Raw genomic sequence first — 143,441 nt, forward strand, 5'->3', positions numbered from 1 at the left:
GGAGAGATGCCGGAAGAGACGGGAGAGTGTGGGAGACAGAGTTAGAGTGAGGCCACGCATGGCGGAGGTCGAGGAGTGGCGAGATCGCCACACACACGGGGGAGTAAGACTTGGCACCGTCGGCCAGCGGTGACCAAGCGCGGAGGAACGACGGGCAGCAGTGGAGCTGCAGTGAGGGCAGCGGTGGAGCTGCAGTGAGAGCAGCCGGAGGACTGCACAGGGGATCTGCAGCGGAGCTGCAGAGGTGTGGAGGCTACGGGAGCGAGAGCAGCTATGGAGCTGCCAAGGGGAGAGCTCTGAGCGAGGGCCGTGTGGGAAAAGTGAAAGAACCCGAATAAAGGACAACGGAGACAGACCCAGGATCGAGTCCTTTATTACAATTGTATTGTTGGTTGTTGCTGTTATGGGGGTGATTTGGGTTGTTATGATGGCTGCTGATATTTTCACTCTTTCAGAGAAGATGCAAACTTGTTGAATTCAAAGTAAACGCCATTATTTTGCAGTGTACTGGCCGTGATCCTTGTTATACTCCGCACACGGTCATTGGGGGTGTTGCGTGAAACAGGGGCCCCACCATAAACTAAACCACAGAGGTGCAAGTACTGAGAGCTAGGATTTCAGTTTTAGATCACCTCCAAATGTCATGTCACAAAAGGGCGCACCGTCACACAATGTAATCAAACAAAGCTCAACATAAAATAACATAAACACGATGTCTGCATGTATGTTGAACTTCTTTTGCACCGTACTAACAATGCTAATCGGAGGTGCGGGGGAAGGGCAAAAAAATATACCTGAAAAGTAGTTTTCAAGAAATTTGCTTTCAATCTAGATTTTAAAGTGCTTAGCTCCAGCATCTTCTTTGAGTCCATATTAGTTTTACATTTTATTCTAGGAGTAGCGATCACCTATGTAAAATCAAGGGTGGCGTAGTGTCAGGAGTCCGTCATGACTCCTCTGTCCCTTCTCCCCGGCCCCCAATCCCATGGCTATTCATGATGGGTGAAGGAAAAACGGAGAACATGTGGCCTCATATTCCCTCCTTCCTTTTCAACCTATGGCTGAGATGTTTCATACCGGCCAGGGAGATGAGTACTATGCCTCTATTCCCAAAGGCAGAGGGGAGGAGGTTCGTGGTTTTTCCAGTTAGCCAAAATAGTTTTCACATCCACTTTTACGACGGTTTGTAGTAGCGTGCTGGCACCTTGTTAATCCCATAGTATTGGGTCAAATAAAAGCCTAACTCCCATGCCCTAAATATGGTTAAAGTAGTCTGACATATCCGAGTAAAATCCTAACATATCAGGACATATCCAAAAGGCGTGCTAGTATGTCTGTCCTTATTGCACCCGGAGGACACCTAGGACAGTCCAGAGAGGAGTTTGTAAATTTAGCTCTCATGTCGTTAGTCAAGCAGGTCCCGTGGATAAACTTCAACTGGATGCGTTTCAATAACAGTGACCTGTCCTAGCCACCTGCCCCTAGCTGCATGGGCCTGCAACCCATCAGTGAGCCTCTAATATAGGCCTTAAGTGCATCCCAGATAACCAGGGGGGAAGTTGGGGGATTGGATGTGGAGTTCATCTCAATGAATTCCCCGATCTCTTTATGGACCACCTCCATCGTCGGCTCATCGAGAAGATGCTTATCAAAGGACCAAAAGTAATGCTTCACCTCTTCTGGGTTCAGAATTAATTGGATCAAAATGGGTGAATGATCGTATGTTCATTAGCTTGGCCTTAGTACGCTGGGGGAGAAGGGGGTTGGAGATCAGGACATAGTATATTCTGAAAAGGGTTCTATGTAACTTGGAAATGTGTTTAATCTATTTTAGTAGGGTTAACGATTCTCCAGGGGCCAATTAACTATTGAAGGGACATGATTTGTGCAAGGAGGTGTCTTTGTGATGCATATTAATCTGACCTGGTGGCAAGGGATTTATTGAGATTGGGGTTAAGGTCTAAGTACCAGTCCCCACCTACGATAATTTGTCTGGACCTTTTCCATATAAAAACTGCGATTGTGGAGAAAAATTAATGGGGGTGTGTGTTATATAGTTTTACAAAGTTTATATTTTGTTCTACAATTTTCCCACAAGAAACAGGAACATGTATTTACCCTCGGGGTCTAAAATATGTTGCGTAGGGGAAAAATTTACATTTTCGTCAATAAGGATTGCCATGCCTCTGCTGCCTGTGAGGTAGGCTGAATTGTATTCCTGACCTACCCAATCTCTCTTCAGTTTGATAGCTCCAAGTTGCGAAGTTGTGTGAGATACGTTTATTGAAGGAGGACAATGTCATTTTTCTGTCTGTTTAAAAATGTCAGAACTGGGCCGTCCAACGGCACTGAAGGCGGCCGGGGGAAGGGATCAGAACCCACGTGCTCAAATGCCATTTTTACAAGGGGGTGAATTTGAAAAGTAGTTATACGTTGCAGCTCCTGACATGGGCCAGACATTTTGCGTGGGGATGAACAAGGGAGTGGACGTCGGCCCCCACCCGGATTCTGCTGGACATGGGGGTGGTAGCCTCACTCGTGAGCGCAACAACACTGCAGTGTAGTCGGGGTTGATGTGGACCGCTGCCTACAGGCCCCAGATTGCGCGCTGCACATTGCAAGTGGAACTGGGATGGGACTGCTGGGGAGGGTCACCCTTGAGGTCCGCCTCGGACACCAGGTGTGTAACCAGGCATTCTATGTGTCGAGCGTGTTATGACCGACCTCCTGGAAAAGTTGGGGCTCAACGTGCAGCCCTGCCAGCGATGCGCCACCGTGGAGGGCAGCGGGGAGCAGATTCCGTTCTTGTGACAGGAGCCGGATTGCCCCCACTTAAAGCCCGCGGCTGCTATCCTGGCGTTGGCTGTCACCGTCGGCCCCTCTCACCGACTATCGGGTGAGGTAATGTTGACTCCTCACCTGAAATTTCAGCATGATACGGGGTTGTAGGGTCGGAAATGTTGGTAAACGCTGACGGGTGCCGGCTGTTTCTGCAAGTTTTTAACCCCCACAGTACCCCAGCAACGCTGCGATGGTGCACCACAGTGGCTAACGTGTACCCCCTGCACGCGCCACTCTAGCAGCTCGGTGTTTGCTCTCTGGGCTGCGGACCCCTGCCACCCCGAGGACAACCAAGACCTGGCGTGGCGGGTCGGCCCGACCCCCCGAGCTGAGGTTGTCCCACTACTTGACGCGCTACGGGTACCCTGGGCAGATGTAACCGAGGTGGAGGCCGATCAGCTGCGGGGGTTACTACGGGAGTACGAAGACGTGTTTAGTGAGCACGGTTCGGATGTTGGCCGGACACACCTCGTCAAGCACCAAATTGACACAGGTGCAGCCCGACCCATTCAACTCCCTGGATACCAAGAGGGCGCACCCGAACGGGCCCAGATTAAAAAAGCGGTCACGTATATGCTCCACAATAACATAATCCAGCCCTCAGCGAGTCCCTGGTCTGCACCGGTTGTGCTGGTGATAAAGAAGGATGGGTCGACACGGTTCTATGTTGATTATCGGAACCTGAATGCGGTTACCCTCGGTGACGCTTTCCCCATCTCCCGCATCGATGACACCTTTGACCGCCTCGTGGGGGCATGGTATTTATCCACCCTAGATCTAGCATCTGGGTACTGGTAGGTGGAGATGGTGGAGGAGGATCGGCCGAAGACCGCATTTACCACCCCTATGGGACTGTTTGAGTTTTGCGTGCTTCTGTTCGGACTCACTAATGCACCTGCGATATTCCAGTGGTTGATGGAGTTGGTAATGCGGGGCTTTCAGTGGGAACAGTGCCTGATTTATCTGGATAACGTGATAGTGTTCAGTAGGTCCCTGTTTGAACACTGGTCCGGGATGCTCCAACCAACCCGGTCGGATCCAACAGGACGTCGGCTGTGCGTTCCCTGGCCTAGACGATGAACAGCTGCGACAAGCCCAGCAGCGTCCCGGACTTGGCGGTGGGAAAGGCGGCCCTGCGGGAGGAAAGGTTCGCCGTACAAGGACCCTGGAGTTGGTTGTACTCCCAGTTGTGTGTAAAGGATGGGGTGGTGTGGGAACTAACTGAAGCCAGGCAGCCGGGTGCATCTGTGTTCCCACCCAGGTGTGGCCCCAGCTGCTACGGCTGGTGCACGACCACCCACTTGGGGGCCATGATGGGGAAGGACGCACCCGGGAGACCCTGCGTCGCCAGTATCTCTGGCCAAACTGATGCAAGACGTGGCCGCCTGGCTACCCTGTTCGCCTACACCACCACAGTACACACATCTATGGGACAGACCCCATTCCTAATGATGTTTGGTCATGAGTCTCTTCTACCGGCAGATCTGTTGTTTAGCGTTCCCCCACCACAACCGGAGGAAGGGAGTTAGCCCATGGAGCACCTAATGGGGACCCTGTGAGGGGCCCGTGGCCGGGCCTATCAAAAAGGGGGAGGCCGCCCATTAGTGGCAAGAGCAGGGCGCCCACCCCCGTGTGGAGACCCCTTCTACTCGGCGGAGTCTAAGGTATGGCTGCATACCCGGCGCGTATGGGCCGGACAGGTGGCGTAGCTGACCACCTACTGGCGAGGACCCTGGATAGGGTGTGGCAGATCTCCCCTGGATGGTGCTGATCCAAGGCAGGCAGAGGGGTCCAGAGATGGTGGTTAACGTCCGCCGATTAAACCCTGCAGGGCGGCCCCTGTGGGGGAGGCGCCTGCCACTCGGGTGCCCCGAAACCCCAGAATCCCCCATGCCCCCCATACCCGAAGGATTCACGCTATACATGGGCCCCATTCAATTTTAATTCCTAGCAGACCCTGGCCCAGCAAGGAGGCGACGGGCGCGGCGGCACTTAAACCCCTCTGCCCCTGAGTTTGTTCCCCAGCCAGGTGACACCCGAGGGCAGGAGGAGCCTCTGGAATGGAGATGGAGACCGCCGCAGGGGCCTCGCAAAGCTGAGCCACCACCCATGAAACCAGCAATGAGATGAAGGCGGGTCCCATGGATTCCGCGGTGCTACTTGGTTGGAGCAACGCAGACGAGGTGCTCCAGTCAGCCCGGGACGTGAACGGGCACCTTGGGGGGCTATGTGGTGCCACGGCCACGGAGCAACTCTGCCAGCGCCGTGACTCCCCCCTGGCCCCACGGTGAGCACACACACTGAGCACCCACATGCAGCGCACACACATGTCCTGGCAGGGAATCACCTGGAGCTACGGGGTTTCATCCGAAGGGTCCCTAGGAGGAAAGTTCCACGGTTTTTCGGTGCCATGAGATTGGCTGACAGATCACATTGCGGTGCCCCTGAGTTGGCTTAAAATTTTTTGGGTGCAAAAAGGTTCACTGGGCCAGCCGCAATGAGTCATTCATGATATTGAGAGAGGCTGAGGGTGGAATATCAGGCAAGAAGAAGTTAATGAATATGAATGGGCCATGGGCAGCAACGGCAACCGCCACGGCACTCCATGTAAAAGGTGTAAAAAAATATCCCGGGACCATTTTCGCTCTCTTGTCCCTCTGGGCCGCCAAGACCCACTCCCTGCCATCCTGCCTCCTCGAGCCACTCGCAGCATCAATGTGATGCCAGCGAGTGCTGCTACGAGGCAGTGATAGGTAAAGTTTTCTCTCATCCCTCCGACTCTCACAGCGTCCATGGGACGCCGTGAGTACAACTTCGAGGTACGTGGTAGGAAGTTTGAGTGACTGGGCACTTAGGCAGCATTAGGCTCTTCTCACAAAATATTCCCCCAGGGAGTGTGTATTTGCACTGCGAATAAAAGGTAGCATAGAACATCGGTGTGGTGTCTGTGATTTACGTCTGGAGTGACTGCGTGGGAAAACGTGCTGCGAGAGTGGACGCGGAGCCATGGCACGGGCGCGTGGTGAGGTAATCGCTCGCAGGTGTGGGCGTACCGCTGTGCGCCGCGTTAACGTTGGCTGTGATGTGCGTGCGTGTGAAACAATAATCGCCCACAGGTGCCGGCATGCTGCTGTGTGTTGTGTTAGCGATAGCTGCGGTATGCATGGACGCTCGTTGAGGTAATCGCTCGCAGGTATGGGTGCTAGCGTGCCGCTGTCCATTGTGTTTTCCTAATGTGCAAGGTTTAATGCCGATCAAACAGTGGCGGTCCATATCAGAAGGAAGGAAATGGCCAAGCCCAAGCCCGTGGGACCGACTACCTCTCACTGGTAGTAAGTTATAAGCTAATTTGCAGTTAGCCGGCGGCTGAGGGAGTAGGGGAAGGGTGGAATTGGAGGATCTTGGTGACGTAATTGGTTTTGGTGAATCCCATTAGACCCCTCCCCATTTGGTAGCAAATCAGTTAGCTAGGGCCCATAGTGGGTAGAAACCAGAAAGGGGTAGGAAGAGGGGTTGGATGAGTGAGTTTGGTGGAGGGTGAGTTGGAAAGTGGACATGTGTTTAAGAACTGAAGGCGTTGGGTTCCCCTGGAACACACAATACAATTTGAGTGGTACCACGTGGGGCTCACCAGGTCGTGGCACCACCGAAAGCTCCTCTAAGCCCAGCCAAACCCGAAGTGAGAGAATAAATGTCACATAGTCTGTGCCGTCTTTTTCTTTATAGTGTTGGTTTTGCATTGTGTGTGTGAGAGTGTTGGTGTTGTGGGGAGCAGTAGTGTAGCAGTTAGCACGCTGCGTTATGAACTTGGCGACCCGGGTTCGATTCCCGCTCATGGCCAACACCAGTTACGATTATCTGAACTGGTCCTGGGCCTCCCCTGGGTCGACTCAGCCTCAAATGAGTACCTGGTGTGGTGTATAAACATCGCCACTGGGGATAGAAAGACGGTCGGGCGTGGTGCTGGCCACCCACCTCCTAGTGTACCGTTCCAGCCTTCATAGGTGCTTATTCTTTGTTTTTTTTTGTAAAGTCACGTAGGTGAAAAAAAAACTAAATTAAATCACGACGTTTTCGAAGCAACACAAGCATCCGTCATCAGGTGTGACTGCTCCAGCAAAATTACTGTAGCATATGAAGATAACTATTTAGAGGCACATGTTTACATAGGGAACTAGGGGGGGGAGGAGCCAAAGGGTCGGGAGGGGGCATGCGGCAGGCCGTGTGGCGTCACGGGCGGTTGGGCAGGGGATTAGCATGAGTTAAGCCGATAGATAACCGTATTTTTTCTTTGTGATGCCAGGGGAGGTGTATGACGAATGTGGCGGTGGGGGAAACGGGAGGGGGAAGAGTAGGATGGGGGGGATAATTTTTTGCGCTATTGAAACACTGTTGTACGTAAACATTTCTTAGTGTAGGTGGTGTTTCAGGCTGGGAGTAAAAGACTGGAAATATGGATATGGCTGTACAATTATAGGGCAGAGTTAAGCCGATAGATAACCATCTTTTTTCTTCTTTCTTTGTGAATTCAGGGGAGGGTGAGGGTGAGTGTGAGTACGGTGCCTGTATGACGAATGTAGTGGGGGGGAACGGGGAGGAAGGGGGGGGGGCGGAGGAGAGTGGGATGGGGGGCAATTAACGAAAGGGAAGGGATTTGGAATGAGTGCGGGTCGCTGGCCCGTCCTTCACGAGAGGTGGCGCCCTCAAAGGTCGCAGTCCCGACAGGGTTTTAGGAGTGGCGGAACCGGAACCATCCGCCGCTGGTGGAGGCCTATCCGTCCCAGCACCCCGTTCCCCAGAGAGGTCCGTAGTCAGGGCCCCCTGCAACTGCAACCACGGCGGGGTTGGAGGGGCAGCGGGGCCAAGTGTCCCCGTCGCCGTGGTAGGCCCACCCGGTGCAGGAATCCCTGTGTCCGGCAGGATCACAGCCGGCCCGTCTACAGGAGGCACGACAGGCGCGCTTGCAGGTTGAACAGGCAAAGTCAGTGGCGCGTCGGACGCGACAGACACCGGCAAGGCAACATTAGGAGATGATGCATCCACTCGCGGGGCCACGTAGGGTTTCAATTGGGACGTGTGAACGTACCAACGCCGCAATCCGACCCGAACGCACGCGGACTGCTGGCTAGGGACCTCAATAAGCACAACCGGCCCCTGCCAGGGTTTGTGCAACTTAGGGGAGGTCGCCACTGGTACCTGTGGGCAGTGGAGCCAGGCCATGTCCCCCACTCGCCAGGGGGACCCACAATGAGAGCGCCGGGCACAACGTTCGTTCCGGGCCTGGGTCCTGGCCATAGCCAATCGGGCCGCCTCCCGCGCCTCCGCCACGTGTCGAGCGGCGTCACGAATATACTCGGGGAGGGGCTTAACAGGACCCCTCACCCGCGTGCCCAGTTGCACTTCCACCGGCAACACATTCTCACGGCTGTACATTAAAAATAATGGTGAGTACCCTGTTGACGCATGCGGCGTCATCCGGTAAGCAGAGAGCACCCCAGGGATATGCAAATCCCAATCGGCCTGCTTCTCGCTAACCGTATGACAGAGCATGGCCGACAGGGTCCGGTTCAACCGTTCAACCATCCCATCAGTTTGTGGATGGTAGGGAGACGTCCGAACCTTCTTAGTCCCCAGTGTGTCGCACACATCCCGCAATAGATTGGAAGAAAAATTTCGCCCTTGGTCTGTAAGCAACCTTTCCAGCGCCCCCTTGTCCATCACATATCCGAACAGAAATGCCTCCATAATAGACGCCGCCGACTGGTCGGGCAAGGGCCAGGCCATCGGCCAATGGGAAATATATTCAACCCCGACAAACAAAAATTTGTTCCCCCGAGCGGACGGGGGAAAGGGCCCCAGAATATCTAATGCCACCAACTCGTTAACCCGCGACACTTGTATCGACTGCACTGGGGGAACATACGGTTGCTTTGGCGGCTTCCGCCGGGCACAGTCAGAGCACGCCCAAACATGCCCGACGACATCAGTCGTCATGCCGTGCCAAAAATAATCCTGCTGTAACGTCAACAAGGTTTTCTGCACCCCGAGATGTAACAACTTCTCAGCGTGCAGAATCCGAATCAACTCATATCGCAACGACAACGGCACAACAAGACGCCAGCGATTGTGCAAGCCTTCCCTCCACATCAACAAGCCGTCACGGAGAGTCGCTCCCGGCGTCCCATCAGACGACGGATATCCCCTCTCCTTTGCAGCCCGACTCCATAAGGCCCCCAGCGAATCATCGAGCAATTGCTCTTGAATCCACACCGAACGCGGAAAATTCAAAACCCCGTCGGCCGGTTCCGGACAAGTGGAATCCTCGGGGATTCCACTTGTCCGCGTGCACCTATTCGTGCCAGAGGCACAGGCGCAGGGGGATCCCTGCGGCAATCGGGAGAGTGCGTCCACGTTTGCGTGACGCGACCCCTTACGATATTGAATCTCAATCGAAAATTCCTGCAAAGTTTCCAACCATCGCCAATTGGCCAGACGGTTGGTCAACGTTCAGGGAATATTGTAGAGCCGCGTGGTCCGTGCGCACAATAAATTTGCAGCCATACAAATACGGCCGGTATTGACGGACAAAATGCACTATAGCCAACAGTTCCCGGCAGGTAACGCAGTAGCGGGTCTCCGCCGGAGATAAAACGCGGCTCCCGTAAACACCACGCGCTCAACGCCACCCTTAGACTGCAATAGGACGGCCCTAATCCCCGTGTCACTAGCGTCAGTATCCAGAATAAAAGGCAGAGTGAAATCAGGGTAGTCCAGCGTTGGCGCTGACGCCAAGCGATCGCGTAGGCCATGAAACGCCGCCTCCTCCGCCGGCCCCCAGCTGAACCTCCGGTTCTTTGCCATAAGGAGGTGCAACGGCCTAGCGATTGTAGCAAATTTTGGAACGAACCTGCGATAATAGGAAGCAAACCCGACAAAACGATGCACGTCACCCACCATGGCCGGAATCGGCCAGTCCCGGGCGCACGCCGTTTTCTCCGGGTCCATGGCCACACCGTCAGAGCTGACTATGTGGCCCAAATAGCGCATGGATCGTTGCAAAAGGTTACACTTCTTGGGCTTAAATTTCAAATTGGCAGAACGCACCCTAGCAAAAACAGCATCCAATCTCTGAAGATGCTCCTCAAACGTACGGCTGAACACAATAACATAATTCAAATATATCAAGCATGTGTCCCACTGCAGACCGGTCAACACGAGTTCCATCAACCTCTGGAACGTAGCAGGGGCGGCGTTCAACCCCATGGGAAAACTGAAACAGGCCCTGCGGCGTACGGAAAGCCATCTTTTCCCTCGAGGACTCGTCCAGGGGGAGCTTCCAGAACCCCGAAGAGAGGTCAAGAGTGGAAAAAAATTTCGCCCCAGACAAGGCATCGAGGGAATCATCCATACGCGGTAGGGGATAAGCGTCCGCAACCGACACCTTGTTTAACTTCCGAAAATCGACACAAAACCGTAATTTACCATAATTTTTCTTTACCAGGACCACCGGAGCGCCCCACGGGCTGTTGGACGGAGAGATAATGTCAGCGGCTAGCATATCATCTACCGCACCGCATACATGATCCCTCTCCGCCGGGCTCAACCGATGTGGATTCATCCGAATGGGAGCAGCATCCCCGGTATCAATATGGTGGGAGAGCAACGAGGTGCGTCCCAGATCGAAATTGTCTTTACTAAAGACAGAATATTTCTCCAACAGCGCGCGAAGCGCGGACCGCTGGTCCGTAGTCAAGGACACGTTTTCTTGGCACAACCCGGCGATCCATCGATTGTCCTGCGCCGTCGAGGCTGAAACCCCCCCTACGAGGCCCCGGTGGGCTGGATCGTCATGGGCCGTGAAGGCGGTCGTAGCATGTGCCAAAACCGTTCTGGCCAGCACGACGACATTGTCTGCGCCTCCATTCAACACTTGCAAAAACGGAGGCTGACCTGGCCGAACAATCGTTCGTGCCGCGACCAGCGCCAGGCCATCCGAAACCGCATTGGACGGCGACAACAACACTCCCGCTGCCCCCTCGACCCCAGGCACGGGCTTCCGACCGAAACATCGGATAGCGCCTGCACCTGACGGTCTGAAGCAGACTGTCCCCACGGCGACGGCAAAAAGAAAATCTTTTGGCCCGCCGGTAACTCAATACAATTCTGATCAACCCTCATCTGAATGGGCATCTTTGCCAGGAAATCGGTCCCCAACAAACACGGCACAGCGAGGGACCTGGAGATTAACACCATCCCCGAAGCTGACACACCCCCAACCAATATACGCGCCTCCACCTGACCAACAATGCCCCTACTCCCTCCATTCGCCGCAACACATGAATCGTAAACCGGTCATACCCGCAACGGCGGAATGGACAGGAGATGGAATATCACGTCCGAGATGATAGTTGCGGACGCGCCCGAATCCACCAAAATCCGCACGTCGACCCCCTGTATCGAACCCGGCACGGTCGACGACCCAGTAGCGGCTGCGACCACCCTCCGTGCCAATTTCCGCCACTGTGTCAGCGAGCGACGCGGATCCCTTAAAGTCCCCCCGTTAGAATAGGCCCGGAACGCATACTGATGGTGATGCATGAGATGACAGGCCTTGTCGGGTGTCTGATGCGTTCCGACTTGCCTGACACAGTTGACTCTCCGGCGTTGACGTCGCGTCCTTGGCCGGGGACTCTGGCTGAAGAGGCAGGCGAGGGTGACTCCGACAGTCCCGCGCAAAGTGTCCAAGATGCCCGCAGCGGTAACACGACGAGTCGGCCCGCCGCCCGACTCCCCCCCCGTCTCGACGATCCCTCAGCGGCGGGCCGGAGCGCGACTCCGCTCCCCCTCAAGGAACCCACCGGGCCACCGCAGCAGAGAGATCGCCAGGCCCCCTCTCGTCCCACACAAAGACGGCCTTCGACGGAGTCCACCCGGCGGCGCCTCCCTCCACGGTCGGGCTCCCCATCCAGGCAGTAACCTGTGCCCAACGGCGCAAGTTGAACTGCGCGTCGAGGCACTTGGCTACCATCCGGGAGGTCAGCTGCTCATGGCCGCATATCGGCATCGGAATGCCCAAGTCCTTGGACAGCTCCAACATCTTACCCAGTATCAAGGGCTACAACAAGTCGGGCTCCGTCTCTGGATATGCAGCCAGGGCCAGCTCAAGCACAGCGCCCCGGATAGCCACAGGCGATTCCTCGGGTGCCCGTTGCCTCTGGACGAATCTGCGGTGTGCGTCGTCCGGAGGCTCGTACGCTTCCGCCATCTCTTCAAACGCCCCTTTCAGCGTTGCTTTTTTGTGGCCTTGATGGAGCGGAAGAATTTCATAGACTTGTCGTCCAGGAGCGTCGGCAGAACTTCAAAGGCCTCTGCATCCGTCCACTTGGCGGATCAGACGGCCGACTCAAAACGCCACGTAAATGCGCTCCAATCTCCTCCAATTGAGAATTCTTTAATCGTCGTCAGGCGATGGCTGCGAGTCCCCGAGCTGCTGTCTTCCAATGCAGGCGTCTCCTGCTGCGGCGACAAGATGGCGTCTTCCCGCCATGGCAGCGACAAGATGGCGGCTTCCCGCCGTGGCGGCGACAAGATGGCGGCTTCCCGCCGTTCGTCCGCGACCACACCCAAAATGGCGGCGTCCTGCCGCATGTCGGAGAGGGCAGGAAACATCGCAGAGGCCCCAATGGCAGACGGCTCGGCCCTTCCCGAAGGCTCCCCGCTTGAAGGCCCGCCGCGTGGCCGATCTGGCATCGTCGCTGGCGTGACCAGGGTGACTAAATCCAGCAGAACGGCCCGCAGCGAATCAAGCTGGACTGCCACGTGTCGCCAGCCGTCCTCGGCGCCCATTGACACAGACGGCCTGGCCGCCCCGACGACATCTTGTACTCCTGTCGTGTCTCTCGCCACCACTTTTCCCACGCCTTCCATTGTCGGGACCGCTACCGCCGAAGGAAGGTCCTCTTCGTCTTCTGAAGATGGTGCAGGTATATTCTTTTTCTTGAGATGTTTTGACATCTCGTTCCACTTCTGACCCCAGTGTAATAAAAGACTCCGTCAGGCGATGCTGGTCTCCGTTTGTCTTTTATTTAGGTTCTTCTCCACACCCCCCACTGGCCTCCTCTCGGACCAGTGTCGTCTCGCGCGCGCCCCGCGCACGCTCCCTCTCGCGTGCCACGCACGCTCTCTCTCTCTCTCTCGCGTGCCACGCACGCTCTCTCTCGCGTGCCCCGCACGCTCCTCCGTTAGCTCCTCTATTCCCACACTCCGCACACCGCTGGCCGACGGCGTGCAGAGGTCCTTCGGCCACGAGGCCTATGGCGTGGATCTTTCCTCACCACACAACGTGGCTCAGCCTCTTAACTTCCCCGACTGCCCTGATCTCTTCCGGGCTCCCACTTATATGTGACTCTGACTCCTCCCCTTCCGGATCCTCAGATCTGGCCTTCCCATACTACCCCGCTGGCTCCGCCCCCATTCACCTCGCCTCCCATTGGAGCCGAGGTGAACGGTGGCCCCTCCCACACGCGCCGCAGACCAGGCTCCGCCCCCCAATACCCTGGGCCGTGTGATTGGACCCGAGCCCAGCAACAACCCCATTTATGCTCGCATTACAAAGGTACCATTCCAGGTGAAGTACGTGTTGGTGAGGCAGTGCCTAACCAGTGCAGGGACATCAGAGTTCAGTCAATGTTGGACTAAGTCTTCAATTATTGTTATGGTGTCTGGCACTGGAACCTTGGTGAATAGAGAGATCACATCAAAACTGACGAGGACATCATCATGGGACAGTTAAATGTCCTTGGCTAGAGAGACCAAGTGAGTTGAATTCAGTACTGCTGAATTGTTTTTGCCAGTAAAGAGAAGCAGGGTATCCGATAGAAAACGGGCTAGTTTGTAGGTAGATGAGTTGATTGTGGACACGATGGGCCGTAGTGGGGTACCTTCTTTATGGATCTTGGGAAGACCATAGAATCTGGGTGGTCTGGCAGCAAAGGGTTATAGGGAAAGCCGTTTGACTGGTTCGATTAGGGAAGTCGAACTGGTTGGTTTTAGTAGTTAGGCTATTAGTCGGATCTCTATTGATTTTGGAGTAGCTGCCATCATTGAGTTGGTCCTGGATGTTGTTGTTGTATGTGGTTTTAACCATGATAGCAGTGGCATTGCCGTTGTCGGCCGAGAGGATGACTATGTCATCCCTCTTTTCAAATTTGCGAGTTCATAGCGCTCGTTTTTGCTGTTGTTGCTCATGGGTGTCTTAGCATTTTTGAGAATTGTGGCAATTTCAGCTTTAGCAACGTCTGTTTGGATGTGTCCTAAGCCTTTGAGGGCTACATCGACCTGGGAGATTATATCCTCCACTGGGATATTCTGAGGGGTAACTGCGAAATTCAATCCTTTAGCTAGTACCGATTTTAGATTGTCAGACATTAGGATGTTACTCTGATTAATAACAATCTTGTTGACATCTAATTTTGTAATGTGTGGTTCCGGCTTCTTCTTTGATAGGAGGTTGAATTTAGCGATAAAGTTAGCTTTGCATTTGGTTGACAATGAATTACAGACCTATCTCACTTTTTTATTCAGATTGTATAAGGGGTTTCCGATTATTGGAGAAGCCCAGATCGGATTTATTAAGAACAGGGAATTGGCTTAAAATGTTAAGACCCTGGTTAAGGCAGTGAAAATAGCCTCGAGGGACGGCCTGGCTGCTTATGTCTTTACTATGGACGGGTAAAAGGCATTTGGTAGGGTTGAATGGACCTTCCTATTCTGGGTGGATACATTTGGCTTCCCTCCCCCGTATATGGAAATACTGGAAAAATGTCACTAAGTTGCAGCGTGTACATATTTATCTGGCACGTGTGGTGATGGGCATCACAAAATCTATACAGTGCTCGCCGAGCTGCATTGGGTTCTGGTTGTTGAACTAATACATTGTAAGGTCACATCTATCAGTTTATCTGGATTTATTGCTTTGTCTCCTCCTCTGTCCCCTTTTCTACCTCTCCCTTTGTATTTTATACCATCCTCCATTATATCTCACCCACTTCCCTCACCCTATTTCTTTCTTTCTTTCATCCTTGCTCTCTGCATTACCACATCTCCCTTTCCAATCTCATTCTCCCTTGCCTCTCGCTAATCCAGAGGTGGGACAAAGTCATTGTTATGCAAGTCCAAGTCGAGTCGCAAGTCATCAAATTCATGACTCGAGTCTGACTCGAGTCCAAGTCACATGACTCGAGTCCACATCTCATAGGTGGGACAAAGTCATTGTTATGCAAGTCCAAGTCGAGTCGCAAGTCATCAAATTCATGACTCGAGTCTGACTCGAGTCCAAGTCACATGACTCGAGTCCACACCTCTGCGCTAATCCTTCTTAATGTTTGTCACTTTCCCTTGCTCTCATTTTCCCGTTTGGCTCTCTATTGCCTCTCCGTTTCAAGACCTTTCGCTCTCCTTCACCTCCCGTTTTCTCCCACATTGCGTGAACTACACATCCGGGGTGGCTGGTGGGTGGGTGGGGGAGGGAGATATAACATCAGCATGCAAAAACACAGCTCAAGGCTGTGGGGTGCTATTGACATCATTACTCGGGTGTCTACAGTGCCGTCATCGCCATGAACGAGCACTTGGCCGCACGCGCCAGCCAGGCAAGAATCCACTTGCAAAACAGTTTTACAGAGGTAAAATTTAACTAACTAAATACAAAGATTCAACTTCACGTCAATCAACTTATGAAAAGTTAATGTCTTTATCATGTGGAATAGGTCCTTTTATTTTAGTGTGAAAATGTAAGGACTACTTAGCCTAGAGAGTATGCTGTCGGCTAATAGTAGTATGAAGTCAACGGGGTGATAGCACATTTCTGAGCGAATACATATTTTGCCTTTTATTATAGATTTCGCCTTTTTATGAATATTTCCTTTGCATCGGCAGGTGCCCTGGTGGACCAGTGGTGGCCTTGCCAATTTAAAGGATGGAATTCTCTATGCAGATGTGCCACCATCGAAAAAGATTGCGAGCTTCAGTGGAGACCTGCCCAGTATCGGCATGATGAAACTACGTCTTCGAAGGTGGGTACCCCTGCTTGACCATCGACTGCTGCTGAGGTGTGAATGGTGGTGTGGGAAGCTGCCAGCACTCAACTATCGGGAGTGTGGAGGCTGGTGAGGGAGTGCCTTGGCTTGGTCGTCGGCCTTGACTGAGTGGAGGCAAGTTGTGAAGGAGGCTCCAGTCCAGTGGCCGGTAACTGTGGGGGATGTCTGGAGCAGCTGCCAGGGAGGGTGACTGCATATGCGCAGAGGGAAGCGGCTTTGGCCGGGCTCGACGGGAGTGCCACGGGAATGGAGGACTCTGCCGGTTAGTGGATGCAGAATGATGAGGACAAAGCTGCAGCAGAAACTGAGGTGAATGGAGAACCTGTACAGGCAGAGCTGCACAAAGAAGGTGCAGGGCGTAGGTGTAGTGGGCCAGGAGCAAACCTCACACCAGATCGTTCCATATGTAATGCGGGCGTAAACGGCCTCGCGGATATGACGTAACGGGGGGAGGAGTTGGGTCACGTGGGGAGAAGGGAGAGCTCTTAAGGGCGGGAACCGGAAGAGACGGGAGGAGAGTGTAAGAATAAAGACGGAAGGAGGCCACGCAGGGCAGGAGGTGGAAAGTGGCGTGATCGCCACAGGACGGGACTCGGCACCGTTGGCCAGCGGTGTCTGGGCACGGGGGAGATGGAGAGCAGCGGTGGGGCTGCAGAGAGAGCAGCCGAGAGACTGCAGATCGGGCGGAGAGGCTGAGAGGAAAGCCAGCAGCGGAGCTGCAGCGGGAGCCAGGAAAAAGGCTACGTGAGCGACGGCAGCAGAAGGGCTGCCGAGCGGGAGGTGGAGAAGGCTCTGAGCGAGGCGCCATGCGGGGCGAAGTTGTACAAACCCATATAAAGGACAACGGAGACAGACACAGTGAAAGAGTCCTTTATTACACATATGCAACAACTTTGTCTGGGTTTCCTTTTTAAAAAGCACGTGTCAAAAGAGGTGACCATGGAGTGCTCAAATTTTGTGGACTGTGGTTGGTAGGGCTGCTGAAATTTTAGCCCATGGACCTCCTTTTTGTTTGATAGGCTCTGCTGCCCAGCAAAGCTTTGGTGAGCTTCAAGACCAGCAACTTAATTCTAGATTTGAATCTTTCGTGACTGCAAGGATTCATACCCTTAGTTTTTTTCGGAAAAGTCACGTAGGTAAAAAAATAAAATAAAAAATTACTAAAAGTAATAGTAGAAATAAAATAAAATAATAAATCACGACGTTTCACTTGATACAGCAAATCTAGCTGTGACGGTCCCACCTGATGACGGAGACTTGTGTTGCCTCCGAAACGTCGTGATGTATTATTTAATTTTATTTCTATTATTACTTTTAGTAATTTTTAATTTTATTTTTACCTACGTGACTTTTACCGAGTACCAGCAACTTACTACAGCGCTTTCTAACATGCTTTTGAGAAAAGAGCAGTTGGGAGGCCCCTGACTCTGCTCTTTGTAAGAACTGGACATGTAAAGATCAGGACACTGACGGTGGGAGCAGAGAGCTGGCTGAACCTTTCCTGGAGCACACCACGTAATTTGGCTACTGGCTATGCTGATGGAGTGACATTCTTCCAGGAAACACCATTACCAGAGCAGCAGAAGAGAAGAGGTGGAATCGCTTTATGTGGAAGTGGGAGCATCTACGAGTCGGCAGGACAACAGCTTAGTGATGTAATTCGTGACAATATTGCTTATTAAATTGTCTTTTAAACAAGAGTGTTTAATCCAGTATCACTGTCTTGGTGAAACTATTATTTACATTAATTCAATTAAACTTGCCTGACAGGGGAGGCACTGATAATTTTAGGTGGTCCTCCCAGGATGAGGCTTATCCATAACACTGCAGGGTGGGTTGACCACTGCAATTTCCCCAAATGCGGGAAACTCGACTGTATCATTTGTAGGATTGGGTGACTGTTTTCATGCTAGCCCCCCCCCCCCCCCCCAATTTAACACGGTTCTTTGTTCTAGCAAATGTTGGGAGATGCAATTATTGCAGCCATCGAAGAATGCTCATGTAATGTAGACAATGGAAACGTGTGGACTGATTTGCTGTTGCATAACGAAGTTACTTTCATCTAAGCACCCACTTTTCCGATGTTGATGACAAATATTTGCTAAAGCATTTGATAATAGGATTTGTTAAACGATAACTAGCAAGCATTTTCAGAATTACAAGCAACTTGCTTGTTCTGTCCCTGCCCTGTATTTCTCAACCATTTTCTTCCCTTCTCTGTTCTGTATATCCCAACTTCTCTGGATTTCTTGCTTTGTCTCAATTTCTCTAAGCCTCTCACCTCTTCTACCTTTATCTCTGTATTACACTCTACCCTCCATTGTATCTCACCCAATTCACTAACCCTTGCAATCCGCATTACCACCTCTCCCTTTCCAATCTTTCTTCCTTGCCTCTTCCTAATGTTTGTTACTTTCCGTTGCTCTCCTATTCCCGTTTAGCTCTATTTCCTCTCTGTGTCACGAACTTCCACTCTCTCCATTGCACTCCATCACCTCCCTCTTTCTCCCATATTGTGCGAACTACACATCCGGAGTGGAAGGTGTGTGTGGGGGAGGAAGATGTGACATGAGCATGCACAAACACGGTTCAACTATATGGGGTGCTATTGACGGCGTCCCACTGGTGTCCATGGTACCATCATTACAGTGCACGAGCACTTGGCCATACGCGACAAACAGGAATCCAGCCAGGAATCCACTTAGAAAACAGTTTTACATATATAATGTGAGTTTTTGAAAAAAACTAACAATACAAGAATTCAACTCCATGTCCAACAACTTATGCAACAATATTCCCCTCGTAATATCTTGGAATAAGTTATTTTATTTCCATGTATGTGAGAAAATGGAAGGACCCAATAGCCTTAAGAAGGTTGTTGTCGGCTAGTAGGGTACAGTCAAAGGGGTGAGAGTGATCTCTGGTTATTCTTCAAAGCGAATAAAAAATTTGCCTTTTACGAAAGATGTATGTGGAGAGGAGCAATGTAATGTGTGTAAACTATTTTGTTTCCCTCCAATTGAAGGGCTTCCGATTCTAATAAAAACAATCTATTTTCAAGTGTCGTTTTGATTTAAGTTTTCACATTGATAATTCTAACGTATCTACTTCGTTCATGAACTACAGTATTGGACAATCTCCATGAAATGTCAGCACTGTGTAAAGTTTAATTGTATTCCCAGTGTAACTTATGAACATCTTTAATAAAGGACTCCTTCACAAGTTGTCGCTCTCCGTTGGTCCTTTATTGGGTTATTTCATCGCACCCGCTGGTCCTCGCTTCGACCCTCGCCGTGCACCCCGCGCACGCTCCGTGTGGCTCTCTCTCTCTCTCCGTCGCCGTACGCCCCGCGCACGCTCTGTGTGGCTCTCGTCACGCCGTCTCTTCCGGCCCCTCCGTCTGCTCTTCCTCACCCACTCGGGCCACACTGCCCTCGGGTCCCCCACACCCGCTCCGGCTCTCTCTCTCTCCGTGCGCTCCCGCACGCTCCGCTGCCCGCGCACACTGCACCCCAGTGCGCCTATCGGCCCCGACCACGTGGCAATGGCGCCACTTCTCCCTTCACCGCCAGCGTGGCTCCCCTCTGTGGTTCACTCTCTTCTCCCCTTGCTCCTCCTCCGTCTCTCCATTATATCCCCTCTCTCACGTGACCCAAACTCCACCTTCTCATCCTGCCCCTGTCTCCGCCCCCACTCACCCCGACGACCAGGCTCCGCCTCTCCAATACACCGGCCCGTGTGAGTGGTGCGGAGGCAGCGCCGACCCTGTCCTTGCTCGCATTACATCTTTATTGCTGGTTGCAATTACTAGCGTAACGTTGTCCTTGAATTGTAAATGTGGATTTACTCTCCAACACACCGGTAATGCTGAACTCGTGACGAATTGGCATGTATTCACGTGACACCTTACGAATTAGCTGTGTGGGGTGGTGGCAGATTTAACGAGGCATGTACGTGATATAACACAAAAACCCCTTTAGTCTGCTTGTGTCACTTCAGCTACCACTTTTTTTTCCTAATTGCCTTCAATAACTTTGGCCAAAATCTTGTAATCTGTATTCAACTGCGTGATTGGGGGCCAGTTCCCGATGTCACTACGGGCCACCATTCCACTTATAAGGGATATAACACTCCCCTCATGGACTCTGGCACTGGTCCATCAGCCAAGATTTCCCTGTATAATTGCAACAAGTCCTGTTGAATAGTCTCCCAGAACTTGACGTCAAATTTGGCTGGTATCCCGTCACTCCCAGGAGTCTTTGCAGCCGCAAACCTCTCACAGCCTCATTCCTCCATTTGTATTTGCTCATCTTATCCCGGAGCTTAGACCTGCTGATAAACTTCCCCAAGAAAAAAAAAATCCCTTTTTTGTTGCCCTTCAGTGGAAGGGCTCTCCATTTTAATAAAAACAGAATCTGTAATTTGCAAGTGTCCTGTTGACAATTTCATATTCCTCAAGTGATCGTATCTTCTTCTTTAATGAACTACAGTATTGGACAATCTCCATGGAGTGTCAGCACTATGTAAACATCATGGGACCTCCTTTGCCAGTACCAAAATATGATAGGTTTTTCCCTTTCTATGTAAATATGTTTGAGTTTATCCTCAGTGTGAATTATGACCATCTTTCTATTACCATTTTAATCTATTCGTTATTTTATATATTGGAATAAATGACAACCATTTTGGAGCCCCAGCGATGCTCTGTTCTCACACCAGGGCTAGAGTGTATGACACTGATGGTGGAAGATCCTGTGTTAGATTTTAAAACGAAACCTGTAATATGAAAACTTTTTCTCCCGGTGTCCCAAGCTTATATTACCCAGAAAACCTTAGTTTTACACGTATTATATCAACACTTCAGCTCAGTGTTGTTGTAACACGTGACAACTTTGCTTATCAAATTGTCTTTTGAAACGAGAGTGTTAATCCAGTATCACTGTCTTGGTGAAAATGTGATTCACATCAATTCGATTATGAGCAAAGAGAACAGAGCTCTTGAGACCCCATAGAGTAGAGGAATAGGGATCGGGTAACTATCCGGATAGAGGGGGCACCTCAACTCATACTTACCTGACAGGGGAGGCACCATGATCATTTAGGTGGTCCTCCCAGGGCGAGGCTTATCCATTGCCCTGCGGGTGGGTTGACCCCTGCGATTTCCCCAAATGCGGGAAACTTGACTGTATAATTTGTGGTACTGGGGGACTGCGTTCGCGCTATCCCCCAATTTTAAAGAAAGAAGAGGGTGCTTTGTTCAAGCAACTGAAACAGCCGGACCAAGTTCCTGTGATGAATATAATTTCAGGATTGTTGAAAGATAACTGGTAAGCATTTTCATAATTAAGAACAATCTGCACGTTCTCTCCCTGCCAGCCAGCAAAACTTTGAATCGTATATATAGTGCCCTGTCTTTCTCAACCATGTTCTTCCTTTCTCTGTTCTGTATATCCCAATTTCTCTCAATTTCTTGCTTTCTCTCTGTGTCTCTATTTCGCTGTTCCATCTTCTACCTTTATCTCTATTACACTCCGCCCTCCATTGGATCTCACCCACTTCCCTATCTCTCTCCCTGTTTATCTCTCACCCATGTTCTCCACATTTCCACCTCTCCCATTCCCATCTCATTCTCCCTTGCCTCTCTGTAATCCCCCTTCCTAATGTTTGCAACTTTTCATTGCCTCTCCTATTCCCATTTGGCTCTCTTTTTCCTCTGTTTCACAAACTTCCGCTCTCTCGCGCAGGCGAAGATGGCGGTGTACAGAACGAGAAAAAATATACTGGAGGGTAACACTGATGGCTGCTCTGTGCTTCCAGTGTTCAGAGGCCTGCTTAAGGTTGCTATGGCGACAGCGCCGCAGCTGGCTGCAGTTCCGGATCGCTCTCAGTTTATCAACCGTAACCACACCTCGTACTTTACCCTCGTCCTTCTTCAATCACCACCGCTCTTCTTACTTTCATCTTCCATTACATTTTTCATAAAATTTATTTTGTTTTATTATTTTCATTATTACTTTGGCATCGCCCGAGTTTTGGGTGGCGGCAGATCAACTGCACCCAACCCCGCCCGCCTCCGTGTTCACTGCACACGCCTCGCGGCGCTACAACAGCTGACAAATGCCGTTTACTGCAGTGTCACACAACCCGCCTTAACTGCCGCATCGCACAGCTGTTGGGCATTGCGAGTAAACGAGGCCTGCTGCTTCGACTCACGAAGCTGGAGGACGCTGGCTGTATTGTTCATGCAGCGCGGCTTAACAGCCGCCCCGGGTACGGTTCCTGCCAGCAACGTCCTCACAAGGCACCTCTTCCTCCTCTATCAGCGAGTGTGAGCTTGGCGTGCCCCAGCATCGCCAGCAAGTGGAGCTCGACGTGCTCCGTCCAATGTTCACCACCATCAGCGAGTGGGAACGCAAAGCAGACTGTCATCTCCTCAACACAAGAGAGTTGGCTTACCTGCTGCCCAGCACCACCAGTGAACGGGAGCTCTGCGAGATTCGTCCATCCTGCTGCATCAACTGCGAGCTGGAGCACAGCGCGTGGTCAGCTAATCCACTGGACCTCGTGTTCTTCTGGCTGCTCCATTGTACGCCCCGCCTGCGTGGTTCTCTACGCCCGTGTGCACGCACAACGAGTGTTTACACGGGCGTGTTTGCATCCGCTATGTACGGGTAAGTGCTTGCTGACAGCGTGGAGCTTGGACAACGCCACCTCGACTTGCTGCTCAGGGCAGCAGAGCCGCTGATTGGAGTCCACCCGAATCCGGGCCCCTTCATCAGCACCATCGATGCAGCACGGGCTGATATAATAGGGCTACGACATGCACCATCTCTTCATCATCTGCACCTGGAACCCGCGCTCCTGAGGACGCTCTCTGTCCTTGGGCTTCTCCGAGGTCAACGTCGGAGACTGCATCGGCACCGTGGTTGCAGAGGTGGTAGGGGCCGCCGTTCACAGGTCGACCTCGAACCAGCCATCTCCTCTATTCCCTCGACGCCTCACCTGCATGGATCTTCACATCTACCTTCACACATCCGCCTCGGCCTACTCAAGGCACGCTCCATCACCAATAAATCAGCCCTGATTCACGACACCATCTCGGACCACCACATCGACCTTTTGCTTATCACTGAGACCTGGTGCAGGCAAGACTCCCCGCCAGCCATCTCTCTGGAAGTTGCGCCCCCAGGATACAAGGTTCTTCATAAACCTCGCGCAACTAATCAGCGGGGTGGTGGCTTAGCGGTCGTTTACAATGCTCACTTGAAAATTAAAGAGCTCTATCTACCAATGGCTCCCGCCACCTTCGAGGTCAAGTCCATATCCCTTACTACTAACGAGTGCTTTTCCATTATTTCCATCTATCGCCCTCCAGATGGCAGCATCAACACCTTCTTAAATGAGCTTTCAGAATTCCTATATCTGATTCCTAACCCATCTCACAGGCTCGTGCTTACTGGTGACTTTAATTGCCCCGGCAATACCCCAGCCTCCATCGATAGTCACCTTGAGTCAACTTTGGCCTGCCATAACCTGGTCATCACAAACTCAGGCCCAACCAGAGCTTCGTCAACAAACGTTGAGAGCATGCTCGACCTGGTTCTGGAACCTGACCAGCACCGACGCATGACTGCACTGGGAGTTTTCCAAACTGGTTACTCCGACCACCGCCTGATACTTTCTTCCCTCCAATTTCCCAAGCCAATCACCATCAAATTCACCCGCAACTTGCGTAATTTTAAGGGTATTGAGTTTTCTGCTTTTCGTCACCTCCTTGCAAATTCGCTTTCAATGTTATCCCCATCATCGGATCCAACCGTCTGCGCTCTCCAACTAGAAGCTGACATGAGGGCGGCGCTGGACAAACTAGCTCCATTAAAATCACGAACCCCTAGGCAGTCTTCCCACAACACTCACTGGCTCTCAAGAGATGCCATCATTGCTAAGCGAACCAGGAGGCGCCTTGAAAGTATCGCATCCCGCAGTGGTCTACCTGCTGATCGACTTGCTTACAGAGTCGCCTGCAGGAAAACTAACAAACTGATCCTAGTCTCACGTTCCTCCTACATTGAGGAACGCATCAAAAAAGCAACCGGAAAACCGCGCTTTCTATGGAAAACCCTCAAAGACCTTCTACATCCTGGTAGCACCATGGTCCCTCACCTTAGCGATCCCCTTGCCTCACTGAAACTTGCCACCTCTTTTAATACTTACTTCACCAACAAGCTAATCACCGTCGCAAACTCGTGCACGTCTACTGACACATCGCACCATTGTACCCCGCTCATGGTACCTAAAATTGTAAGCACTAACCCAGACACTCTTCTAATTACGCTAAAGCCGGTGTCTACAAAAGACGTTTTCTCTTTAATTGAATCACTTCATTTGAAGTCATCTCCACTCGACGTGCTCCCAGGTTCCTTGTTCAAGCAATGTGCTCTGGAACTCGCCATCATGATCAGGAACATCGCAAATGCCTACTTCTCTTCGGGGTGTTATCCGTCCAACCTCAAACCTGGCCTGATTTCTCCCTTGTTAAAGAAACCAAGTCTAGACCCGGATGACCCATCTAGTTATCGTCCCATCACTAACCTCTCGAACCTCTCTAACCTCCTTGAACGACTAGCCCTCTCCCAGCTAAAACCACACGTCACCTCCTCCGCAAACTACTGCTGCTTCCAGTCAGCTTACCGTCAAAACTATTCCACAGAAACAGCACTCACTAGAGTGCTCGATGACATTTTAACGATCATTGATTCCGGCTCAACTGTTGCACTTGTAAGTCTGGACATTTCGTCAGCCTTCGACACCATCAACCATTCACTCCTTACTTCCCTCCTGAAATCCGACTTCGGTATATGCGGCTCAGCACTCAAGTGCATAGTTTCGTACCTTTCTGACTGGCAATATTCAGTCAGGGTGGGCATGTCCACATCGCCTGAAACAATAGCATTATGTGGGGTTCCCCAGGGCTCTGTACTAGGTCCCCTGCTCTTCACAGCCTACACTTCCCCGATCGGCCGGCTCATCGCAAGCTTCGGTGTTAAGCATCACTCATACACGGATGACACGATTCTATTCACCACCATCGATTCTAGCAATGCATCTGGATTCGAGAGGCTCTCGGAATGTACCACCGTCGTGCAACAATGGTTCACTGCACACAACCTAGCCCTTAATCCGAAAAAGTCAGTGGCCATCATGTTAGGTACCAAGCAACGTCTCAACTCATTAGCACTCCCAACACACATACACATCTTCGGTCACAGCATCAAGTTCACCGACCACTTCAGCTACCTCGGTGTCATCCTAGATTAAACTTTATCTTTCGACCGTCAAACCAACCAAATCATCAGCTCATGTAACTTTCACCTGAAGGCTCTCAGACACATACGTCCACTCATCACTACTGAAATTGCCAACACATTGGCATGTTGCATAGTTGGGTCTCGCCTTGACTATTGCAACTCCGTCCTAGTCCAGACCTCCGCTGGCAACCTAAAGAAACTTCAAAGACTACAAAATAACCTAGCACGCGTCGTCATTGCCCACACTCATCCCTGTCTCAACTCACTAGCTTGTCTCCGTGCTCTCAACTGGCTACCCATCGCCAGTAGGGTCACATACAAGACCGCCTGCCTCTGCCACGATGCATTCATATCTGCCTGCCCGCCGTGCCTTTCTTCATTATTGACAATTTGCAGTTCAGCACACGGCAGATGCCTGCGCAGCGCGACTCACGACCTCCTTTTGTTACCAAGATCCAGGATGGTCATGTCTATGCGCCGCTTCTTGGTGGCAGGCCCAACAGTCTGGAACGATATCTCTCTGCACATTCGCAGGATCACCTCAATCGCCTCCTTCAAGAGAGACTTAAAAACTCACCTCTACAATCATGCTTTCGAGCGACTCTGAGCTTGGCTCCGCGCCTCTGAGTTGCGGCCACTACGTCTGCAAATTTGCGCGCGTTACAAATTGAACTATTATTATTAAGGCGCAGCTTCGGCTGGAGCATGCATACCACACACATGTTGGTGATGTACACGTCTTCTTTGAACGCTGGGGATCCAGAAAAGCCCTCTGTACCGGCGTGGACGGCAACCTCATGTTCACCTTCTGAAGCGCTCGCTCGTTACCAGGGCGTGCACGATGACACCACAACCACCTGACTTTTCTTTGGTATTGTGAGCGGTGCTTTTAGCGCCACAGCGCGTCGATTTGTAGCGTTTATTTTCATTTGTTTGCTGGTGACTGTATTTCATATTGAAATCGCTTCCAGTGCTTTTGCTGCTGGCGGCAATAAAAGTCGTTTAAAGTCTCCATCGCCTTGCATGACCTCCGGCTTTCTCACACATTGTGCGGGCTACACATCCTGGGTGCAGGGTAGCTGGGGGAGGGAGATGTGACATCAGCCCGCACAAACACGGTTCAAGCGCCAGCCAGTCAGACAGGAATCCAGCCAGGAATCCACTTAGAATACAGTTTTAGATATATAATGTTAGTATGATTTAAATTACTAACTAAATACACAAATTCAACTAAATGTCCACCAACTTATGAATACATATTTTCATACATTAATTTATTTTCATTTGTGTGAGAAAATGGAAGGACCCCAGAGCCTAGAGAGAGGTTTCTGTCGGCTAATAGGTTGAGCAGTCAAAGGGGTGAGAGTAATCTCTGGTTTCTCTTCAAAGCGAATAAATATTTCGCCTTTTACTAAAGATTTCCGTGGAGAGGAGCAACGTAATGAGTGTAAACTTTTTTTGTTGTCCTTCACTGCAACGGTTCCCCATTTTAATAAAAACAAAATCTGTAATGTGCAAGTGCCCTGTTGACAATTTCACATTACTCAATTGATCGTATCTTCGTTAATGAACTACAGCATTGGACAATCTCCATGAAGTGTCAGCACTATATAAAGATCATGGGACCTCCTTTGCCAGTACCAACATATTATAGGTTTTCCCCTTTCTATGTAAACATGTTTGATTTTATCCCCAGTGTGAATTATGAAGATCTTTTTATTAGCATTTCAATCTATTTGTTATTTTATTTATTGGAAAAAATAACAACCATACTCTTTGGTTCTTTCGGTAAAGTCACGTAGGTATAAAATAAAATAAATCACGACGTTTCGATGGCAACACAAGCGGTCGTCCTCAGGTGGAAAAAATATAATCCAGCAGTGGACCTGCTGAAATAACGAGAGAGCAGCGACAACAAGGCTAGATATGTGGCAATGGGCAAACAAGCAGGGTCTGAGCTGGAAAGGAATTCCACCCCCGGATGCAAGCACCTCAGTTGTGTAAATGGGGGATTCAGGAGAGAGAGAGATTAGGGAGAGAGGGATTAGGGAGGGTGATTAGCATGAATGAGCTTCCATTGCCGCATAAGAGTATCATGCCCGCATATGCGCACAACAGCAGTGTTCATGAGAGATTAGCCCCATGAGAATGCAATCCAAATAGAGAGACACAGAGAGTCGGAATAACAACCATGTTTGGAGCTCCAGCGATGCTCTGTTCTCACACCGGGGTTAGAGTGTATGCCACTGATGGTGGAAGATCCTGCACAAAAGCAAGTGTTAGATTTTAAAACGAAACCTGCAATCGGGCAACTTTTTCACCAGGTGTCCCGAGCTTCTATTACCCAGAAAACCTTAGTTTTACACGTATTACATCAACACTTCAGCTCAGTGTTGTTGTTACACGTGACAACTTTGCTTATCAAATTGTATTTTGAAACGAGAGTGCCTAATCCAGTATCACTGTCTTGGTGAAAATATGATTCACATCAATCCGATTATGAGCAAAGAGAACAGAGCTCTTGAGACCCCATAGAGTAGAGGAATAGGGATCGGGCAACTATCCAGATAGAGGGGGCACCTCAATTCATACTTACCTGACAGGGGAGGAACCATGATCACTTAGGTGGTCTGTCCCGTCCGTTCTGACCTGAAGCTGCCTTCGACACGTCGATCTCTCGCGAGGCTTAAACACCAGCTCTGAGGTCGGCGTGGGCCCTTGGCCGTGGGGCCGGGGGTGGCCTCGTTACCAAGAGGCTGGGACTACCAGGGTGTCTAAATGGAGGTCGCAGCGGACGAGGAGGGGACATGGCGAGTGCCGAGGGCCACGGGTGCCACCCGAGTTGCCAAGGGAGACCGGAGCGACCGGGTTGGCCAGATGGCGGTTGCAGGATACGGGACGGAGACGTGGCGAGTGCCGAGGGCCACCGACACCACCCGCGGGGCCGAGAGGGACTGGAGTGTCCAGGTTGACCTGCCGGCGGCGGGGGAAGGTGAGGGGTTGAGAGGAGGGTGGCGGAAGCACGGCGAGTAGCAGAAGTGGAGGGGAGAGTGGGAGCTGATGGGGTGGACGAGGGGGACCGAGGAGGAAGAGGTATGGTGCCGGGGGGGCGGGGGGGTGAGCAAACCCGAACAGAGGGTGGGGGACGAGGCCAGGGAGGTGCCAGCGGGACGGGGGTTGCGGGAGGCCCAGGGGGTGAAGACGGCAGTGGACGCTGGACCGGTGGGTGCTGGGAGGCCACCGGAACGAGCAGGGAGGTGGCGCGGTGGGGCAGGGGCGAGCCTAACACCAACTCACGTCAGACGGCATAATTCTGTCAGGGTGGCGTTGAAGGACGATGTGGCGGAGGAGGTGACAATCGACCAGGCGACCTTTGTACGGTCGGTAGTGATGGGGCTGTTAGAAATAGAGCCAACGGACCTGTACTGCTTGATAGCTTTGCGGGGAGGGAGGGCCTTTGATGTTAGTTTCAACTCAAGCCTCCTGCTGCAGAGCTTCTTGACCCGCTTCGAGGAGAAGGCGGAGGAGAAGCCTCTGGCATCGATGAAGTTGCAGCTGCTATCGGAGCTGGATACAAAGGTGGTAACCATCTTCCTATATAATGAGGCTTTACACGACCATGACGTGGAGGTCTGGTTGAGGCAGCATTGCTTGATATTGTCGGGCTGTAAAAAGGTACAGGATTCGGTAGGGATATGGACAGGGGCTAGGCAATGGAGGGTGCGTCTGAAGACAGAGGGGGGGGGGGGGGGGTCCTGAGACACATCCCGACCGCCCTGAATATTGGGGGTAGCCGGGGATACGTAGTATATGCTGGACAACCCAAGCTGTGTAGGAGGCGTGGGGTACGCGGACACCTGGCGGCAGCATGCGAGGCGAGGGTTTGCTATAGGTGTAAGGCACTGGACCACGTGGTGGAGGAGTGCAGTGTTCCGGCCCAATGTAACCTCTGCGGTAGCAGAGAGCATTTATACAGAAGCTGTCCGGAATCATATGCCAACAGGGTTAGGGCTTATAGGGGTGGAGAGGCGAGGGATGAGGAGGGGGGTATGACCAGACAGGGGCCGGACAAGGAATTCGTGAGGGAGGAGTGAGGTGAGGTGACCGAGCAGCGGCCACCGGCGACTGGCGGAGCGGGAGAGGGGTCCGCGGAAAGAAAGGAATCAACATCGAGCAAGCAGGAGGGAGGGCAGGCAGGAGAGGGGAGTGACGGCATGGGCAGCGTCTCCGAGACGACCGTGGCAGACTGGGCGGAGGCGGTGGAGGAGGAGGAGGAGGGAAAAGGGGAACGACAGGAGGAGGAAGGCGGCGGCGAGGCATGGGAGGGACCAACCAGAAGGAAGAGGAAGTTACAGAGAGCCCCAAAGAGAGTCGCCCCTTCATGCGGCACTGAACCCTCGGACTCTTCGCTAGACACGGAGGCCTCGAGGGAGGGGATGGAGGAAGTGGTGGGGAGCCGGCGCAGGGGGAAACCCTTGAGGACAAGGGGCAGGATGAAGCTGCGGGAACTGGCGGACGAAAGCTGCTACAGAGTGCGAGTGGGGAGGTCGGAGTCGGACTGAGACACATTCTGGCATGGACCTTACTGTAGCGTCCGTGAATGTGAGAAGTTTGAAGGGCAAGGGGAGGAGAGGAGCGATAATGCAGCTTTTGCAGGCCACCAAGAGGGATGTGGTCTTCCTCCAGGAATGTCACTTGCCGTACACCCTGGGTCGGGAGAAACTGTTTGAGGACTGGGACGGCTGCTACTTTTGGTCGGGGAGCAATGAAAACCGATGCACGGGGGTGGTTACCCTCCTGGGTTGGAGGGGTATACAGATAGTGGGGTCCCAAGAGGTGATCCCGGGCCGTCTCTATTATGTGGACGTGTCTTATGGGGATGCAGAACTGAGACTGATAAATGTGTACGCCCCCACGACGTGCGCAGAAAGGGTGGACCTGTGGAATAACGTGGTGACCCTGCTGGTGACGAGGCAGCAGGTCATAATGGGGGGTGATTTTAATTGCCCGTTGTGCCTTGTAGACCTGCTATCGGTGGCTGGGAGGAGGAAGCTTGACCCTTCCTCTCGGAAATTGAAGGAGCTGATGGAGGACTTTGAAATGACTGATGCCTTCAGAAAGGTGCACCCGATGAGACCAGGATATACGTGGTCGGATAAGGGCGGTGGAACGCAATCGCGAATAGACTTCCTTTTTGTGTCTGCCAATGTGAGGGTGGATAGGGTAGATTTGGAACCTTTCCCCTTTTCAGACCACAATTTGGTAAAGACAAAGCTCGGTATTCCAGGTGGCCTGAAAATAGGGAAGGGGACCTGGAAGATGAATGTGAGCCTGTTGGCAGACGGAAAGGTGGTGGAGGACTTCGTAAGGTGGTACGAAGACTAGACGACCCTGCAGGAATGCTTCGCCACGAGGGTGGAGTGGTGGAATATGGTGAAGGGACGGATAAAGGCTCTCTTCCAGACATATAGCAGGGAGAGGAGCGTGAAGAGGAAGCTGCAGCTGTGGAATGCCAGGATCGAGAAGAGGTACAGGTTACTTGAGCTGGGATTCCCGGTGGGCGAGGACATAGAGAGGTTGAAGGGGAGGTTATCCTCGGTATTGGAGAGGAGAGCCAAGCAGCTGGTATACAGGGCAAGGGTCAGAGCAACAGAACAGGGGGAGAAGTGTACGAGATTCATATTTAAGAAATGCAGGGCAGGAGATAACACAGTTAGGGAATTGGTGAGTCCGACTAGAGGCAGGCAGGCAGGCAACGACTGAGGGCATGATAGAGATAGCGAGGGATTACTATGGGGAGTTGTATGGGAGGAAGGGAACGGATAAGGGGATGCGGGATGCACTGCTGGGGGAGCTGAGACATGAGGTTAGGAACCCAGAGGTACTGGGAGAGAGGATCCAGTTGGGGGAAGTGGAGGAGGCGGTGAGGAGGCAAAACAGGAATAGGACGCCGGGACTGGATGGAATTCAGGCGGAATTCTACATCACATTCTGGGATTTGTTGAAGGGGGATATGCTGCAGATGTGCAGGGAGACACTGGAGGGCGGCCTGGTGCCAGAAGCAATGTGTGAGGGGCTCGTCACACTGATGTATAAGGGGAAGGGGGACCGGAGAGATTTGGGAAACTGGCGTCCAGTTATGCTCCTGAACTCGGACTACGAGATTATGGCGAAGATAGTCGCGACGCATTTGGGGAAGGTGGTGGAGGGGGTGGTCGAGCCCGACCAGACGTGCGCGGTGCCAGCAAGGAGGATTTCGGACTCCCTGATTTTATTAAGGGAGGCGATAGAGGTGGAAGGAGAGAGGGGGTGACCCCTGGGACTCCTTAGCCTGGACCTTGAGAAGGCTTTTGACCACCTCTCGCACGAGTATATGTTCGCGGTGCTGGAAAGAATGGGAGTGAGTGGGCCCTTGGTCCACTGGGTGAGGCGTCTTTACCAAGGGCTCAGGACCAGACTACTGCTAAATGGGGAGCTCTCAGGGACAATCCCAGTAGAGTCAGGGGTGAGGCAGGGGTGCCCGATGTCCGCGGTTCTATTTGTAATGTGTATGGAACCCCTTGCACAGGCAATGAGAAACAGCCAGGGGATTAGGGGAGTGACCATCCCTGGGAATAAGGAACAGGGGAAGGTGGCGTTGTATATGGATGACGTAGTCATGCTCTGTAGGGACGTGGCATCAGTGTGGGGGGCCATGAAGGAGACAAACCGCTTCGGCCTGGCCTCCGGCTTGAAGGTAAACGCGAGGAAGAGCGGACTGATGGTCTTCGGGGACCCGAGATTGTTCGAGGGCCGGCCGCCTGAGTTGGGGATACAGACGGAGGAGGTCAGGGTCTTAGGGGTTGCTTTTTGCCGAGAGAGGTCGGCGGAACAAAACTGGGACGGGAGGATAGGGCAGGTGAGGGGACAGTTAGGTAGGTGGGCCGGGAGACGGCTTACGATGGAAGGGAGGATTCTGGTGGTGAGGGTGGAGGTTTTACCAACACTTATCTACCTCGCATATGTGTACCCGCCAGGTAGGAGGGAGGTAAGGATCTTGGAATCGGTGTTGTTTAGGTTCATTTGGGGGGAGGGATGGATAGAGTGAAGAGGGAGGTGATGTGTAAACGCGTCGAGAACGGGGGGAGGGGTGCCCCAAATGTTGCGCGTGCTCTGTCTTCAATTTTTGTGTGCAACACTCTGAGGTTGTTTTTTTTCCGAAGGGCCCCGGGGGAAGGCCGCTTGTTATTTGAGGTATCGCCTGACATGGCTCTTGAGGGGGCTTGGGATGACCCAATTGGCCTGGCCACAGGGTTGGCTGAACGCGGTGGTGGGTGACTATATCAAAGAGTACGGTTTGAGTCGGAGAGGGGGACCGTGGAACCCCAGGGAGGTGTTGGCCGAAGTAAACGAAGGGGAGGCCTGCGAGGGGGTGATGGGCGCGAAGAGGGCTGTGCACCGTCAAGTGTGGAGGAACACTTCATCAACGGCGCTCACAAAGAAACAGAGGGATCTGTCCTGGTTGGCGGTGTTTTCCCACCGAATGGCACGTTCCCCCAAATGCCCGAGGGGATGCAGCGCAGATGAGGACGCGGTGCACGTCATGGTGAAGTGTCCCTTCGCACAGGAGGTGTGGAGACGGAGCGGTCCGCTGTTGTCCCGGTTTTACCCGGCGCAGGTGTTAATGCGGGACATTATGTGGGGAGTCTTAAGGGGGGTGAGGGAGGGTGACAAAGAGCGGGCGTGGGCCATAATAGGTGCGGCGAAGGAGGCCTTGTGGGGGGTGCGCAGAAAGGAGCTGGATGGGTCCCCTATGTCACCTTTGGGGGTGTGTTACTGGGCGAGGAGGTTGCTAGAAAGGGTGATGGAAGTGGATCGGGTTGGGCGGTGGGGTAGGGAGGGGTCCGGGGGTATGGGGAAGGGATGGTGAGGGACGGCCATGCGCATTTTGCCGGCCTGCTGAGTTGTGCGGGCGAGGAATGTCCGTGTTCGGTCGGGGGAAGGCGATGTGGTGGAGCGTTGCGCGGGTGAATGGTGGTGGTGACGGTGGTGGTGACGGTGGTTAAGGGGGCGCGGGGCGGTGGGCGTTGCGGTAGCTGGCTTTTGTTGTATTGTATGTGGGTGGTGCCCGCGGATGTGACGGAGATTGGAAGGGGCCTATCGTGGCGCCAGGGATGGAGTGTTGTTTCCAGTGCTTTCTTTGGTTTTCTTTGTGTTCGCTGAGAAGGTAATAAAAACCTTAAAATCGGTCCTCCCAGGGTGAGGCTTATCCATTGCACTGCGGGTGGGTTGACCCCTGCGATTTCCCCAAATGCGGGAAACTCGACTGTATAATTTGTGGTACTGGGGGACTGCGTTCGCGCTATCCCCCATTTTTAAAGAAAAAAGAGGGTGCTTTGTTCAAGCAACTGAAACAGCCGGACCGAGTTCCTGTGATGGATATTATTTCAGGATTGTTGAAAGATAACTGGTAAGCATTTTCATAATTAAAAGCAATCTGCACGTTCTCTCCCTGCCAGCCAGCAAAACTTTGAATCGTATATATAGTGCCCTGTCTTTCTAAGCCATGTTCTTCCTTTCTCTGTTCTGTATATCCCAATTTCTCTCAATTTCTTGCTTTCTCTCTGTGTCTCTATTTCTCTGTTCCAACTTCTACCTATATCTCTATTACACTCCCCCCTCCATTGAATTTCACCCACTTCCCTATCTCTCCCTGTTTATCTCTCACCCATGTTCTCCACATTCCCACCTCTCCCATTCCCATCTCATTCTCCCTTGCCTCTCTGTAATCCCCCTTCCTGATGTTTGTAACTTTTAATTGCCTCTCTTATTCCCATTTGGCTCTCTTTTTCCTCTGTTTCACAACCTTCCGCTCTCTCCATCGCCTTGCATGACCTCCTGCTTTCTCACACATTGTGCGGGATACACATCCAGGGTACAGGGTGGCTGGGGGAGGGTGATGTGACATCAGCCCACACAAACACGGCTCAAGAGCCAGCCAGACAGACAGGAATCCAGCCAGGAATCCACTTTGAATACAGTTTTAGATATATAATGTTCATCTTCTTGGTTCTTTCGGTAAAGTCACGTAGAAGGGAAGTAATAAAATAATAAAAATAAAACATAATAAAATTATTCTCACGACGTTTCGGCCACAACGCAAGCAGCCGTCCTCAGGTGAAGAACAGGTCTGTCGAGAAGACAGAGTCTGAATGACAACCCCAGGGTTGGAGCGTCTTTTTAAGCTGGGTTGGAGGGGGGGCAGAGCGCCTTGACAAAACAATTTGCATATCAAGATGATTTTAGCATATATATAACCTGGGTTGGAGGTGGAAGAAGAGCGCCTTGACACAATAATTTGCATATCAAGAGGAATTTAGCATATTTATGGGAAATGCGTAGGAGGTGGGCTGGGGGATTTCAAAGTCATATTATTTCTGCTTCAACTGCATTAATTGATCAGACCAAAGAGTTATCATTGAAACCTTCTGCAGCCAGGCCACCAAGATTATACGGCTTGCCAAAGATATGTAATAACAGCCATAGAGGGTTCACGTGGGGATTGGCTTGCCGGTCCTGCTTGTAGCCAATAAGGGTTGAGATAAGGACCATGGCCCACGCGTGATCACGACAGGTCATCAGGAGTGATTGGCCTAGCCATTCGGGGCCCCAGCTAATGGGGAGCCAGATGAGGGGTGTGGTCCTGGGATTGACAGGGAACCATCGAGAACGGTCGAAGCTGTCCATGAACGATTGGCTGGGGGAACCACGTGACGAAGGCATTAAGAGCGAGTGAGAGAGAACGATCGGGAGCAGACTGAAACTGACAAGAGCAGGGTCACGCGCGCGTGGGGGCTCGGGGTGCCACGTGCGCGGTGGGGACTTAGTGCGTAGTCTGTCCTCTCTCCGTTGTCTGCCAGCAACGGAGAGTGAGTGAGCAAAGTGTATTGTGGAGTGGAAATAAAAGGACTGATTCCGAAGCCGTCTCCCGAAGGATTATTACACTGGTGTCAGAAGTAATTCTGCGACTGTTTGGACGATCGTCAAGATGTCTAAGCACCTCAGAAAAAAGAACCTGCCCGTGCCTCTATCGGAGGAAGAAGTCGAGACGGATAAAGATGAGCTGTTGGGAGCTACAGCCCTGGTGCCGCCGGCTGATGACGCTCGCCTCGACGCCTCTCAGCGTCGACCGGGGGAGGATGCGACCACCGCAGGACTGAGAGACGAATGGTGGCTGATGGCGGAGCAGATTGAGTCATTGTGCGCAATTCTGCTAAGCCTGGTGACCGCGGTGGCGTCCTCACCAGCCGTGGGTCGCCAGATCGCCGATCAGCTGGACGCCGCGGGAAGGAGTCCTGCTATGGAAGCGGGACCCGCCATTGCTCCTGCCACGCGGGAGGACGCCGTCGTCTTGGGTGGGGCGGCTGCGCCGGAGTCGTCGGCCGCCATTTTGGGCGCGCCTACCACCACGCGGCCGCCGGACGCCATTTTGTCTGCACCGAGCAGAGAGCGGGAACGGCAGCCGGAGACGCCCGCGGCACGCGCCTGCCACCGCGGACATCGCCTTCCACAAATAAAAGAATTTATCGCCGGGGGCGATTGGAGTGCTTTTACGTGGCGCTTCGAGTCAGCTTTTAGATCTGTCAACTGGACGGAGGAAGAAGCGCTGGGAGCGCTACCTACGCTGCTCGATGATGTGTCTCTGGGAGTCTTCCGCTCCATCCCGGCGTCCAAGAAGAAGACACTGCGGGATGCGTTCACAGAGATGGCGGAATTTTACGACCCGCCGACATCGGCCACCAGAAAATTTATGTCGCGTCGCCGGGCACCGGAGGAATCGCCGTTGGCCTATCCGGGGGCGTTGATGGCGATGGCCATGGCCGCCTACCCCGACGCAACGGCCGAGCATTTGGATCCACTCATCCTTTCCCGCATGCTGGAGTTGTCTCAGGAGCTCAACATCTCTCTACCAGTGTGCGGCCACGAACCGCTTTCATCGCGGTGGGTGGCGCGCTGCCTGGACGCTAAGTTTAATATCAAGCGGTGGGACCAGATGGCGGCGTGGACGGGGAAACCCGAGATCGACGGGCCGCCTCTGGGGTGGTCTAAGCGACTGGTTGTCCACTGCTCTGATGACTCGGGCGACAACGACATGCTGGCTGCTGCTGTCCCGCATAGGATTCCGGGACGGCGGCTGCGCGACCAGCGGGGCGACTACACGGGCCGACCGCGTGCGAGGGCCGGGTCGTCCGACCACCGGCCGACGTCGGCCGCTTGTTTTAAGTGCGGCAGACGGGGCCACTTCGCCCGTGACTGCCGCTGCCGACCTCTGCTGTCGCCTCCTCCGCCAAGGGGACCTCCATCTCCTCTACCTGCTGTGGAGCTGCAACAACCTTCGGATGTAATTTTTCATTTGTTGTCCATTCCTGTGTCGAGAATACGCAAGGTTAATGATGCGTGTGTTGCCGCCAATGGGGGGAGCATGGGTATCTGCGGACAGGTGGATGTGAGCATCGCTATCGGAAATATTACCGCCGCAGGACCTGTGTTAATTTCTCGCTCGCTAGCTGTTCCATGCTTGTTGGGTACGGATTTCCTGCGCCGGATGCCGTTGCGAATACGGGTCGACCAGGACTGTTTGGAAATGCCGGGGGGTCGTAGGATGGCGTTCCTGCCTTCCCTGCTGGCCAAGGCGCCTACAGGTAACGCAATTACTGCTGTAGTTGCGGCTATGGTGGAGGTTCCATCGGGAGCGCAAATGCTTATTCCGCTACGTTGCCGAAAACCACTTCAAATGGGAAGGGGTGCGAAAGGCGTGCTATTATCCCCATCGAATTCCGTATCGAAATCTTTTTCTTTGGCGGCGGCAGAAACGATCGTGCGCCCAGGTCAGGCACCTTTCATACAGGTCTTGAATGGGGGACCTGATCGCGTTGTTGTTCCGGAGGGATCGGTGCTGGCTCACGCCACTACCGATTTCGCCTCTTGTGAAAAACCGCCGCGCGCTCGGATGCCCGCGGATGGGCCTCCGCATGATCGTTCACAAGAACGCTGGATCGCGGATTTATGCGGAGAGAATTCTTCCTTGTCAAATGAACATAGGAACGCCTTGCGTTCGCTGTTGCTGCAGTACGCTGATGTGTTCAGCAGAAATGATTTGGACCTCGGCCGCACATCGCTTTTGTCGCACCATATTGAAACCGGTGCGGCGCCTCCTGTCTGTATGCACCCTCACCGCATGAGCCCGGAGGAAAGGGAACACGTGCGTGGGGCGGTAGATGAATTGCTGGCGGCGGATATTATCTCGCCATCCAACAGCCCTTGGGGCGCGCCCGTCGTTTTGGTTAAGAAAAAAGATGGTGGTACGAGGTTTTGCGTTGATTTCCGCCGGTTGAACAAAATCTCGGTAGCGGACGCGTACCCCTTACCGAGGATGGATGACTTATTGGATGCTTTATCGGGTGCTAAATTCTTTTCCACCCTTGACCTGTCCTCGGGCTTCTGGCAGCTTCCCCTCGATGACGAGTCAAAAGCCAAAACGGCATTCCGCACGCCGCATGGCCTCTTTGAATTTAATCGGTTGCCGATGGGCCTGAACGCGGCTCCGGCCACGTTTCAGCGGCTCATGGAATTGGTGTTGGCGGGACTGCAGTGGGAAATGTGCCTCATATATCTGGACGATATAATTGTCTTTAGCCGCATGTTCGAGGAACATCTCCAACGCCTTGAGACAGTTTTTCAAAGAATGCGTGCGGCTGACCTTAAGTTTAAACCGAGGAAATGCCACCTCCTGCAACACTCCGTCCGTTACCTGGGTCATATTGTCAGCTCGGACGGTGTATCTACTGACCCTCTGAAAACAAAGTGTGTACGTGAGTGGCCCACACCCACTTCAGTGGGTGATGTTCGGCGGTTTATTGGATTCGCTTCCTATTATCGCCGCTTCGTTAAGAACTTTGCGACGTTGGCAAAACCATTACACGTTCTGACTGGCAAAAATCAAAGGTTTAAATGGGGGGCGGAGGAAGAAAGTTCCTTTGTGGCACTTCGGGACCACCTCGCCACGGCGCCTACGTTAGATTACCCAGATTTTTCACAGCCGTTCATCCTTGATACGGATGCTAGTGATATCGGCATTGGGGCCGTTTTGTCGCAACGTAAGGACGGGGTTGAGAGGGTGGTGGCGTATGGCAGCAGGGTTCTGTCACCTGCGGAAACGCGATATTGCGTGACAAGGCGGGAACTTTTGGCAATTGTCCATTTTGTTCGATTGTACCGACCGTACCTGTATGGACGGAAATTCCTGGTCCGCACTGATCATGCGGCTTTGCAATATTCCCTCAAATTAGATCAGCCGTCAGGCCAATTGGCCCGGTGGTTGGAATCGTTACAGGAATTTTCCTTCGATATAACATACCGAAAGGGGGCCCGTCATGCGAACGCTGATGCGCTCTCAAGGCTGCCGCCCGTTCCTCCGTGCACTTGCCTGACGGGCACGCACCGCTGCGCCGCACCGCCCACGTCGCCCTGCCCGGTTATGGGGGCGATAGCAAATGAGGACGACGCAGGGGCGAAGGAGGAGGACCAGCAGGTGTCGGTGGACACCGATGATACCTTACGGCTGCCGCACGCGGTCTGGTTGCGCGAGCAGGAGGCCGATGCCTCGCTGTCTCCGCTACGTAAATTGGTTGGGAAACAGAAATCGCAATTGGCGGGCTGGAAGTGGCAGATGTTCCGGGGTAAGTCGGGATTGCTAATGTGTACCGACGGGGTGTCTGACCGACCACGCTTGGTGGTGCCTACTTCGCTTCGCTACGACCTGCTCCGTGCTCTGTACGCTGATAAGTTGATGCACCTCGTGCCAAAAGACTGTGGCCGCGATGCAAAAGGATTTTTTCTGGGCCGGTATGACGGCGGACATCAATGATTTTGTCCGCTCGTGCCATGATTGTGCGAAGAGGAAGCCGCCTCGGAACCATTATGTACCACCGTTGCGTTCCATTGAAGTGTCCCGTATCAACGAATTAGTGGCTCTCGACATTCTGGGGCCGTTTCCCCCGTCGGCTAGGGGCAATAAATACCTTCTGGTCGGGGTGGAATATTTTTCTCGATGGCCGATGGCCTGGCCTCTGCCCGACCAAACGGCAGCGTCCATCACCGACGCTTTCTTGAACAGGTATGTCATGGACAAGGGGGCACCTGAAAGGCTGCTCACAGATCAAGGCCGGAATTTATCCTCTAAATTGCTTAGGGAAGTTTGTAACGCGCTAGGTACAAAGAAAGTTCGCACCTCCCCATACCATCCACAAACAGATGGTATGGTGGAACGATTCAACCGTACCCTTTTCGCTATGCTTTGTCACACGGTCAGTGAAAAGCAAACCGATTTGGACTTGCACATACCAGGCGTCTTGGCGGCATACCGCATGGTTCCGCACACGTCCACAGGATACTCACCGTTTTTTTTTATGTATGGCCGTGAAAATGTTCCACCCATCGATGTACAACTGGGTACGCCGAGTAAACAACCGTCCCGCTCCCTGCCTGACCAAGTGCGTGACTCGCTTGAACGAGTAACGGAAGCGCGAGAGGCTGCCCGGTGTGCGACGGCCCGTGCTCAGGCAACGAACGAACGGTACGCGCGTCGATCGCATACTCGCATGCCTTGGTCAGTGGGAGACCTGGCGTGGCTCCACTGCCCCCAGGTACCGGCGGGCACATCCCCTAAACTGCACAGGCCATGGCGGGGGCCTGTGACGCTCGTAGATGTTCGGAACTCGCAAAGTATCCGCGTTCAATACGGCAAACGTCGGTGGTATGTTCATTCCTCGCGACTTAAACCCTATGTTGACGCGCGTGTCGGTCCTTCATCCCCAATAGCTGACCTGCCGGGTTCTGATGGGCCGACTACGCCGCTTGACACGCCCGTTGATCCCAGGAGGGACTGTGTTGTGCCTCCTGCAGATGAACAGGTTCTGAGGGCTGAGGAAGCCCCCGCTGCCCCCCCTCCAACGGGGCCCGCGCTGGTCGTGACCAAGCACCAACAACCGACTTCTTCTTCGAGCCTGCCACCTCCTGTCCATCCGGAAGCAAAGCGACCTTGCGCTGGGAGCGGAGAGGGTCCCGCGTCGCGTACGCGGTCGAAATCTCTTCCGTTTCGTTAACGTTTGATCGTTCGCTGATTCCCTGTCGTTACCGTGCTGCAGGGGCGCCCTAATGTATGTTGTGATTTTTTTTTATTATTATGGGTGACTGTTTTGAATGTTGTTAGGCGCAGGAACGCCGGTTCACCCTCAAATTGTTAAACGCACCTTGGTGCCCGAATAAGATGTTGCGGAATTGGTTCTTCACCCTTTTCCCAGCCGAGACGGCTAAAAAATTTTCACCGGGGGGGGGGGGGGGGGGTGATGTAATTACAGCCATAGAGGGTTCACGTGGGGATTGGCTTGCCGGTCCTGCTTGTAGCCAATAAGGATTGAGATAGGGACCATGGCCCACGCGTGATCACGACAGGTCATCAGGAGTGATTGGCCTAGCCATTCGGGGCCCAAGCTAATGGGGAGCCGGATGAGGGGCGTGGTCCCAGGATTAACAGGGAACCATCGAGAATGGTCGAAGCTGTCCATGAACGATTGGCTGGGGGAACCACGTGACGAAGGCATTAAGAGCGAGTGAGAGAGAACGATCGGGAGCAGACTGAAACTGACAAGAGCAGGGTCACGCGCGCGCGGGGGCTCGGGGTGCCACGTGCGCGGTGGGGACTTAGTGCGTAGTCTGTCCTCTCTCCGTTGTCTGCCAGCAACGGAGAGTGAGTGAGCAAAGTGTATTGTGGAGTGGAAATAAATGGACTGATTCCGAAGCCGTCTCCCGAAGGATTATTACAGATACATAAAGAAGATACACCTCTTCGTCCCATTGTCTCTACTATCAACTCCCCCACCTATAAACTGGCTCGTTTTTTGTCTGAAATCCTATGGCCTTTCACTGGAAAAACCACCTCTGCGGTACTAAACTCTACTGACCTGGTATCGACAATCAAGGGGATTTCCCTGTCCCCAGACGACCTGCTTGTCAGTTTTGATGTGGTTTCCTTATTCACCAAAGTTACTGTACCTGACACCATCGCAATCATTGAAGACTTGGTTCATCAAGGACTGAATGCTGGGGTACCCCCCCACCCCCCGGTGCTTAACCAATACATACTTCACCTGGAATGGAACTTTCTACAAGCAAACTGAGGGCACCCCAATGGCCCCCCCCCGCATCTCCGGTTGTAGCCAACATTTTCATGGAGAAATTTGAGACTGACGCCATCCAGACTGCCACTCTATGCTCGACCTTATGGAAGAGGTACGTAGATGACACTTTTGTCATCTGGCCACATGGCCGGCCTGTTCTAGACCAATTCCTCGACCACATCAATTCCATACACCCAGCCATCAGATTCACCATGGAAGTCGAAAAAGATGGCAAGCTACCCTTTTTGGATGTCCTAATTAAAAGGAGACCTGATGGTTCAATGAGTCATTCTGTCTTCAGGAAAGCCACCCACACGGATGCATACCTAAAACCGGATTCCCACCACCATCCATCCCAGAAGAACTCCCTCATCAAGACTCTATACCATAGAGCCCAATGCATCTCCGACCAGGAACACATTGCCAGTGAACTCAAACACGTACGTTAAGTTCTTAAGGCTAATGAATACTCCGACTACACAATCCGCAAGGCCATCACTCCAACCATCAAGAAGGATCCTTTTGAGGAGCCTATCAAAACCATCTCCTTACCCTACATTGCTGGGGTCACAAAAAAGATCTCCAAAATCCTGATTAAACACAAGATCCAGGTCCGATTCAACACAGTACATAAAATCTGTGATCTGGTCCCGTCTGTAAAAGACGTGGATCCAGACATAAAGTACCCTGGCGTCTACAAACTAAGGTGCCTCTGTGGTAGCAGTTACATTGGAGAAACCAAAGGACATGTCTCGGACCGCATCCGTGAACATAAAGCAGACATGAAACACGGTAGGACAAACACCTCAGCCGTGGAAGATCACTGTTACAATTCAGTGGGCTCACATGACATTGACTTCTCCAAGAAGGAGGTTCTCTGCAAGCCATCTGGCTACCATGAGAGATTCGTTCATGAGGCGATCCATATATACAAACACAGAGACAATTTCAACCGAGAAGATGGATTCTGGCTCAGCAATCATTGGAAGGACGTAATAAACCATTTCGGATCTTAACTGATTGTTGTTCACGTTTACGGTAACTTTAAGACCGCAGTCCACTCACTGGCATTGACTGTGTATCTTGTGTTCTCCACATGGAATGCATTATTTACTCCGCTGCGGGTCTCCTGCTTCTACATACTATTAACATTCCTTCCCTTTTTTAATGCTACCCCCTACCCCCTCCCTTTGATGCTGCTAATCCTGCATAATGCATGGGCATAATATGACTTTGAAACTCCCCAGCCCACCTCCTACGCATTTCCCATAAATATGCTAAATTCATCTTGAATGCAAATTCTTTTGTCAAGGCGCTCTTCTTCCACCTCCAACCCAGCTTATATATATGCTAAATTCCTCTTGATATGCAAATTATTTTGTCAAGGCGCTCCAAGCCTGGGGTTGTCATTCAGACTCTGTCTTCTCGACAGACCTGTTCTTCACCTGAGGACGGCTGCTTGCGTTGTGGCCGAAACGTCGTGAGAATTATTTTATTATGTTTTATTTTTATTATTTTATTACTTCCCTTCTACGTGACTTTACCGAAAGAACCAAGAAGATGAATCCCTGCAGTCACGAAAGCTTTAAATCGAAATATAATGTTAGTATGATTTAAATAACTAACTAAATACACAGATTCAACTACATGTCCACCAACTTATAAATACATATTTCCATAAGTTATTTTATTTTCATTTGTGTGAGAAAAAGGAAGGACCCCATAGCCTAGAGAGAGATTTATGTCGGCTAATAGGTTGCGCAGTCAAAGGGGTGAGATTAATCTCTGATTTCTCTTCAAAGCGAATAAATCTTTCGCTTTTTACTAAAGATTTCCGTGGAGAGGAGCAACGTAATGAGTGTAAACTATTTCTGTTGCCCTTCAGTGGAAGGGCTCTTCATTTTAATTAAAACAGAATCTGTAATTGCAAGTGTCCTGTTGACAATTTCACATTCCTCAATTGACCGTATCTTCGTTAATGAACTACTGTATTGGACAATCTACATGAAGTGTCAGCACTAGATAAACATCATGGGACCTCCTTTGCCAGTACCAAAATATTATAGGTTTCCACTATGTAAACATGTTTGATTTTATCCCCAGTGTGAATTATGAAGATCTTTTTATCAGCATTTCAATCCATTCATTATTTTATATATTGGAAAAAATAACAACCATACTCTTTGGTTCTGTCGGCAAAGTCACGTAGGTATAAAATAAAATATATCACGACATTTCGATCGCAACACAAGCGGTCGTCATCAGGCGGAAAAAATATAATCCAGCAGTGGACCTGCTGAAATAACGAGAGAGCAGCGACAACAAGGCTAGATATGTGGCAATGGGCAAGCAAGCAGGGTCTGAGCTGGAAAATAATTCCACCCCCGGATGCAAGCACCTCAGTTGTGTTCACGGGGGATTCGGGAGAGAGGGATTATGGAGGGAGATTAGCATGAATGAACTTCCATTGTCGCATAAGAGTATCATGCCCGCATATGCGCACAACAGCAGTGTCCATGAGAGATTAGCCCCATGCGAATGCCATCCAATGACGTGAACATGCGAGTGCAATCCATAGAGAGAGACACAGAGAGTCGGAATACCAACCATGTTTGGAGCCCCAGCGATGCTCTGTTCTCACACCGGGGTTAGAGTGTATGCCACTGATGGTGGAAGATCCTGCACAAGAGCAAGTGTTAGATTTTAAAACGATACCTGTAATCTGGCAACTTTTCCTCCAGGTATCCCGAGCTTCTATTACCCAGAAAACCTTAGTTTTACACGTATTACATCAACACTTCAGCTCAGTGTTGTTGTAACACGTGACAACTTTGCTTATCAAATTGTCTTCTGAAACGAGAGTGTTTAATCCAGTATAACTGTCTTGGTGAAAATATTATTCACATCAATTCGATTATGAGCAAAGAGAACAGAGTTCTTGAGATCCCATAGAGTAGAGGAATAGGGATCGGGTAACTATCCGGATAGTGGGGGCACCTCAATTCATACTTACCTGACAGGGGAGGCACCATGATCATTTAGGTGGTACTCCCAGGGCGAGGCTTATCCATTGCACTGCGTGTGGGTTGACCCCTGCGATTTCCCCAAATGCGGGAAACTCGACTGTATAATTTGTGGTACTGGGGGACTGCGTTCGCGCTATCCCCCATTTTTAAAGAAAAAAGAGGGTGCTTTGTTCAAGCAACTGAAACAGCCGGACCGAGTTCCTGTGATGGATATTATTTCAGGATTGTTGAAAGATAACTGGTAAGCATTTTCATAATTAAAAGCAATCTGCAAGTTCTCTCCCTGCCAGCCAGCAAAACTTTGAATCGTATATATAGTGCCCTGTCTTTCTCAGCCATGTTCTTCCTTTCTCTGTTCTGTATATCCCAATTTCTCTCAATTTCTTGCTTTCTCTCTGTGTCTCTATTTCTCTGTTCCATCTTCCACCTATATCTCTATTACACTCCGCCCTCCATTGGATCTCACCCACTTCCCTATCTCTCTCCCTGTTTATCTCTCACCCATGTTCTCCACATTCCCACCTCTCCCATTCCCATCTCATTCTCCCTTGCCTCTCTGTAGTCCCCCTTCCTGATGTTTGTAACTTTTCATTGCCTCTCTTATTCCCATTTGGCTCTCTTTTTCCTCAGTTTCACAACCTTCTGCTCTCTCCATCGCCTTGCATGACCTCCTGCTTTCTCACACATTGTGCGGGATACACATCCGGGGTACAGGGTGGCTGGGGGAGGGTGATGTGACATCAGCCCGCACAAACACGGCTCAAGCGCCAGCCAGACAGACAGGAATCCAGCCAGGAATCCACTTTGAATACAGTTTTAGATATATAATGTTATTATGATTTAAATAACTAACTAAATACACAGATTCAACTACATGTCCACCAACTTATAAATACATATTTCCATAAGTTATTTTATTTTCATTTGTGTGAGAAAAAGGAAGGACCCCATAGCCTAGAGAGAGTTTTGTGTCGGCTAATAGGTTGCGCAGTCAAAGGGGTGAGAGTAATCTCTGGTTTCTCTTCAAAGCGAATACATCTTTCGCCTTTTACTAAAGATTTCCGTGGAGAGGAGCAACGTAATGAGTGTAAACTATTTTTGTTGCCCTTCAGTGGAAGGGCTCTTCATTTTAATAAAAACAGAATCTGTAATTTGCAAGTGTCCTGTTGACAATTTCACATTCCTCAATTGACCGTATCTTCGTTAATGAACTACTGTATTGGACTATCTACATGAAGTGTCAGCACTATATAAACATCAAGGGACCTCCTTTGCCAGTACCAAAATATTATAGGTTTTCCCCTTTCTATGTAAACATGTTTGATTTCATCCCCAGTGTGAATTATGAAGATCTTTTTATCAGCATTTCAATCCATTCATTATTTTATATATTGGAAAAAATAACAACCATGTTCTTTGGTTCTTTCGGTAAAGTCACGTAGGTATAAAATAAAAGATATCACGACATTTCGATCGCAACAGCATTGGACCTGCTGAAATAACGAGAGGGCAGCGACAACAAGGCTAGATATGTGGCAATGGGCAAGCAAGCAGGTTCTGAGCTGGAAAGGAATTCCACCCCCGGATGCAAGCACCTCAGTTGTGTTCACGGGGGATTCGGGAGAGAGAGATTAGGGAGAGAGGGATTAGGGAGGGAGATTAGCATGAATGAGCTTCCATTGTCGCATAAGAGTATCATGCCCGCATATGCGCACAACAGCAGTGTTCATGAGAGATTAGCCCCATGAGAATGCAATCCAAGGACGTGAACATGCGAGTACAATCCATAGAGAGAGACACAGAGAGTCGGAATAACAACCATGTTTGGAGCCCCAGCGATTCTATGTTCTCACACCGGGGTTAGAGTGTATGCCACTGATGGTGGAAGATCCTGCACAAGAGCAAGTTTTAGATTTTAAAACGAAACCTGTAATCTGGCAACTTTTTTTCCAGGTATCCCGAGCTTCTATTACCCAGAAAACCTTAGTTTTACACGTATTACATCAACACTTCAGCTCAGTGTTGTTGTAACACGTGACAACTTTGCTTATCAAATTGTCTTCTGAAACGAGAGTGTTTAATTCAGTATAACTATCTTGGTGAAAATATTATTCACATCAATTCGATTATGAGCAAAGAGAACAGAGTTCTTGAGATCCCATAGAGTAGAGGAATAGGGATCGGGTAACTATCCGGATAGAGGGGGCACCTCAATTCATACTTACCTGACAGGGGAGGTACCATGATCATTTAGGTCAGGGGTCCTCAAACTACGGCCCGCCGAGGACATTTATCCGGCCCATGGTCACTAATTGGGCTGCGCTTGTGAGCACTAATTGGTCTGTGCTGGTGAGCACTAATTGGGCTGCGCTGGTGGGCACTGATTGGGCTGCGGTGGCGAGCACTGATTTGGCTGCGCTGGTGAGCACTGATTGAGCTGCGGCGGTGGGCACTCATTGGGCTGCGCTGGTGAATGGTTCAATGGGCCAATTTACTGGACTTGCCCCCCAGGCCTAAGGCTGCCAGCCCTCCCCTGGCTGCGCTTGATTGGCTCTCCCTCCCTCAGCTCCTTCACTTGCCCCTCGGCTCCACTCCCAGTGATATTCCTGTGTGCTGGGGATGTACTGCGATCTGTGAACAAAACTGCAGGTGTAATTCACTTTTTAATGGCACCCGCACCAGTGTGAGCCTGGGGTAAAAGCGGAGTTCCCCCAATCAGACTGCATTGATGGGCAGTGCAGTCTGTATGTCTCTGTGTGGGCAAAGTTATTGCTGGTATATTGTTTCTGTAGCGCTGTATATATATTGGTATTTTACTAATAGCAATTTTGACTCCCTAGGAAACAATGATGTCAAGAAAGAGAAAAATTGACTCGGAGTGTAGGATATTCTAAGAACAGTGGACTTATGATTACTTTTTCATGCAGTACAAGGAAAGGCTGTGTGTCTGATATGCCAGAATATAGTGTCTGTGCTCAAAGAATACAATTTACGTCGACACTATGAAACTCAACATAAAGATAAATATGATTGTTTGGTCGGAGAAGTGAGAAAAGATAAAATATTAAAACTGAAAAATACATTAACAACTCAGCAAAATACTTTTGTGAAGCAGAGGCAGCTACATATTTCATCACTGCGAGCAAGTTTTCAAGTTGTCAAGCTAATAGCGTGCACTGGCAGACCATTCGTGGAGGGAGAATTTGTTAAAGAATGCCTTCTTTCTGTTGCCAAAGAGATGTGTCCAGAGAAGGCCGATTTATTTAGTACAGTGAGTCTTTCAGGACCTACAATTACACGGAGGATTGAAGAAATGGGAGACAATTTGCATCAGCATTTGCAAAACTCCACAAAAAAACTTTCCTATTTTTCCTTGGCACTCGACGAAAGCAATGATGTTCGTGATTCTGCACAACTTCTAATTTTTATTCGTGGGACGAATGACTATTTCGAAGTCACAGAAGAGCTTGCTGCACTGCAAAGCATCAAAGGAACAACTACAGGAGAGGATATCTATGAAAAGTTTGCCAAACTGTGAATGGTTTGAAGCTGAACTGGGCTAAACTAGCCAGTGTGACAACTGATGGTGCTCCTAGCATGGTGGGGTCTAAGAAAGGAGTAATTGCTCGCATTAACCAAGAGATGGACAAACATAACCATTCTCATCCAATAGCCATACACTGCCTCATCCACCAACAAGCGCTGTGTAGTAAATCACTGAAGTGGGACTCTGTTATGAAAATTGTGGTATCTTGTGTTAACTTCATTAGAGCTCATGCACTAAACCACAGACAATTTCAGGAATTTCTGTCTGAACTAAATGTTGACTATGAAGATGTTCTGTACCACACAAAAGTCCGTTGGCTGAGTCGAGGGAGAGTTTTGAAACGTTTCTATGACTTACTTCCACAGATTACAGCTTTTCTGCTTTCAAAAAACAAAGAAGTACCAGAGCTCAATGATGCAGAATGGAAATGGCACCTTGCCTTTCTGACAGATGTAACAGAGCTACTCAACAGTTTCAATGTGCAACTTCAAGGAAAGGGGAAGCTCATCTGTGATATGCAATCACATGTCAAAGCATTTTAAGTAAAATTAGGCCTCCTCATCAAACAAGTTAAGGAGGAAAACTTCTGCCATCTCCCCACAACTCAAAATCTGTTAGCGGAAAAACCATTGGTTGCAATTCCCAAACAAAACATGTGTGGATTCACTGGAAAAATTGCAAAAGGAGTTCCAATTTAGATTTAAAGAGCTTCATCTCCATGAACAGGACATACAGCTTTTCCGTAACCCATTTTATATTGACATTGAAAATGTGGATACAATTTACCAAATGGAACTGGCTTAACTGCAGAATTGTGACTCTCTGAAAGACGCATTCAAGTCAAGCAGCCTTCAGAATTTCTATGCATCTCTCCTCTCTGAGACATATCCTCATCTCAGGAACCATGCACTCAAAATGGCAACCATCTTTGGCAGCACTTATGTCTGTGAACAGACTTTTTCCAGATTTAAACATTTGATCTCCAACCAGATCTAGACTAACGGATGCACACTTGCATCACTTGTTACGACTAGCAGTGACAAATATGGAACCGGACATTGACCATCTCATTAGCCAAAAGCAGGCCCATAGTTCCCATTGAAATACTGGCAAGTTTGTTGATTTAACTTTACTTGTTCTTCATTTTAAATATTGTATTTGTTCCAGTTTTGTTTCTTCATTTCAAAATAAGATATATGCAGTGTGCATAGGAATTTGTTCATAGTTTTTTTAACTATAGTCTGGCCCTCCAACGGTCTGAGGGACAGTGAACTGGCCCCCTGTTTAAAAAGTTTGAGGACCCCTGATTTAGGTGGTCCTCCCAGGGCGAGGCTTATCCATTGCACTGCGGGTGGGTTGACCCCTGCGATTTCCCCAAATGCGGGAAACTCGACTGTATAATTTGTGGTACTGGGGGACTGCGTTCGCGCTATCCCCCATTTTTAAAGAAAAAAGAGGGTGCTTTGTTCAAGCAACTGAAACAGCCGGACCGAGTTCCTGTGATGGATATTATTTCAGGATTGTTGAAAGATAACTGGTAAGCATTTTCATAATTAAAGCAATCTTCACGTTCTCTCCCTGCCAGCCAGCAAAACTTTGAATCGTATATATAGTGCCCGGTCTTTCTCAGCCATGTTCTTCTTTTCTCTGTTCTGTATATCCCAATTTCTCTCAATTTCTTGCTTTCTCTCTGTGTCTCTATTTCTCTGTTCCATCTTCTACCTATATCTCTATTACACTCCGACCTCCATTGGATCTCACCCACTTCCCTATCTCTCTCCCTGTTTATCTCTCACCCATGTTCTCCACATTCCCACCTCTCCTATTCCCATCTCATTCTCCCTTGCCTCTCTGTAATCCCCCTTCTTGATGTTTGTAACTTTTCATTGCCTCTCTTATTCCCATTTGGCTCTCTTTTTCCTCAGTTTCACAACCTTCCGCTCTCTCCATCGCCTTGCATGACCTCCTGCTTTCTCACACATTGTGCGGGATACACATCCGGGGTACAGGGTGGCTGGGGGAGGGTGATGTGACATCAGCCCGCACAAACACGGCTCAAGCGCCAGCCAGACAGACAGGAATCCAGCCAGGAATCCACTTTGAATACAGTTTTAGATATATAATGTTATTATGATTTAAATAACTAACTAACTAAATACACAGATTCAACTACATGTCCATCAACTTATAAATACACATTTTCATAAGTTATTTTATTTTCATTTGTGTGAGAAAAAGGAAGGACCCCATAGCCTAGAGAGAGGTTTCTGTCGGCTAATAGGTTGCGCAGTCAAAGGGGTGAGAGTAATCTCTGGTTTCTCATTTTCTCAGGTTTTTTCGGTAAAGTCACGTAGGTAAAAACATTAAAATTAATGAAAGTAAAATAAAACAAAACAAAATAAAATTCACGACGTTTCGGAGGCAACACAAGTCTCCGTCATCAGGTGGGACCGTCACAGCCGAATTAGCTGCATCAAGTGAAGCAATGATTCAAGATGTAATCCCTTATAAGCAAGTTGAAGGGAGGTGGAGAGGGGGGGGGAGAGCTTATCAGGCTGTGGTAGCCAATGAATGGAAACGTATCGGGAGGAGGAGCGGTGATCAAAGACTGCACGCAGTGCTCAACACAATGAATGGAGACGTGTCGGAACGGAGGGCGAGCGGCGATCAAACACTGCACGCAGTGCTCAACACAATGAATGGAGACGCGCCGGGACGGAGGGCGAGCGGTGATCAAAGACATCACGTAGTGCTCAACACAATGAATGGAAACGTGGCGAGCGGTGATCAAAGAACAATGAAGAGATTACTGTTAAACACTGTGGATGTTAACACTCGGTGAAGTAAATTAAAATAGTGCCTGTCAGATAAGATGGTCCAAAAAGTGTAATTAAGTCTTTTTTGCGTGGTTAATAACATCTTTCCAGTGATTACTGAGTTTGTACCCATCATCACGGTTGAAATTATGTCTGTGTTTGTATATTTGTATGGCTTCGTGTACAAACCTTTGATGGTAGCCCGGAGGTTTGCAGAGAACCTTGGTCTCGGAAAAGACAATTTCATGAGAGCCCGCCGAGTTGTAGCAATGATCGGCAACGGCCGAAGAATCAGTTCTGCCGTGTTTCAGATCTGACTTGTGCTCGCGGACACGATCAGCAACATGACGTTTTGTTTCTCCAATGTAGCAATCACCACAAATGCAACTCAATTTGTAGACTCCAGGATACTGTAAGTCAGGAACGACATCCTTCACAGATGGAATCAGATCACGGATTTTATGCACTGTACTGAATCGGACTTGGATCTTATGTTTGTTTAGAATTTTGGAGATCGTTTTGGTCACGCCTGCTATGTATGGTAACGTGATAGTTTTGGTCAGAGTTTCATGTGGTTGTTTCTGTGTGGTGGGAGAGACAGCTTGGCGGATAGTGCGGTCAGAGTATCCGTTCATCCTGAGGGCCCGATGTACATGTCTTAATTCATCAGTCAGGTGGTGTTGGTCAGAAATGCCATGGGCTCTGTGGTATAGCGTTTTGATGAGAGAATTCTTTTGAGATGGGTGGTGGTGGGAATCCGGTTTCAAGTAGGAATTTGTGTGGGTGGCTTTCCTGTAGACAGAATGTCCCAAGGATCCGTCAAGCCTCCTCTTAAACAGAATATCCAAGAATGGTAGTTTACCGTCTTTCTCCACTTCCATGGTGAATCTGATAGATGGGTGTCTAGAATTGATGTGGTCCAAGAAGTGGTTCAATGCTGGGAGGCCATGTGGCCAGATGACGAAAGTGTCATCCACATATCTCTTCCACAGGGAAGGACGCAGGGTGGATGTCTGGATGGCGTCTGATTCAAACTTTTCCATGAACATGTTGGCTATAACTGGTGACAAGGGGGAGCCCATAGGGGTACCCTCATTCTGTTTGTAGAAGGTGCCATTCCAGGTAAAATAGGTGTTGGTGAGGCAATGCCTAACCAGCGCAGGTACATCAGAATTCAATCCATGTTGGACTAAGTCCTCAATTATTGTTAGGGTGTCCGGTACTGGGACTTTGGTAAACAAAGATACTACATCAAAGCTGACGAGGATGTCATCAGGAGATAGTACCATGTCCTTAACCATAGAGACTAATTGGGTTGAGTTGAGTACTGCCGAAGAGGTCTTGCCTGTGAAGGGGAGCAGAGTATCTGATAGAAAACGGGCTAGTTTGTACGTCGGAGAGTTTATCGTCGACACGATGGGTCGTAGCGGGGTGCCTTCTTTATGGATTTTGGGAAGACCATAGAGTCTGGGAGGTCTTGCCGCCGATGGTTTTAGAGAGGGACGTTTGCTTGGTTCGATTAGGGAAGTCGAACTCGTGATGATACTGTTGGTTTTTGTCGTTAGGCTTTTAGTGGGATCGTTTTTAATTTTGGAGTAACTCCCATCATTAAGCAGGTCCAGGATTTTGTTGTTGTATGAATCTTTATCCATGATGACCGTGGCATTGCCCTTGTCTGCCGAGAGGATGACTATATCATCTCTCTTTTTTAAATTCGCGAGTTCAGAGCGTTCGTTTTTGCTGATGTTACTAGTGGGTTTCTTAGCATTCTTAAGAATAGTAGCTATTTCAGCTCTTGCTACATCCGCATGGATGTGTCCTATGCCTCTGAGGGCTACATCAATCTGAGAAATCATATCCTCTACTGGTATATATTTAGGGGTGACGGCGAAATTTAGTCCTTTGGCCAGTACCGTTTTTAGATTGTCAGAAATTGGAATGTTACTCTGATTAATCACGGTCTTGTTAACATCCAGCTTTGCGATGTGTGGCTCTGGTTTCTTTTTAGATAGGAGGTTGAATTTAGAAATCAGGTTAGCTTTGCATTTGGCTGACATTGAGTCAGCAGAAGCAGAAGTCATGTTATCAACGTGGTTCCAATCAGAAGGTGACATTTTTTGTGTTAACATTAGATGTGTTTGTAAGAGAGAAATTATCGAGTTCAGATCGGAGTAACCTTATTCTCTCCGAGATTAGTGATAGGCTAGCTTTAAATAAGATCTGTTTGGAGTTCGGTGAGGACACAGCAGCGGATGTGAGTGTGAAAGCGATGGGTATTACCTTGTTATCGCGGCATCTCTTGAGGAAGGCCAGCGTCTCGAGAAGCTGTGACTTCTTGTCTCGTTGTCTGTTAAAAACTCTAACAGATAGGTGGAATTCCTCCCCGTAGAGGGCATTAATTCTAGATTTGAAGCTTTCGTGACTGCAATGATTCATATTCTCAGGTTTTTTCAATAAAGTCACGTAGGTAAAAACATTAAAATTAATGAAAGTAAAATAAAACAAAACAAAATAAAATTCACGACGTTTCGGAGGCAACACAAGTCTCCGTCATCAGGTGGGACCGTCACAGCCGAATTAGCTGCATCAAGTGAAGCAATGATTCAAGATGTAATCCCTTATAAGCAAGTTGAAGGGAGGTGGAGAGGGGGGGGGAGAGCTGTCTCTCCCACCACACAGAAACAACCACATGAAACTCTGACCAAAACTATCACGTTACCATACATAGCAGGCGTGACCAAAAAGATCTCCAAAATTCTAAACAAACATAAGATCCAAGTCCGATTCAGTACAGTGCATAAAATCCGTGATCTGATTCCATCTGTGAAGGATGTCGTTCCTGACTTACAGTATCCTGGAGTCTACAAATTGAGTTGCATTTGTGGTGATTGCTACATTGGAGAAACAAAACGTCATGTTGCTGATCGTGTCCGCGAGCACAAGTCAGATCTGAAACACGGCAGAACTGATTCTTCGGCCGTTGCCGATCATTGCTACAACTCGGCGGGCTCTCATGAAATTGTCTTTTCCGAGACCAAGGTTCTCTGCAAACCTCCGGGCTACCATCAAAGGTTTGTACACGAAGCCATACAAATATACAAACACAGACATAATTTCAACCGTGATGATGGGTACAAACTCAGTAATCACTGGAAAGATGTTATTAACCACGCAAAAAAGACTTAATTACACTTTTTGGACCATCTTATCTGACAGGCACTATTTTAATTTACTTCACCGAGTGTTAACATCCACAGTGTTTAACAGTAATCTCTTCATTGTTCTTTGATCACCGCTCGCCACGTTTCCATTCATTGTGTTGAGCACTACGTGATGTCTTTGATCACCGCTCGCCCTCCGTCCCGGCGCGTCTCCATTCATTGTGTTGAGCACTGCGTGCAGTCTTTGATCGCCGCTCGCCCTCCGTCCCGACACGTCTCCATTCATTGTGTTGAGCACTGCGTGCAGTCTTTGATCACCGCTCCTCCTCCCGATACGTTTCCATTCATTGGCTACCACAGCCTGATAAGCTCTCCCCCCCCCTCTCCACCTCCCTTCAACTTGCTTATAAGGGATTACATCTTGAATCATTGCTTCACTTGATGCAGCTAATTCGGCTGTGACGGTCCCACCTGATGACGGAGACTTGTGTTGCCTCCGAAACGTCGTGAATTTTATTTTGTTTTGTTTTATTTTACTTTCATTAATTTTAATGTTTTTACCTACGTGACTTTACCGAAAAAACCTGAGAATATGAATCATTGCAGTCACGAAAGCTTCAAATCTAGAATCTCTGGTTTCTCTTCAAAGCGAATACATCTTTCGCCTTTTACTAAAGATTTCCGTGGAGAGGAGCAACGTAATGAGTGTAAACTATTTTTGTTGCCCTTCAGTGGAAGGGCTCTTCATTTTAATAAAAACAGAATCTGTAATTTGCAAGTGTCCTGTTGACAATTTCACATTCCTCAATTGACCGTATCTTCGTTAATGAACTACTGTATTGGACTATCTATTTGAAGTGTCAGCACTATATAAACATCATGGGACCTCCTTTGCCAGTACCAAAATACTATAGGTTTTCCCCTTTCTACGTACACATGTTTGATTTTATCCCCAGTGTGAATTATGAAGATCTTTTTATCAGCATTTCGATCCATTCATTATTTGATATATAGGAAAAAAATAACAACCATACTCTTTGGTTTTTTCGGTAAAGTCACGTAGATATAAAATAAAATATATCACGACGTTTCGATCGCAACACAAGCGGTCGTCCTCAGGCGGAAAAAAAATATAATCCAGCAGTGGACCTGCTGAAATAACGAGAGGGCAGCGACAACAAGGCTAGATATGTGGCAATGGGCAAGCAAGCAGGTTCTGAGCTGGAAAAGAATTCCACCCCCGGATGCAAGCACCTCAGTTGTGTTCACGGGGGATTCGGGAGAGAGAGATTAGGGAGAGAGGGATTAGGGAGGGAGATTAGCATGAATGAGCTTCCATTGTCGCATAAGAGTATCATGCCCGCATATGCGCACAACAGCAGTGTTCATGAGAGATTAGCCCCATGAGAATGCAATCCAAGGACGTGAACATGCGAGTACAATCCATAGACAGAGACACAGAGAGTCGGAATAACAACCATGTTTGGAGCCCCAGCGATGCTATGTTCTCACACCGGGGTTAGAGTGTATGCCACTGATGGTGGAAGATCCTGCACAAGAGCAAGTTTTAGATTTTAAAACGAAACCTGTAATCTGGCAACTTTTTCTCCAGGTATCCCGAGCTTCTATTACCCAGAAAACATTCGTTTTACACGTATTACATCAACACTTCAGCTCAGTGTTGTTGTAACACTTGACAACTTTGCTTATCAAATTGTCTTCTGAAACGAGAGTGTTTAATCCAGTATAACTATCTTGGTGAAAATATTATTCACATCAATTCGATTATGAGCAAAGAGAACAGAGCTCTTGAGACCCCATAGAGTAGAGGAATAGGGATCGGGTAACTATCCGGATAGAGGGGGCACCTCAATTCATACTTACCTGACAGGGGAGGTACCATGATCATTTAGGTGGTCCTCCCAGGGCGAGGCTTATCCATTGCACTGCGGGTGGGTTGACCCCTGCGATTTCCCCAAATGCGGGAAACTCGACTGTATAATTTGTGGTACTGGGGGACTGCGTTCGCGCTATCCCCCATTTTTAAAGAAAAAAGAGGGTGCTTTGTTCAAGCAACTGAAACAGCCGGACCGAGTTCCTGTGATGGATATTATTTCAGGATTGTTGAAAGATAACTGGTAAGCATTTTCATAATTAAAGCAATTTGCACGTTCTCTCCCTGCCAGCCAGCAAAACTTTGAATCGTATATATAGTGCCCTGTCTTTCTCAGCCATATTCTTCCTTTCTCTGTTCTGTACATCCCAATTTCTCTCAATTTCTTGCTTTCTCTCTGTGTCTCTATTTCTCTGTTCCATCTTCTACCTATATCTCTATTACACTCCGACCTCCATTGGATCGCACCCACTTCCCTATCTCTCTCCCTGTTTATCTCTCACCCATGTTCTCCACATTCCCACCTCTCCCATTCCCATCTCATTCTCCCTTGCCTCTCTGTAGTCCCCCTTCCTGATGTTTGTAACTTTCATTGTCTCTCTTATTCCCATTTGGCTCTCTTTTTCCTCAGTTTCACAACCTTCTGCTCTCTCCATCGCCTTGCATGACCTCCTGCTTTCTCACACATTGTGCGGGATACACATCCGGGGTACAGGGTGGCTGGGGGAGGGTGATGTGACATCAGCCCGCACAAACACGGCTCAAGCGCCAGCCAGACAGACAGGAATCCAGCCAGGAATCCACTTTGAATACAGTTTTAGATATATAATGTTATTATGATTTAAATAACTAACTAAATACACAGATTCAACTACATGTCCATCAACTTATAAATACACATTTCCATAAGTTATTTTATTTTCATTTGTGTGAGAAAAAGGAAGGACCCCATAGCCTAGAGAGAGGTTTCTGTCGGCTAATAGGTTGCGCAGTCAAAGGGGTGAGAGTAATTTCTGGTTTCTCTTCAAAGCGAATAAATCTTTCGCCTTTTACTAAAGATTTCCGTGGAGAGGCGGGTAACCCTGGCCGTGAGGCCAGTGGGTGCTCTGCCAATAGATATGGAGACCTGCCAAGCTGTGGAGATGATCCGGGATGAGCAAGCCACGTCGACTGCTGCGGAGGTGGAAGCTGCCACAGCTCAACGGCCTGGAGCGCGGAAGGAGAGTGCCTTGGCTCAGTCGTCAGTCTCGACTGAGGGGAGCCAGCTGCTGGGGAGGCTGGACGTGCTTGCTGGCCTTGACAGGAGTGCTACGGACATCGGGGAGCCTGCAGGCCAGCGGGCACAGACTGCTAAGGTGAATGCAGAACCTGCATCGGCGGAACAGCACCAGGAACGTGCAGGCCGTAGGCGCGGTGGGCCGGGAGCAGGCTTCACACCGGATCGTGCCAGACGCCACAACTGTGTCCGAGTTGCCTTCAAGGAGGACGTGCCAGAAGAGGTAACTATGGACTGCTCGAAATTTGTGCGAACTGTGGTTATGGGTATGCTGAAATTTCAGCCCATGGACCTATTTTGCTTGATAGCTTTGCCGGGCGGCAGAGCCTTTGATGTTAGTTTTAAGACAAGCAATTTACTACAACGCTTTCTGACACGTTTTGAGGAAAAAGCAGGCGAGAGGCCCCTGTCTCTGCTCAAGCTGCATTTGCTGTCAGAATTGGACACGAAAATGGTGACGGTCTTTTTGTATAATGAATCGCTTCCGGATCATGATGTGGAGGTGTGGCTGCGACAGCATTGCCATCTGTTGTCAAACTGCAAACGCGTCCAGGACTCACTGGGCATCTGGACTGGTGCTAGACAGTGGCGGGTGAGGCTGAGAGCTGCAGTTGGTGCCCTGCAACACATTCCGAGCGCCCTCAACATTGGTGGGAATAAAGGCGTCGTTGTCTACGAAGGCCAACCCAAGCTCTGCAGAAGGTGCGGTAGACGGAGTCATCTAGCAGTGGCATGTGAAGCACGAGTGTGCTACCGCTGCAAGTCTCTGGATCATACAGTGGATAATTGCCAAGCCCCAGCGCAATGCAACCTCTGTGGAAGCAAGGACCATTTTTACCGGAACTGCCCTGAATCATATGCAAATATGGTCCGGGCACGTAAAAACCAGGCTGCTGATGAGAAAGCCGAACCTTTGTTGGAGCACACTCCACATAATTTGGTTTCTGACGATGTCGATGGAGCGACAGTCGTCCAGAGAGCGCCACTATTGGAGCAGGAGGATGAAAGAGAGGAGCTGGAAGCGCTGCCTGTGGATGGGGGAGAAGCTACGAGTCAGCAGGAAGACAGCTCCAGGGCCAATGTGATGGAGGAGGCAGTCTCTGAGCCAACTGTGGCTGACTGGGCAGTGGAAGCTGAGACGACAGAGGACGATTGAGAACGGCAGAAGAAAGTGGACAAGAGAGTGTCATTCGAGAGGACAGGCTGGCAGAAAGCAAAGAGGAAGAGGAGAGCACCGAGTGCCTCATCATGGTCTGTTCCACGGAAATGCCCCCAATTGTCTGACTCTTCAACAGAAAACTTGGCTTCATCTGAAGAAGAGATAACAGCCAAGCTGAGCCAAGAGATTGGGTCTTACCCTAAATCTGTGCAAGCCGAGAGTTTGTTGGATCTTGTTGATGAAAATTGCTACTCATTGTTGGAGGACTTTTCTGCTGAGCCGGACTAAACACCCTTGGTCATGGCGCTCTCTGTTGCATCGGTCAACGTGCGGGGAATCTGGGGAGCAGCTAAAGGTAAAGCAACTGTTCATTATTTGCGGACTCTAAAGAGAGACATTTATTTTTTGCAGGAATGCCACCTGCCGTATTCCCTCGACCAGGCAAAACTGACTGAATCCTGGGATGGACAATGTTTTTGGTCTGGGAGCAATGCTAACAGATGCTCTGGGGTTGCCATCCTCATAGGAAGCCGAAGTGTGGAGGTACAGGAGGCCCAGGAAGTTGTTCCTGGCCGACTGCATTATGTCGATGCCATATATAGAGGAACTGCAGTCCGTCTAATTAATGTATATGCTCCTACGCAGTGTTCGGAGCGAGTGGAGCTGTGGGGTAATATATCTGCCCTGCTGGTCACACAGAGACATGTTGTCCTGGGTGGAGATTTTAACTGCCCACTCAGCTTATCAGACGTTCTGCCTGCCACTGGGAGTCGGAGGATAGATCCTTCTTCTAGAGGGCTCAGTGCTTTAGTTAAAGATTTTGATTTGACTGATACCTTTAGGTTCTTGCACCCAGCACTTCCTGGCTTCACCTGGGTCAGTAGCTCTGGATCTTTGCATTCGAGAATTGATTTTATTTTTGTTTCTGCTAAGGTTACAGTGGAGCATGTAGAGACTATGCCAGTCTCTTTATCGGATCACAAATTGATTATGGCGAAGATTCAAATCCCAGGGGGAGTAATGTTAGGGAAGGGGATCTGGAAAATGAACACGAGTTTCCTGGAAGATGAGAAGCTGGTGAGGGCCTTCATTCAACATTATGAAAAATGGAGGAGCCTACAGTGTTGCTTCGGCACCATGGCTGAATGGGGGGAGATGGTTAAAAGTCGGACTAGGAGTTTCTATCATGCACACAGCAAAAGGATGAGTGTTAGGAATGAGATGAAGGGCTTGAACGACATGTTTGAGAAGGCATACCGGTTGCTGGAATTAGGTTTTCCTATGGTGGACGAAATAAGGCATTTAAAAGACAAGATTTCATTGTCACTTGAAAATCAGGCAGCGCAGTTCGTTTTTGGGTCACGGGTTAGGGCAGTTTCACCTTTCTTTTTTAGAAAGTGCAGGTGTAGGGGTGTTACGGAGGGGCTGTTATAGAATGGGATCAGATGGGAAATAAACACAGTGGGCGTGGCTATGTCGGTGCACGGGAAAGTGCTCCCAGCGACGTCCGCATCGGGCAGCCTGGGGGGCTGACTCGGAGCTGGGATCCCCCGGGGCCCCACCCCTCAGCGGGGGTTTTGGTATAAAAGGGGATGAGCCGGAGGGCTCAGGGAGAGATGTTGAAGCTAACCAGTGAAGGCTGAAGATCGTCGTAGATAGAGCCCTGGACTCCCCTGAATCGCCGCCCTTATCAGGGCCGAACAGGATCGAGCCAGCGGCATGGTCCCGAGAGCCAGAGCCGGTGCTCTTGTAAGAGCTGGTCTGGGACTCCGGGTACCCTGAGCCCGACTCACCAGTGTCGGGCTAGCTAGCCTCCCCTAGCCTGTTAGTGGAGGACCCAGAGGTAGGCTAGGCGTAGCTAGAGAGTTTATCCCCAGTTAGACGGGTGAGGGGGCCGATACCCCCTCCAGTGTTGTATGTCAGTGTTGTGCTGTACCGACACGGAATAAATACGTGTGCCTCCAAACCCCGGCATCCAGTCTCCTGGAACATTATTACATCTGGTGTTAGAAGTGATCGACCACGAACATGGACACGCGACGGACAGCTCGTGCCAGGGTACCGGGGGCGCAGGACACCGCTGCAGAAGTTGAGCCCGAGATGGCTGAAGGCGACGCCGAGCAGCCGGGGCCAGATCCATCCACACCGCAGCGTCTGGATGGAGGGGAGCCGTCAGCAGATGGACTGCGGCAGGGTCACGCGAGACTGGCGGAGCTGCTTTACGCTGCTGCCACCACGCTTGAACAAATTACGCGGCTGGGGGCTGGTGGACCGCCACGGAGCGACGACAGCCGACGAGCAGCACGGGTTCCCGCCATTTCGACGGAGCCGGATTTTGAATCCCCCGCCATCGCCGCAGCAGCTGCTGAGGGCGTTGCCGGGCTGAGCCTCGCGTCCGACGTCGGGCGTACAGTGGCTGCTATGTTATCAACAGCGGCCAGCGCGTCACCAGTGGTGCGACCAGTGATGCCACTCGTCGTTCGCGCCGAAGCCGAGCTGAGTGACGGGAGCGACGGGGGGCGACCTTCCACTACGGCCGCTGCGTTGCACCAACGTCTACCTCCCCTCAAGGAGTTTGTGGGTGAGGATGGTGACTGGGGCGGCTTTCAGCGGCGCTTCCTCGCACACCAGGAGATGGCGCAGTGGACCGATGCCGAGGCTCTCCGCGCGCTGCCGGCGCTGCTCGACAGCGATGCCCTCGCCACTCTCACCTTGGCGCTGAAAGCCAAGCGTGCCACGCTGCAGATGGCGCTTCAGCTGCTGGCTGCAGTCTACGGACCACTGTCTGACTGCAGGCAGCTATTCTACGATCGTCAGCGGGGTGCCAAGGAGTCGCCCCTGGCGTATCGCACGGCTCTCTTGGCACTGGCAAGAACGGCTTTCCCGCGAATGGATGACGAAGGAGTGGACGCCATGGTGACAGAGAAGATCCTCTTGCTGGCTGACCAATTGGACATCGTCGTCGTGGCGCAGCACGACGCTGAGATGTCCTCCCTCCGGGCCGCACGACACCTCCACGCCAACTTACTCTCGCAGCGACGAAAGGCCTGCAAGGCGGCGACCGGCCGTGCTGTGGCTGCAGCCACCCTCCCGGCCGAGGAAATTTGCGCCGTCGACCGTCAGCTGGAGTGGAGAGCGGGAGTATGGCCGGCTCGGGACGGACCGGGCCGCCTCGACCAGCCAACGTCATCGGCAGCGCTCCCGCGCTGCTACAATTGCGGCCTCCGGGGTCATGTCGCCTCGGGATGCCGCTCTCCTCGGCAGCGCGGGGCGACGCCTCGACAGGACGCCGCACCTCCTCCCAAGCTCCAACAACATAACCCGGCGAGTCGCGGCACCCCTCATATTTGGCCCACACACACACCCGTCACACACTCATGCACCGCAACGAACGGGGGGCCGAAATTGCACACCGTCGCGCCAACACGTACCACTGTGGGGACTAATATCCAACCCAGCTAGTGGTCCGTGTTGGCCCATCGCGTTGTGGCCGCGTCGTCGGGGTCGTCAGCCGTTGTGGGGCACATTGACGGGGTTGAGGTGCGCATCCTGGTCGATACGGGAGCATCGGCGACCATTATTTCGGAATTGATTTACAACATTCTTCCTGTTCAGAGCCGTCCTTTGCTGCCCGTTGATGTACCGTTCTATGCTGCTAACGGGGGCTCACTGGGCATCATTGGACAAATTCGAGCGCAAATTTGTATCGGAGATATAAAATTATCTGGCCCAATTTTTGTCTCCTCTTCGCTGGCGGTTCCGTGCCTGCTGGGGACTGACTTCCTGGGCAAAATGCCGATCCGTATCTTAATCGACTAGGGCTGTATTGAGCTCCCGTCGGGCCGACGTATGGCATTTCTGCCGTCTCCCTCTGCGGGTCGGACGGCGTTCGCGACGGAACCGGCGCTCGTTGAGAGAACGGTACGCGTACCGCCGGGGGCCCAGATGCTGGTGCCTTTTAAACTACGTCGGCCTTTCGCTAAAGAGATTGGGGACCAGGGGGTTCTACTGGGCCCTTCTAGGGTCGGGGTTATCGGACCTCATTTAATTCCGGCCCAGACCATCGTTAAGGGGGACGGGGACCCTTTCATCGCGGTCCTCAATGTGGGGTCGCGGACGGTGGTGCTTCCACAGGGGACCGTGCTTGCTCACGCAACGCCGGTGCCCTGTGAGGAACCCGTCGTAAATCACGTGAGCGCTGTCCCTCTGCCGCGACCACATACGGACAGTGATGAGGGGTGGCTCGAGGCGCTTTGTGCGGGATCAACGAACCTGTCGGACTAAGAGCGTAAAAAGCTTAAAACACTGCTGCGTGAATTTTCCGACGTTTTCAGTCGGAACAAATACGATCTGGGCTGTACTCATCTGCTGCGTCACCATATTGATATGGGTGACAGCGCACCAATACGCCAGAATCCTTTTCGGTTAAGTCCCACCGAAAAGGACCATGTCAAATCGGCCTTTGTTGACATGTTAGCCGCCGACATCATTTCTCCTTCTACCAGCCCTTGGGGAGCGCCGATTGTCTTAGTTAAAAAAACATGACGGCTCGTTGCGGTTTTGCGTCGATTTTCGTCGCCTCAACAAAATTTCTGTTGCCGACGCATACCCGCTCCCACGGATAGACGAATCGCTTGACGCCTTGGCGGGGGCGCGATTCTTCTCCACATTGGATTTGCTTTCGGGATTCTGGCAGCTTCCTCTGGACGATGATTCTAAACCCAAAACTGCATTCCGTACACCGCACGGCCTGTTCCAATTCAACCGGTTGCCGATGGGACTCCACTCAGCGCCGGCAACTTTTCAGCGATTGATGGAATTGGTTTTGGCTGGGTTACAATGGGACTCGTGCTTGATTTATTTGGATGACGTTATCGTCTTTAGCAAAACATTCGATGAACATCTACAGAGGTTGCGGGCGGTTTTCCTCAAAATGCGGGCTGCTAATTTGAAATTTAAACCCCAAAAATGTCATTTGTTACGTGAATCCGTGCGTTATTTGGGACATATCGTCGGACGCTCAGGTATTGCTACCGATCCCGCCAAAACGCAGTGTGTCAGCTCCTGGCCGACTCCCACCTCTGTGGGAGAGGTCAGGAGTTTCGTTGGATTCGCGTCGTATTACCGACGGTTTGTCGCGGATTTTGCAACGATTGCAAAGCCCCTACACGCTTTGACATTGAAGGGGGTCCGGTTCCACTGGGGACAGGAGGAGGAGGCTGCCTTCCGATCCCTCCGGGACGCGCTGGTAAAGGCTCCTCCCTTGGGTTACCCTGATTTTTCAAAACCTTTTTGCTCGACACGGACGCGAGCAACATGGGTATTGGGGGCGTGCTTTCACAGGTGGTTGACGGCGTGGAATGGGTAGTCGCGTACGGTAGTCGGGTGTTGTCTCCAGCGGAGCAAAGATATTGTGTCACCCGTCGGGAACTGTTGGCAATTGTTAACTTCATTCAACAGTATCGCCCATATCTGTACGGTCGGCATTTCACCGTCCGCACAGATCATGCAGCACTACAGTACGCCCTGCGAGTTCAACAACCATCGGGACAATTGTCTCGATGGTTGGAGATTCTCCAGGACTTCGATTTCGAAACTACGTACCGTAAGGGCGTTCGCCACACCAATGCAGACGCTCTGTCACGGATGCCAACCACCTCCGAATGCGCATGCCTCCTGGGGTCGGGACGTTGCAGGCCTCCGAGTGAGATATCCGTTCCGGTCCTGGCGGCCGCCGCTGACGCAACGTCGATGACGGATTTGATTGCACAACAGTGAAAAGATTCCCTGTTGGGGTTGCCTGTTGCTGAATGGGGGCGCCTCCAGATGGAGGATACCTCCCTCCTCGCGTTGCGTCGTTGCGTCGTTGCGTCGGAAGTGCTGGGTGGGGGAGGGGTGATGTCGACTCATGGGAGATGGTCCAGGGTCTGTTAATGCATTGGGACGGGAGATCCCATCGACACCGGCTGGTGGTCCCTTCTGTTTTGCGGGGTAAGGTGGTGTGGGCCGCTCATGAGCGCCTCCTCCACCTGGGGACTCAAAAGACCCTCGCCATGCTCCAGCTAGATTTTGTTTGGCCGGGCATGACAAGGGATGTCGGGGATCTGTTGGGGTCATGTCCTCGGTGTGCGCAACGTAAACCACCAGCACGGGAGTCTAACCCACCTTTGCAATCCATCAAAGTTTCCAGGGTCAACGAGCTTGTCGCGCTTGATATCCTGGGCCCATTCCCCGCTACCCCCAGGGGCAACAGATACCTGTTGACCGGGGTGGAATATTTTACACGCTGGCCTATGGCCTGGCCCCTTGCCAACCAGTCGGCAGCAGCCATCGCGGAGGCCTTTGTCCAGGGATACGTCCTGGACAAAGGTGCTCCGGAGCGGCTGCTGACCGACCAGGGCAAAAATTTTTATGGTAAACTTCTCCAAGAGGTCTGTGAGCTTCTGGGCACGAAAAAAATTCGTACCTCCCCATATCATCCGCAAACTGACGGGATGGTGGAGCGTCTGCATCGAACCATCACGTCAATGCTGTCCCAACAGGTCTCGGACTCACAGACCGATTGGGACCTTCAAATTCAAGGGGTGTTGGCAGCATATAGAATGGCTCCCCATGTGGCAACGGGATTTTCCCCCTTCTTCTTGATGTACGACCGCGAACCTGACCCGCCTGTTCAGACCCAGCTGCAGATCTCCGCGCCGCGGGGTAAAACTAAATTGGCCGACCATGTTAAATTCAATATTGCTAAATTAACAGAGGCACAGGAAGCTGCTATGCAAAATTCCGACCTCCGCCAGAAGGCTAACGAGAGGCTCAGGCTGGGTCGGGCGCACGTGCTGCAGTTGAAACAGGGTGACAAGGCATGGTTACACTGTCCACAGGTACCACTTGCAACCTCCTCTAAACTGGTGCGGCCGTGGCGGGACCCTGTGGAGGTGGTTCAGGTTTTGCGGCCTCAGTGTGTACGCATCAAATGGGGGAAGCGGCGGTGGTTTGTGCACCCCTCCAGATTGAAACCGTTCGTTGCGGCCCGAGTTCCCACTTCACACACGCGTGGCCAGACGTGGGGGGTCCGCCGACTCACAGGGTCCGTCTCCGCTGCTCTCACCTAACGTGCTGCCGGCTGTCCCGCCCCCAGATGCACCGGGAGTGATGGGCTCACGCCCGACAACCCCTCCTAGGGATGCCGAGGGTCACGCGGCAACGGAAAGTGACTCACTCGGACACGGACGGTTGCCACCCAACAGTCCGCTATCTGGGGTTGCCCCGTGTGACGGGCCTGCTGCAAGAACGCGCGCGAAAGCGCGCAGACTTTTGTGATGCCCGGAGGATTGTACATATGTTGTGTTCACTGTGTGTTGTGTGTGTGGTGTGTTTTCCTGCAAATTGGATTGTATATATGTTGGGTTCATTGTGTGTTGTGTGTGTGGTGTGCAGATTGTATACAGGGTGCTCTTACGGAATTCGTATTTATTCGGGGGGGGGGGTGCGTCGGGTTATTTCTCTTCTTGCTGTTGTGGTTCTTGTTGGTGTTCTTGTTGTTGTTATTGTTGAAAAAAATTGTGAGGCACACGCGGGTTCAAGGGGTAAATACACTTTTATTGTTGGTTGTTGCAGCCGGGACGGCTGCGAGCTGTACAGGGGGGTTGATGTAGGGGTGTTACGGAGGGGCTGTTATAGAATGGGATCAGATGGGAAAGAAACACAGTGGGCGTGGCTATGTCGGTGCACGGGAAGGTGCTCCCAGCGACGTCCGCATCGGGCAGCCTGGGGGGCTGACTCGAAGCTGGAATCCCCCGGGGCCCCACCCCTCAGCGGGGGTTTTGGTATAAAAGGGGATGAGCTGGAGGGCTCAGGGAGAGATGTTGAAGCTAACCAGTGAAGGCTGAAGATCGTCGTAGATAGAGCCCTGGACTCCCCTGGATCGCCGCCCTTATCAGGGCCGAACAGGATCGAGCCAGCGGCGTGGTCCCGAGAGCCAGAGCCGGTGCTCTTGTAAGAGCTGGTCTGGAACTCCGGGTACCGTGAGCCCGACTTACCAGTGTCGGGCTAGCTAGCCTCCCCTAGCCCGTTAGTGGAGGACCCAGAGGTAGGCTAGGCGTAGCTAGAGAGTGTATCCCCAGTTAGATGGGTGAGGGGGCCGATACCCCCTCCAGTGTTGTATGTCAGTGTTGTGTTGTACCGACACGGAATAAATACGTGTGCCTCCAAACCCCGGCGTCCAGTCTCCTGGAACATTATTACACAGGAAACCCAACAGTGTCATCCATGAGCTCGTTAGCCCTAGCTTTGGTAGGCAGACACAGACGGAAGGTGTTGTTGAGGTTGCACGAGAATATTATGCAGACCTCTATAGCCATAAAATATTGGAGGCGGGGACGCCCGGGATTTTTTTCTTGGGGAAGTTACAAAACAGGTCGAGGCCCCGGACGAGGTGAATGGGCAAATACAAATGGAGGAACTGAATAAGGCCGTGAGAGGTTTGCGGCTGCAAAAAAGACTCCTGGTAGCGACGGGATACCAGCCGAATTCTACGTCAAGTTCTGGGACACTATTAAACAGGACTTGTTGCAATTATACAGGGAAATCTTGGCTGATGGGCCAGTGCCGGAGTCCATGAGGGGAGGGGTTATATCTCTTATATATAAGGGGAAGGGGGCCCGCAGCGACATCGGGAACTGGCGCCCAATTACTCTGTTGAATACAGATTACAAGATATTGGCCAAAACCATTGAGGCACGATTGGGAAGTGTGGTGGCTGAAGTTACACAAGCAGACCAAACGTGTGCTGTCCCAGGCAGACATATCTCAGACAGCCTCATCTTATTAAGGGAAGTCATAGAGTCCACAATAGAAGGGGGAGGGCCACTGGGGCTCCTTAGTTTAGATCAAGAGAAAGCTTTTGACCGCATATCACATGACTACTTGTTTTCAGTGTTGACTCATATGGGGATAGGAGAACAACTGGTTAGTTGGGTACAAAAGTTATATAGTAATCTTTCTAGTAGACTTTTGATAAATGGGGTCCTGTCTGAAGCTGTTCCAGTTCGATCGGGTGTGAGGCAAGGGTGCCCCATGTCACCAGTCTTGTTTGTTATTTGCATGGATCCTTTTGCCAAGGCTGTCAGAGCCAGTCAGAGGATTCGAGGGGTGTCCATCCTGGGGAGTGGAGAGCAGGTAAAAATAATTCTGTATATATATGATATCGTGGTGTTCTGTAGGGATGTCTCCTCGGTATGGGGGGTTTTGGAGTTGGCGAGACTTTTTCACTTAGCCTCGGGATCTAGGATTAACCTGAGTAAGAGTGAGATTATGTTTTTTGGAAACCCTAAGCTCTTCGAAGGTTGCCCGACAGAGCTGAAAGTACAGGTGGAAGGGATTAGGATATTGGGGGTCACATTTTATATAAAGGATTCTGGAAAAAGGAACTGGAGGGAAAAGATTAAGGTTGTGAAGGGCAGGCTAGTCAGATGGATGACCAGAAGCCTTAATATGGAAGGGAAGATTTTGGTTTTGAAAGCAGAAATGTTACCTGTGCTCAATTACCTGGCATACATCTTTCCGCCAGGTGCACAAACGTTGCATTATATTGAGATGCTGTTTTTCAGGTTCATCTGGGGGGGTGGGATGGACCGGGTGAAGAGGGAGACCATGTGTAATGCGGGCGTAAGCGACCTTCCAGATGTGACGTCACGGAAAGGCGGAGCCAGGTGACGTGGGTGAAAGGTTGGGGTCCTTAAGTGGGTAAACCGGAAAGAGAAGTCAGTCGGGGTGTGAATGGAAAAGAGTGGGGCCGCGCGGGCGAACGTGAGGAGGGGGCACCGTTGGCCAGCGGGAGCCAACCCCGGAGAATCGCAGGGAGCTAAAGGGTGGTGAGAAGCTGCAGAGAGTACAGCCAGGAAGGCTGTGTGTTAGAGGCAGCGGTGTGGCTGCAGAGAGTCGCAGGAGCGACGAAGGGAGAGAGAGAGAGACAGCACGAGGCTGTCAGCGCTGCGGAGTAAGCAAGAGGGAGAAGAGCAGCAGCGATTACAGCCAGGGGGGGCTGAGAGTGAGTAACAGCAGCGGAGCTGCTGTGGGGGCTACAGGAGCGACAGAGGCCAACAGAGGGGCTGCTGGTGGAGAAGAGAGAGACATCGGAGTCAGCACTGTGGGGACTGAGCAAAGAGGAGACAGCCGTGTGGGTAATACAGTACGGACCAAATAAAGGACACTGAGCCAGAGATCGTGGTCAAGTCTTTTATTACACTGGTGCCAGAAGTGAAACGGCATGTCGAAGCAAGTGAGGAAGAAGATTACTCCGCCGCCAGCATCAGCTTCATCGTCCGACGACGACGAATTCCCTCCAACCATGGATCCTGCTGGGGTGGTGGAGGAGAGCTCTGCTGAAGCGAGCATGGGGACGGGTGTGGAAGATGTCGGCGCGATGGCGGGGCCGTCAACATCATCGGACGCTGATCAGAGATGGCAACAGATGGCGGTGCAACTGGAGGCACTCAAGGACGTCCTGGCGCAGCTATGTCAACTCGTCACGCCGAGGACGACGGAGGAACCTGAAGGTGCTCCACGTGCCGCCACGTTGCCTGCCCTGCCGCCGCCATTAGCCACGCGGCAAGAAGCCGCCATCTTGCGCGTCCCGCGGCGCCAAACCGCCATCTTGGACACGCCGCGGGCCGATGCCTTTTTGAATTTGCCTCCAGAACAACCAACAATTGAAGAGAACGTGAAGAGGAGTCGGAGTCGCCACCTCACCACAGTTAAGGAATTCTCCATCGGGGGCGATTGGAGCGCTTTCGCCTGCCGATTCTTGGCGGTGGTACGTTCCGCAAGATGGACCGATGCTGAGGCCTTGGAAGTGTTGCCGACTCTACTGGACGATGAATCTGTTCGATTTTTCCGTTCCATAACGGCCGACAAAAAGAAGACCTTATGCGGAGTTTTTGAAGAAATGGCCGACGCTTATGAGCCACCTGACGATGCGCATCGGCGATTCGCTCAACGACAGCGAGCACCCGAGGAATCGCCCGTGGCGTTCAGAGGTGCGGTGCTGGAGCTGGCCATGGCAGCTTATCCGGAGACGCCACAGGACCTGCTCGAGCCTCTCATATTAGGCAAAATGCTGGAGCTGTCTCGGGATCTGGGGATCCCCATGCCTGTGTGTGGGCATGAGAAGCTCACTTCCCGAGCGGCAGCAAAGTGTCTGGATGCGCAGTTTAATCTCCGTCGCTGGAAGCAAGTGGCGGCATGGACGGGTGGGCCCGTCAAGGAAGGAGGCGCGATGGGGTGGGACCCCACAAAGGCGGTCTATGTGCCGGATGAGCGGGGTCCTCGGGAGCTGACGGCCGCCTCCTCTCCATGGTCGGGACGCGGAGGCCCTGGTCTGCGCGCTACGCCATCGGAACGGGGCCGCCGGGATGCAAGACCTGCGCTTCGGCGCAACGATGCCGACTGCTTCCGCTGCGGCCGTAGGGGCCATTACGCCAAGGATTGCTGGGCCCGCTTCCCGGGTCCGCCGCAGCAGGAGGTTTCTGTACCGGACAAGACGCCCAAAGACCCTCCGAAACAGGCATGTCGGCACACACCAGACGCCCGGCAAGGCTTTGCACCTCACCCATCACCTTCGTTGCGCGACCCTATTGTTGTTATTCATGATAGGCCATCGACGGGACCTTGTCGCTCGGTGACGCAGTGGCGCAAATTGGCGCGGAGAGTCGTCGCGGCCGCTACGGGTTCGTCCACTGTACCGGGGTCTATACAAGGGGTGGACGTGCGCATTTTGGTCGACTCTGGAGCGTCTGCGACTATTATATCGGATGTCATTTTCCATCTGTTGGGCATCCCGCCGGGGCTGTGCGCCCGGTTTATGGGTCGTGCGTCGCTGCGAACGGGGGTAGTATGGGTATCGTGGGCCAGGTGGATGCTAAGATATCTATTGGGGATGTGTCGGCTTCGGGTGTTGTGTTAATATCAAGATCTTTGGCGGTTCCTTGCTTATTAGGCACCGATTTTTTGGCTAGAATGCCCATTTTGATCAAAATCAATGAGAATTGTATTGAATTGCCGGGTGGCCGTCAAATATCGTTTCTGCCGTCGCCCTGGGGGCGACCTGCTTCGGCCGTACAGGTGCAGGCGCTGTCCGTCGCATCTGTGGACATCCCACCTGGTTCACAGATGCTTATACCCTTGCGGTATCGGAAGCCCCTGCCTAATCGTCTGGGAGCAGTAGGGGTCTTGTTGTCGCCATCCGCCACGATAACAACAGGATTGGCGTTAGTTGGGGCACAGACCATTGTCCGGCCGGATCAATTGCCGTTTTTACAGGTGCTTAACGCGGGGGTGGAAAACATCCGTGTTCCGGCCGGTACGGTTGTGGCACATGCCACTACGGCGTTTGCGACGCACGATTGTCCGCATAGCCGGGGAGTGGTCGCTGGTGTTTCCGAGCCGAGGGGTTCGGATAATCGTTGGATTGCTAACTTATGTGACGAAAATTCTTCCCTGTCCGTGGAGCAACGTGATGCGCTGCGTACATTGTTGTTGACGTATTCGGATGTGTTCAGCTCCGATGATTTGGATCTGGGCCGCACATCGTTGCTTTCCCATCACATTGAGACGGGCGACGCTGCCCCTATTCGATTAAATTCGCATCGGATGAGTCCTGCGGAGCGAGAACACATTCGGGGGGCAGTAGAAGGCATGTTGGCTGCGGACATCATATCGCCATCTAACAGCCCATGGGGCGCTCCTGTGGTCTTGGTTAAGAAAAAGGATGGCAACTTGCGATTTTGTGTTGATTTCCGGAAATTGAATAAGATATCGGTGGCAGATGCGTACCCCCTGCCGCGTATGGACGACTCCCTTGACGCATTGTCGGGGGCTAAGTTCTTTTCCACACTGGACCTCTCTTCGGGATTTTGGCAGCTCCCCCTTGACGAGTCCTCACGGGAGAAAACCGCTTTCCGTACGCCGCAGGGGTTATTTCAATTTAACTGCCTCCCGATGGGATTGAATGCGGCCCCTGCCACATTTCAAAGATTGATGGAGCTCGTTTTGACGGGGTTGCAGTGGGAGACGTGTCTTATATATTTGGACGATATCATTGTCTTCAGCCGCACATTTGAGGAACATTTAACACGGCTGGAGACAGTGTTCACGAGGATGCGCTCTGCGAATTTAAAATTTAAACCAAAGAAATGCCACCTACTGCAACGGTCCGTCCGTTATCTGGGGCACATTGTGAGTGCTGAGGGGGTGTCCACGGATCCGGAAAAGACGGCGTGCGTCTGGGATTGGCCGACTCCGGCCACCGTGGGGGATGTTCGGCGGTTTTTGGGATTTGCCTCGTATTATCGAAGATTTGTGCCGGGGTTTGCGACGATTGCGAGGCCCTTGCATCTCCTTACGGGTAAAGGACGGAAGTTTGTTTGGGGACAGCCGGAAGAGGCGGCCTTTCGGAGTCTGCGTGATCTATTGGCAACGGCCCCAACATTGGATTATCCCGATTTTGATCGCCCATTCATTCTTGATACGGACGGGAGTGACACAGGTATTGGGGCGGTGTTATCACAGTCTAAAGGGGGTGTAGAGCGCGTCGTGGCGTATGGTAGCCGAGTCTTGTCTCCTGCGGAAACTCGCTACTGTGTCACTCGTAGAGAACTTTTGGCGGTTGTTTTTTTCCTACGGCAATTTCGACCGTACCTTTACGGTCGTTCCTTTGTTGTGCGAACGGATCATGCGGCCTTGCAATATGCACTTAAAATGGACCAGCCATCCGGACAGTGGGCACGTTGGTTGGACACGCTACAGGAATTTTCCTTCCAAATTCAACATCGGAAGGGGGTGCGCCATGCGAACGCTGACGCACTTTCCAGATTACCGCGGCGAGCCCCTTGCAAATGTGAGTCGGGGACGCATAGGTGTTCGCCGATTCTGAACCCCCCTCAGCCGCTTACGTTGGCCGTCGAGAAGTCGGATACTCCGATTGGAACCGGGACCGACTGACGGGGTTTTGAATCTGCCGCGGTCTGTCTGGATTTGGGAACAGATGATGGATGAGTCGTTGTTGTCCATGCGGAAGCGGTCTACGAGGGACAATGGGAGTCCGAGTTCGGCTGTGGGGCCGCGAACCGCTCTCCGAGATGGTCTGCTTATGTGGCGAGAAGGGGTCCAGGAAAGCTGGCGTGTGGTGGTACCGACGTCCTTGCGATTCGAGTTGATTAGGACTCTCCATTGTGAGACACTCTTACATTTAGGGGTGCAGAAGACTTTGTTGACGTTGCAACGTCATTATTTTTGGCACGGCATGGCGACAGATGTCGTAGGGCACGTGCGCGCGTGCCCTGAGTGCGCCCGACGTAAGCCACCTAAACATCCTTACGTGCCGCCTCTCCAGTCGATTCAGGTGTCTCGAGTCAATGAATTGGTGGCACTGGACATATTGGGACCCTTCCCACCATCGGCGAGGGGAAATAAATATTTGCTGGTAGGGGTTGAGTATCTCTCCCATTGGCCGATGGCCTGGCCATTGCCTGATCAGTCGGCCGCAGCCATCACCGACGCCTTTTTGTTTGGGTACATTATGGATAAGGGGGCGCCTGAGAGACTCCTCACGGACCAGGGCCGAAATTTCTCTTCTAAATTATTGGCGGAAGTGTGCGCGGGCCTTGGGACTAAGAAAATACGGACATCCCCATACCATCCGCAGATGGATGGTATGGTCGAGCGGCTGAACAGGACATTGTCTGCCATGCTTTGCCATACTGTGAGTGAACAGCAATCAGATTGGGATCTGCACATCCCCGGAGTGCTTTCGGCGTACAGGATGACGCCTCATGCGGCTACAGGGTATTCGCCGTTTTACCTTATGTATGGTCGGGAAAACGTGCCTCCGGTGGATGTGCAATTGGGGACTGGGGTGAAGGGACCTCGTAAACCACTTCCTGAATACATTCAGGACACGGTTCGCCGGGTCACGGAGGCGCGGGAAAATGCCCGCGTAGCTACGGCCAAAGCCCAGGCCCGGAACGAGCGGTATGCTCGGCGGTCCGAGGGGGAGTGCCCCTGGAAGGTTGGAGACCTGGCCTGGCTCCATTGCCCGCAGGTGCGGCCGGGGACCTCTCCTAAATTGCACAAACCTTGGCATGGTCCTGTGCGCCTCATTGAGGTTCCCAATCCACAGTCGGCGCGCGTTCAGATTGGTTCTCGCCGATGGTTTGTTCATACGTCGCGGTTGAAACCATATGTTGCTCCCCTACGTGATGCGTCATCTCCCAATGTTGCCTTGCCGGGGTCTGTTGCCGCCGACTCTCCCCTGCCTGCGTCCACTGATCTTGCTAGAGCGCCTGTCGTACCTGTTCCAGACAGGTCGGCCGTGACACCGAGGGGGACGAGGTGCCCTGCTCGGAGGGCGCCTGCCAGCTCTGCGAGACCTTCGAGCCCTGCAGCCCTTCTGACCCCGCCGCAGGCACATTCGAAGGACACGGCCAAGACTGATTTTTCAGGAACACGGGACGTTGGTGGACTTCCAACCGCAACAGGAGAATTACCCCGTCATTCATCGAGTTCCATCGCGTTCCCGTTCTGCGAGTGGGCCGCCGACCGTCCGGGACGGTTTAAAGAAAAAAGAGGGTGATTTGTTCAAGCAACTGATATTATTTCAGGATTGTTGAAAGATAACTGGTAAGCATTTTCATAATTAAAAGCAATCTGCACGTTCTCTCCCTGCCAGCCAGCAAAACTTTGAATCGTATATATAGTGCCCTGTCTTTCTCAGCCATGTTCTTCCTTTCTCTGTTCTGTATATCCCAATTTCTCTCAATTTCTTGCTTTCTCTCTGTGTCTCTAATTCTCTGTTCCATCTTCTACCTATATCTCTATTACACTCCGCCCTCCATTGGATCTCACCCACTTCCCTATCTCTCTCCCTGTTTATCTCTCACCCATGTTCTCCACATTCCCACCTCTCCCATTCCCATCTCATTCTCCCTTGCCTCTCTGTAATCCCCCTTCCTGATGTTTGTAACTTTTCATTGCCTCTCTTATTCTCATTTGCCTCTCTTTTTCATCTGTTTCACAACCTTTCGCTCTCTCCATCGCCTTGCACGACTTCCTGCTTTCTCACACATTGTGCGGGATAAACATCCGGGGTAGGGTGGCTGGGGGAGGGAGATGTGACATCAGCCCGCACAAACACGGCTCAAGCGCCAGCTAGACAGATAGGAATCCAGCCAGGAATCCACTTTGAATACAGTTTTAGATATATAATGTTATTATGATTTAAATAACTAACAAAATACACAGATTCAACTACATGTCCACCAACTTATAAATACATATTTCCATAAGTTATTTTATTTTCATTTGTGTGAGAAAAAGGAAGGACCCCATAGCCTAGAGAGAGGTTTCTGTCGGCTCATAGGTTGCGCAGTCAAAAACTGAGAGTAATCTCTGGTTTCTCTTCAAAGCGAATAAATCTTTCGCCTTTTACTAAAGATTCCCGTGGAGAGGCGGGTACCCTGGCCGTGAAGCCAGTGGGTGCTCTGCCAATAGATATGGAGACCTGCCAAGATGTGGAGATGATCCGGGATGAACTAGCCACGTCGACTGCTGTGGAGGTGGAAGCTGCCACAGCTCAACGGTCTGGAGCGCGGAAGGAGAGTGCCTTGGCTCAGTCGTCAGTCTCGACTGAGGGGAGCCAGCTGCTGGGAAGGCTGGACGTGCCTAGTGGCCTTGACAGGAGTGCTAAGGACATCGGGGAACCTGCTGGCTAGCGGGCACAGACTGCTAAGGTGAATGCAGTATCTGCATCGGCGGAACAGCACCAGGAACGTGCAGGCCGTAGGCGCGGTGGGCCGGGAGCAGGCTTCACACCGGATCGTGCCAGACGCCACAACTGTGTCCGAGTTGCCTTCAAGGAGGACGTGCCAGAAGAGGTGTGGGGCCCGTTGGCCCCCGGGGTCTCCACCACCTGCATACCCTGTTCCCGGTTGCGTTGCCACACCGCCCTAATACCCGCTAGGGTTTCGCCGGTATTCAAACGCGACACCCCTACTCATACAGCCTCGTGCAGCGCTCCCACGCTGCGAGCGTACGTACGCACCGCATCGCCAATCAAACACCATATTCCCCCTCACGCAGCTTCGCGCAGCACTCACTCGCTGGGAGTATACGTATGCCCGTCTACAGCCCTGTGCAGCACTCGCCTCCACGCCGAATAACCACGTTAGCAATGCGCACCTGTATCAGATACGTAGTGAACGTACGCGCACACACGCAGCTCCGCTCGCACTCACTACGGGGATAGTTATAAACAGTGCCGCGCACTCCAAACGCAGCCCCTTCCCTCGGGCCGCTCTGCACAGCGCTCCCACGAGGCGAGCCGCTGTATACACAGCACCACACGCGTTCACACTTCTCAGCGAGATCACACGAGGCCACGATCAGCTATTAATGATTTATTCTCGGCTACCTGGGACTCGTTAAGTCAGTATGAATCGACGAGGCTGGCCTACGCTGATACCTCTATGCCTATTCCCGATTCATCTGCTTATGATGCTATTTCACCTTCTTACTCACGGTTCGAAGTATTCAGCGTCCCGTGGGCTTTCCTCGCTGCTCGTCTCGACACGTCGCATGGACGTCCGGAGGGCAGAGCTGGGAGCCGTCTTGGCCGCTGGTTTCTTGGAGTGAGAGAGCTCTCTGCCTCGCTTTTTATCCTATCTCCCCGTCCCCAGGGCCCCGCCTCCCCAGCCCTCCTCACTCCCGCGGCCCTTACGCGCGGCGCGCATTCTAAATTAGTCCTATGCTCATGCTCCTCCATAACAATGCTTATGCGCGGCGCTTATTCTAATTATGCTCCTCCATAACAATGCTTGTGCGCGGCGCTTATTCTAATTATGCTCCTCCATAACAATGCTTATGCTCGGCGCTTATTCTAATTATGCTCCTCTATGACAATGCTTATGTGCGGCGCGTATTCAAATTAGTCCTATTCTTATGCCCCTCCATAATAATGGGTGGTCGGCCTGACCGCACCGGTGCACGTCGCCTTTGTCATGCCAATTAGCCGTCTCGCTCCTCCTCTGCCTGCCCCGTCGATACCTGCGTGCGTGGGGTGCGTTTCAACCGCGGTGGCCGAGTGGCCCCTCGCTGCGACCATGCAATCTTAATGCCGGTCACAGCGCCGCGGTGTGAGTCAGTATCGGGGGAGGTCGTCCAATTCCCTGGCCGCAGGAAACCGTGAAGATTATCCCGGTAAGGGCTTCTCGGGTGAAAACCGGTCAGCCAGGTGACCTCCCCTTGGAGCTCTATGGGGGGGGGGGGGGGGAATGCGTGAGGGTGTGTTTGTGAGGTGAGGTGAGGGGAAAGCGGGGTTGGCTCCGTCGCTTGGTGGTGGCGAGGTCGTAGATGGGGCGCCCACCGAGCGGCTTAGTGGCGGCAGCATCACAGAGGTGACTATGGACCGCTCGATTTTTGTGCGAACTGTGGTTATGGGTATGCTGCAATTTGAGCCCATGGACCTATTTTGCTTGATAGCTTTGCCGGGTGGCAGAGCCTTTGATGTTAGTTTTAAGAAAAGCAATTTACTACAACGCGGTAGATGGGGTCATATAGCAGTGGCATGTGAAGCACGAGTGTGTTACCGCTGCAAGTCTCTGGATCATACAGTGGAAAATTGCCGAGCCTCAGCGCAATGCAACCTCTGTGAAAGCAAGGACCATTTTTACCGGAACTGCCCTGAATCATATGCAAACATGGTCCGGGCACGTAAAAACCAGGCTGCTGATGAGAAAGCCGAACCTTTGTTGGAGCATACTCCACATAATTTGATTGCTGACGATGTCGATGGAGCGACAGTCGTCCAGAGAGCGCCACTATTGGAGCAGGAGGATGAAAGAGAGGAGCTGGAAGCGCTGCCTGTGGATGGGGGAGAATCTACGAGTCAGCAGGAAGACAGCTCCAGGGTCAATGTGATGGAGGAGGCAGTCTCTGAGCCAACTGTAGCTGACTGGGCAGTGGAAGCTGAGACGACAGTGGACGATGGAGAACGGCAGAAGAAAGTGGACAAGAGAGTGTCATTCGAGAGGACAGGCTGGCAGAAAGCAAAGAGGAAGAGGAGAGCACCAAGTGCCTCATCATGGTCTGTTCCAGGGAAATGCCCCCAATTGTCTGACTCTTCAACAGAAAACTTGGCTTCATCTGAAGAAGAGATAACAGCCAAGCTGAGCCAAGAGATTGGGTCTTACCCGAAATCTGTGCAAGCCGAGAGTTTGTTGGACCTTGTTGATGAAAATTGCTACTCATTGTTGGAGGACTTTTCTGTTGAGCCGGACTAAACACCATTGATCATGGCGCTCTCTGTTGCATCGGTCAACGTGCGAGGAATCTGGGGAGCAGCTAAACGTAAAGCAACGGTTCATTATTTTCGGACTCTAAAGAGAGACATTTCTTTTTTGCAGGAATGCCACCTGCCTTATTCCCTCGTCCAGTCAAAACTGACTGAATCCTGGGATGGACAATGTTTTTGGTCTGAGGGCAATGCTAACAGATGCTCTGGGGTTGCCATCCTCATAGGAAGCCGAAGTGTGGAGGTACAGTAGGCCCAGGAAGTTGTTCCTGGCCGACTGCATTATGTCGATGCCATATATAGAGGATATGCAGTCCGTCTAATTATTAGATATGCTCCTACGCAGTGTTCGGAGCGAGTGGAGCTGTGGGGTAATATATCTGCCCTGCTGGTTACACAGAGACATGTTGTCCTGGGTGGAGATTTTAACTGCCCACTCAGCTTATCAGACGTTCTGCCTGCCACTGGGAGTCGGAGGATAGATCCTTCTTCTAGACAGCTCAGTGCTTTAGTTAAATATTTTGATTTGACTGATACCTTTAGGATCTTGCACCCAGCACTTCATGTCTTCACCTGGGTCAGTAGCTCTGGATCTTTGCATTCGATAATTTATTTTATTTTTGTTTATGCTAAGGTTGCAGCGGAGCATGTAGACACTGTGCCAGTCTCTTTCTCGGATCACAAATTGATTATGGCGAAGATTCAAATCCCGGGGGGAGTAATGTTAGGGAAAGGGATCTGGAAAATTCATTCAACATTATGAAGAATGGGGGAGCCTACAGTGTTGCTTCGGCACCATGGCTGAATGGTGGGAGATGGTTAAAAGTCGGACTAGGGGTTTCTATCAGGCACATAGCAAAAGGATGAGTGTTAGGAATAAGATGAAGGGCTTAAACGACAAGCTGGAGAAGGCATACCGGTTGCTGGTATTAGGTTTTCCTATGGTGGACGAAGTAAGGCATTTAAAAGATAAGATTTCCTTGTCACTTGAAAATCAGGCAGCACAGTTCGTTTTTAGGGCACGGGTTAGGGCAGTGGAAGAGGGAGAAAAGTGTACGCGTTTCTTTTTTAGAAAGTGCAGGAAACCCAACAGTGTCATCCATGAGCTCGTTAGCCCTAGCCTTGGTAGTCAGACACAGACGGAAGGTGTTGTTGAGGTTGCACGAGAGTATTATGCAGACCTCTATAGCCATAAAATATTGGAGGTGGACGACTGGGATTTTTTTCTCGGGGAAGTTAAACAACAGGTTGAGGCCCTGGACGAGGTCAATGGGTAAATACAAATGGAGGAACTGAATAAGGCCGTGAGAGGTTTGCGGCTGCAAAAGACTCCTGGTAGCGACGGGATACCAGTCGAATTCTACGTCAAGTTCTGGGACACTATTAAACAGGACTTGTTGCAATTATACAGGGGAATCTTGGCTGATGGACCAGTGCCGGAGTCCATGAGGGGAGGGACTATATCCCTTATATATAAGGGGAAGGGGGCCCGCAGCGACATCGGGAACTGGCGCCCAATTACTCTGTTGAATACAAGATATTGGCCAAAGCCATTGCGGCACGATTGGGAAGTGTGGTGGCTGAAGTTACACAAGCAGACCAAACGTGTGCTGTCCCAGGCAGACATATCTCAGACAGCCTCATCTTATCTTAAGGGAAGTCATAGAGTCCACAATAGAAGGGGGAGGGCCACTGGGGCTGCTTAGTTTAGATCAAGAGAAAGCTTTTGACCGCATATCACATGACTACTTGTTTTCAGTGTTGACTCGTATGGGGATAGGAGAACAACTGATTAGTTGGGTACAAAAGTTATATTGTAATCTTTCTAGTAGACTTTTGATAAATGGGGTCCTGTCTGAAGCTGTTCCAGTTAGATCGGGTGTGACGCAAGGGTGCCCCATGTCACCAGTCTTGTTTGTTATTTGCATGGATCCTTTTGCCCAGGCTGTCAGAGCCAGTCAGATGATTCGAGGGGTGTCCATCCCGGGGAGTGGAGAGCAGGTAAAAATAATTCTGTATATGGATGATATCGTGGTGTTCTGTAGGGATGTCTCCTCTGTATGGGGGGTTTTGGAATTGGCGAAAGTTTTTCACTTAGCCTCGGGATCTAGGATTAACCTGAGTAAGAGTGAGATTATGTTTTTTGGAAACCCTAAGCTCTTCGAAGGTTGCCCGACAGAGCTGAGAGTACAGGTGGAAGAGATTAGGATATTGGGGGTCACATTTTATCTAAAGGATTCAGGGAAAAGGAACTGGAGGGAAAAGATTAAGGTTGTGAAGGGCAGGCTGGTCAGATGGATGACAAGAAGCCTTACTATGGAATGGAAGATTTTGGTTTTGAAAGCAGAAATGTTACCTGTGCTCAATTACCTGGCATACATTTTTCCGCCAGGTGCACAAACGTTGCATTATATTGAGATGCTGTTTTTCAGGTTCATCTTGGGGGGTGGGATGGACCGGGTGAAGAGGGAGCCCCTAACGTAGCACGTACTCTGAGTACAATCTTTGTTTGTAATACATTTCGCTTGTTTTTTGCAGATGGGCTCCACGCAAAAGCCTCATATTTTGTGCGATATAGACTGGCATGGCTCCTACGTTGATTAGCGATGGCTTCACTGCCTCTTTGTACGCCCCTCGCTTGGACGCAGGGGTGGCTGTGTGCTGCGGTTATCAAGTACATTGCAGAAAATGAGCCGGCCCTTTTAAGAGATTCGTGGCTCCCACGAAATGTTATTGCTGAGATGGTAAAAAAGGAGACCTGCGAAGAGGTACCAGGTGCACGGAGTGTCCTTCACCAGCAAATATGGGAAAACATGTCTTCTGAGGCACTAACTAAGGTGCAAAGGAATATATCTTGGCTGGCGGTATGGGATAGGCTGACGTGCAGAGCGTTTATGCATTCACGCCAATTGGCCCGCAACCCTAATTGCCCAAGGGGCTGTAGTGCGGATGAGTACGCGGGTCATGTGTTTGTGCAATGTCCTTTTGCGAAGGAAGTGTGGGAGCTGTGCCAGCCTTTGTTAGCACCTTTCTATCCTGTCATGGTTAATGTGCCAAGCATTATTTGGAGAGTCTTTCGGCGGAGGGCGGGAATGGCCTGGGCTCAGGCATGGGCCATTGTTGGGGCTGTAAAAGAAGCCTTGTGGAAGGCGCGAGGTTTGATGACCAGGGGCACCGATATGACACCTGCAGATGTTTACCGCCTGACCTGCAGGCTGCTTTGGTGGGTGGTGGAGGTGGATAAGGCAAGAATGGGCAGTGAGGCAGCAAAAAAGAAATGGCAGTGGCCTCCGCCTCCATGCCGCGCATGTTGATACAGGCAGCACTTATGAAACTAAATTTAGCAATAGTACTGGGAATTGAGGAGTGCGACTCGGGTCGGCAAATGCGGATTCTTGTTTGCTATATATCTGATAGACCAGGAAATAGTGTTGTGGTTGTCAGTACTTTCCATGTGTTGCGAAACTGTGGGGGATTCTGTTTCGGAGGCAATGTCCCTCTCGTCGTTTGTTGTTGTGATTTTGAAACTGTTGACTGTATATAATTGAAATAAAAGCTTTTAAATACCTTTACTAAAGATTTCCGTGGAGAGGTGCAACGTAATGAGTGTAAACTATTTTTGTTGCCCTTCAGTTGAAGGGCTCCCCATTTTAATAAAAACAGAATCTGTAATTTGCAAGTGAACTCTTGACAATTTTACATTCCTCAAATGATCGCATCTTCTGCGTTAATGAACTATAATATTGGACAATCTCCATGAAGTGTCAGCAATATGTAAACATCATGGGACCTCCTTTGCCAGTACCAAAATATGATAGGTTTTCCCTTTTTTATGTAAACATATTTGATTTTATTCCCAGTGTGAATTATGAAAATCTTTTTATTATCATTTCAATCTGTTCTTTATTTTATATATTGGAAAAAATAACAACCATACTCTTTGGTTCTTTCGGTAAAGTCACGTAGTTATAAAATAAAATAGATCACGATGTTTCGATTGCAACACAAGTGGTCGTCCTCAGGCGATAAAAATATAATCCAGCAGTGGAACTGTTGAAATAACGAGAGAGCAGCGACAACAAGGCTAGATATGTGGCAATGGGCAAACAAGCAGGGTCTGAGCTGGAAAGGAATTCCACCCCTGGATGCAAGCACCTCAGTTGAGTTAATGGGGGATTAGGGAGAGAGATTTGGGAGAGAGGGATTAGGGAGGGAGATTAGCATGAATGAGCTTCCGTTGCCGCATAAGAGTATCATGCCCGCATATGCGCACAACAGCAGTGTTAATGATAGATTAGCCCCATAAGAATGCAATCCAAGGACGTGAAAATGCGAGTGGAATCCAAAGAGAGAGACACAGAGAGTCGGAAACACGTTCCTTCGGAGTGGACAGGTAGGAACTTGGTTGGACAGCGCATTCGTGCACGACAGACAAATATGCATGACAGACAGACAAATAATCCCTGGTGGGCAGTGTGGAACCTGTTGTTCCTACCTGTATAAAAGACGACTTGAGGTAGCTAGGCAGCCAGCCAGGTAGCCAGCCCCCTTAACTGTCGGCCCCTCCTCCTTGCTTAGGCACCTCCCCTTACACCCCCTCCCTTAGGCCCCTCCCCTGACCCCCCCTCTCTCAGGCCCCTCCGCTGACCCCCCCCCCCTCCCTTAGGCCCCTCCCCTGACCACCCCCCAATATCTTTAGGCCCCTCCCTTGACCACCCGCCCATATCCGTAGGCCCCTCCCCTGACCCCCCTTCCCTTAGGCACCTCCCCTCTCCGTACCCGGCAGTAGGTCTCCACCAATCAAAGAGCTGTTTATATTATATATATATTTATGCACGACAGACAGACAAAAAAATCTCCGGTGGACAGTGTGGAACATATTGTTCCTACCTGTATAACAACCATGTTTGGAGCCCCATGCGATGCTCTGTTCTCACACCGGGGATAGAGTGTATGCCACTGATGGTGGAAGATCCTGCACAAAAGCGAGTGTTAGATTTTAAAACGAAACCTGTAATCTGGCAACTTTTTCTCCAGGTGTCCCGGGCTTCTATTACCCAGAAAACCTTAGTTTTACACGTATTACATCAACACTACAGCTCAGTGTTGTTGTAACACGTGACAACTTTGCTTATTAAATTGTCCTTTGAAGCGAGAGTGTTTAATCCAGTATCACTGTCTTGGTGAAATTATTATTTACATTAATTCGATGATGAGTAGAGAGAGCAGAGGTCTTGAGACCCCATAGAGTAGAGGAATAGGGATCGGGTAACTATCCGGATAGAGGGGGCACCTCAACTCATACTTACCTGACAGGGGAGGCACCATGATCATTTAGGTGGTCCTCCCAGGGCGAGGCTTATCCATTGCACTGCGGGTGGGTTGACCCCTGCAATTTCCCCAAATGCGGGAAACTCGACTGTATATTTTGTGGTACTGGGGGACTGCGTGCGCGCTATTCCCCATTTTTAAAGAAAAAAGAGGGTGCTTTGTTCAAGCAACTGAAACAGCCGGACCGAGTTCCTGTGATGAATATAATTTCAGGATTGTTGAAAGATAACAGCTAAGTATTTTCATAATTAAAAGCAATCTGCACGTTCTCTCCCTGCCAGCCAGCAAAACTTTGAATCGTAAATGTCTTTCTCAACCATGTTCTTCCCTTCTCTGTTTTGTATATCCCAATTTCTCTCAATTTCTTGCTTTCTCTCTGTGTCTCTATTTCTCTGTTCCATCTTCTACATATATCTCTATTACACTGCCCTCCATTGGATCTCACCCACTTCCCTATCTCTCTCCCTGTTTATCTCTTACCCATGTTCTCCACATTTCCACCTCTCCCATTCCCATCTCATTCTCCCTTGCCTCTCTGTAATCCCCCTTCCTGATGTTTGTAACTTTTCATTGCCTCTCCTATTCCCATTTGGCTCTCTTTTTCCTCTGTTTCACAACCTTCCGCTCTCTCCATCACCTTGCATGACCTCCCGCTTTCTCACACATTGTGCTGGCTACACATCCGGGGTGCAGGGTGGCTGGGGGAGGGAGATGTGACATCAGCCCGCACTAACACGGCTCAAGCGCCAGCCAGAGACAGGAATCCAGCCAGGAATCCACTTATAATACAGTTTTAGATATCTAATGTTAGTGTAATAAAGGACTTCGCCGACACATTGCTGGGTCTCCGTCTCTCTCTCTTTATTTTCGTTGACGCTCGCACTCTGCTGGTCCCGACAGCGGACCGGCTGCTCCTCGCGCGCACCCCTTCCGTCAGTCGCACCGCTCCCCACTCCCGCACACCGTTGGCTGACGGTGTGCTCGAAGCGTCTCCAGCCACGTGGCTGATGGCGCAGGTACCCTTCGGCCACCCAACGTGGTCCTGCTCCGTGACTCCACCAACTGACCCGGAGCCCCTTCCGGATCCGACCTATATTCCCTTCACCATGTGATCCTGTCTCCACCCTCTCGGCACGCCCTTCACCGAACCTTCCAGATCCTGACCTCCGCATAGCGCCCCGCTTGCTCCGCCCTTAGGCTTCCCCCCTGCTCTCCTCGCATCCGATTGGACCGGAGGTGAGCGGCGGACCTTCACATACGCCCCCATACTGGGCCCCGCCCCCAATGTCCCGTGCCGTATGATTGGCCCAGAGCCGAGCAGCAAAACCCCGCTTACGCTCGGATTACATGACCCCCTCCCATGATGTAAAAGACCAGCCATCCCGGCTGAATCAGGACCAGACATAATGCGAGCGACGGCGTCACCCCCAACAACCACAACAGACATAACGGAGAAGACAATAATAACAACCAATACAATCAACGAAAGGGAAGGGATTTGGATTGAGTGCGGAACGCCGGCCCGTCCTTCACGAGAACCGGCGCCCTCGGAGACCGCAGTCTGGACGGGGTTGGAGGAGCGGCGGAACTGGAATCATCCGCCGCTGGTGGAGGCCCGTCCGTTGCAGGAACCCGCGCATCAGAGAGGCCCGAAATTGGGCCTTCCAGCCGCAACCTCGGCGGGAGTTGAAGAGCAACGGGAGAAGGTACTCCCGTCGCTGTTGTAGGCCCACCCGGTGCAGAATTCCCTGTGTCTGATTGGATCACCGTCGGCCCGTCTACAGGAGGCACGACAGGTGCGCTTGCAGGTTGAACAAGCAAGGGCGGTGGCACGTCGGACGCGACAGACACCGGCAAGGCAACGTTAGGAGATGATGCATCGACAGGAGGGGCAACGTAGGGCTTCAATCGGGACGCGTGGACATACCAACGGCGCGACCCGACACGAACGCGTGCGGACTGGGGACTAGGAACATCAATCAGCACCACTGGGCCTTGCCAGGGTTTGTGCAATTTAGGGGAGGTCCCCACCGGCACCTGTGGGCAGTGGAGCCAGGCCAGGTCCCCCACACGCCAAGGCGACGCACGATGGGAGCGCCGGGTGCACCGTTCGTTCCGGGCCTGGGTCTTGGCCGTAGCCAATTGGGCCGCATTCCGCGCTTCCGCAACGCGCTGAATGGACTCGCGAATATAATCGGGGAGGGTTTTCACAGGACCTTTCACACGCGTGTCAAACTGCACCTCCACAGGCGGCACATTCTCGCGGCCATACATTAAAAAGAAAGGCGAATACCCCGTCGACGCATGCGTTGCCATCCGGAAAGCGAGAGCACTCCAGGGATATGCAAATCCCAATCGGCCTGCTTCTCGCTAACCGTATGGCAAAGCATGGCCGATAGGGTCCGGTTCAACCGCTCAACCATCCCATCAGTTGTGGATGGTAGGGAGAAGTCCGAACTTTCTTAGTGCCCAACGCTTCGCACACATCCCGCAGTAGGTTCGAAGAAAAGTTGCGCCCTTGGTCCGTAAGTAATCGTTCCGGCGCCCCCTTGTCCATCACGTACCCGAATAGGAATGCCTCCGTGATAGACGACGTCGACTGGTCGGGCCAAGCCATTGGCCACCGCGAAAAATATTCGACCGCGACCAACAAAAATGTGTTCCCCCGAGCGGACAGGGAAAAGGGCCCAAGAATGTCCAATGCCACCAATTCGTTAACCCTTCTTCTTCTTTAGTGCTGCCTAACGGCGTGTGCGACTTCACGATGATATTGGTCCCGGTCTAGCACGGCGTGTAGAGTTTGTGCTGTTGTTAATTGTAGCCATGTTTTGATGTTACTGAGCCATGTCGTTTTTGGCCGTCCTGGTCGTTTTTTCCCTTTGATTTTTCCTTCCAGGATTTGCTTTAATAGCTGGTATTTGTGGTCGTTTCGGGCAATGTGGCCTAGGTAGTAACACTTCCTGCTAATGATGGTCTTCAGCAGTTGCCTGTCAGTGCCCATATCTTGCAGAACTTGTGTATTGGTGGTTTTGGCTGTCCATGGGATTTTCTGCATTCTTTGATACAGCCACATCTCGAAAGCTTCGAGCCTTTTTGTTGCTGTTGTTGTCAGTGTCCACGTCTCTACTCCGTACAGCAAAATTGACCAGTTAACCCGCATCACTTTAATCGATTGCAATGGGGGAACATACGGCTGTTTTGGAGGTTTCCGCCGGGTGCAGTCGGAGCAAGCACGAATGTGCCCGATAACGTCAGTCATCATGCCGTGCCAAAAATAATCACGTTATAACATCAACAAGGTTTTCTGCAGAACCCGAATCAACTCATATCGCAACGGCAACGGAACGACAAGGCGCCAGCGGCCCCACAAGTCGTCTATCCACATCAGCAATCCGTCCCGGAGAGCTGCACCAGACATCCCATCTGACGACGGATATCCCTTTGACTTGGCAGCCTGACCCCACAAGGCCGCAAACGAGTAATCGAGCAATTGTTCATGAACCCACATTGAACGCGGCAAATTCAAAACCCAATCTGCCGGCTCCGGGCAGGTGGAGTCCGCGGGCTTATCCACCACGGACATGACAGGCCGAGGGGGCTGTGGGGCCCGCGTGCACCTATTTGTGCCCGAGGCACATGCGCAGGTAGACCCATGTGGCAGTCGAGAGAGCGCGTCCGCATTAGCGTGACGAGAACCCTTACGGTACTGAATGTCAAACGAGAACTCTTGTAAAGTTTCCAGCCATCGTGACAGTTGGCCCGAGGGCTGGTCAACTTTTAAGGAGTATTGCAAAGCCGCATGGTCTGTGCGCACAGTGAACTTTCTGCCATACAGATAAGGGCGGTATTGGTGGACAAAATGCACGATACGATAGCTAACAATTCCCGCCAGGTGACACAATAGCGGGTCTCAGCCGGAGAGAGAACGTGACTCCCGTAAGCCACAACGTGTTCGACACTGCCCTTACACTGTGATAGGACGGCGCCAATGCCCGTGTCACTGGCGTCTGTATCCAAAATGAAAGGCAAAGAGAAATCAGGGTAATCCAGTGTCGATGCTGACGCCAATCGATCGCGTAGGCCGCGAAATGCCTTTTCCTCCGCCGGCCCCCATTTGAACCTCTGATTCTTCGCCGTAAGGAGGTGCAGCGGCTTAGCGACATCGGAATATTTTGCACAGCAGCACGCGAAGCGCGGACCGCTGGTACGCAGTCCGGGATGTGTTTTCCTGACGCAACTCGGCGATCCATCAACTCAATGCAACCCTGATCGACCCTAATTTTAATTGGCATCTTTGCAAGGAAATCGGTCCCCAATAAGCAAGGCACAGCGAGGGACCTGGAGATCAACACCGTCCCCGAAGCCGACACATCCGCAATGGAAATGTGTGCTTCCACCTGGCCCATGATGCCCATACTACCCCCGTTAGCAGCAACACACGCATCGAAAGCCGGACGTACCCGTGACGCCGGAATGGAAAGAAGATGGAAAATGACATCCGAGACGATAGTGGCCGACGCGCCCGAATCAACTAAAATCCGCACATCAACCTGTGGCGGCCGCAACGACTCTGCGAGCCAGTTTCCGCCACTGCGTTACTGTCCGATGCGAATCAGCTAGGGTCCCCCCAGGTAGGACAGGCCCCCGGATTGCACGCAGACAACAATAAATGAGGTGACAGGCCTTGTCTGATGCGTACCGACTTGCCTGACACGGGTCACCGTCCGACTTCGACGGCGCGTCCTTAAGCCGGGACTCCGAATGAAGAGGTGGACGAGGGCGACCCCGGCAGTCGCGCGCGAAGTGGCCGAGTCGGCCGCATCAATAGCACGCCATGTCGGCCCGCTGGCCGGCCCCCGCACCGTCCCGGCGAGGCGCCGACGAGGGCACCGAGCGTGGCACCATTCTCCTCTGTGGGACCCACTGGCCCGCCGCTGCAGTGAGGTCGCCAGGCCCCGCATCGTCCGGGGCGAAGACGACCTTCGATGGTGTCCACCCTATGGGTTTTCCATCAATGGCCGGATCGCCCGTCCAAGCGACCATCTGCGCCCAATGGCGCAAGTTGAACTGCGCATCGAGGCACTTGGCCACCAACCGAGAGGTTAACGGCTCGTGGCTGCACACGGGCAGTGGGATGGCGAGGTCCTTGGAAAACTCCAACATCTTCCCCAGTATCAACGGCTCCAGCAAATCGGGCTCGGTCTCGGGGTACGCGGCCATGGCCAGCACAATCCTGAGTGCCACAGAAGGCCACGGGTGATTCCTCCGGTGCCCGTTGTCTTTGGACGAATCTGTGGTGAGCGTCGTCTGGAGGCTCGTATGCTTCTGCCATCTTGTCGAAAGCCCCTTTTGGTGTCGCCTTCTCAGTCGGGATAGAGCGTAAAAACTTTAAAGATGCGTCATCGAGGAGCATTGGCAGGACCTCCAACGCCTCCTCATCTGTCCACTTGGCGGAGCGGACGGTCGATTCAAACCGCCAAGCGAATGAGCTCCAATCCCCGCAAACGCCGGATTATTTTATGGATGTCAGACGGTGGTTGCGAGCCCCCCCGCCGCTCCCACCCGAAGCGGCAACCCCATGCGGCGGCGACAAAATGGCGGCTTCAGTCGCGACCGACGCTGACAGCTGCGGTCGGTGCCCTGCAACACATTTCGAGCGCCCTCAACATTGTTGGTAGTAAAGGCTTCGTTGTCTACGAAGGCCAACCCAAGCTCTGCAGAAGGTGTGGTAGACGGGGTCATCTAGCAGTGGCATGTGAAGCACGAGTGTGCTACCGCTGCAAGTCTCTGGATCATACTGTGGAAAATTGCCGAGCCCCTGCACAATGCAACCTCTGTGGAAGCAAGGACCATTTATACTGGAACTGCCCTGAATCATATGCAAATATGATCCGGGCACGTAAAAACCAGGCTGCTGATGAGAAAGCCGAACCTTTGTTGGAGCACACTCCACATAATTTGGCTGCTGACGATGTTGATGGAGCGGCAATCGTCCAGAGAGCACCACTATTGGAGCAGGAAGAGGAAAGAGAGGAGCTGGAAGCACTGCCTGTGGATGGGGGAGAATCTATGAGTCAGCAGGAAGACAGCTCCAGGGCCAATGTGATGGAGGAAGGAGTCTCTGAGCCAACTGTGGCTGACTGGGCAGTGGAAGCTGAGACGACAGAGGACGATGGAGAACGGCAGAAGAAAGTGGACAAGAGAGTGTCATTCGAGAGGACAGGCTGGCAGAAAGCAAAGAGGAAGAGGAGAGCACCGAGTGCCTCATCATGGTCTGTTCCAGGGAAATTACCCCAATTGTTTGACGACGTTTAGATCGCAACACATGTGGTCTTCCTCAGGCGGAAAAAATATAATCCAGCAGTGGACCTGCTGAAATAACGAGAGAGCAGCGACAACAAGGCTAGATATGTGGCAATGGGCAAGCAAGCAGGGTCTGAGCTGGAAAGGAATTCCACCCCCGGATGCAAGCACCTCAGTTGTGTTAATGGGGGATTCGGGAGAGAGAGAGATTAGCATGAATGAGCTTCCATTGCCGCATAAGAGTATCATGCCCGCATATGCGCACAACAGCAGTGTTCATGAGAGATTAGCCCCATGAGAATACAATCCAAGGACGCGAACATGCGAGTGCAATCCATAGAGAGACACACAGTCGGAATAACAACCATGTTTGGAGCCCCAGCGATGCTCTGTTCTCACACCGGGGTTAGAGTGTATGCCACTGATGGTGGAAGATCCTGCACAAGAGCAAGTGCTAGATTTTAAAACGAAACCTGTAATCTGGCAACTTTTTCTCCAGGTATCCCGAGCTTTTATTACCCAGAAAACCTTAGTTTTACTCGTATTACATCAACACTTCAGCTCAGTGTTGTTGTAACACGTGACAACTTTGCTTATCAAATTGTCTTCTGAAACGAGAGTGTTTAATCCAGTATAACTGTCTTGGTGAAAATATTATTCACATCAATTCGATTATGAGCAAAGAGAACAGAGCTCTTGAGACCCCATAGAGTAGAGGAATAGGGATTGGGTAACTATCCGGATAGAGGGGGCACCTCAACTCATACTTACCTGACAGGGGAGGCACCATGATCATTTAGGTGGTCCTCCCAGGGCGAGGCTTATCCATTGCACTGCGGGTGGTTTGACCCCTGGAAATTCCCCAAATGCGGGAAACTCGACTGTATAATTTCTGGTACTGGGGGACTGCGTTCGCGCTAATCCCCAATTTTAAAGTAAAAAAGGGTGCCTTGTTCAAGCAACTGAAATAGCTGGACCGTGTTCCTGTGATTAATATAATTTCAGGATTAAATTTCGATTTAAAGCTTTCATGACTGCAGGGATTCATCTTCTTGGTTCTTTCGGTAAAGTCACATAGAAGGGAATAATAAAATAATAAAAATAAATAAAATAATGCTCACGACGTTTCGGCCACAACGCAAGCAGACGTCCTCAGGTGAAGAACAGGTCTGTCGGAAAGACAGCGTCTGAATGGACACCACCAGGCTTGGCAGCGTATATTTAAGCTGGGTTGGAGGGGGAAAGGGCGCCTTGACAAAGGAATTTGCATATCAAGAGGAATTTAGCATATTTATGGGAAATGCAGATATGGGATTAGTCACTACTTGTGGAATGCGTAGGAGGTGGGGGGGGGTTTCAAAGTCATATTATGCCCGTGCATTATGCAGTATGCAGGATTAGCAGCATCAAAGTGTAATGCGGGCGTAAACGACCTCCTGGAAGTGACGTCATGGGGGGAGGAGTTACGTCACGTGGGGGAGAGGGTAGAGGTCTATAAGGGGGGTAACCGGAAGCAGTCGGGAGTGATCGGAGACTGGGGAAGTGTGAGGCCACGCAGGGCGAAGGGTGAGAGAGAGAGTGGCGAGATCGCCACACACCCGGGCCACGAGGATCGGCACCGTCGGCCAACGGTGACCGACCCCCGGGCAGCAGGAGCAGCGAGGAGGCTGCAGAGAGCAGCGGGTCTGCGAGGGAGGAGTTGGGCAGCAGGGGTCTGCACGACGAGACAGCAGCGGGGCTGCTAGGAGGGAGTTGGGCTACGTGAGCGACAGCAGCCTGGGGCTGCAGAGCAGAGAGTATATAGGGGAGTGCCGTGAGGGAAAAGAGATCGAACCCAAATAAAGGACACAGGACAGAGAGAAGCGTCCGAGTCTTTTATTACACTGGTGTCAAAAATGTAACGGCATGGCTAAACAACTGAGAAAAAAGAATATTCCGTCTCCGGCATCGGCTTCATCTTCCGACGACGATGACCTTCCTCCTGCGGTGGACCCGACTCCGGCAGAGGAGGAGATCCGTGCTGGGACGAGTGCGGGTCCGGGGGTCCAAGATGTCGCCGCGTCGGTGGACCAGTCTGCACCAAAGGACGCGGATTTAAGATGGAGTCAGATGGCGGAGCAACTTGAAACTCTCAAGAACGTACTTGCACAGTTGTGTGAGCTCGTTACGCCGAGGACGGCGTGGGAAGGAGATGTTGGTGGTCCGCAGGAGCCCGGGTTGTCTTCGATGTCGACGCCATCAGCCACGCGGCACGAAAATGCCATCTTGGGCGTGGCGCACGACGAAAGGCGGGAAGCCGCCATTTTGAGCCCTCCGCAATGGAAGGCCGCCATCTTGTCGACACCACGCTGCGACGCCATGTTGAACATGCCACCGGATGAGTCAGCGGCTGGAGGGAACGCGCCAAGGCGTCGCAGTCGTCACCTAACGACTGTCAAGGAATTCTCCATCGGAGGCGATTGGAGTGCGTTCGCCTGCAGATTTTTGGCAGCGGTACGCTCGGCGAGGTGGACTGACGCCGAGGCATTAGAAGTTCTTCCGACTCTCCTTGATGACGAGTCCGTTAGATTCTTTCGCTCTATAAAAGCCGCGAAGAAGAAAACATTGCGTGGTGTGTTCGACGAAATGGCAGACGCTTACGAGCCGCCGGATGATGCTCATCGCCGGTTTGTGCAACGACAACGCGCACCCGAGGAGTCTCCGGTGGCGTATAGGGGCGCGGTACTGGAGCTGGCAATGGCCGCATACCCGGAGATGGAGCCTGACCTGTTGGAACCTCTCATCCTGGGGAAGATGCTGGAGTTGTCCCGGGATCTCGGCATTCCCATGCCGGTGTGCGGTCATGAGAAGCTCACATCCCGGGCTGCGGCTAAGTGTCTGGACGCCCAGTTCAACCTGCGCCGGTGGAAGCAAGTTACGGCGTGGACGGGTGGGCCCATCGTCGAAGGGGGAGCCGTGGGTTGGGACCCCAAGAAGGCAGTTTATGTGCCGGACGACAGGAGCCCGCAGGAGCTGTCGGCTGCCGCTGCTCCGTGGCCGGGGCCGCGGGCTGCGCCGCCGACATGGCCGCGTCGGGACGGGGCGCCCACAGCAAGGCGCAACAACATCGACTGTTTCCGCTGCGGGCGTAAGGGCCATTATGCCAGGGACTGCTGGGCCCGCGTCCCGGGTCCGCCCTAGCAGGAGGCCTCGACAGCGGCCGCTCCAAGAAAGGATTCGCCAGCACAGGCAAGTCGGTGCGCACCAGACACCCGGCAAGGCTTGACACCTCACTCATCACCATTGTCATGCGATCCGGGTGTTGTTAATAACGGGAGGCCATTGACTGCGCCTTGTCGTTCGGTAACGCAGTGGCGTAAGTTGGCTCGGCGGGTCGTCGCGGCCGCTACCGGTTCGTCCACCGTACCTGGGTCGATACAAGGGGTGGACGTACGGATTTTGGTAGATTCCGGAGCGTCCGCGACCATTATTTCGGATGTAATATTCCATCTCTTGAACATCCCACCAGAGGCCGTGAGTCCGGCTTACGCTTCCTGCGTCGCCGCGAACGGGGGTAGCATGGGCATTGTGGGCCAGGTGTACGCTACAATCGCTATTGGGGGAGTGTCGGCCTCGGGAATTGTGTTAATTTCGAGGTCTCTTGCGGTTCCTTGTTTATTAGGGACCGATTTTCTGGCCAAAATGCCCATTCTAATTAGAATTAATGAGAACTGCATTCAATTACCGGAAGGCCGTAAAATTGCGTTTTTGCCGTCGCCCTGGGGGCGACCTGCTCCTGTCGCCCAGGTGCAGGCGTTGTCCGAAGTGTCTGTTGATATTCCACCTGCCTCACAGATTCTCATTCCTTTGCGTTATCGGAAGCCTGTACCTGGTCGTCAAGGAGCGATTGGGGTTTTGTTGTCGCCGTTAGGGGTCGGCACGGTTTGAACCGACTCAAACTGGTTTCAAATTGAGCAATCCAAACCAAACCAGCGACGACTGAACCAAACCAAACCAAAACCAAACCAAACTAAGCTAAACCAAACCTCTTAAGTTGGCTTGAACCAAACTAGTTTGAGCCGGTTCCACCCTGTCCGAGCCAAACTGAGTCGGTTTTCGTAGCCCCAAACCAAACCGAACCAGTTCAAACAGAGCCAAACCAAACCGATTTGGTTCGGTTCAAACCGCGGTTTGGTGGTTTGAGCCAAACCGTGCCGACCCCTAGTCGCCGTCCGCCACCATCACGGGTGGATCGGCGCTGGTTGGGGCACAAACTATTGTTCGGCCAGACCAGCAGCCGTTTTTGCAGGTGCTTAACGCGAGTGCCTAAAGCGTGTGTGTGCCGGCGGGTACCGTTGTGGCACATGCCACTACTGCATTTACAGCTCATGATGATCTGTCCAGCCGGGGGTTTGTTGGAGGTGTTTCGGGCCCCGGAGCTGTAGATGACCGCTGGATTGCTGAATTGTGTGGGGAGAATTCAGCTCTTTCCGGGGAACAACGTTGTGCGATTCGTAAATTATTATCGAGCTATTCTGATGTGTTTAGCTCCGATGATTTGGACTTAGGACGCACCTCGTTGCTTTACCATCATATTGACACAGGGGACGCTGCCCCTATTCGGTTGAACTCGCATCGGATGAGTCCGGCTGAGCGAGAGCATGTTCGAGGGGCAGTGGATGACATGTTGGCTGCGGACATAATATCTCCGTCTAACAGCCCATGGGGCGCACCTGTTGTTTTGGTCAAGAAGAAAGATGGCAAATTGCGATTTTGTGTAGACTTTCGTAAATTAAATAAAGTGTCGGTGGCAGATGCGTATCCCCTGCCGCGTATGGACGACTCTCTTGATGCCTTGTCGGGGGCGAAGTTCTTTTCAACGCTAGATCTCTCTTCGGGCTTCTGGCAGCTTCCCCTTGACGAGTCCTCGCGAGAAAAGACTGCTTTCCGTACGCCGCAGGGGTTATTCCAATTTAACTGTCTTCCGATGGGGCTGAATGCGGCCCCTGCCACTTTTCAGAGGTTGATGGAGTTGGTATTAACGGGGTTGCAGTGGGAGACATGTCTTATATATTTGGACGATATTATCGTTTTCAGCCGCACTTTTGACGAGCATTTATCGTGGTTGGAGGCCGTGTTCATCAGGATGCGTTCTGCTAATTTGAAATTTAAGCCTAAGAAATGTCACCTAAATTTCGATTTAAAGCTTTCGTGACTGCAGGGATTCATCTTCTTGGTTCTTTCGGTAAAGTCACGTAGAAGGGAAGTAATAAAATAATAAAAATAAAACATAATAAAATGAAATAATTATCACGACGTTTCGGCTACAACGCAAGCAGCCGTCTTCAGGTGAAGAATGAGACACTACCAAGCTAGGAGCTTATATATAAACTGGGTTGGAGGTGGAAGAGCGTCTTAACAAAAAAGAATGTGCATATGAAGAGGAATTTAGCATATTCATGAAACCCCCCCCGCCCACCTCCTACGCATTTTCCATGAATATGCTAAATTCCTCTTCATATGCACATTCTTTTTTGTTAAGGCACTCTTCCACCTCCAACCCAGTTTATATATAAGCTCCTAGCTTGGTAGTGTCTCATTCTTCACCTGAAGACGGCTGCTTGCGTTGTAGCCGAAACGTCGTGAGATTTATTTAATTTTATTATGTTTTATTTTTATTATTTTATTACTTCCCTTCTACGTGACTTTACCGAAAGAACCAAGAAGAAATGTCACCTACTGCAACACTCCGTGCGTTATTTGGGGCACATCGTCAGTGCGGATGGGGTGGCCACAGATCCGGACAAAACTGCGTGCGTCCGTGACTGGCCAACCCCTGCCACGGTGGGGGATGTGCGTCGGTTTTTGGGGTTCGCCTCATATTATCGGAGGTTTGTTCCAAATTTTGCTACGATCGCGAGGCCTTTGCATCTCCTGACGGGTAAAGGACACAAATTTGCTTGGGGACCGCCAGAGGAGGCGGCGTTTCGAGGCCTACGCGATCTATTGGTTACGGCACCGACATTGGATTATCCGGATTTTGCACATCCCTTCATTCTGGATACGGACGCGAGTGACACGGGCATTGGGGCGGTGTTATCTCAGTCCAAAGGTGGTGTGGAACGCGTGGTGGCGTATGGTAGCCGGGTTTTGTCTCCCGCTGAAACCCGCTACTGCGTCACTCGCAGGGAACTTTTGGCTATTGTTTTTTTTCTCCGCCAATTTCGACCGTATCTGTACGTTGTTTGTTTATTGTTCGCAAGGATCATGCGGCCTTGCAGTATGCTCTTAAAATGGACCAACCATCCGGCCAGCTGGCGCGGTGGTTGGACACGCTGCAAAAATTTTCCTTACAAATTCACCATCGGAAGGGAGTGCGTCACGCTAATGCGGACGCACTTTCCAGGCTGCCGCAGTGATCCCCTTGCGCGTGTGCGTCGGGGACGCATAGGTGTGGCCCGATTCAGCACCCCCCTCCGCCTGTCGCGCTGGCAGTCGAAGTGCCGGAAGCTCCGCTTGAGACGGGGCCGGCTGATGGGGGACCGGCTGATGGCATTCTACATCTCCCGAGGTCTGTGTGGATTCGGGAACAAATGTTGGATGATTCTTTGGTAACGTTACGTAAGCGGCATGTGAAGGGGAGTGGGAGACTCTGTGCGGGAGGCGTGCCAGAAACCGCTTTCCGTGATGGCTTGCTGATGTGGAGGGAAGGGATGCAGGAACGCTGGCGTCTTGTTGTACCGGCATCATTGCGGTACGAATTGATTAGGACTCTGCATTGTGACACGCTTTTACATCTGGGGGTGCAGAAGACGCTATTGACGCTGCAGCGAGACTACTAATGGCACGGCACGACGACGGATGTCGTCGGGCACGTTCGCGCGTGTCCCGATTGTGCCCGCCGTAAGCCACCTAAACATCCATATGTGCCGCCGATACAATCTATTCAGGTGTCTCGAGTTAATGAGTTGGTGGCGTTAGATATTTTGGGATCCTTTCCGCCATCCGCTAGGGGAAATAAATATTTGCTGGTAGGGGTGGAGTACCTCTCCCGCTGGCCGATGGCCTGGCCTTTGCCTGACCAGTCAGCGGCGTCTATGACAGACGCCTTTCTATTTGGGTATGTTATGGACAAAGGGGCGCCGGAGAGGCTCCTTACAGACCAAGGCCGGAATTTTTCCTCTAAATTGTTGGGGGAGGTGTGTGCGGCTCTGGGTACAAAAAAAATACGGACATCTCCCTACCACCCACAAACGGATGGTATTGTGGAACGGCTTAATCGGACCCTGTCCGCCATGTTGTGCCATACGGTTAGTGAAAAATAATCGGATTGGGATTTGCATATCCCTGGGGTGCTTTCAGCATACCGGATGACGCCGCATGCGGCTACAGGATATTCGCCGTTTTATCTAATGTACGGTCGTGAAAACATACCGCCGATTAATGAACAGTTGGGAACCGGAGCGAGGGGACCTGTCAAGCCTCTTCCTGATTATATTCAGGACACCGTTCGCCGAGTCACTGAGGCGCGGCTAGGGGCTCGCATGGCTACGGCCAAAGCCCAGGCTCGGAACGAGTGGTGTGCGCGACGTTCAAAAGGGGAATGCCCCTGGAAAACGGGGGACCTGGCCTGGCTCCATTGTCCACAGGTGCAGCCAGGTACCTCTCCCAAGTTACATAAGCCATGGCAAGGGCCGGTTCACCTCATCGAGGTTCCCAACCCACAGTCGGCGCGTGTTCGGTTTGGTTCTCGGCGTTGGTTCGTCCATACATCTCGGTTGAAACCATACGTGGCCCCTCGACCGGATGCATCATCTCCTGAGGTTGCCTTGCCGGGGTCTGTTGCTGCCGACTCGCCCTTGCCTGTGCCTGCTGACTTTGCTAGAGCGCCTGTCGTGACTTTTACAGACGAGCCGGCCGTGACGCGGCAGGGGAAAGAAGACTCAGCTCGGGGTGCGCCTACCATGGCTGCGGAACCTTTGAGGCCCGCAGCCCTTCCAACCCCGCCGCGGACACGATTGCGGGACGCCTCTGATGCTGCGCCTTCGAGAATAGGGGACCGGGACGTTGCCAGGCCTCCAATAGCGACAGACGAACTTCAGCCTGTCGCTCTTAAAACTCTGCCACGTTCCCGCTCGGCGGGAGGGCCACCGACCGTCCGGGATGGCCCGGCGACCCGCACCCGCTCGAAATCCCTCACATTTCGTTAATTATTGTGTTGTGTTCTTGTTCTTTCGGTATATTATGGTGTGTTCTGTGTCCTTTTTCGTATTCGGTCGTGTTCGCTCGCATTGCTTATTGGAGTTGTGTTCAGCCGAGGTCGGCTGGATTTTCTCTACGGGGGAGGGTGGTGTAATGCGGGCGTAAACGACCTCCCGGAAGTGACGTCATGGGGGGAGGAGTTACGTCACGTGGGGGAGAGGGTAGAGGTCTATAAGGGGGGTAACCGGAAGCAGTCGGGAGTGATCGGAGACTGGGGAAGTGTGAGGCCACGCAGGGCGAAGGGTGAGAGAGAGAGTGGCGAGATCGCCACACACCCGGGCCACGAGGATCGGCACCGTCGGCCAACGGTGACCGACCCCCGGGCCGCAGGAGCAGCGAGGAGGCTGCAGAGAGCAGCGGGTCTGTAAGGGAGGAGTTGGGCAGCAGGGGTCTGCACGACGAGACAGCAGCGGGGTTGCTAGGAGGGAGTTGGGCTACGTGAGCGACAGCAGCCTGGGGCTGCAGAGCAGAGAGTATATAGGGGAGTGCCGTGAGGGAAAAGAGATCGAACCCAAATAAAGGACACAGGACAGAGAGAAGCGTCCGAGTCTTTTATTACAAAAGGGAGGGAGTAGGGTTAGCAGTAATAGAGGGAAGGAATTTTAATAGTAAGGAGCTGCAGCAGCTAAACCACCACGTAAAAAAACTAAAATATAAACCACATCAGTATCATCAATATATTAAATATACTCTCCAATAAGCTGAGCTACTAACAGTAGCTTTGTTAGTAGTTAGTAGCTCAGCTTATTGGAGAGTAATATTTCCCTTCTACGAGACTTTACCGAAAGAACCAAGAAATCTGCATGTTCTCTCCCTGCCAGCCAGCAAAAGTTTGCATCATAAATATAGTGCCCTGTCTTTCTCAACCATGTTCTTCCCTTCTCTGTTCTGTATATCCCAATTTCTCTCAATTTCTTGCTTTCTCTCTGTGTCTCTTTCTCTGTTCCATCTTCTACCTTTATCTCTATTACATTCCGCCCTCCATTGGATCTCACCCACTTCCCTATCTCTCTCCCTGTGTATCTCGCACCCATGTTCTCCACATTTCCACCTCTCCCATTCCCATCTCATTCTCCCTTGCCTCTCTGTAATCCCCCTTCCTAATGTTTGTGACTTTTCATTGCCTCTCCTATTCCCATTTGGCTCTCTTTTTCCTCTGTTTCACAACCTTCCGCTCTCTCCATCGCCTTGCATGACCTCCAGCTTTCTCACACATTGTGCGGGCTACACATCTGGGGTGCAGGGTGGCTGGTAGAGGGAGATGTGACATCAGCCCGCCCAAACACGGCTCAAGCGCCAACCAGACAGACAGGAATCCAACCAGGAATCGACTTAGAATACAGTTTTAGATATATAATGTTAGTATGATTTAAATAACTAACTAAATACACAGATTCAACTACATGTCCACCAACTTATGAATACATATTTCCACAAGTTATTTTATTTTCATTTGTGTGAGAAAATGGAAGGACCCATAGCCTAGATATAGGTTTCTGTGGGCTAATAGGTTGAGCAGCCAAAGGGGTGAGAGTAATCTCTGGTTTCTCTTCAAAGCGAATAAATCTTTCGCCTTTTACTAAAGATTTCCTGTGGAGAGGCGGGTACCCTGGCCGTGAGGCCAGTGGGTGCTCTGCCAATAGATTTGGAGACCTGCCAAGCTGTGGAGATGATCCGGGATGAGCAAGCCACGTCGACTGCTGCGGAGGTGGAAGCTGCCACAGCTCAACGGTCTGGAGCGCGGAAGGAGAGTGCCTTGGCTCAGTCGTCAGTCTCGACTGAGGGGAACCAGCTGCTGGGGAGGCTGGACGTGCCTGCTGGCCTTGACAGGAGTGCTACGGACATCGGGGAACCTGCGGGCCAGCTGGCACAGACTGCCAAGGTGAATGCAGAACCTGCATCGGCAGAACAGCACCAGGAACGTGCAGGCCGTAGGCGCGGTGGGCCGGGAGCAGGCTTCACTCCGGATCGTGCCAGACGCCACAACTGTGTCCGAGTTGCCTTCAAGGAGGACGTGCCAAAAGAGGTGACTATGGACCGCTCGACTTTTGTGCGAACTGTGGTTATGGGTATGCTGCAATTTGAGCCCATGGACCTATTTTGCTTGATAGCTTTTCTGGGCGGCAGAGCCTTTGATGTTAGTTTTAAGACAAGCAATTGTCTACAGTGCTTTCTGACACGTTTTGAGGAAAAAGCAGGCGAGAGGCCCCTGTCTCTGCTCAAGCTGCATTTGCTGTCAGAATTGGACACGAAAATGGTGACGGTCTTTTTGTATAATGAATCGCTTCCGGATCATGATGTGGAGGTGTGGCTGCGACTGCATTGCCATCTGTTGTCAAACTGCAAACGCGTCCAGGACTCACTGGGCATCTGGACTGGTGCTAGACAGTGGCGGGTGAGGCTGAGAGCTGCGGTCGGTGCCCTGCAACAGATTCCGAGAGCCCTCAACATTGGTGGTAGTAAAGGCTTCGTTGTCTACGAAGGCCAACCCAAGCTCTGCAGAAGGTGCAGTAGACGGGGTCATCTAGCAGTGGCATGTGAAGCACGAGTGTGCTACCGCTGCAAGTCTCTGGATCATACAGTGGATAATTGCCGAGCCCCAGCACAATGCAACCTCTGTGGAAGCAAGGACCATTTTTACCGAAACTGCCCTGAATCATATGCAAACATGGTCCGGGCACGTAAAAACAAGGCTGCTGATGAGAAAGCCGAACCTTTGTTGGAGCACACTCCACATAATTTGGTTGCTGACGATGTCGATGGAGCGACAGTCCAGAGAGCGCCACTATTGGAGCAGGAGGATGAAAGAGAGGAGCTGGAAGCGCTGCCTGTGGAGGGGGGAGAATCTACAAGTCAGCAGGAAGACAGCTCCAGGGCCAATGTGATGGAGGAGGCAGTCTCTGAGCCAACTGTGGCTGACTGGGCAGTGGAAGCTGAGACGACAGAGGACGATGGAGAACGGCAGAAGAAAGTGGACAAGAGAGTGTCATTCGAGAGGACAGGCTGGCAGAAAGCAAAGAGGAAGAGGAGAGCACCGAGTGCCTCATCATGGTCTGTTCCAGGGAAATGCCCCCAATTGTCTGACTCTTCAACATAAAACTTGGCTTCATCTGAAGAAGAGATAACAGCCAAGCTGAGCCAAGAGATTGGGTCTTACCCGAAATCTGTGTAAGCCGAGAGTTTGTTGGACCTTGTTGATGAAAATTGCTACTCATTGTTGGAGGACTTTTCTGCTGAGCCGGACTAAACACCCTTGGTCATGGCGCTCTCTGTTGCATCGGTCAACGTGCGGGGAATCTGGAGAGCAGCTAAACGTAAAGCAACGGTTCATTATTTGCGGACTCTAAAGAGAGACATTTATTTTTTTGCAGGAATGCCACCTGCCTTATTCCCTCGACCAGGCAAAACTGACTGAATCCTGGGATGGACAATGTTTTTGGTCTGGGAGAAATGCTAACAGATGTTCTGGGGTTGCCATCCTCATAGGAAGCCGAAGTGTGGAGGTACAGGAGGCCCAGGAAGTTGTTCCTGGCCGACTGCATTATGTCGATGCCATATATAGAGGAACTGCAGTCCGTCTAATTAATGTATATGCTCCTACGCAGTGTTCGGAGCGAGTGGAGCTGTGGGGTAATATATCTGCCCTGCTGATCACACAGAGACATGTTGTCCTGGGTGGAGATTTTAACTGCCCACTCAGCTTATCAAACGTTCTGCCTGCCACTGGGAGTCGGAGGATAGATCCTTCTTCTAGACAGCTCAGTGCTTAGTTAAAGATTTTGATTTGACTGATACCTTTAGGTTCTTGCACCCAGCACTTCCTGGCTTCACCTGGGTCAGTAGCTCTGGATCTTTGCATTCGAGAATTGATTTTATTTTTGTGTCTGCTAAGGTTACAGCGGAGCATGTGGAGACTGTGCCAGTCTCTTTCTCGGATCACAAATTGATTACCGCGAAGATTCAAATCCTGGGGGGAGTAATGTTAGGGAAAGGGATCTGGTAAATGAACACGAGTTTCCTGGAAGATGAGAAGCTGGCGAGGGCTTTCATTCAGCATTTTGAAGAATGGAGGAGCCTACAGTGTTGCTTCGGCACCATGGCTGAATGGTGGGAGATGGTTAAAATTCGGACTAGGGGTTTCTATCAGGCACACAGCAAAAGGATGAGTGTTAGGAATGAGATGAAGGGCTTAAACGACAAGCTGGAGAAGGCATACCGGTTGCTGGAATTAGCTTTTCCTATGGTTGACGAAATAAGGCATTTAAAATACAAGATTTCATTGTCACTTGAAAATCAGGCAGCGGAGTTCGTTTTTAGGGCACGGGTTAGGGCAGTGGAAGAGGGAGAAAAGTGTACGCGTTTCTTTTTTAGTAAGTGCAGGAAACCCAACAGTGTCATCCATGAGCTCGTTAGCCCTAGCCTTGGTAGGCAGACACAGACGGAAGGTGTTGTTGAGGTTGCACGAGAGTATTATGCAGACCTCTATAGCCATAAAATATCGGAGGTGGACGCCCGGGATTTTTTTCTTGGGGAAGTTAAACAACAGGTCAAGGCCCCGGACGAGGTGAATGGGCAAATACAAATGGAGGAACTGAATAAGGCCGTGAGAGGTTTGCGGCTGCAAAAGACTCCTGTTAGCGACGGGATACCAGCCGAATTCTACATCAAGTTCTGGGACACTATTAAACAGGACTTGTTGCATTTATACAGGGAAATCTTGGCTGATGGACCAGTGCCGGAGTCCATGAGCGGAGGGGTTATATCCCTTATATATAAGGGGAAGGGGGCCCGCAGCGACATCGGGAACTGGCGCCCAATTACTCTGTTGAATACAGATTACAAGATATTGGCCAAAACCATTGCGGCACGATTGGGAAGTGTGGTGGCTGAAGTTACACAAGCAGACCAAACATGTGCTGTCCCAGGCATATTCCAAAGAACACAGGATGAGATGTTACTATCCTTTGTGCAAGCACTTCCAAGAGTTCATGAACAGTGAGCCTGGTGAAATTTGGGGAGCGCATCGTCAGTAGTGAACCTTTGGATCCTAGGGTGTTTCGGCCTTTCATACTATACACCCTCCCCAAAGGCGGCCAGCGACAGGGTGATCAATCCTACGCTTGCCTCCCATTCCCAATTAGTCATAGGAGTTGCCTTGTTGTTGATATCCAACATCCCATGGGACTATGCATGGCAGGGGTGTCCTCCTCCCTGAGTCAAGCATTGTTGACTGCATACCTCCTGGCCCTCTCACTTTGGGGCCCAGCTGGGGTCTTTCCTCTTCATCCAGAGCCACTGACTGCTGCCTTCTGCCGCCTCCGATACAGCTCTGATTGCCGAACGCTGGCTCTGGCCCTTAATTCCCAGGTCTCTAAGCAGTCTGGTTGTAGATGTTGCCACAAAACCTCTGCAGCCCACCTCCACTGGTCGGACTTCTGTGTTCCAGCCATGATGCCGTTCTTCGGCAGCTAGATCGGCATAGCGCAGATGTTTTCGCTCATAAGCCTCATCTACTGAGTCCTCCCAGGGTACTGTGAGCTCAATGATGAAGACCTTCTTGAGCGAACGGGACCAGAGCACCATGTCAGGTCTTAGGGTGGTGGTTGCGATCTCCGGAGGAAACACAAGTTGCCGGCCAATGTCAGCTAGCATTTTCCAGTCGCGGGCCAAGCGCAGCTGGTCTCGCTCTATTGGTGTAGAGCCGCTCTTCGGTGGTTTAGCCCCTTCACGGACAAAGGTCGTCCGTAAGGGGTGTGATGCTGCTGGGGGTGGTAGGGAGTTGGTGGCAGCTCGCTTGTTCTCCAGGGCGGATGCAAGGTTTTTAAGGACTTGGTTGTGACGCCAAGTGTAGCGTCCTTGGGCGAGGCTTGTTTTACACCCTGTGAGAATGTGCCTGAGGTTGGCTGGCATGGAACAGAGGGCACAGTCCGGATCTTCACCATACCATTGGTGAAGATTAACTGGTGTTGGAAGAACGTCATATGTTGCTCTGATGGAAAAGCTCAACTGCCTCGCTTCCATGGCCCACAGATCCTTCCAGCTGATCTTCCTCTTCTCCACACTGTCCCATCGAGTCCACTGTCCCTGTTTGGCAAGAGAGACTGCCTTGGCCCACCTTGCAGCCTCCTCTTGATGGCGTACTTCCTGCACTACCATCTTCCGCCGCTCTGGTGCAGTGGCCTTACTCCAAGGAGCACGGCTAGTTAGCCCAAGGCCTCCTCTCCCTTGCTGAACATGACCCACAATGTCAGCATGTCTGAGAGCTGCTGTTGCCTCCTGGACTGCTTTTCCTGGCCTCCATTTGCGCCCAGTTGCCAAGGTCGGCGCGTTGTTGCTCACCACTGGGTCTCGAGATTCATTCAGTGTCATCTGGAGCCTGGTTTTTGCACACTTGAATTCCTCGGTTAGACTGGTGAGGGGCAGCTTGAGGACACCATCTCCATAGAGGCCTATGGTGGTAAGGCATCGTGGAACTCCGAGCCACTTCTTTAAGTAGCTTGTGACTACTCTTTCCATCTTCTCCACTGTTGAGATTGGAACCTCATACACTGCTAGGGGCCACAACACCCGGGGTAGGAGACCAAACTGCAGACACCAGGCCTTTAACTTTCCAGGTAGCTGGGTGTTGTCGATGGACTGTAGGCTACTACTGATGTCTTTGCGCAGCTGTTGCACCTGGTCTTTGTCCTTCAGGCTTGCATCATACCACTTTCCAAGGCTTTTTACCGGCTGCTCAGACACTGTTGGGATTTGGTCATCTTCGATGAAGAATTTCAGGTCACAGAGTACTCCCTTCACAATCGAGATGCTGCGTGACTTGGATGGTTTAATCTTCATACGGGCCCAGCTGATGTTCTCCTCGAGTTTTCTGAGCAGTCTCCTGGTGCATGGGACAGTGGTGGTCAATGTTGTAATGTCGTCCATGTAGGTTCTGAGTGGAGGGAGGCGAAAACCAGTGTCGACTCACTGTCCACCAGCAACCCATTTTGAGGATCTGATGATAACCTCCATTGCCATTATGAATGCCAATGGAGAAATGGTACATCCCGCCATTATACCTACATTCAGGCATTGCCATGAGGTGGTGAACTCTGAGGTGGTGAAGCAGAACTGCAGATCCTGAAAGTACGACTTCACCAGAGTTGTGATGGTGTCCGGTATGTGGAAAAATCTGAAGGCAGACCACAGGAGTTCATGGGGCACAGAGCCAAATGCATTGGCGAGGTAGAGGAAGACTACATGGAGGTCCCTTTTCTCCACCTTGGCCATTTGGATCTGGTGCCAGATCATGCTGGAATGTTCCAAGCAGCCAGAGAACCCTGATATCCCTGCCTTCTGTACAGATGTATCGACGTACACATTCCTTTGCAGGTACTCGGCCATCCTCTGGGCAATGACCCTAAAGAAGATTTTACCCTCGACATTCAGTAAAGAGATTGGGCGGAATTGGCTGATGTTCACTGTATCCTTCTCCTTAGGGATCAGGACCCCGCCTGCCCTACGCCACACTTTGGGTATTATCTTCTTTTGCCAAGCTGTTCTCATGAGCCTCCAGAGGAACCTCAGGATGTCTGGTGCGTTCTTATACACTTTGTACGGTACTCCATTTGGCCCCGGGGCTGATGCTGCTCTTGCCCTTCGAACTGTGTTTTCCACCTCTTTCCATGTCGGAGGGCTGGTCTCAATTTGATGTTCCGGGGGTTTAATGGGTGGGATATCTGATGGGATGGCCAGATGTTCATGTCGCATTGAGTCAAAGTGTGTTGTTCTCAGGTGCTCTTCTAGGTCTTTCTTTGTTGTTTTTAGAACTCCACTTTTTTCCTTCGTGAAGAGACTTTTAAGGAACTTGAAGGGATCTTTATATAATCGAGTTCTAGTTTGTTCTTTCTTCCTTCTGCGCTTCCGTAGGTTCTCTACTCTACGGAGGGATGCCAACCGGGTTTTGATGTCAGCCTGAAGGGCCTCTATGCCCTCCTTTTCCACTTCTGAGGCTTTCTTCCACTGTTTCTTAAGCTGTCTCCTTTCTTGAACGAGGCGCTTGATTTCTTGTTGCCTCCTGGAAACTGGTGGGGTTGGAACCTTTCTCCCGCCTTTTGCCTCTTGCACTCCAAAGCTTTCTGCCCCGTACTCATACATGATGTCCCCCATCCTCTCCAACTTCTTCTCCACTGTGCCTCGAAGTTTCTCGAGGGTCAAAGTAAGGTCAGTATTCACTGTTTCCCACAACTTCTTGTCACTGGCGCCAGGCCACTTCACATACGGTCTGTGCCCTGGTAGTCTCCTCTCGACTGCAGGTCTGGGAGGCTGGGTGAGTTCCACTCCTGTTGTTGGTTCCACCTCAGTTGTTACTTCGGTGCTTGAGTTTACGTCCTCCATGACAGTGGTACTGATGCACTGCAAACTATGGTTTGCGTCCAGTTGCTGTGCTTCATTCGACTGATTTGATCGCTTTCGCAGAAAGTAATCAATGCGAGGCCTCTGTCTCTCTTTACCCAAACACCCCTTCTTCCCCTGGTGGATCCTCAACCCATGGTGTGATGTAACTTTCCTCCAACCACAGACACATACCTGCATCTGTTTGTGGCCTGCTGTTGCAGCGGAACTTGTGACAGTTGCTGTGGTGTTCTCTTGTGCTATGCTCTCATTACTCGTAGTCGTTTTCGGTCCAGTCGTTGCCATGTTGTCAGTCGATGAGTCATCTTCCGCCCCCGCTCTCGCAGACTCTAGGGGTATTCTCGTATGTTGACTTTCTGTAGCTAAAGCGGGTGTTTCCAACATACTGCGAAGCATGGGAAACTACAGAAATGGGAAGCTAACCCATGACTGTCCCAGTGGGGTCTATTCCCTCCTGTCAGCCGTCTCTCCGTGCCGCCACAAGGACTTTCCCCTGTTGTCAGCTGATCTTTCTCAGCAGTCACTGGACAAGTCCAGATATTCAGATTCCAAAGAACACAGGATGAGATGTTACTATCCTTTGTGCAAGCACTTCCAAGAGTTCATGAACAGTGAGCCTGGTGAAATTTGGGGAGCGCATCGTCAGTAGTGAACCTTTGGATCCTAGGGTGTTTCGGCCTTTCATACTATACACCCTCCCCAAAGGCGGCCAGCGACAGGGTGATCAATCCTACGCTTGCGTCCCATTCCCAATTAGTCATAGGAGTTGCCTTGTTGTTGATAGCCAACATCCCATGGGACTATGCATGGCAGGGGTGTCCTCCTCCCTGAGTCAAGCATTGTTGACTGCATACCTCCTGGCCCTCTCACTTTGGGGCCCAGCTGGGGTCTTTCCTCTTCATCCAGAGCCACTGACTGCTGCCTTCTGCCGCCTCCGATACAGCTCTGATTGCCGAACGCTGGCTCTGGCCCTTAATTCCCAGGTCTCTAAGCTGTCTGGTTGTAGATGTTGCCACAAAACCTCTGCAGCCCACCTCCACTGGTCGGACTTCTGTGTTCCAGCCATGATGCCGTGCTTCGGCAGCTAGATCGGCATAGCGCAGATGTTTTCGCTCATAAGCCTCATCTACTGAGTCCTCCCAGGGTACTGTGAGCTCAATGATGAAGACCTTCTTGAGCGAACGGGACCAGAGCACCATGTCAGGTCTTAGGGTGGTGGTTGCGATCTCCGGAGGAAACACAAGTTGCCGGCCAATGTCAGCTAGCATTTTCCAGTCGCGGGCCAAGCGCAGCTGGTCTCGCTCTATTGGTGTAGAGCCGCTTCTCGGTGGTTTAGCCCCTTCGCGGTCAAAGGTCGTCCGTAAGGGGTGTGATGCTGCTGGCGGTGGTAGGGAGTTGGTGGCAGCTCGCTTGTCCTCCAGGGTGGACGCAAGGTTTTTAAGGACTTGGTTGTGACGCCAAGTGTAGCGTCCTTGAGTGAGGCTTGTTTTACACCCTGTGAGAATGTGCCTGAGGTTGGCTGGCATGGAACAGAGGGCACAGTCCGGATCTTCACCATACCATTGGTGAAGATTAACTGGTGTTGGAAGGACGTCATATGTTGCTCTGATGGAAAAGCTCAACCGCCTCGCTTCCATGGCCCACAGATCCTTCCAGCTGATCTTCCTATTCTCCACACTGTCCCATCGAGTCCACTGTCCCTGTTTGGCAAGAGAGACTGCCTTGGCCCAACTTGCAGCCTCCTCCTGATGTCGTACTTCCTGCACTACCATCTTCCGCCGCTCTGGTGCAGTGGCCTTACTCCAAGGAGCACGGCTAGTTAGCCCAAGGCCTCCTCTCCCTTGCTGAACATGACATATCTCAGACAGCCTCATCTTATTAAGGGAAGTCATAGAGTCCACAATAGAAGGGGGAGGGCCACTGGGGCTCCTTAGTTTAGATCAAGAGAAAGCTTTTGACCGCATATCACATGACTACTTGTTTTCGGTGTTGACTCATATGGGGATAGGAGAACAACTGGTTAGTTGGGTACAAAAGTTATATTGTAATCTTTCTAGTAGACTTTTGATAAATGGGGTCCTGTCTGAAGCTTTTTCACTTAGCCTCGGGATCTAGGATTAACCTGAGTAAGAGTGAGATTATGTTTTTTGGAAACCCTAAGCTCTTTGAAGGTTGCCCGACAGAGCTGAGAGTACAGGTGGAAGGGATTAGGATTTTGGGGGTCACATTTTATCTAAAGGATTCAGGGAAAAGGAACTGGAGGGAAAAGATTAAGGTTATGAAGGGCAGGCTGGTCAGATGGATGACCAGAAGCCTTACTATGGAAGGGAAGATTTTGGTTGTGAAAGCAGAAATGTTACCTGTGCTCAATTACCTGGCATACATCTTTCCGCCAGGTGCACATCTGGGGGGGGTGGGATGGACCGGGTGAAGAGGGAGACCATGTATACAAATCCCGCGAACGGTGGGAGGGGAGCCCCTAACGTCGCACGTACTCTGAGTACAAGCTTTGTTTGTAATACAATTCGCTTGTTTTTTGCAGATGGGCTCCAGGCAAAAGCCCCATATTTTGTGCGATATAGACTGGCATGGCTCCTACGTAGATTAGCGATGGCTTCACTGCCTCTTTGTACGCCCCTCGCTTGGACGCAGGGGTGGCTGTGTGCTGCGGTTAGCAAGTACATTGCAGAATATGAGCCGGCCTTGTAAGAGATTCGTGGATCCCACGAAGTGTTCTTGCTGAGATGGTCAAGAAGGAGACCTGTGAAAGGGGTAGCAGGTGCATGGAGTGTCCTTCACCAGCAAATATGGGGAAACGTGTCTTCTGAGGCACTAACTAAGGTGCAATGGGAAATATCTTGTCTGGCGGTATGGGATAGGCTGACGTGCAGAGCGTTTATGCATTCACGCCAATTGCGGATGAGTACGCGGGTCATGTGTTTGTGCGATGTCCTTTTGCGATGGAAGTGTGGGAGATGTGCCAGCCTTTGTTAGCACCTTTCTATCCTGTCATGGTTAATATGCCAAGCATTATTTGGGGAGTCTTTCGGCGGAGGGTGGGAAGGGCCTGGGCTCAGGCATGGGCCATTGTTGTGGCTGTAAAAGAAGCCTTGTGGAAGGCGCGAGGTTTGATGACCAGGGGCACCGATATGACACCTGCAGATGTTTACCGCCTGACCTGCAGTCTGCTTTGGCGGGTGGTGGAGGTGGATAAGGCAAGAATGGGCAGTGAGGCAGCAAAAAAGAAATGGCAGTGGCCTCCGCCTCTGTGCCGCGCACTTATAAAAATAAATTTAGCAATAGTACTGGGAATTGAGGAGTGAGACTCGGGTCGGCAATGGCGGATTCTTGTTTGCTATATATCGGATGGACCAGGAAAGAGTGTTGCGGTTGTCAGTACTTTCTATGTGTTGCGGAACTGTGGGGGATTCTGTATCGGAGGCAATGTCCCTCTCGGGGGTTGTTGTTACTTTGAAACTATTGACTGTATATATTTGAAATAAAAGCTTTTAAATACCTTTACTAAAGATGTCTGTGGAGAGGAGCAACGTAATGAGTGTAAACTATTTTTGTTGCCCTTCAGTGGAAGGGCTCCCCATTTTAATAAAAACAGAATATGTAAAAGTGACCTTAGTAGATTTAATCAAAATTAGTGTTGTTATAACAATTCTATATGTATTTAAAGTTGCGCATTTTGAATTGACGTCACATTTCTCAACCCCTCCCCCACTGGTCACACATCATCACAAATGTCTGACCTCCCTCCCCCCCCTAGGTGCGTGACGTCATTTATGGACGGCCCCTTTATAAATAAATATACGCAGCACAGTGCTACATCCGTACGTGACGTCACTGCAAAACAGCCCCCCCCCCCTAATTAATAATCATGAGTGGGTGATTTTTAACACTCCCGCAGGTCGAGCGGATTTTTTTTTTACGCAAACTCGCTGGAAATTTGACGTTTCTTTATTGAAAGGTCATCAAATAAATAAATTGACGCAGTAACAAAGTGTATTTGGTGTCTTTATTTATTTCTTCAGCACTTGAAACAAGGTAAGTCTAATTTTTGCTTCTAAATTATTATAAAATATATAAATTTCTCCGTGATTTTACAGACATTTAATCGAATTCAAATTGATTACAACCCCAGCGAGCGAAATCAGAAGAAAATAAAGTATCAGAGCAGTGATTTGGAACGAATTGAAGGCGAGTTAAATAAATTGCTACAATCACATGAAGTGAGGCGTTTTATGACGTAGCTTGAGCAAGAATCACTGCATTAATACAGAACAAGAGATTCACACAAAATATCGTATACCGAGGTTTCATTTTTAAGTTCAGAAAAATGTATTTACGTGCATCAAACTACATTTTTGTTACAATCATGCAATAAAATGTGAATGTACATCTTTAATATTACAGCATCCGTCCTAGGACGGGCAAAAAGGCTAATTGAAGGTCAGCGAAATACAGTGGTACAGTGACATGAAGTGAGGTGTTTTATGACATAGTTTGTGCAAGTGTAGTAGGTTCAAAGAGACTTGGACGACGTAATCGGAGGCACACTTATTTATTAACCATTCCACTCTCGAAGGGGTATCTTCCCCTTCACCCGTCTAACAGGGAGATCCCACGATCTCTATCCCGGCTAGCCTACTCCCAGGTCCTCCACTACAGAGCTAGGGGAGGCTAGCTGATCCAGCTCTGGCCAAGCTGGGATCACGGCACCCTGAGTCACCAGGCTCTTACAAGAACATCGGCTCTGGGCTCTCGGGGCCACACCACTGGCTTGCCCTGGTCGGTCCTTAGAAGGACGGCGATCCATGGGAGTCCCAGGGCCTATCTAGCCAGTCTTCCTTCTTCACTGGTTTAATCTAAACACTGAACCCCGAGCCCACCAGCTCACTGCCTTATATAGCAACTCCCCCCCCGAGGGGTGGGGCCGTGGGGGATCACAGCGCCGTTTCAGCCCCCCAGGCTAAACGATGCGGACGTGGATGTAAGCATCCTTCCGTGTGTGGACTTAACCACCCCTGGTGTGTTTGTACGTTCTCTCGTAACACCTCTACATTACCCCCCCCCCCCCCCTGTACAGCCCGCAGCCGTCCCAGCTGCAACAAAATTCACAATAAAGATGCATCCCCCCCCCAAACCCGTGTGTGCCTCGCGTAACCAACAACAACAACAACAACCGAGAGAGAGAAAAATAACCCGACGCACCCCTCCAATAAATACCCCATCCCGTAAAAAAACAACATATGTACAATTTCAAAGTCCCCTAACCCCCACGACCCCAGCCAGGGCAGCATGAGCGGCCGACCTCACAAAAGTCTGCGCGTTTTGGCGCGCGTTCTTGCAGCGAGACCGTCACAAGCTAATGATTGTAAAGATATATATGTTACTGTCCATGATGGCAGCGTGATGAACAATGACATGAACAAATTAAATATCAAAATTGCACAAAGCAATCAGAAATCGGCTCCGGTGTGAGCAAAGTGCGATAGCACTGAGATGGAGGATGAGGGAAAAAAGGCTGCGTGGAATTTAGTGGACAAGTTGGAAATCTGTAATTTAAAAAACAAATTAAAGCAGACACAAGCAGACAATGAGGAAATGTATTTGTGTGTGGTGTGCGTTTGATTGTGCATATGCTGGGGTTAGACTGTAATCTAGGTGAGAACTGTATACAGTACGTAATACTTATACAGTAATAAGAATGTCAACTTATAATGTGCAAAATATTCACTCTTGAAGAGAGCAGAATAGGCCTCGACTGGCCAGAGGGCAGCAGTCTGGGCAAATGCCCGGTGGCCGGGTCCATTCCGAGGGTCGGTGGGCCGTTCTATGTCGGGAAATTGTAAATGTGATCGGAGTAAAATATTTATATATTTTTTTAATATGTTATTACCTCGAATGTGTATGCTTGTTGGCACTCTCAGTTGGCACTAAATCCCATATTCGGCAGCCCCAAAGATTATTTCTCACCGGCCCACGTGTTTTTTGGACCCAACCGAAATTGGTCAATGAGGATCGCACGGTAATTTGGGCCATTGTGTTCACAAACGCCAATTTTCCGTTCAAGTCCGTCACTGGAGAGGAACCAGGTACGTGGAAAGGCAGCCACGAAGTCAGCCAGTGCCAACGATTGCACAATCTCTGCAGTCCTCTGTATATTAAGGTTGTATTCGCCAATTAATGTGTTTACATGCGGGAGCGAATTGGAGTGCCCGGAGAAACGAACGCGTGGGAGGGGGGCACCCATTGTATCTCATAAAGACGATTACAGGTGGAGTCAAAATTTGTTGCTGCACTGGAATGGGCACCTCGACGCCGACAGGAAAGGAGTTACACAACATGTGTGATCCACCAACTTTCGCTGCCACAGTGCTGCATTACAGGCGTGGATAGCCACCACCACCTGGCTAAATACACACCGTAAATGCACCCCCCTGCCCCTCGGCCCTCCTAAGTTATTTGATGAACGGTGTCACGATTCGGAGGAACAATCTAACTCAAAAACCACAACGAATCGATCTTCAAAAGCACGACTTGATGCGCATGTTGTGACTGTGTGATAACCGATGCTCGTGAATCGAGCTCTCTCTAAGAGTCATTGGTATGCAGTGGGCGAGTGCCGTGTGAGGCTATGCAACGTAGGCGTGCGTCCCCCACGTTCCCATCAAGCGTCGCAACTGCCCCTGATGTGTCCACCTTAATCTGCCTTCAACTGAACGTGTAAGTGGCTCTCCTAGCCGGCATCCAGTCTTCGTCCCTTTGTCCTTTCTCGTCACCTCCTCCCCTCATCCTCCTCCCAAAACCTCATGCCTGCCTTGGCTCACCAGCTCGAAGTTACATTGTTGATATTCGAGCTGTCACTGTAATTGGTCACCATGCCACCATCACAGATCTTACGAAAATGCCTCCGCCCATGCATATGTGTGCCCTTGACTGAGCTTATATTTGTCCCTGTGTCCCTATGTGCTTTCCTATCTCTCTGTCTCTAACACTCTGTGCAAGCATTTGTGTGTTTCAGTATATATCCAGTACTTTTCATCTTCTATAATTTCTATGTTTTTATTTCTTCCTATCTGCAGCTGTGTAACACTGTTTTCTCTCTGTGTGCGTGCCTGTCTGTCTTTTCGCCATCACTCCCTCTCTTTCTCTCATCTCACAACTGAATATATTTATGTTTCGCAAGAGGCTATCGAGCATTTCAAGTAAAGAGCCTTGAGAAGAGTTAAGGTGCGGTTCTGCAATCGCTCGCTAATATCACCGCTAGCGGAAGGACCTCCGCGACAGCAAACCCTAGAGCAGTGTTCTTCATTACAAAGCCCACGGCCACGAGCGGCCCCTGGTGGCCTTTAGTGCGGTCCCTGACATGCGGCCCGCGACAATACACAACATGTAAAAACACCCCCATCGTGGCTGTCAAGCCCATTGGTTTCAAATGTGTGGCAGTAAGTTCTGCCATGGGGTTTGTGTAAATAATTTGATGTTGTTTTTACTCTTGTCATCCACAAGAGCGTTAATTTGGGTTAGACTGCTTAAATATAAATGTGTCGTTAAACCCGCTACCACCAGACACAGCCAATTAGTGAGGTTTGTCATGTAAACAAAATGTGCCAATTAGTTACTGCTTCAGCACATTGGTGTGTTGGAGAGTAATTTGTAAATCTTGTGAGTTTACTATCGACACATTTATATTTACACGATCTAACCCTATACTGATCAACTTTCCGCGGTGGCCCCATTTATATTTCTGGGTGGATAGAGGCGGGGGAGGCGGGGGCGAGCATTTGAGAAACCCAACCCCGATCTTTTAAACCGCTGCGCTGGGACATTGAATAGGACTGGCGATTTCTGGATTATAAGTCCAGTGGTGCTGACCATACAAATCAACTGGCACATTTGTTCAGCGACAACTCGATTTATCTGCGCTGGGTGGTGGAGGGAGTGAACTCAAATTGATGTAATTCCCACCCGATTCAACCCAAAAACAAATTATGAATCATTACATCGTGTTAGAAAAGTAAATTATTTTGCTTTATCTTAATTTGGGTCTTTCGTGACTGCAGGAATCCATACTATTTGGTTCTTTCGGTAAAGTCACGTAGGTATAAAATTACATAAATCACGACTTTTCGATCGCAACACAAGCGGTCGTTCTCAGGCGGAAAAAATATAATCCATCAGTGGAACTGCTGAACTAGCGAGAGAGCAGCGACAACAAAGCTATTTCTGTGGCAATGGGCAAGCAAGCAGGGTCTGAGCTGGAAAGGAATTCCACCCCCGGATGCAAGCACCTCAGTTGTGTTAATGGGGGATTAGGGAGAGAAGGATTCGGGAGAGAGGAATTAGGGCGGGAGATTAGCATGAATGAGCTTCCGTCGCCGCATAAGAGTATCATGCCCGCATATGCGCACAACAGCAGTGTTAATGAGAGATTAGCACCATGAGAGTGAAATCCAAGGATGTGAACATGAGAGTGCAATCCAAAGAGAGAGACAGAGAGTCGCAAATTACAGCTGACATAGGCAGGTAGGATGGAAACATAACAGTCAGTTAAGACTTTACCTGTTTAATAATGTCCTTCCAATGATTGCTCAGTTTGTACCCATCTTCTCGGTTGAAGTTATGTCTGTGTTTATATATCTGAATGGCTTCATGAACAAATCTCTGAAGGCAGCCGGTAGGTTTGCAGAGTACCTCCGTCTTGGAAAAATCAATTTCGTCTGCAATACCCTGGTGTCTACAAACTAAGTTGTGGTTGTGGCAGCAGTTACATTGGGGAAACGAAACGACGTCTCGGACCACGTTCGTGAACACAAGGCGGATTTGAAACACGGTAGGACCAATAGGTCTGCCGTAGCTGATCATTGTTTTAACGCTGTGGGCTCACACGAATTGACGGAGGTATGCCCCTTCAGAGATGTGTTCATGAAGCCATCCAAATATACAAACACAGAAACAACTTCAACCAAGAAGATGCGTACAAACTGAGCAATCATTGAAGGACATTATTAAACAGGTAAAGTCTTAACTGACTGTTATGTTTCCATCCTACCTGCCTATGTCAGCTGTAATTTGCGACTCTCTGTCTCTCTCTTTGGATTGCACTCTCATGTTCACATCCTTGGATTTCACTCTCATGGTGCTAATCTCTCATTAACACTGCTGTTGTGCGCATATGCGGGCATGATACTCTTAGACGGAAGCTCATTCATGCTAATCTCCCGCCCTAATTCCTCTCTCCCGAATCCTTCTCTCCCTAATCCCCCATTAACACAACTGAGGTGCTTGCATCCGGGGGTGGAATTCCTTTCCGCCTGAGGACGACCGCTTGTGTTGCGATTGAAACGTCGTGATTTATTTTATTTTATACCTGCGTGACTTTACCGAAAGAACCAAAGAGTATTTTGCTTAAGTTTGTGTGTAAAGTACAATCGTAAGACTATGGAGACAAACATTGGTGGAGATGTGTGGTGGAGTGCTTCCTGCTCTGCCTTACCAACCCGGTGGCCCAGGATCGATTCCCAGCTATGGTCCTGAGCTCCAGCCTTTACCAGACTACACTTTTGGTGACGTATGCTTAAACAACTTCCATGACTGACACAGCATTGGAACAATTACAGTGGAATGACGAAGGACTAAAATGTTGTTAATTGTAAAGAACACCAATAGGCAATGTAATTTATTTATTGTGAAAATATATGTGTAATAAAAGACTCCGTCAGGCACTGCTGGTCTCCGCTTGTCTTTTATTCAGGTTCTTCTCCGCACCCCCCACTGGCCTCCTTTCAGACCAGTGTCGTCTCGCGCGTGCCCCGCGCACGCGCTTCCTCCTCAGCTCCTCCACTCATCCTCACACCCCGATGATCCTGACAAGGGACCAGCGTCTCCTCTCGCTCCTCTCACGTGCCGCGCACGCTCCTCTCGCGTGCCGCGCACGCTCCTCTCGCGTGCCCCGCACGCTCCTCTCGCGTGCCCCGCACGCTCCTCTCGCGTGCCCCGCACGCTCCTCTGTCAGCTTCTTCTCCCGCTCCGCACACCGCTGGCCGACGGTGTGCCGAAGCCCCATCAGCCACGTGGCTGATGGCGCGGCGGCCACCCAACGTGGTCCCGCTTCTTCACTCCATCAACTGGCCTCGATCTCTTCCGGGCTCCCCTCTATAACCTCTCTCCCACGTGACCCTGACTCCTCCCTTCCGGATCGTCAGATCCGGCCTTCCCATACTGCCCTGCTGGCTCCACCTCTATTCACCTCGCTTTCCATTGGAGCCGAGGTGAACGGCGGCCCCTCTCACACGCCCCCCATACCGGGCTCCGCCCCCAATACCCCGGGTCGTGTGATTGGGCCAGAGTCTAGCAGCAACCCCATTTACGCTCGCATTACATATGTATGTACTAGCGGGAAGTACACTGCGTTGCCCGGGCGAAAAAAACACACACACATACAGTGAGGGAAAAAAGTATTTGATCCCCTGCTGATTTTGTACGTTTGCCCACTGACAAAGAAATGATCAGTCTATAATTTTAATGGTAGGTTTTTTTTTACAGGGAGAGACAGAATAACAACAACAAAATCCATAAAACGCATGTCAGAAATGTTATAAATTGATTTGCATTAGAATGAGGGAAATAAGTATTTGACCCCTCTGCAAAACATGACTTTGTACTTGGTGGCAAAACCCTTGTTGGCAATCACAGAGGGCAGACGTTTCTTGTAGTTGGCCACCAGGTTTGCACACATCTCAGGAGGAATTTTGTCCCACTCCTCTTTGCAGATCTTCTCCAAGTCATTAAGGTTTCGAGGCTGACGTTTGGCAACTCGAACCTTCAGCTCCCTCCACAGATTGTCTATGAGATTAAGGTCTGTAGACTGGCTAGGCCACTCCAGGACCTTAATGTGCTTCTTCTTGAGCCACTCCTTTGTTGCCTTGGCCGTGTGTTTTGGGTCATTGTCATGCTGGAATACCCATCCATGACCCATTTTCAATGCCCTGGCTGAGGGAAGGAGGTTCTCACCCAAGATTTGACGGTACATGGCCCCGTCCATCGTCCCTTTGATGTGGTGAAGTTGTCCTGTCCCCTTAGCAGAAAACACCCCCAAAGCATAATGTTTCCACCTCCATGTTTGACGGTGGGGATGGTGTTCTTGGGGTCATAGGCAGCATTCCTCTTCCTCCAAACACGGCGAGTTGAGTTGATGCCAAAGAGCTCCATTTTGGTCTCATCTGACCACAACACTTTCACCCAGTTGTCCTTTGAATCATTCAGATGTTCATTGGCAAACTTCAGACGGGCATGTATATGTGCTTTCTTGAGCAGGGGTACCTTGGGGGCGCTGCAGGATTTCAGTCCTTCACGGCGTAGTGTTTTACCAACTGTTTTCTTGGTAACTATGGTCTCAGCTGCCTTGAGATCATTGACAAGATCCTCCGGTGTAGTTCTAGGCTGATTTCTCACCGTTCTCATGATCATTGCAACTCCACGAGGTGAGATCTTGCATGGAGCCCCAGGCCGGTGTTGTATATGTTGGGTATGAAAATTTTGATATGTTGTATGCGTGCGTGGGTGAAATTATTATGTTGTATGTGTGGGTTATGAATATTCAGTGAAAATAATAATAATCAATTGAAATTTGGCCAAATGTGTAATTATCCGGAAATATGTTAATTGAGGTAATTATGCACATTTAATTATGCCAATTCGAGAGGTAATCGTAGTAATTATGCGAGTGGGTGGAATTATGATAATGCAAGTCGTTATGATAACCAGACCCCGCCTCGGTGACGAGGGTGGGTTATCGATCGGAATAAGGCAATTAATCGTATGCAGTTATGCAGGTGTGGTGTAAGTATGCAAGATTAACTTAGATTAACTCGGCATCGTTGTCTAGGTTCGTCTCATTCTCGCTTATCTTTAGGTCCCCGGTTCACCCCGTTATCGCTTTAACATTTACTGAGTATGTGTTAGTGTGTTTATTAAGGTCACCAAGTTCAGATCTCAACGCAGAAGCAGATCTTATGCATAAATTTCAGGAAAGAATCACACAACCACTTCTGTATTAATCAATTTATTACTAATTCAACTTCAACTATGATATAGTATGCGAACTCTCAATCTCGGAACGTCAATACGGCATCAATACAGTATCATCAACGATTGTCTGATTTCACTTTGACAACGGCACATAGATCCCGCATAACGCGATGGTTGTTAGTGAGAGAGAGAGTCGTTAAAACATGCACATACTATGCTAAGAAAACCTTAACGTTAATGAATGAAAGATACTTGAAAGATTATACGGCAATAAAAAAGCACAATCAAAACAGTTATTATTCTTAAAGGCACCAATCTCAACAGATACATCGGCAGGTTATCTGACAACAGAATGGCTCGGAGTAAGGGCCTGCGACGGCTCCTTTTCCGAAGATCGTTATCTTATATCAAATTTACTAATTGGGGACCAGATCACCTGTTAAGGATCTGGTGGGCCACCACTCCCCACGTGAGCGTTGCTCGGCGGAAGGAGGTGCCAAGAATCAATTCGTATTGATGGATCTGTTGGGAATTTATGCGATTAAGAGTACAGCCCACTAAATATTAAAGATAAAAATTACGAATACTCTTATAAACGACGGATGGCCATCACTCGGTCTCGAGTGTTTTCTTCACAGCCACGGATGGCTTATGGGTTCGAGTGTGTTTGAGTGGTAAGAGTGGTCTTGAATAGTCAATGTTCGGAGTCGGTTCTTTATGTCAAACAGACGCCTGGTGGTCGTGTGGTGAGGGGGCGGTGCTCGTCATACATATTAGTCGCTCCTCTGTCGCAGTGGGGAATTTGGTTTGGATGCTCGGTCGGTAGGTGGCGCCCACAGCTCGCTCCTGGCGTGCAGTGTTGGGTCGTCACCTCGTCGCCAAACCGCGACGCTGGCGGCCAGCAGAGGGACCTCCGACTCGGCAGAGGTTGGCCCACACGGCCGAGTTGAGCTGTCAAGCGGGTCTTGCCCGCCTGCAGAGGAGACGGGGAGCCGCTTGAGTCGAGCCCCGAGAGCCGGCTGAACTTGGCTGAGTCCCAGAAGCTGAAGAGTCGAGCCGACCCGTTGGTCGCAGCTCGCTCCTGAGTCGACCCTCTCGGTCGAGCTGGTTATGAGCCGAGCCGACCCGCTGGTCGCAGCTCGCTCCTGAGTCGACCCGCTTGGTCGAACTCAGCTGATGAGTTGACACTCCTGGTCGAACTGGTTTCCAATGCTCAGAGTCCTTTCTTTTATGCCGAAAAATCCCTTTGGACCCTGCCCACAAGGCGGGGTTTCCTTTTGATTTACTGTGTCAGGATCTGTCCGTGTGTAGGTGTGTTCATGTGTGTGTCCGTACGTCCGTGTGTCCTTGTGTGCATCACCCACGGTATATTCCGTGGTCATATTCCCTCCATAAAATCTACGAGCAAACAATCAGGTGTTACAAATTGCCTCGAGGTCGTCTCTCTGTCTGGGTGCGATTTATCCCTTGTTTGGCCTTCTTCATGAACCAAAACACAGACGTTACAAATCGTCTCACAGGCGCCTCTTGGAGGGAGGGGCACACTCCCTCCGACCCTCGCTGACGCATGAAGAAATGATTAAAAGTTTTAACATTTGTCCCTTACCATTTCACAGTTATGATTCTGTATGTAGCCTAAGGTCTGTCATTTCCCATCGTGGTGCTTGACCCAAGTGGAGGTGCCTCCCCGAGCACATACACACTCCCATCCCGCACTGCGGGGATACAAAGACGGCCGGGATCTCCCTTTCTCTCCGACCCTGGGTTTAACATCGCTCTTTTATTATGTATTTTATTTCGACCTGGTGGTGATTTATCCCGCTATCCTGGCTTTTCATAAGTTTTACTTTTGTCTTTTCATGTGTAGTGGTGGTATTGACGTGCGCCGACTGTGACAGTGATGGATCACGGGGCGGCGCGGGGTGCGGGGTTGGGCACGCGTTGTGGGCGTGGTGTGGACGCGCGCGCCGGGAGTGACAGATGACGGGGCGGCGCGGAGTGAGTGGTGAGGCACGATGAGATGTGGGAAATGAGGATCGTAGCCAGCGCCCGGCGATTGGTCGAATAAGTGGGTGCTCGCAGCGACGTCCGCAGGTGGGGTATAAAGGGGGACGCGCGAGAGCACTCGGGGAGAGTTACCCAGTTGAAGACCCGAAGACGGAGCTGAAGACCTAGTGCATCCGAGTAGCTCAGTGGCGTTAGTCGCCGAGTAGCTAAGTGGATGTTGGTCATCCGAGTAGCTCAGTGGCGTTAGTCGCCGAGTAGCTAAGTGGATGTTGGTCATCCGAGTAGCTCAGTGGCGTTAGTCGCCGAGTAGCTAAGTGGATGTTGGTCATCCGAGTAGCTCAGTGGGCGTTAGTCGCCAAGTAGCTAAGTGGGTGTTTGTCACCCGAGTACTAAGTGGATGTTGGTCATCCGAGTAGTTCAGTGGCGTTAGTCGCCGAGTAGCTAAGAGGATGTTGGTCATCCGAGTAGCTCAGTGGGCGTTAGTCGCCAAGTAGCTAAGTGGGTGTTTGTCACCCGAGTACTAAGTGGATGTTGGTCATCCGAGTAGCTCAGTGGGCGTTAGTCGCCAAGTAGCTAAGTGGGTGTTTGTCACCCGAGATACAAAGTAGGTGTTAGTCACCTGTAACCAAGTTTGATAAAATAAAGAGTGTGTTACCCGTGAAGTCGTCTCCCGCCGAGTTACTACATTACAACTGGCGTCAGAAGTAAACCTGTCTTCAAGAAGTATGGACACAAGGAAGACTACCCGTACCCACGAGCGAGGTCGGGATGACGACGGCGTACCGGGGACACCGACCTCGGGAGGAGAGGACGAGGAGTGGCCGCCGATGCAGCACCTCGGGGTGATGGCCGACGCTCTGCTTGCCTCCGACACCAGCCTCCAAGACGCACACTCCCGGTTGGCGGAGTTGCTGCTCGCCGCCGCTGCAATCTTGGCCGAGATCTCCGTTCCAGCGGGCGAGAAAATGGCTGCGGGGTTGGAGGAAGGAGCGAGGCTGGCGGGATCCCGCCAAAAGGCGCTTCGCGCCAAAAGTCGGGAAGTTCCCGCCGTTTTTGAGGGGCCGCCATTGATTGGCGGGAAACACGGACGCCACGTGGCCGGACACCTCCGCGCAGCGCAGCCCACGTCATCAGCGCGCGCCGGAGCCCTCCATTTTGCGCCTGACAACCGAGCCGACATTTTAGACAACTACAGCGGAGCGCGGGAAAATCTCTCCGACGTCGACGACGATCGGGTCCTCCAGCAAAGATTGCCCGCGCTGTCGGCGTTCAAGGCGGATGGGGGCGACTGGGGAGCCTTCCAACGAAGGTTCCTCGCTCATCAGGAGATGTCGGGGTGGTCCGACACCACTGCCCTGCGTGCGTTGCCAGCGATGCTTGACGACGACGCGCTTGCAGCCTTCACATCTGCTGCAAGGTCGTCCCGCTCTACGCTCCAGGCCGCACTACACCTGATGGCGAAGGTGTTCGGGCCGCCCTCCACGTGTCGCCACCAGTTCTACGATCGGCGGAAGGTGGCTGGGGAAACGACGCTAGCCTACCGCACGGCACTACTCGCCTTGGCGGACGCAGCTTTTCCCCGCATGGATAAGGAGGGGAAGGACGCCATGGTGACGGAGCAGCTGCTGGTGTTGGCCCACGAGTTGGGGGTCCCCATCAACGTGGCAGACGAGATGGAGATCTGCTCCCTGGCGATCGCCACGAGCATTCACGCGTACGAGGTCCTCAAACGCAGGCCGGGGGTCGTCTGCAAATGGCCGGGGAACGCGGCACTGGCCGCCACGATCGCCGAACCTCAGCCAGCTGCGGTGCAGGAGCAGGCCTTCGCTGCATCGCGTCCGGGGGAGTGGAGAACGGGAGGTCGTTCGCCCACACGTTCGCCCCGCAAGCTGGAGCAACCGAAACCTACGACGTCCGTCGTCTGCTACAACTGCGGCCTTCGGGGTCACGTCGCAGCCGGGTGCCGGGCCCCGCGTCAGCGCGACGCAGGACCACGTCGGGACGACGACCAGGGCCACAAGTCATCCCAACAAAACCCGGCAAGTCGCGGCACCTCACACGTTCGGTCCACAAACACGGCACATTCGGGTCGCCGCTTCGCGGTGGGGGGTTCGCGGCTGGGTGCCGGGGGTTCAATTCGGCGAGGGGGGTCCGTACGCGGCCCGCAAGCAGTCGAGTGGTCCGAATTGGCCCACAGGATCGTGGCTGCGTCAGCCGGGTCGTCCGTGGTAACGGGGTTCATTGACGGGGTTGAGGTCCGGGTGCTTGTTGACACGGGTGCGTCGGCCACCATCATCTCGGACCTTATTTATAACATTCTTCCCGTCCAAAGTAGACCCCTTCTGCCAGTAGACGTGCCATTTTATGCGGCGAATGGGGGATCCCTGGGGATCATCGGCCAGATTCGGGCGACTATTTGCATTGGTGACATTAAATTAGCGGGCCCTATTTTTGTATCATCATCGCTGGCCGTTCCCTGTTTGCTAGGTACGGACTTTTTGTCAAAAATGCCCATCAAAATTCTTATAAATCAGGCCTGCATAGAGCTTCCGTCAGGTCGGCGGGTTGCCTTCTTGTCGAGCCCTACCAAAGTGCGCACGGGTTGTGCGACGGTGCAGGCGCTGGCGACTCACACTGTACGGGTGCCCCCGGGATCGCAAATGTTAGTGCCCCTTCGGTTCAGGAAGCCACTCGAGGTGGGTGCGGAGGCACAGGGGGTGCTTTTGGGGCCGTCAAACAGAGCCAGTAAGGGCCTCGACTTAGCGGTTGCTCAAACCATGGTGAGAGGGGACAGTGAGCCGTTCGTAATGGTCCTGAATACGGGGTCGCGGCCGGCCGTAATTGCGCAGGGAACGGTGCTGGCTCACGCCGCGCCGCTACCCGTTGAGGAACGGCTCGTGGCTCAAGCAGATTTCACTGTCGAGTCGCATCCTCAAAGTGATGAGGGGACTGAGTGGTTGGACTCGCTGTGTGCGGGTTCTGCTAATTTGTCCGGGGTGCAATTGGGAGCATTGAGGGGTTTGCTCATCGAGTTTGCTGACGTGTTCAGCAAACATAAGTACGATATCGGCTGCACTGACCTGTTGCGCCACCACATAGCTACAGGGGACGCGGCCCCTATTCGTCAGAATCCCTTCCGGCTCAGCCCAGCCGAGAAGGAACATGTGCAATTGGCGGTTAATGATATGTTGGCGGCCGATATCATTTCGCCCTCTTCTAGTCCGTGGGGTGCTCCTATTGTCCTAGTAAAGAAACAGGACGGGTCCTTGCGGTTTTGTGTCGATTTCCGCCGCTTAAACAAAATCTCGATGGCGGATGCGTATCCGCTCCCCAGGATGGATGAGTCGCTGGATGCCTTGGCGGGAGCGCAGTTTTTTTCCACACTCGATCTGCTTTCTGGATTTTGGCAATTGCCACTCGATAACGAGTCTAAACCTAAAACTGCTTTCCGGACACCTGGGGGCCTATTTGAATTCAACCGTTTGCCCATGGGCTTACATTCCGCTCCCGCCACGTTCCAGAGACTCATGGAATTGGTTTTGTCGGGCCTCCAATGGGATACCTGTTTGATTTATCTTGACGATATCATCGTCTTTAGTCGGACTTTCGAGGAGCACCTCCAGCGACTGAGAGCGGTGTTCCTCAGGATGCGTTCCGCTAAGCTAAAATTTAAACCGGCTAAATGTTTTCTGCTTCGGGAATCGGTCAGGTATTTGGGCCATATCGTGAGTCGTTCAGGGATCTCGACTGACCCTGCTAAGACGCATTGCGTTAGCTCATGGCCAACGCCAACCTCGGTCACGGAGGTTCGTAGTTTTATTGGTTTTGCCTCCTATTACCGTCGTTTTGTCAAGCAATTTGCCACCATAGCCAAGCCCCTGCACGCTTTGACGGCTAAGGGTGTGAGGTTTCACTGGGGGGCGGAAGAGGAGGCTGCGTTCTGCTCCCTCCGTGACGCCTTGGTGCAGGCTCCCCCCTTGTGTTACCCCGATTTCACACAACCGTTTTTGCTTGACACGGACGCCAGCAATACGGGTATCGGGGGGGTGCTCTCACAGGTGGTCGGGGGGGTTGAACGGGTGGTCGCCTACGGTAGTAGGGTTCTTTCCCCCGCAGAACAACGCTATTGCGTAACTCGTCGTGAATTGTTAGCCATTGTGTTTTTTACACAGCAATTCAGGCCGTATCTTTACGGCCGTCATTTTACGGTCCGCACGGACCATGCGGCTCTACAATACGCTATGCGCGTGGCACAGCCATCGGGCCAATTGTCCCGATGGTTGGAGGTCCTTCAAGACTACCAATTCACGACGATTTACCGAAAGGGGTTGCGACACTCAAACGCGGACGCCTTGTCGCGGTTGCCGCCGTGCACGGACTGCACATGTTTGTTGGGATCAGCGCGGTGCAAACCCCCGGTCGCCGGCACCCCGGGAGTTGCGCTCGCCGCCACTGACACCCCGGGAGAGGACGCCCCCACGGGGAGGGATTCGCTGTTGTCGTTGCCCCTCATTGAGTGGGGCCGCCTCCAGATGTCCGACAGCTCCCTACTTACGCTACGTCGGAAAGTTGGCGCTCCCGAAGAAGGGGAGGCGCGGGTCGGTTCCTGGGTGTGCAGACAGGGCCTTTTGATGAGGTGGGACAACATGTCCCGGCGTCACGTGCTCGTTGTGCCTGTTGCTATGCGGGGTAGGGTTGTTCTGGCAGCTCATGAACGGCTCATGCATCTGGGTTTTCACAAAACGCTCGCCCTAATCCAGCGAGACTATTATTGGCCGGGGATGGGTAACGACGTGGCGAATATTCTTAAGGGATGCGTAGGGTGCGCCAAAAGGAAACCGCCACCATTGGCAGCTAATCCACCGCTGCAATCCATTCAGGTTTCGCGTATAAACGAATTGGTAGCGTTGGACATCTTGGGGCCCTTTCCGGTTACACCAAGGGGAAATAGGTTCCTGCTGGTTGGCGTGGAATACTTCACCCGATGGCCTATGGCATGGCCGCTTGCCAACCAGTCGGCTGCGGCGGTGGCGGACGCCTTTGTCCAGGGTTATGTGTTGGACAAGGGCGCCCCCGAACGCTTGCTGACGGATCAAGGGAAGAATTTTTCGAGCGTTTTGTTGCGCGAGGTGTGCGACCTGTTGGGTACAAAGAAAGTGCGTACTTCCCCCTACCACCCGCAGACTGACGGGATGGTTGAGCGTCTGAACAGGACGATTACGTCTATGTTGTGCCAACAGGTCTGCAACGATCAGGTTGATTGGGACTTACAGGTGCCGGGGGTACTCGCGGCCTATCGAATGGCCCCTCATGCGGCGACGGGGTTTTCCCCATTTTTTCTTATGTATGGGCGGGAGGCCAATCCGGCCATGGACGTCCAACTGGGGATTTCCCAGCCACGTGCAAAATCTAAATTGGCAGACCACATCAAATTTAATATCGCCAAATTGACTGAAGCGCGGGAGGCGGCAAGGTTGAATTCGCGGTCGCGGCAAATTGCAAACGAGAAATTGCATGAGCGGAGGGTGCATACGCATGATTGGAAACCAGGCGATAAGGCCTGGCTGCATTGTCCACATGCACCGTTGGCTACGTCCCCCAAGTTGTTGAGACCTTGGAGGGGACCGGTGGAAATTGTGCGGGTTGCATGACCCCAGAGTATACAGATTAAATGGGGGAAACGCCGTTGGTATGTGCACCCCTCCCGACTGAAGCCCTATGCGGCACCGTGTGACCCCGTTCTGTGCCGTGACGACCGGGCGTGTGATGTGACCGTCGACTCGGGGAGGGAGGTGTCGCAGGCTGCTCCTCACGTGTCTCCACCTGACCCACCCCCAGGTGCCTCGGGCTTGACGGCTGCTGACCGTCGAGAGCCTGAACCCCGGGGCACGCACGAGTCCTCGATGCCTGGCCGATGTCTTCCTGAACCGCCGGCACCACCGGACGTTCAACCGCGTCTGGTGCCGTACGACGGACCGGCAAGGCGGACTCGGGCTAGGTCTCAACAATTTTCATGAAGACGTTTTTTTGCTCTACACCGAGCTCGCCCGGTGTTCCCCTCTGCCGGGGTAATGTCCCGTTGTAGGGACGCTCGGAAGAAAAGGGGACACTGCACGAGTCGAAAGAAGAAAAAAAAAAATTTTCCATTTATTTATTTTTTTTGCATACACATTGCTATTGTCACTCGCCGGTTTGTATATATTGTTCTATTGTCGCGGTGGCATTGGTTGAGGGTTGCGGATGGTAGTGTTCGCTTCGTGTTGTGTTGTTAGCTTAGTTGTTGTTCTTGTTGTTGTGTTGTGTTACGGGGCACACAGGGGGGGTTTGTATATTTTTATAGCAGCCGGGGCGGCTGCGAGCTATATGGTAGGGGGTGATGTAGTGGTGGTATTGACGTGCGCCGACTGTGACAGTGATGGATCACGGGGCGGCGCGGGGTGCGGGGTTGGGCACGCGTTGTGGGCGTGGTGTGGACGCGCGCGCCGGGAGTGACAGATGACGGGGCGGCGTGGAGTGAGTGGTGAGGCACGATGAGATGTGGGAAATGAGGATCGTAGCCAGCGCCCGGCGATTGGTCGAATAAGTGGGTGCTCGCAGCGACGTCCGCAGGTGGGGTATAAAGGGGGACGCGCGAGAGCACTCGGGGAGAGTTACCCAGTTGAAGACCCGAAGACGGAGCTGAAGACCTAGTGCATCCGAGTAGCTCAGTGGCGTTAGTCGCCGAGTAGCTAAGTGGATGTTGGTCATCCGAGTAGCTCAGTGGCGTTAGTCGCCGAGTAGCTAAGTGGATGTTGGTCATCCGAGTAGCTCAGTGGCGTTAGTCGCCGAGTAGCTAAGTGGATGTTGGTCATCCGAGTAGCTCAGTGGGCGTTAGTCGCCAAGTAGCTAAGTGGGTGTTTGTCACCCGAGTACTAAGTGGATGTTGGTCATCCGAGTAGTTCAGTGGCGTTAGTCGCCGAGTAGCTAAGAGGATGTTGGTCATCCGAGTAGCTCAGTGGGCGTTAGTCACCAAGTAGCTAAGTGGGTGTTTGTCACCCGAGATACAAAGTAGGTGTTAGTCACCTGTAACCAAGTTTGATAAAATAAAGAGTGTGTTACCCGTGAAGTCGTCTCCCGCCGAGTTACTACATTACACATGCATAGGCTTATTATTATTAATTTATTTCCGATATCTTAGGTTAAGGGGTAAGTTTCTTGATCCTAGGAATTCGTATTCCTTGGTGTCTGCATGGTTATATAAGTGGAATATAGTTTACGGTGAATAGCGTTAACATTGATGTTATGTACGATATTATGTATTGTGATGTCTTTAACTTAACTTGTTGGTCGGCTTTACTGACATGAAGTTGCATTTCATAGCCTCGCAGTCTTTGCCTCACTCTGTCTCTGCTCGCCGTTGTTGTTGCTGTCCAGCTGACGCCGTTAACTCAAGGCCTCATTAATTTCCGTCACTCCTTGTAGGTGAGGGCGGTTGAACCTTGGAGTCAGTTCTGGTTTTTGTCTGCTTGCTTTTTCTGATGTCCCCTGACCCCGGGAGTTATTATTCCTACTTTTATGGCCTGTCGAAGCCCGACTCGCTGTTGCTGGCTGGTGGGTCGCTGGGTTGGTGTGTGGTGTGTTCCCGGTTTTTTTGCTTACGTTTGCAGTTCGCCATGCTCTTAATTTCCTTCCCTCTTCAACCTTATATCGACTATTCGCTCCTGTCTGGGTGCGATTCAATTTTGACTTAGGAAGGTTCTGATTGTCATATGCTTCGGGTCGAGTTGTATATTAAAGTATGGAAATAACATTTCATATTGACTTAATGATGGTGATGGTTCAGTAGGCGTAACTTGTGGCCTGGTTTAATTGGAGTGGGTGTGAATATCAATAACTTTAGCCTACCCTGTTGTTAAATTCCGACTTTAACGTTACTTTAATAGCAATACAGAATAATTGAGCTTTTCGTCTTAACTAGGCGAACGCGAACTTCTGGTGACCCCTGCAGCCTTGCTATTCAGCTGAGCCTGCAGCCTTGAGAGAGGCACAACACCCTTATTCTCGTCTCACTGTGGCCATCCAACCTTCTGCTCTGGGAGTGTTATTCTTAATTTCAGGTCAAAGGCCCCCTCACGTTCAGCCGGGCAGGGTTGTTAATCAGCCCCCTCTCCTGTGTACACAACCTTGAGCTGAGTTTATCTTGGCTCTTTCAGCTGCAGAGAACAAGGCGTATTTCTCCTCCCTGTGTGCACGTGTTCCAATTAGCTCGAAATTCCTAACACACAATCAGTGATGACCCCCCCCGGCCTTCTGTGGCCGTGATCCAGACAAAGGCGCCTCTGCTTCGAGTCGACACTGCCCTTATCTCTCCTCGAAGCAAGGTTGTAATTCTGCCATCCTAGCCCTCCTCCAGTTCATTACTACAACACCTGGTGTTTTGCAGTTTGCTGCGCTTTGGTGTGTTTTCATTCATTATATATCAAGTAAAAAGATAATATATAAAAATATCAAGTTTGGAAGAAGGCTTAGGATACAACATTCCGCCCTTTTAAAAATGGCCAGTGGTCAAATGGCCACGGGTTATTTTTAAAAAAATGTATACCCTTCTTCCATCATGAACCATCGATTGTCCTCAAGTTTTGCTGCTATTTCCTTACAACGCGCGCGTACGTGTCACAACTTAACATGGTTATATGTGACAAGAGAGAGGAAAAAAAATATATATTCTAAAGGAAGGTAAAACGATAAGGGAAGGAGAAATTATTCTATTGACTACGTGTTATAGGAGATATCGTTAAAAAGATAGTTTCTACGGTTATTCTTGGGTGGCATCATCAGGCCTTGGCTCCCTTCTAGCTTGGCAAGTACGTTAGCAGGAGCGTGAGCAGGAGGGCTGCCATTTCCTGGAAAACATGTTACACATTATCGTAGTGTGATATGCCCATTAGTTTAGTTCCCCCCCCCTTTTCCTACCTTTATTCCTTATCTTGCTCCACCAGCACAGGGTACGGTTTGATTTGGTTGATGTGCACCCACTTGTATTGCTGCTCTCTTCCTGTCTTTGTGATTTTTAGCTGATATACTACTGGGGACATTTTGTCAACAACCTCGTGTGGTCCTGTCCAGGAAGGCAGGAATTTCCTGCACTTCTGTTTTCTTTTCTCGTAATTGAGGTACCACACCTGGTCTCCTAGCTGGTATTCTGCGTGGCTGGCTTTTTGGTCATAGTATGCTTTGCTCCCCTGAGCCTCTACTTGCAACTGGTCCCTGACCATGGCGAATGTGCTCTGTAGGTGACTATTGAGTCCCGTCAGGTATTCAGTTGGCGTCATTGCCGTCGGGGTCTCGTCCTCTGCTGGGACATATAACAGGTGTACTGGGAGGGTCATTAGCCTCCCTGTCATGATCTCGAAGGGTGTCCTGCCTGTAGCTCGATTGGGTGTGGCTCGCATGGCCATCAAGACTAGGGGTAGTTTCGTATCCCAGTCGCGGCCCGTGGTAGACACATATTTCTTTAGGAGGCTCACGATGGTCCTGTTGGCTCTTTCCACCTGTCCTGAGGATTGTGGATGGTATGCGACATGTAATTGTCTTTTTACTCCCAACATCTTCCACACTTCTGTGATAACCTCGGCTGTGAAGTGGCTTCCTTTGTCTGAATCGATCGTTGACGGTAGACCCCATCTACTGAATATTTGGTTGATCAGTAGGATAGCGGTCGTTTCCGCGGTGTTGTTGGGTGCTGGTAAACACTCTGTCCATTTAGAGAATGCACAGGTCACAGTTAGCATGTACTTGTTCCCTTTGGTTGATCGGTTGACAGGTCCTATCCAGTCGATTTGTAGGTTGGACCAAGGATAATCTGTTCCCCTCCTCTGTAGGGGTGCCCTATGCTGTGAGGTCGTTGGCTGGTACTTACAACACACGAGACAGTTGGACACATGTTTGTGTATGTCTTCCCCCATTTTTGGCCAGTAGGCCACCTGTCGCAGCATCTGTCCCGTATTCACCTCGCATCGGTGGCCGCTGCACGGTTCATTGTGGGCGTGTTGTAACATTATTTCCCGATATTGAGAGGGGACTACCCATCTAGGTCGACCGTCTTTTTCGTTTGTGTATACCAGTAGCCCTTTCCGCATTGAAAACCTTTTGATTTGGCTATGCATGATCTCGAGCTCTTTGTTGTCATTCAAGTTGTCAGTAGTGATTAGTTTTCCTGCTGGATCTTGGATATGATCGGCGAGTGTCTTTAGTGTTTCGTCCTCTTGTTGCATTCTGATCAGGTCTTCGGAAGGCTGGGCACTGTTCAATTGGGCTCTGGTTCCAGCTTCTGCTGGGTTCTTCCCACTTCTTGTGACCAGTCTTATCACGGCGATGTCTTGGTTCGTCGACTCTTGTTGTCCGTCTCTGTCGGTTTGGTCTTCTAGCTTCCACGGGGTGCCTTCCAGGCTTCCCACTTTGGCTATGGCATCTGCTTGGTCGTTCCCAGTTTTCTCTTGACCAGGTATCTTGGAGTGCCCTTTGACTTTCTTCCAAAATATCTTCATATCCTTGCTCTGAACCATCTTATCTATGGCCTCGAATAGTTCTCGATGGTGAATTGGTTTATTCCTATGGTTCTTCATCTCGTTTTTTTTTCCATATGGGTAGGTGGTGCAGGAAGCTGTGCTGTACGTAGTTGGAATCAGTGCACACCACCATGGTCCGTATTTGGTTATCGGATGCCATTTGGACAGCGATGTGTACCCCGACCAACTCTGCATACTGGTTTGACTTTGGTCCCAGCTGAAATCCCTCTTGAATCCCTGTGAGTGGGCCAGTTTCCCAAATGACTCCCTGACCCAGCGTGAAGCTTGTTCTCCCTCATCCGGGAGCATCCATCGATGTATACCACTGGTAGGTCGGCACATGTCTCCTTCCTGTAGGGCAGGTACCTGTTATCCTCCGGAGGTATCTTTCCGTCTTCTGCTTCTACGCTGTCAAAGGTACAATCATGTAAATCGGCAAGACCTTGGGCCATTGGACTTTTCTTGTTTTTTGCGTATTTCACTGTGATTGGTAGGCCTTGGAGTGTCAGTGCCCAGCTGGCTATTCGGCTGCTGGTTACGCGGCCCTCTCGAATCTTCTTACTGTTGAGGTATGCCAGGGATTCATGATTCGTTTCCAGGATGATCTTCTCTCCGTTCAACAAGTTCCGAAAATGTTGTATGGCCCAGATGTTTCCAAATATCGCCTTCTCACACTCGGAGAACTTCATCTCCACTCCCCGGAGGGCTTTGCTGGCATAGGCAATAACTCGTTTCTCTGCTTCCTGTCTCTGGTACAGTACCGAGCTGATACTATGATCTGAGTATGCGGTCTCCAGGTAGTATTCTTTCCCTTTCTCTGGGTATGCTAGGCAGGATGCCTCTGTGATCTGTCGTTTTAATTCTTTTTCTGCGGCTTCCTGTTCCTGTCCCCACTCCCATGGTTCGTCTTTTTGCAGTAGTTTGACTAAGGGTCGAACGATTCCTGCGTAGTCGTCCACGAACTGTCGAAGGTAGTTGCAAATCCCTAAGAAGCTCCGAAGGGTCGTGACTGTGGTGGGCGATTTGAGTGCGAGGAGGGCTCCAAGTCTTTTGGTTTGGGGTAACAGTCCCTCAGTGCCGACCTGGAGCCCGAGGTAGTCCACCCTCTTGCGTGCCCACTGTCCTTTTTGTATTGAAATCTTTGCGCCTGCTTCCTTTAACTGCTCGAGGGTATGCTGGAGGCTCTCGAGGTGTTCTTCCCAGGAGGAGTCCTTGACCAGTATATCGTCGACATAGACGATGGTACCTCGCTCTTTTGCGTCGTCCATTGCCTTGTGTAGGAATATGTTAAAGTCCGCAGGTGAATTTGAGTATCCAAATGGACATCGGTTCCAAGTATACTGTATTCCATTGAATGTAAATGCCAACTTGTATTGATCCGCTTCTTTCACGGGCATGGTCCAGAAGCCATTTGATAGATCCATGGTGGTGAGAATTTTTGCGCCTTTTATTTGGTTGAGATTCTGATCGATCTCTGCCATTGGCCATCGAGATAGGGGAACCGTTTTGTTGAGTTGCCTATAGTCGATGGTGAGTCGCCACTTGCCTGTGGGTTTCAATACAGGCCAAATCGGTGAGTTGTAGGTTGAGTTGCATTCTCGAATTATATTCTTCTTGAGTAGGTTCTCCAAGGTTTCTTGGATTGATTCGTAGGCAGCCAGTGGAATCTTGTATTGTTTCACATATACCGCTGGCGCTACTTCCAGTGTGGGAATAGATACCACGTGTAGGTCGGGTTTGCCGCAATCATAGGGGTCTTCTGAGAACAGGAAGTGGTATTTGTGGAGCAGTTGACGAAGCTCATTTCGTTGAGTGTCATTCTCGAGGGCGTCTGCTGCTTCAATTTGTTGTTCGATTTGTTCTTCTATTATGGAGACTCCTTGTCCTGGGTCTGGGTCCAAGGCCTTCGTGGTTTCGGGCGGCTCGGTTGAAAGTTCCTTTTGCGTTACTATCGGTTGAGTTGCCTTGGCTTCATCCGAGGGTAATACGCTCTTGCCCTTGTGTTCCCCTTCATCGGTTTGCAGTTCGTCGGTTTGGCCTCCAGGGGGCGGTATATACTCCATGACGGGATGGTCATTTGGTGATACTGACTCTAAGTCGGCTTCCTTTCGGTCTTCTCTCAGTCTGTTAGTTATTAGCTGAGTGATTCGAATTCCTGCTGGGTCCTCGTCTTCGTTCCTGATTGTCGTTGATAGGACGTTGAGCTCTTGTGTTATCACTTGGATTCCCGTGGAGTCTCTCATAACGTCTTCATCTTCTGAGTCCCTTTGTTGCTCCGGCATTGATTGTGCCCAAATTTGTCGGGATTCAAGGTTCATAATGGGTTTCAGGCGATTCATTAGTTCTATCCCAATGATCAGCTCTTTTCCGGGGTTCCGTACGACATATAAGGGATGGTTCATGTTGATTTTGTTGAACGTCAACTTCGTCATAATTTTGCCCAATGGTCGCATGTGGGTCCCTTCACATCCTGAGTAGGTAAGTTTACTTGGCATCATCTGTAGTGTTTCATTCTTCCTCTGGAGGGCAGTCTGGAGTTCGTCAAATAATTCTCTGGATATCATGGATATTTCTGCTCCAGTATCACAAAGGCCCTGGCTGGTCAGGGTGTCTTGCAGTATTACTTCCACGTGGACTCGTCCGACTGGTCCTACGGGAATCAATTCCCCCAGATGGTACCCTTTTCCCTCTGGTACCACTTCGGTGATTGCTTCGGGGCTTCTTGTCTTCTCTACGTTCACTTGGGCTACCTTTGCTCTGGGTGTGTCCTCCTCCTGTGTGGGTATAGTTGGTATTCTTCCCTTCGCTATTTGCATGGGAGTCTTCATACTCCCTAGGAGCTCTTTTTCCATCCTAATGTGGTGAGCATATCGATTCCTGTTAGCTAACGGTGGTCTATGCTCTATTGTTAGTGGAGGCGGCAGTGGGGGACGATATGGTGACTGGTTTGGTGGGCGTCGGCCTCCGCGGGGTAGGTATGGCCCGTCACTCGCTTTTCCTCCTCCATAATTCCAGCCTCCGCCTTCTCCTGCATTCCATGGTGGTGGCGGCTGTGAGTGCCAGGTTCTCCTGGCCTCGTTCCTCCCCCCACGTGGAACGTTATTCAGCGTGTTGTGGACGGGTGTTGATTCCATTGGGTTAGGCGCCCTCTCCTGGGGGAATGCATGTCCACCCCGTGTGGCGCTAATATTATTCCTTGGAGATTCGCTTTCCTCCAGATCGAGGCATTCTTTATCTCTGGTGACGATGTGGGTTTTGGCTATGCTAGTGGTTTTCCGTCCGTTCACCCAGGCCGTGTGGGCCTTGCTTTCAATCTGGCGTAGGGAGGCAGTCTCGGGGTCCAACATCATTCCTACTATTCTCACTATTTCAGGTCTCAATGATTGGAAGAACATCACTTTTAAGACTGTCTTATCTCCCTGGGCATTGTCCCCGTCCCCTGCGTAATATGCTTTCTTAAGGCGTAGGAGATAATCTCGTGGGTCTTCGTCTACACGCTGGGTCATCAACTTTGCCGCGTTCAATCCTTCGGATAGTGTGGAGTATTCCCCAAATCTCTTAACTACTGCTCGGCTCAATTGTTTAAAGTCACTCTTCACCCTATTTGGCAGGGAGGCTACCCATGGTCTGGCGGGTTCATGTAGGCTCCTTGATAATAAACATGCCTTTTCTGCTGATTTACCCAGACCCCGGATCTTAGCCTCCTGTTCTACTGTAGCTATGTAAGTGTGTATGTCCCTGTTCTTGTTATGTGGATCGAAGTAGGGAATTCTCACGAGTGCTTTGTCCATTAGTTTTAGTGTCTTACTGTTAAAAGTGTGTTGTTCGTCATCAGTGGTGTCGGTTCCTGAGGAGTGCTCCCTTGAGCTACCCTTGTCTCTACTATCACTGTTGTCATGTTTCCCGTGTCTGTGTCGTGATCTCCCTCTGTCCGAGGATTCGTATCTGTCCCGTTGCTTGTGTCTCTTGTTTTCCTTACGTGGGTCTTGTGATTCGTGCTTGTGGGTTGGTGTGCGTGGTCTCCTTGAGCGGTGTCTATGTGGTGAGTGTTTTTGTCCTTGACCTTCATGCTGCCTACTACGTGTGTGGTGCCTGCTAGGTGAGGTGTTGTATTTATGTTTGTCTCGTGCTTCATGGTTATCGGAATTCCTGTCTCTGTCATCTGTGGTGCGGGTGGTTTTGCGTGGGTGATTTTTACGGGTCATGCGTCCCTCTGGTGAGCTTTCTCTGTTACCCCTGTCGTGTTGATAATGTTTACGTGAGGTGCGTCTCTCTGGTGAGCTGTGTCTGTCATCCGTGTCGTGTTGGTCATTGTCAGAGGAGTCAGTGTCAGATGAGCCGTCACCATCACGGTGGCTCTGCTTAACATAACTTTTGTAGTGCCTTTTGCACCTGTAACGTGGGCCAACTTGGCTCGGTGATTTCTGCTTATCCCATGGCTCATGCTTGTGTGATGTGCGTCTCTCCTGTGAGCTCCTGTTACCCGTGTCGTATTGGTCGTGTCTGTGCGAGGTGCGTTTCTCTGGTGAGCTGTCTCTGTCATCTGCATCATGTAGGTCATACTAGCGTAGCGTACGTCTGCCTGGTGTGCTGTTTATGTCATGTTTCCCGTCTTGCACCAGCTCCGCCCTTTTCCGCCCTATCATTACAGTGTATCCTGATGACTTAGGGTTAATTATTTGTCTCTCTCTAACGTTGGGGTGGTCGGCCTCATGTTTTCCCGTTTGTATTATTATTTCCTCTTCTCTCTCCTCGATTTGCGAGGGTGTTACTTCATCAAAATTGCTTTGCACAGTAGCCATACTCATTGTGGGATCTGGCCCTGGGCTACGTCCACGTGGCTCGGAGTGTGGTAAATTGTTACTCCCGTATGTGTTCTGTGTATCAGCGTCTGGGTGTTTCACTGGTGCATTTAGTGCGGATTCTTTCTCTCTCACGAGGGCGTGCAGACTCTTTACCTGCTCCATTAAGGACAGTTTCTCTTGTCTTTCCCTTTCAAATTTTTCCTCATTCCATAATCTTTCTCTGTCTGTCTGTGCGAGGAGGTACGAGTCTACCCTCGCTATTTCTGCAATTTTTACGTCACGTTTGGCTTTGCCACATTTCATCACGTCCTTAAGTAGTTTCCTTCTATGGGCTTTAACATCTTCTGTATGGCACCCCTCCCATATATCTCTCTGCTCCGTCTGCTGGCTAGCAGTCCGTCCAGTACGTTTTAACACAAATTCCCGATATTGTTTTTCCATAGATTCCATCTCCTCCTCAGAGGTCCACTCTGTATCAGTGTTATGCGTTGGTGTGTCAACCTCAGAACGTTGTGGATCCTGCGCCATCTCTATTACGTAGTGTGGTTAATAGACTTAAGAGCGTATCTTAATTCTAACATCTCATGTGCGGCGTGAGTTACTCTAGAATTCCCCTTCAGCGCACATATAAACAATTGTATCACAGGATGCGTCAGTTCAACTCGAGCAAATAATCTCAGCCCAGCTGTCTTTGTTATACTCTGCTACTCTGGTATTTCCCTTCAGAGCGCGTGTATACCCCCGTTTATAATCACAAGGCAACGTTAGTTCACAACACTTTGATTAACACAACAGTGATTCGTTCCTGAATTCATGCACAACTGTCTGCGAGAAATCCCGGACGAGCCCCCATTATGTTGTATATGTTGGGTATGAAAATTTTGATATGTTGTATGCGTGCGTGGGTGAAATTATTATGTTGTATGTGTGGGTTATGAATATTCAGTGAAAATAATAATAATCAATTGAAATTTGGCCAAATGTGTAATTATCCGGAAATATGTTAATTGAGGTAATTATGCACATTTAATTATGCCAATTCGAGAGGTAATCGTAGTAATTATGCGAGTGGGTGGAATTATGATAATGCAAGTCGTTATGATAACCAGACCCCGCCTCGGTGACGAGGGTGGGTTATCGATCGGAATAAGGCAATTAATCGTATGCAGTTATGCAGGTGTGGTGTAAGTATGCAAGATTAACTTAGATTAACTCGGCATCGTTGTCTAGGTTCGTCTCATTCTCGCTTATCTTTAGGTCCCCGGTTCACCCCGTTATCGCTTTAACATTTACTGAGTATGTGTTAGTGTGTTTATTAAGGTCACCAAGTTCAGATCTCAACGCAGAAGCAGATCTTATGCATAAATTTCAGGAAAGAATCACACAACCACTTCTGTATTAATCAATTTATTACTAATTCAACTTCAACTATGATATAGTATGCGAACTCTCAATCTCGGAACGTCAATACGGCATCAATACAGTATCATCAACGATTGTCTGATTTCACTTTGACAACGGCACATAGATCCCGCATAACGCGATGGTTGTTAGTGAGAGAGAGAGTCGTTAAAACATGCAAATACTATGCTAAGAAAACCTTAACGTTAATGAATGAAAGATACTTGAAAGATTATACGGCGATAAAAAAACACAATCAAAACAGTTATTATTCTTAAAGGCACCAATCTCAACAGATACATCGGCAGGTTATCTGACAACAGAATGGCTCGGAGTAAGGGCCTGCGACGGCTCCTTTTCCGAAGATCGTTATCTTATATCAAATTTACTAATTGGGGACCAGATCACCTGTTAAGGATCTGGTGGGCCACCACTCCCCACGTGAGCGTTGCTCGGCGGAAGGAGGTGCCAAGAATCAATACGTATTGATGGATCTGTTGGGAATTTATGCGATTAAGAGTACAGCCCACTAAATATTAAAGATAAAAATTACGAATACTCTTATAAACGACGGATGGCCATCACTCGGTCTCGAGTGTTTTCTTCACAGCCACGGATGGCTTATGGGTTCGAGTGTGTTTGAGTGGTAAGAGTGGTCTTGAATAGTCAATGTTCGGAGTCGGTTCTTTATGTCAAACAGACGCCTGGTGGTCGTGTGGTGAGGGGGCGGTGCGCGTCATACGTATTAGTCGCTCCTCTGTCGCCGTGGGGAATTTGGTTTGGATGCTCGGTCGGTAGGTGGCGCCCACAGCTCGCTCCTGGCGTGCAGTGTTGGGTCGTCACCTCGTCGCCAAACCGCGACGCTGGCGGCCAGCAGAGGGACCTCCGACTCGGCAGAGGTTGGCCCACGCGGCCGAGTTGAGCTGTCAAGCGGGTCTTGCCCGCCTGCAGAGGAGACGGGGAGCCGCTTGAGTCGAGCCCCGAGAGCCGGCTGAACTCGGCTGAGTCCCAGAAGCTGAAGAGTCGAGCCGACCCGTTGGTCGCAGCTCGCTCCTGAGTCTACCCTCTCGGTCGAGCTGGTTATGAGCCGAGCCGACCCGCTGGTCGCAGCTCGCTCCTGAGTCGACCCGCTTGGTCGAACTCAGCTGATGAGTTGACACTCCTGGTCGAACTGGTTTCCAATGCTCAGAGTCCTTTCTTTTATGCCGAAAAATCTCTTTGGACCCTGCCCACAAGGCGGGGTTTCCTTTTGATTTACTGTGTCAGGATCTGTCCGTGTGTAGGTGTGTTTATGTGTGTGTCCGTACGTCCGTGTGTCCTTGTGTGCATCACCCACGGTATATTCCATGGTCATATTCCCTCCATAAAATCCACGAGCAAACAATCAGGTGTTACAAATTGCCTCGAGGTCGTCTCTCTGTCTGGGTGCGATTTATCCCTTGTTTGGCCTTCTTCATGAACCAAAACACAGACGTTACAAATCGTCTCACAGGCGCCTCTTGGAGGGAGGGGCACACTCCCTCCGACCCTCGCTGACGCATGAAGAAATGATTAAAAGTTTTAACATTTGTCCCTTACCATTTCACAGTTATGATTCTGTATGTAGCCTAAGGTCTGTCATTTCCCATCGTGGTGCTTGACCCAAGTGGAGGTGCCTCCCCGAGCACATACACACTCCCATCCCGCGCTGCGGGGATACAAAGACGGCCGGGATCTCCCTTTCTCTCCGACCCTGGGTTTAACATCGCTCTTTTATTATGTATTTTATTTCGACCTGGTGGTGATTTATCCCGCTATCCTGGCTTTTCATAAGTTTTACTTTTGTCTTTTCATGCATAGGCTTATTATTATTAATTTATTTCCGATATCTTAGGTTAAGGGGTAAGTTTCTTGATCCTAGGAATTCGTATTCCTTGGTGTCTGCATGGTTATATAAGTGGAATATAGTTTACGGTGAATAGCGTTAACATTGATGTTATGTACGATATTATGTATTGTGATGTCTTTAACTTAACTTGTTGGTCGGCTTTACTGACATGAAGTTGCATTTCATAGCCTCGCAGTCTTTGCCTCACTCTGTCTCTGCTCGCCGTTGTTGTTGCTGTCCAGCTGACGCCGTTAACTCAAGGCCTCATTAATTTCCGTCACTCCTTGTAGGTGAGGGCGGTTGAACCTTGGAGTCAGTTCTGGTTTTTGTCTGCTTGCTTTTTCTGATGTCCCCTGACCCCGGGAGTTATTATTCCTACTTTTATGGCCTGTCGAAGCCCGACTCGCTGTTGCTGGCTGGTGGGTCGCTGGGTTGGTGTGTGGTGTGTTCCCGGTTTTTTTGCTTACGTTTGCAGTTCGCCATGCTCTTAATTTCCTTCCCTCTTCAACCTTATATCGACTATTCGCTCCTGTCTGGGTGCGATTCAATTTTGACTTAGGAAGGTTCTGATTGTCATATGCTTCGGGTCGAGTTGTATATTAAAGTATGGAAATAACATTTCATATTGACTTAATGATGGTGATGGTTCAGTAGGCGTAACTTGTCGCCTGGTTTAATTGGAGTGGGTGTGAATATCAATAACTTTAGCCTACCCTGTTGTTAAATTCCGACTTTAACGTTACTTTAATAGCAATACAGAATAATTGAGCTTTTCGTCTTAACTAGGCGAACGCGAACTTCTGGTGACCCCTGCAGCCTTGCTATTCAGCTGAGCCTGCAGCCTTGAGAGAGGCACAACACCCTTATTCTCGTCTCACTGTGGCCATCCAACCTTCTGCTCTGGGAGTGTTATTCTTAATTTCAGGTCAAAGGCCCCCTCACGTTCAGCCGGGCAGGGTTGTTAATCAGCCCCCTCTCCTGTGTACACAACTTTGAGCTGAGTTTATCTTGGCTCTTTCAGCTGCAGAGAACAAGGCGTATTTCTCCTCCCTGTGTGCACGTGTTCCAATTAGCTCGAAATTCCTAACACACAATCAGTGATGACCCCCCCGGCCTTCTGTGGCCGTGATCCAGACAAAGGCGCCTCTGCTTCGAGTCGACACTGCCCTTATCTCTCCTCGAAGCAAGGTTGTAATTCTGCCATCCTAGCCCTCCTCCAGTTCATTACTACAACACCTGGTGTTTTGCAGTTTGCTGCGCTTTGGTGTGTTTTCATTCATTATATATCAAGTAAAAAGATAATATATAAAAATATCAAGTTTGGAAGAAGGCTTAGGATACAACACCGGGGAAGTTTTACAGTTATTTTGTGTTTCTTCCATTTGCGAATAATCGCACCAAATGTCACCTTCTCACCAAGCTGCTTGGCGATGGTCTTGTAGCCCATTCCAGCCTTGTGTAGGTCTACAATCTTGTCCCTGACATCCTTGGAGAGCTCTTTGGTCTTGGCCATGGTGGAGAGTTTGGAATCTGATTGATTGATTGCTTCTGTGAACAGCTGTCTTTTATACAGGTAACAAGTTGAGATTAGGAGCACTCCCTTTAAGAGTGTGCTCCTAATCTCAGCTCGTTACCTGTATAAAAGACACGTAGGAGCCAAACATCTTTCTGATTGAGAGGGGGTCAAATACTTATTTCCCTCATTAAAATGCAAATCAATTTATAACATTTTTGACATGTGTTTTTCTGGATTTTGTTGTTATTCTGTCTCTCACTGTTCAAATAAACCTACCATTAAAATAATAGACTGATCATTTATTTGTCAGTGGGCAAACGTGCAAAATCAGCAGGGGATCAAATACTTTTTTTCACTCACATGGACTTACACACAACAACAACCGCCATTCGCCACTAAGTGGCGGTGACGTCACCACGACGCTTGTGCCAGGCTATGTGCACCTTGAGGCCACGTGCAGTGTCGAACGCCCGCTGGGAGGAGGTCACGGGGCAGACCCATATGCCACAGGTCGACTGACTGAGATGACCGAGATGACTGGCTGATGCACCACCTGTGCCCCCTACTGTGCCAACTTGCTGTGCTTTAGCCACCTGGCGCTCCACTCGTTGGTGTGAGCGTCGCTCCTCCGCCCTCCATTCTTGTTGGAGGGCGACTGCCTCCAACTGCCCAGTAGCATCCTTCACGAGCCTCCTCCACAGAGGCCGATCTTGACACCGCTGGTACCAGTCATTGGCAAGTCCACTCAGTTCCACATCCTCCTGTACCACATCACTCCATCTCTTCTCTAGCTCGTGCCGTGCCCATTTAGCCCCCTTGATCTGGCCGAACAAAAGCTGTTTAGGCATGTGGTGGCTGGGCATGCGGGCTACATGACCCAGCCAGCGCAGCCTTGCCTGCCGGAGGAACTCACCGATAGGACTTTGTCTCGATCTTTCAAGGATTTGTGAGCACCTCACACAATCCAGCCTGGTTAAACCCAGGATGGAACATAGGCAGGCCAGCCTAAATGTTTCCCAACCGGCAAAGATGTTCCATTAGGGGGGTCCACGTTTCGCAAGCGTAGAGAAGGGAGGGAATAACTGTGGCCGAGAAGATCTGAAGTTTCGTGCGAAGTGATATACCAGGTAGCTTCCACACAGCGTTACACAACCGATGAAAAGATAATGCTGCTCGACTGATTCTGAGTGAGACCTCTGCTGTTAAACCGGAGCTGGTCATGAGAACACTGCCAAGTTATGTTAAACTCCTCACTCTCTCCACAACTGCCCTATCACCAATTGGGAGTTGTGGGGGTGGAGTGTCCGACGGTACACAATACCCAGGCAGGTGCTTAGTTTTGGTGTGGTTGATGGTAAGGCCCCACCTCTTGGTGGCAAGCTCCAGGTTCAGCAGCAGCACCTCCAACTCCTCCTCTGAGTGAGCAGCAATTACCAGATCATCGGCATACATAACGTGGTTGAGCAATAGGGAGCCATCCCTTGACTGCACCCGGGCATCGATCAGCCTCCCATTGTATTTGTACCAGATGGAAATTCCACCAGTACAGCTATTGATGGCATCACGAACTACGTGGTTGAAATAGATGTTACATAATGTGGGAGCCAGAGGACATCCCTGTGGCACCCCAAGGTGTACAGGGAATGGCTCGACTCCCGGCCACGTAGTTTTACCTGGGCCCACTCACCATCATGAAGTCCTTAATGATCGTGAGCAGAGGGTCAGGAACTCTGAAAGCACAAAGAACAACCCAGAGGACAGGCCTACTGATGGTATCATAGGCCTTGACCAAGTCAATAAAGCAGAGATGTACATCTTGCTGGAATACCCTACACCTCTGCTGTAGCAGACGGACATAAAATATGGCATCTGTGCAGGACTGCTCTTTCCTGAAACCGCATTGGGACTCCGCAAGCCTCTCCTCAGCGTGCCTAGCAAGGGGATGTTGAATAAATCTTGCCAGGACCTTTCTCGGCACACTGAGGAGTGAGATGCCTTTATAGTTGTTACAGTCTGTGCGGTTCCCCTTCTTAAAGAGGGGGACAACCAGGGCATCCTTCCAATCCTGCAGAACCCGTCCAGTGGTCCAGACTGTTGTTATGATATAATGTAGAGCAGTCTGTGCACAAACGCCACCCTCCCTCAGCATTTTGCTTGGGAGATCATCTCTGCTCGGTGGCTTTCCTGGTCTCAGACTATGGATCGCCTTCAGTACTTCCTCAACAGATGGCACCTCAGCCAGCCACTCACAGGGAGTGACTTTTTCTTCCAATATTTGAGGCACCGCAGCCTCAGCAGGATCATCCCCACTTTGTCCCACGTTGTTTTCCAGGGTGAGGGATTTCCCCTCCCCAGGACCTCACAGATACGCTCAGCAAATCTGCAAACCTGTTCCTGGGGGTCAGAGATTGGATCGCTGTTCTTTCCCCTAATGGTGGTAATACGAGTGGCACTGCGGGTTACTTTTTGATGGAATTAAAGAGCGATTTGTGATCACGGTCCATTGAGGCAGACTCCATCTCCTCAGCAACCCGCGACCATCACCCATCCTTGTAGCGCCTCACGGCTCTCTGAACCTCCAAGCGAAGGCTGCGGTAAGCCTCCTCATTCTCCGACGTGGGATGCTGTACCCGATGAGAGTGGGCCTGTTGCTTTTTCTCAGCCAGCTTGAACACCTCCTCTATCAGCCAGGGTCTCTGGGGAGGTCTGGACCGTGTACCCAAAGCAGCCAATGCAGCTGCATGAGCCACAGTCCTAAACCTCGCCCATTTCCCCTCGACATCAGGAGGAGTGGGGGACGATGCCAACCCCAGCCACAAGAAATGATGAAATTCTCGCTTGAAACTTTCATTAGCTAGCTGAGACCATGCCACTAAGGGTTTGAATGGGGTCATGGGTGTACACCCACCACCGGAGTGGAAGAATGACAGGCGCATCTTACAGATGACAAGTCGATGGTCAGTGGGCAGGTCAGCTCCACAGTAGGTCCTGCTGTCAAGGACATGGGCCCGCATCCGCTGTTCCATCACTATATAGTCCAGCAGATGTTCTTGCTTGGACTCGGCATGCATCCATGATGTTGTGTGTATGTGCCGATGCTGGAACAGCGTGTTGGTAATTACAAGCCCATGGGCTGCACAAAAATCTAAGAACGTCCTGCCGTTGTTTTTGAGCTGATCTGGCCCATGCCTTCCAATCACTCCAGACCAGGTGCCAGCATCATGACCAACTCGGGCATTGAAGTCACCCAGCAAGATGACTCTATCCCGAGGGGCCACTTTAGCTCGCACCTGTGACAGGAGG

The 143,441-nt window shown here is 51.1% G+C and overlaps 10 non-coding genes and 5 pseudogenes across 10 annotated transcripts; all 15 read left to right on the top strand.

Annotated features, from left to right (window-relative positions):
• Positions 1-17,693: 17,693 nt before the first annotated feature.
• Positions 17,694-17,857, top strand: LOC144936918 (U1 spliceosomal RNA). Its single transcript, XR_013637514.1, has one exon. It is a non-coding gene; the product is annotated as a U1 spliceosomal RNA (small nuclear RNA).
• Positions 17,858-21,003: 3,146 nt separating this feature from the next.
• On the top strand, positions 21,004-21,167 carry LOC144936890 (U1 spliceosomal RNA). Its single transcript, XR_013637506.1, has one exon. It is a non-coding gene; the product is annotated as a U1 spliceosomal RNA (small nuclear RNA).
• A 5,446-nt stretch (positions 21,168-26,613) lies between these two features.
• On the top strand, positions 26,614-26,728 carry LOC144937032 (U5 spliceosomal RNA). Its single transcript, XR_013637558.1, has one exon. It is a non-coding gene; the product is annotated as a U5 spliceosomal RNA (small nuclear RNA).
• A 6,715-nt stretch (positions 26,729-33,443) lies between these two features.
• LOC144936909 (U1 spliceosomal RNA) lies at positions 33,444-33,596 on the top strand (annotated as a pseudogene).
• Positions 33,597-43,243: 9,647 nt separating this feature from the next.
• Positions 43,244-43,357, top strand: LOC144937024 (U5 spliceosomal RNA). The gene has a single exon (XR_013637555.1). It is a non-coding gene; the product is annotated as a U5 spliceosomal RNA (small nuclear RNA).
• A 1,111-nt stretch (positions 43,358-44,468) lies between these two features.
• LOC144936884 (U1 spliceosomal RNA) lies at positions 44,469-44,632 on the top strand. The gene has a single exon (XR_013637505.1). It is a non-coding gene; the product is annotated as a U1 spliceosomal RNA (small nuclear RNA).
• An 864-nt stretch (positions 44,633-45,496) lies between these two features.
• LOC144937014 (U5 spliceosomal RNA) lies at positions 45,497-45,610 on the top strand. The gene has a single exon (XR_013637551.1). It is a non-coding gene; the product is annotated as a U5 spliceosomal RNA (small nuclear RNA).
• Positions 45,611-49,333: 3,723 nt separating this feature from the next.
• Positions 49,334-49,475, top strand: LOC144936912 (U1 spliceosomal RNA; annotated as a pseudogene).
• Positions 49,476-54,640: 5,165 nt separating this feature from the next.
• Positions 54,641-54,754, top strand: LOC144937018 (U5 spliceosomal RNA). Its single transcript, XR_013637553.1, has one exon. It is a non-coding gene; the product is annotated as a U5 spliceosomal RNA (small nuclear RNA).
• A 1,135-nt stretch (positions 54,755-55,889) lies between these two features.
• Positions 55,890-56,053, top strand: LOC144936791 (U1 spliceosomal RNA). Its single transcript, XR_013637480.1, has one exon. It is a non-coding gene; the product is annotated as a U1 spliceosomal RNA (small nuclear RNA).
• An 873-nt stretch (positions 56,054-56,926) lies between these two features.
• On the top strand, positions 56,927-56,980 carry LOC144937041 (U5 spliceosomal RNA; annotated as a pseudogene).
• Positions 56,981-74,791: 17,811 nt separating this feature from the next.
• On the top strand, positions 74,792-74,845 carry LOC144937047 (U5 spliceosomal RNA; annotated as a pseudogene).
• Positions 74,846-82,985: 8,140 nt separating this feature from the next.
• On the top strand, positions 82,986-83,149 carry LOC144936901 (U1 spliceosomal RNA). Its single transcript, XR_013637508.1, has one exon. It is a non-coding gene; the product is annotated as a U1 spliceosomal RNA (small nuclear RNA).
• Positions 83,150-90,081: 6,932 nt separating this feature from the next.
• On the top strand, positions 90,082-90,245 carry LOC144936905 (U1 spliceosomal RNA). The gene has a single exon (XR_013637510.1). It is a non-coding gene; the product is annotated as a U1 spliceosomal RNA (small nuclear RNA).
• Positions 90,246-99,105: 8,860 nt separating this feature from the next.
• LOC144937053 (U5 spliceosomal RNA) lies at positions 99,106-99,160 on the top strand (annotated as a pseudogene).
• The last annotated feature ends 44,281 nt before the right edge of the window (positions 99,161-143,441 follow it).

The sequence above is a fragment of the Lampetra fluviatilis genome, chromosome 1 (genome assembly GCF_964198595.1).
Source record: "Lampetra fluviatilis chromosome 1, kcLamFluv1.1, whole genome shotgun sequence".
Classification (NCBI taxonomy): domain Eukaryota; kingdom Metazoa; phylum Chordata; class Hyperoartia; order Petromyzontiformes; family Petromyzontidae; genus Lampetra; species Lampetra fluviatilis.